At 44.9% G+C, this 144179-nt stretch overlaps 3 protein-coding genes across 10 annotated transcripts in view; all 3 read right to left on the minus strand.

Moving 5' to 3' along the window:
• kaznb (kazrin, periplakin interacting protein b) overlaps window positions 1-50113 on the minus strand; it is a 118785-nt gene extending 68672 nt beyond the window's left edge. For 5 of the 8 annotated variants that reach the window (XM_035520313.1, XM_035520312.1, XM_035520311.1 and 2 more), the window contains exons 1-2: window positions 49822-50113; window positions 22723-22880 (exon numbers count right to left, since the gene is read on the minus strand). In XM_035520313.1, the coding sequence (XP_035376206.1) occupies window positions 22723-22880; window positions 49822-49897 (234 nt within the window). In that variant the 5' untranslated portion in view covers window positions 49898-50113. The other 3 variants (XM_035520316.1, XM_035520314.1, XM_035520317.1) reach the window with 3 other exon arrangements.
• A 9593-nt stretch (window positions 50114-59706) lies between these two features.
• On the minus strand, window positions 59707-69615 carry prdm2b (PR domain containing 2, with ZNF domain b). Its single transcript, XM_027003123.2, has 7 exons — window positions 69501-69615; window positions 68848-68951; window positions 68378-68530; window positions 67825-67951; window positions 65774-65887; window positions 61048-65618; window positions 59707-60938 (listed from the first exon to the last, which is right to left on the minus strand). The coding sequence occupies exons 1-6, from the start codon at window positions 69613-69615 to the stop codon at window positions 61051-61053; spliced, it is 5181 nt and encodes a 1726-aa protein (XP_026858924.2). The 3' UTR covers window positions 59707-60938; window positions 61048-61050.
• Window positions 69616-78489: 8874 nt separating this feature from the next.
• Window positions 78490-121177, minus strand: foxj3 (forkhead box J3). The gene is made up of 11 exons (XM_035520299.1): window positions 120857-121177; window positions 99564-99638; window positions 94878-94961; window positions 92577-92678; window positions 88820-88951; window positions 86766-86940; window positions 84917-85345; window positions 84442-84543; window positions 83358-83549; window positions 82962-83063; window positions 78490-82841 (listed from the first exon to the last, which is right to left on the minus strand). The coding sequence occupies exons 1-11, from the start codon at window positions 121175-121177 to the stop codon at window positions 82729-82731; spliced, it is 1827 nt and encodes a 608-aa protein (XP_035376192.1). The 3' UTR covers window positions 78490-82728.
• Between the last annotated feature and the right edge of the window lie 23002 nt (window positions 121178-144179).

Consider the following 144179-nt stretch of genomic DNA (forward strand, 5'->3'; position numbering starts at 1 on the left):
CTGCTTCTGGAGGGGACCCAGTGCACCGAGAGATGACACGCTCGCTTTTAAACGGAACATACCATGTGCTCCAGAACTCGGGGGGAGGAGGGGGGGATGAAGGAGGAGGGAAGGGGAGGGAGTTAAAGTGCAGTGCTCCTGCAAACTCCTCGAACTACAGCCTCTGCCTTCCAGATCCCAGAGTCCTGCTGCAGTTTGTTGGGACTGAGTAACATGCTTGTCTGCGCTGCTGGGAGAGAATGAGGCAGGCGCTCCTATTATAGCCACTCCTGTTCTGATCCAGGAGCTTATCCGAGCTAAACTGCAGTCAAGCCTGCTACAACTGATCTCTTTCTTCTTTCTCATGTTCTCACACACACGCACACACACACACACACACACACACACACACACACACACACACACACACACACCCTTCTCTCCCTCCGCTTTCCCTCATTCTTCATTACATATTCATTCTTTTGTCTCTGACAAATTCTCCCCCACTCTGGAGGACTAGGGATGGGGGTGGGTCAGAGAGAAACAGCACAGGGGGGTGGAGTGAGGAATGGAGAGAGAGAGAGAGAGAGAGAGAGAGAGGGAGAGAGGGAGGGAGGAAGCACGCTACTTCTGCAGTGGACACAGCAGCTGCCCGTTCGCACCGCCCTCTACAGACAGGAAGTTCAGACAGTTCCGCCGCAGCACACTCTCCGTCTGCGGAGAGGCTGCCGTTTCCAGCTTCCATCACATATCCGCCGGCGTCCGAGAGCGAGCCTGTCTGCGTTAGCGGCAGAGAGAAAGGGCTGTGCTCCGGCTAGGCTGTTTGGTGAAGCAACGCTCTGTTGCTTTTCAAACCATGAGGTCATCCAGAAAATTCCCCCACACACGCAGTCGCACGGCTACGGTCGCCGTGGGCCGGCGCGAGCGCTTATAAACACTCTACAAGTCTGGAAAAGGCAGCAGAGGGGCTGTGTGTCCCTCACGAACGGAGGAAGGTGGACAAATTACTAGCGCCGTCACTCTAAAGGAGAGGGAAGCAGACCGGCATTCCCCTGCTGTTTCCTGATCGGTATTCCCTGGTGGGAGCGTCGGGCCCAGGCGAGCCACGGCGGAACACGGAGGACACAGAGCCGCCGCCCACGCCCCATCGCTCTTAACACGGACGTCACAACGGATCCCGTGTCAAGTGTTTCTTCACATTCCACGCTAACTGAATTATGGAAAAATGTGTGTGTGTGTGTGTATTACCACAACATTTCTGTGATGAACTGCAATTTAGCACATATTTCATCATGGTTAAATCCCAAACCAAAATCTGTTCAGTGTTACTGGAAAACAATCACCAAAAATAAACAATAATCTCTTTCACTGACTTAAAATGAAGGTCCCCTGTCTCCCATCCTGCTACCAGCCCTGGAATTATGCCCTGGAATTATGCCTTGGAATTATGCCCTGTAGAAGCCAATGGGAGGTAATTTTAGGCCTTGTGTGTAACTTTAAAACCAAGCATTTGATCAAATAGCACAAAAAAACCTAAAACATTTTAAATGACTCTCAGTGCTCAATAAAATATGTTTTTAAGGTTTAACACTAACTAGAACAATATGGAGAAACAAAGCCATAGTGTTTCCATTCAACACCAATTATGCTGTTTATCATTTAACAGCCAAATATACCAGTGGCAGAAGCCCTCACCAGTCCATGGAGCTGGCATTACAGCATCACTGTAACGGCTGTAACCGCTGACTGACATTAGCCCGCTCAACACGGGCAAGTTGGGCTCTCAAGCGACACGTCACCGACGCGGTACGACGGCGGCACAGAACAACGATTTTGTCCTCTCGGCTGACTGGCACAGTTTGAAACCCAGCGCAAGCGGTGTAAGGACGCCCTCTCTTCTCCGGGGTTTATCAGAGCACGACGTGAGCTTCACACGAGGGTGGAGCAGAGGTATTCTCCAACGGGCGCTGCAAATTCCTCCAACACGGAGGGAAAGGAAGGAAAGAAGTAAACGATGTCTTTGTTTACTGTAGCAGTGCGCATAAAAAAAAAAACCCATCTTACTCCATCTTCCAGGAAGACACCGGGTTTCCCTGTTACGGCTGCTTGGTACAAAGCGCTTGGCATTCTGTCCTGTAGGAAGGAGACGGATGTCACTGCCGCCATCAGCGAGACAGCACCGCACAGGCGGTGGGGTTGAGCTCAAAGACAAGGAAAGGACAGGAGGAGACGACAAAGGAGTGCTACGGGCAGGCGGAGAGATGGAGGGAGAGATGGAGGGAGAGCATGTTTGGGCCCGTGACCTGTATTCTGCGCGTGATCGACTGCAGTGGCTCGGCCGTGGCACGCAGACTCCCGACTTACACAGCATCAGAGAGGCTCCATCCGCAGGCAGGAGATGCGTGAAACTGTCCTGACTGGATCCGGCGTGCCTGAACGGGCTCGTCCGGGACCAGAAGCTCCTGTCTGACCCGTCACTGCACTCATCGGGACCTCTTTCCAGCATCCACGATAAAACCACTGCGAATCAGACTCACTGCACTAGGTCCAGGCATGAAACTGTACTGAGTCCAGATGCCGTTGATGAATTCGGGAAATCCGGAATCAGGGATAGTGTCTCGATGTTTTGCTGATTTCCTTATGACAACTTAGTAAAGGAGCATCTTTGAGGATCTGAGCAGAGCAGTAACATTCATTCAAAATAACAAATATACTTTGCTTCCGATTACAAAACTAAAAAGGCAATTTATCACCAGATGAGAAAACGTCCTGGGTGCCTTCCTGTAGTGTTGTGTGGAAAAGCTTTCCCAATTACGGTTGTTTGTTTGTTCTAGCTCACAGTACAAGGAGACTGTAATTAAGAGGGTTCCAAATGCGCACTTAAAAACGCTGTATTGATAAACAGTCACTATGACCGGCCGAATGGGGTAATTGAATATCGACTCATCCACGGTGAACTGGAATCTGTACTGCGTTTCACCGTCGAACCCCTGGGTGAAGCAGGAACAACGGACTATTTATAAGAGTTTTATCTGTGAACTGTGAGAAAACTCTCCGGCGGCCAACTTGGCTTCTTCGCAGGTCAGACGCAGCGCGTATCTGTGGTGTGCGTGTTTGTGTATGAGAGGGGGAGAGAGAGCGAGAGAGAGGGAGAGAGAGAGAGAGAGAGGGAGAGGGAGAGAGAGAGAGAGAGAAAGAGAGAGAGAGGGAGGGAGAGAGAGAGAGAGAGAGAGAGAGAGAGAGGTCATGGGCCTGTGCAGGGGTCAAGGACTGTTTTCCAGCCTTTCCTACAACACTCCACTCCCTGCAGCGGCCAGACGGACCGGAAGAGCAGCGTCAGTTCCTCTGTTTGATTGCGTGATGAAGAACAGTCCTGGGCAATTTGCCACTTTGCTCTCTTTTAAAAAAGACAGACACTCGAACCAAAAACAAGCACCAAAACTCAGGAGCTGGGCTGGCGTTGCAGTGGGAGTACTGGGAGCTCTCAATCCTCAGTCGTTTTACGGAACATTCGATCAGCTGTTTTGTCAACATTTTTCTAGGACCAAGACAGACAGTATTCTGCATATATGTGAATGATGTTTCACACAATGGCTGAATTTAGACTGATCAGAGATTTAGGCAACACTGTTCTGGAGTCTGAGACCGAGAGTCATAAAACGTGACGTGTGATAAATGCATAGATACTCCAGAAAATCTCTGAGGACAGCACGAGCTAAGATCACAACTTGTTTTTTTTTGTTGCTGTTTGTTTGGTTACTTTGATTCCTAGCAAATGTTGTCTTGGAAGGATGAAGATTTCCAATGCTACAACTCCCTGGAAAAGCCTTTTTCACCCTCAAACTCAGGCCTAGTCTGAGCAGAAATGTGCCCCAGAATTCATCATATAAAATACAACTGCAAGCCACACACTCTGCAGATTGCCTGCGTGTATAATGTGTTGCCATGTAACCACGGGGGCATGTAACATCACGACAGAAATGAGTGTGTGTGTGTTTGACTCTTGTAACTACTGTGAGCCTGTGATGACACTGACCCCTGGCAGTGCACGACTGTTACAGCGTCCCGTGTCACAGTGTTGTAGTGTTACTGGGTTACTGTGCTGTTGCACTGCTGTGTTACAGTGTTGCAGTGATATCCTGTTGTGCTGTTACAATGTTAGTTTTGCTGCATTTCTGTATTGCGGTGATGCTGTGTTATTGTTGCTGTGTTACAGTGGTGCTGTGATATAGTGTTGCAGTGTTACAGAGTTAATGCTGATGCATTGCTGTGTTACAGTGTTGCAGTGATGCCATGTTACAGTGTTGTTGCGATGCCATGTGGCGGTGATGCAGTGTTACAGTGTTGCTGCGATGCTGTGTTATAGTGTTGCGGTGATGCCATGTTACGTTGTTGCCATGATGCTGTGTTACGGTGTTGCGGTGATGCCATGCTACAGTGTTGCAGTGATGCTGTGTTACACTGCTGAAGTGATGCTGTGTTACGGTGTTGTGGTGATGCCATGTTACAGCGTTACGGTGATGGCGTGTTACAGTATTTCAGCAATGCCGTGTTACACTGTTGAAGTAATGCTGTGTTACGGTGTGGCGGTGATGGCGTGTTGCGGTGATGCCATGTTACAGTGTTGCGGTGATGTCGTGTCACAGTGTTGCAGCGTAGTTTTATTACTATGCTGCAACTCTGTAACACAGCAATGCATCAGCATTAACTCTGTAACACTACAACACTATATCACAGCACCACTGTAACACAGCAACAATAACACCACAACACTCTTATTACAAGAGTGACGGAGATGCCGTGTTGCTTTATTAGAGTGGAACTGGCCCCTCATTTTTCATTTCTCACTTGGCTGAATAAACTCAATGGCTCCTAAAGTCAAAAAACAGGAAAAGAGAAGAAGCTCCGCCCTATCCCTCCCTCCCGCACTTCTACCAGACAGGTATGGTGGTGTGCATGAGGCACTGCAACGCAGAGCTGGGGACTGTGAGTCCTGACTGTGGCGGAGAGGAGACCAGCAGCCCTGCGGCCTGACAGAGTGAAAGCCCGCGTGATCTTGGAGAAAGTGAAAACCGCACTGCTCTCTCCTCATCCTCACTGCCACTACTCCACATCACCATGGCGATATGTGGAGTGATCGCCCGAGCGATGAAGAGAGCAAACACACCTACTCGTGAGGCCAATGAGAGACTCGCAGGAAGAAACGCTTCAGACGCATGCTCTGAAACTCTTCTTGGCGTGTTCTGAGAGCTAATGAGAAGCGCTAGAACAAACAGGTTAAACGATGTTCCCCTGCAGGTCTGGGTATGCGCTGCACGCACTGCAGACCTGTAAACGGCGAGCACATGTCATTTCACTCATGGCTTGTTACGGATCACGCAGTGCTTTTCAGCAAAGCCACTCATTCTTATACCAAGCAAACAACATCGCTCAGGTTTCGGTGCTGACTGCATGCAGCCCTGCTGGCTTGGCCAGGAAGCTGGAACACAACAACAGATAAGGCCAACATGAAGGAGGCAATCTTATGCACAGAGAGAGAGAGAGAGAGAGAGAGAGAGAGAGAGAGAGAGAGAGAGAGAGAGATAGATATTTCTTCCCACTAGAGGAGCCTCCTCTCCCCGTTCCTCCCTGTTACTCTCTCCAGCGATGGCTTGCGCAGTTTAAATGATCTAAGATCCCCCATGTACTTACACAGGCCTGACTGATAACACGCTCGCACATGCACTATTGCAGGCCGTGACGCCATGGGATTCGACGAGGACTGAGATAATGCAGTGCACGAAGCCCACACCCCCCCCCCCCCCAACTCCCACCCCAAAATGCGTGGCCACTTTGAAGCATCACGCCACGGCACTGGCAGAATACTAACTGGATCAAATCCGATGAAGTATTTATATTCCGACTGCATATCTACAGGCGGCAACCGCCCGCCTTCACACTCGCGCTCGGCTATTTTGTTCATGAGCGCCGGGCAGTCCATGTCAGGTGAAACGCTTCACCAGCAACGTGCCAGTTAACAAACGACTCGAACACGGGAGCACCATTCTGCAAGACCCTTTGCTCCGCACGTCCGTCCAAAGCCGGACGCTCAGTCAGGTGTCACGCCACATAAATAATCCTGAGTCATTTGGTAAGAGCAAGGCGGCAGCAGGCAGCTGGTGTGAGGCAGAATGCAGATGACAGGTATGGCATGACGGGCTGGGAGCTGGTTAGGGGGAGCTGAAGTGGACAGATGCTCCGTTCTTATCTTCCGCCAGGTCCACCCAGGAACAGAGGGCCATTACTGCCAGTGACGGAAGTAATTGGCCTCTTCTGACACCGAGGGTGAACAAGGCACTCCGCTCTTCCAGATTGGGTTTGTCCAGAGCTGAATGAGTTTGGCCAGAAGGAGCCAATAGATGGAGAGCTGGAGTGAGGCGACACAGGTCTTGATGAAACCCAATCTGAGCTCATCTTCTTAATGATTCAAAATGGGTTTGACCTGAGACCTGATCACCAAGCCTGCATGGGCTGTGGAGTGTTATCATGCTTTGGGCCCCACAGATCTGTAGACCAGACAGAGGGTCTAATGTCCTGATTATTATCTAATGACGAGCACGTCTGATGCTTTTCCGATTGGCCCTTGAGGATAAATAGCTCCATTACTCTCTCCCTTGTCTAATAGTAAACTGTGTGTCGGGGGGGGGAAATCAATGTGCTAAACAGGACTGAGAGTGTGTGAGCATGACCTGATGGGTGATGGGGTGACTAGAGTCTGTGAACATGACCTGATGGGTGACTAGAGTGTGTGAATTTGACCTGATGGGTGACGGGGTGACTAGAGTGTGTGAATTTGACCTGATGGGTGACTAGAGTGTGTGAACTTGACCTGATGGGTGACTAGAGTGTGTGAATTTGACCTGATGGGTGACTAGAGTCTGTGAACATGACCTGATGGGTGATGGGGTGACTAGAGTGTGTGAACTTGACCTGATGGGTGACTAGAGTGTGTGAATTTGACCTGATGGGTGACAGGGTGACTAGAGTGTGTGAACATGACCTGATGGGTGACGGGGTGACTAGAGTGTGTGAACATGACCTGATGGGTGACGGGGTGACTACATTATGTGTGCATGACCTGATGGGTGACGGGTTGACTAAAGTGTGTGAACATGATCTGATGGGTGACAGGGTGACTAGATTGTGTGTGCATGACCTGATGGGTAACAGGGTGACTAGATTGTGTGTGCATGACCTGATGGGGTGACAGGGTGACTAGATTGTGTGTGCATGACATGATGGGGTGACAAGAGTGTATGAACATGACCAGCATGTATATGCATACACACATAAGGACCAGTGCAAACAATATAAATGCTAGCCAAAAATGATTAATTCATATTAATTATGTTTTTAGAATAAATCTAATCTGAGTCCTACCTTCTATACATACAGATGACTTCTTTATCATTCTTTACTCTTTATTCCCTCACATTTGGCACATTTGGTCAAACTGTCAAATCTACTTGCTACCAAGAAAACTGAACTGAGGCTTTAGGAATCCAGGAGTCATATGTTTTTATGTTTAATTTATATAGTGAATACATTTCTCAAAATATATTCTCTTCAATATCATAAGTGCGACAAGATGTCCACTGAATTCAACTGAATCTGCAAAAGAGCAGTCCTCTGAAATACCTACTGCATGTACATAAGCTAACACTAACTGTTCTATGTCTACCTACAAGGTGTCAGGGAACTGTTGGTTATTCAAAGTTCAGATTTTGCTTGGTGATGGTGTTTGTGATGGTGATGGTGTTTGTTATGGTGATGTTGCTGATAGTGTTGGTGCTGGTGTTAGGGTCGGTGATGGTACTGGTGATTGTGTTGGTGTTGGTGATGGTGTTTGTGATGGTGTTGCTGATGCTGTTAGTGATGGTGTTTCTGAGAGTGTTGGTGATTGCGTTGGTGTTGGTGATAGTAATGGTGTGCTGGTGTTGCTGATAGTGTTGGTGATGGTGTTGGTGATAATGTTGGTGTTGGTGATAGTGTTGCTGATAGTGTTGGTGATTGTGTCAGTGTTGCTGATAGTGTTGGTGATTGTGTCAATGTTGGTGTCGGTGATGGTGATGACCGAGAACCTTGGACAGGTGGAGCTCATGAATGTTGAACTCTACAAACATGAACTCTAACAGTCTGAGGCCTGCTGCGCTACAACGTGGACATAAAGCATGAGGGTTCAGAGTGGAAGGGATGGTCAGACATCAGACATGAAGCACGCTTAACAGATCTGGGAGAGGTTTAAATCAGCACTCTGATAGTCCAGAAGATTAACAGCCTTCAGCAGAACCAGACTGATCAAACCTTCCCACTTGTGTGTGTATTTCTAACACAAATCAGATCCTCCTCAAACTACACAACATTCTGTTCCACACTGTAGTTTCACATTTACCCTTCAGTCTAGCACCTTTGACTATAATGAACTAAAGAGTCTCCACTTGCTAAATGTGATGATAGTGATGGTAATAGTGGTCTTAACACCCCATAATACTTTAGGGAAGTATTAATAAAATAGATGGAGTGTCTCAACCCGCATCCATCCATGAACTGCAGGTGCCCAAGAACTCACTACACATAATACTCTCGTCTGAGGGCGCAGATGTGCTGCCAGTTTCAGTAAAGAATCGAAGTTCGTCAACACCAAGTTGATGTAAGCAGTTTTCCAGAAGCTCCACGGTAAACTTGGATACAGATATTACAAAACGTTCCAGCATGTGCTGGAGACAGAGAAGACGTCCTGTGGGTTGGATATTTTCAGTACTTCAGCCCTTTTATGTTCCAATAGATAATACGTTCTATTAGGTTAAATCTTGCTCAAAGCTTCAACGAAAGAAGAACGTTTATCATCATGGACAAACTGATGTGGTGATAACAGGTGCGAGTCTCACAGAGCACGGCTCCGCTCTGGGTGGCTCAGGTTGCCTGGTCAACACTGGAAATGAAAGCAGGAGCGAAGTACTCCAGGAACGCGATTCCGAAGGAGACGGCCAACACCACGTTTAAACTTTACAGACACGGAGGTGAGTGTTCCTCGTTAAGGAGGCCATGCCTCCGTCGCAATTAAATTCACCTAGACAGAAACAGATCAAACAGGAATCAAAGAAGCAGAAGTGAAGCAGGATTCAGCTGAGAGGAATGAATGAGACGGTAGCGCTAACCGGAGAGAGAGCAAATCGTAGAGAGAAAGACTGCCGGTGGAACTAAAACGAACTCTAGTGACAGCTCTTTAACCACAAAAATATGAAAGTTTATTCAGTGGAACAGAGCTTTGTCTGGTATGTTTAAGAGAGCCTTCTAAAGACAGAAAACATGTACTATATTTTGCTGAAAACAGACCAAGCTTTGTGTGTGAGGTGAGCTTAATAATAATAACTGTACGTATAGATTGTGAATAACTTTAAACGTCAACAAGGAAATGATGATATATGATATATAAATGATACATGATCATATAATGAAATAAAAATCTGTGATTTAGAGAGGGTGAAGACAGTGACATTATGGGATAGAGCAAAGTTAAGGCAGGTAACATATATGTTTAATGAACAAGTGGCTGACTTCAAAATCTCACAATTTATAGACAGAAACTCGGGCCCATTAATAATTAAATAACACAGATGAAAATGCAGCTCTGCTTGTCTGAGGTGTAGAGGTACTTCTTACTACGCATATTACTTACTGGTTTGGCTGGTAAAAACCAGTTCAGCCATTTTTGCCTGTAGAGGTGACCTTTTCAGAGTGGCCCCTTCAGGGTGGGGGCGTTGGAGTCATTTTTGTGTGGATGGGCGGCTAGGCGGTGCAGCTGGCTGCAGGCCTACAGCTGCACCGCTGCACATTGCCTGTTCTTCAGTCACGCCTCCTCTCTCTCGCTACTGCCTCCCACTGGCCGCTCAGCGTAACTGCCAAGTCCAATCGTAGCTCACAGTGTCAGGCAGTAGTGTCCGCCTACAGCCATGTTTAAGGCGCCTTGTGCCGCTGGTAAGGATCCCTGTGCAGAGTTCCTGTTGATTGGCGACCCCGTGTCGTGGACGGTACGTGCGGTACGAGGATGTTGACGCGCCGTGTTCGCTCGGTCTCCCACTCAGTTCAGCCTGTGATGTTTAATTGATTTCCTCACGGTTCTCTTTGTTTGGCCTCCTTTGAACGGTAGCACTTATGAAAGAGACACTGCAGTAGTGTTGTAACACCCTGCTGGCGAGACATGATTAGATTGAAAAGAGTGCCAGTGTAAGCAATTAACATCCAGTGCACAGGTACATGCCGGGCTGGGGTCGGGAGTGCTCAGAAAACACATGCCACGTGTAGTTGGCTTGCTTTGGCTACAAGGTGTCTACGGCACAGCCAGAGCACTAAAGCTATCTGGAAAGCCCCGCCCACAGCCCCGGCCAGTTACCTGTTGAGAGTGTGAGAGTGGCAGGGGTGATGAGCCACTTACTGACGTCCTTTCCTCTCAGTGTCCATGTTCAGTGTAGCTCGGAATACTGATCAGATCCAGAGGACACCGGAGTGATGTGCGTGCTCGTGCACGCACGCATGTATGCGCACACACACACACACACACACACACACACACACACACACACACACACATACACACACACATCCCTTCCTGATAAAGCAGCACCACACTTAGGTGGGTTTTCTACATAAGCAATTAAAGATTAAAGTTTTCAACATACACACAAACTCAAACGTGTTTTTCCCAAATATTTAAAATCATATACTACACAAAAGAATTCGCAATAGATTTAGTGCTGAGAAACTTACCACTAGAATAATGCATTACAGTTACACTTCTTTTAATCACATCTAACTTAATTAGCATGCCATTAGTTGCTTTACTGATATGTTTGAATTGGGCATGTGACCAGTGCATGAGAGTGTGAGAAATGTGTATGCGAGGAGTGAAGCATGAGCTGAATACAGGCACTGAAAACACTTTCCACTGTTGTAAACTCAGTCAGCAATCTGTCAGAACATCTAATCAGATGGTTTACGGTATTTACGGTGAGTCTTAGAACGGCCCAGAGAGAACTACTTACGGTATTTACGGTGAGTGGCTGCTTCTTCCTTAGAACGGCCCACAGAGAACTACTTAACCAAATTAACAGTAAACTAATTAATGAGTGATTACATTTTCCAGAATGTTATGAGCAAAGTCATTACTATTGTGTAATGGACTATGTTCTGTGAGGAGCTCTCCTGATGTGTGATATGTTCGTCTGCAGACGTACGACCAAAGAAGAATCTCACGGTCTGGCTCTGCAGTCTTTGCTGACTCTACCCTGCACACACGACCGAGCCAACAAACCCGTGGCAGTGCAAAGTGGCGCATTGACGGCAGGTGTCGCGCATTACAGATCTGGAGGACTGAGGTCTTCCACACGCCGAAAAATCCTAAGTTGCCAAGCAGATTCTGAGTGATGTGTTTAGCAGCGGCCTGGTACTGAATGACAGCTTTTTTTTTTGCTTTTGGCACATGGAAAGGTACGGAGTGAAAAGCGAAACTAATTACAGATTGGCACAAAAACGGAGGCCTGTGCTCTCACAGAGGAGGCCCATGTGTCCAGCTGTTGCCTCGAACAGTCACTCGCCGTAACGGCTCAGAACGACGGCCCCCTCGTTTCCCTTTGCCCTCCTGTTCGTCTGAGGCCGCCTGTATGTGATGTTTAGAAGCCGAGATCACCGAATACACCTGCCAGAGCTCAGAGGGGATGATGAATGCCAATTATTTAGCACTGGATCTGGCAGGATATTAGCCATAATCCCCCTTCTTTTCCCTTAATGGGAAGCGACTGGCGCGGCGCTGCATCCGCGTTCTCCAGAAGCGATCCATCTAAAGGCCGTCGCCAGGACACCTGCTTACTTGATTTATAACAATCCATTGCTTATTTATCAGATAAGCAAGTGTGTCTCAAAGCAGCTTGTGTGGAAAGAAGTTGGTAAATAAAAACAGACTGATGACATGCACGACCATCAAACAGATCCCATCACATTTCTCAAGATGACCTAACATCCGATCATCTACAGTGAAATTAAGAAAAAAGGTGACCAGGAAATGTAACGATGTCATGGTCTCTGCAGAGCTCTGAATAAAGGCTCACAGGTGCTCACAACACTACTCAAGTTGAGAAGTAAATGTAAATATCAGAATAGCACAATAAATCCATGGCATTTTCAAGCCAGTTTTGACGGGGACATGTGTGCAGTCCTTGGTGCCATCTGCAGAAGTAGAAACGCATCCTCAGTGCTTCAGAACATCCCACCAAGCATGACAGCTGACAGCGTAATCTGGAAAACGGTGCACGGATGGGTGTGAACAGAGAGGGAGATGTGGAGGATGGGTGTGAACAGAGAGAGAGTAGATGTGAATGTCTAGGATGAGTGTGAACAGAGAGTAGATGTGAATGTGGAGGATGAGTGTGAACAGAGAGTATATGTGAATGTGGAGGATGAGTGTGAACAGAGAGTATATGTGAATGTGGAGGATGAGTGTGAACAGAGAGTAGATGTGAATGTGGAGGATGAGTGTGAACAGAGAGTAGATGTGAATGTGTAGGATGAGTGTGAACAGAGAGTAGATGTGAATGTGGAGGATGAGTGTGAACAGAGTATATGTGAATGTGGAGGATGAGTGTGAACAGAGAGTAGATGTGAATGTGTAGGATGAGTGTGAACAGAGAGTAGATGTGAATGTGTAGGATGAGTGTGAACAGAGAGTAGATGTGAATGTGTAGGATGAGTGTGAACAGAGAGTATATGTGAATGTGGAGGATGAGTGTGAACAGAGAGTAGATGTGAATGTGGAGGATGAGTGTGAACAGAGAGTAGATGTGAATGTGTAGGATGAGTGTGAACAGAGAGTAGATGTGAATGTCTAGGATGAGTGTGAACAGAGTATATGTGAATGTGGAGGATGAGTGTGAACAGAGTAGATGTGAATGTGGAGGATGAGTGTGAACAGAGAGTAGATGTGAATGTGGATGATGAGTGTGAACAGAGAGTAGATGTGAATGTGGAGGATGAGTGTCTCGGGGGTCATCTTCCCACAGTGATGATTCCTTCCCTTGCACTAGAGGTGGGATTTCAAATACTAATTGAGCCACAGTGAAGGAACCTGACCAGACTTCTCACACATCTACGCAGCTGCTTGCATTAACCACTCCGCTGTGACACCTGCTGTGTGTTCCGTCTGTGCCCGTGTTTTAGTTGGAATTTAGGAGTCTGCTTTATCTCAAGCCAGTCTTAAGGTAAGCATCTGTCTGATTTCATTTTCTCAGAGACATTAGTCTCTGCAGGACAGAAGGTCAAGTGCAATGAGATTGCGTAAACCCAGTCAGAAAATCAATAATTTCCAAAACAGTCAAGATTCATTAATTTAAAATAATAACACATTTGTGTTATTGGTGGTCTTGGGAGCGCGGGTCCTTGTACCCAGGATCCCGTGTCCTTGGACTTACGGAGGGTAATTGGATTACTGCATATGCGGTTTTCATTATATATTCATTTAATGAGAGGGGCGTGAGGAGTCTAGACAGGTTCTCTGTGCCATAAAAGGAATCTCACTGTGCATCCACAGGGGAGCGCTGTGGAGCACAAGTTAACAATTGATTCGGTTTATAGGGTCCATATCTACAAGAACTGGGGGGGGGGGGGGCTCGGTTTATTTGACCAACGGCAACACACCAGCCACAATGCCAGTGGGGGTTTCACTCCGTTAGAGAGCGAATGTGAATGTTACAGTGAAGAAAACACCACTTCTAAAGGAAAGAAATACTTTTAAAGAAAATGAGAATGGCCACATGCTTGTCTGTCAGCACTGACGCTACACTGGCTTACTGGTTTCCTGCAGGAATGTTACACATTTGTGTTACATATTTGTGTTAGACATCTGCGCTCTCCGTGTGTTTCTGGGTTCCGGTCTCTGACAGGACTTTGGGGTGATGCCATCCTTAAACTCTGGCATATTTGCACTAGCAAACGGATTAGCTGTCCAAGGACACAACAGGGCACTCCTCTAATTCGTTGTGGGTAAGAGTCTCTGCCAACCGCTGTGAATATAAATATAAATGCCTGGGAGCGGGTGTCCCACAAAGATAAGCGCATGTGCACGGCTTCAGAACCCTGAGCAGGGATGGCGAAGGTGAGCAGCACGACTCTGCAGGCGCCCCTGACCATATCCGGTCTTGGGAAAGTACCCTAATCAAAACTCGGAGCACAGAGTAGAGGCAAGCCCGAAGTTCTGCGTCACCGCGAGACCAACGAATGATCCATGCATGAGAAAGGAGTCGAAAGATCGGTTGGATTTGCGGAGAGCCTTGTTTAGGGATGGCGCATATGGAATACTGCACATTTCCAAACACTGGAAGGGCATCGCAACAGCGAAGCAGGACAAGAGGAATGTAACAGCGTGGCCTTGCTTTACTGCCTGGGGCTGTGCCAACGGATTCCGACGTGTATGAAGAAACTGTATGGCGGACTGGTAGGATGCCTGTCTACATCCTGATATATACCCGCAGGGAACCCGTGCAGCCAAATCCTGAGATCTAACGCATATTCTGGATAACCTGCTCCCACATGAGCAGAGAAAGGGAAGGCAGACTCACCCAACAGCCTCAGCCCTGGATACCAGCTCTTCTCAGACCACAGCACGGCTGATCGCGGGAACATCGATCCCCTCGCTGGCCCTGGAAAACGTCCGCAAGTCTGACTTTTTAGCAGGGCAGTTTTTTAAAATGACATTCCTCATCCTTGCCCAAGCGTCTGAAATGACCAAACACATCAGCCATATCCCACTCATCGTCTCAGCTCCGACGCGCAGCAGAGAGAAGACGAAAGAGAGCAGCGTGAGCAGAGCCCGGAGGGGCGACTACCTGCTGCTGGTGCCCATTACACTTAACACAGCTCTGCTCTGTGCCTCCCCGCGGCCCACAGTCGTCCACAATGGGAGCCTACGAGGAGCCATAGGCCGAGGGTGATGGACGTTATTAGTGCATTTCTCAAACGGAGTTTGTCAGTGGTTTATCGGTCGCTTTGGGCCAAAGCGGTTCGCCATAACCCAGCGGAAAAGCGTCACCGCGGGTCAGGTGCTCTGCAGTAGGGCACCGAGTCATAGTCACAGTCGGGTTCAATCACTGCTGACGTACCGTCACCTGAAGCAATGGGGGAAAAGCCGCAGGCCCGCGTTGGTGGGTGCGCTATGGCCAGCCTCCGCGCTACAAAACAGATGAAAGAATGAAAAGATAGACCAAAACAGAGCGCCTGATGAATATGAAATGGAAAAATGGAAGCCTGAACTTACAAATCAGTCTATACGACCGCGGCAATCTGGAATGTTTAATGGGTTCGTAGTGCAGTGTCACAGCTCAGCCATTACACCGCCCAAGAAGTTACAACTGGTTGGCTAAACCAGGGAAGGGGGGAAAACGTCCAGGTGACGAATCCCTAAATCTCTCCGTGCCAGAGTCGATACCCGCTGTAGTGTGTGAGGATGAGTTTAACGATGTCCACCTCACGGGTGACTCTCCCAGCGGACAGGGGAATTCTGAGTGCTCTAATGCAGCAGGAAGCCTATTAGCATGATCTAGTTATCTAACACCTCTCCGCATCGTGTGGCTTCAAAGCTCAGGACCTGCATATCATTAATTAGCCATGCAAATCCCATGCAGTTCAAAGTCTCCTTGCATTCAATTTAGTGTTAAAAGTTTCATACATTCTCTCCTGTCCCCAGTTTTCGGTGAAAAAGCAGAGCGTCGGATCATAACCGCTGCCAATCCTCTAGCCATCCTCCGCGCGTAGCTTCCAGGCCAGGTGAGAGGCGCCGCCCGCATGGGTCCTCGGAACAGATTGCATCTGGCGGGAATCAGATGGCGGGGAATATGGCCCCGCAACCCCCCCACCCCCACCCCGCGCGCTCCTGGAGAAAAAATGGACAGCGCGCAACGCCTGGATTTTACTACGGGGGTCACGAGAGCGGCACGGCCTGGTGCTGATTAAACATGTGTTTCGCTTTTGGAAAGAGATGGCAGGAACCCACGGTCTCCCGCGGTTTCCCGCTCGGACTGACGCAGAGGCAGCTGGAAAAAGACGTGGAGGAAGGGAAGGACAACAGATCCAGTTAAAGAGGAAAGATTTCACTGCAATGAGCATTTCTGAGTGAGACATGTTAGAAAGGCCGAAGGAGATAGTCTTCGTTAACGATTAACATCAGATTCCTGTGGAGTGAACAATACAGCGAACCAAGATGTTTGCAAATAAATGCAAAGCGTTTCATTCAGTTAAAAAGTGCTGAAGATGAAGTCTGTTATCTGAAGCCCAACAAAAGCAATTATCACTAAACAGGGCAGTGGACACAGTTGGTCCAGAGCTTCACTTTTTTGGGGGGGGGGGGGTTGTAAACAATCTGTTACAAACCATTTAAGCTTCAACCTTGGGTTACTGCACAGCGGTTCAGACAGACGAGTGGGGAGATATATGCCTTTAAGTATCCGCGAACTCTGTAAAATTGAGGTGAACAGCACAGCAAAAGTGTGCACGTATGAAAAATCCACCAGTGCCTTGGCTCTTGGTCTTCCCTGACACTAGTGTAATTACCGGTGCCGTTCCAAGGTAGACGCTCGAATACGAGGCCCTGCCTTTATCTGTAATCTTGAATAGTTTCACTGTTTGAAACCAGGACACTCGACAACACTCCTGCTAATGTGTGCCATTACTTGAATGTTATGCAAACCTTACAAGATAAAGGCAATGTTTCTTTAGTTCTGCGTGATAACATGAGATTGTTATAATGATATGAACTATGTCTGCACCTTTAAAGTGCATCTCGTGTGGTTGCAATAAGAATGCAGAAACCATAATCTGAAACTACACTCACTGGCCATTCTAGTGTATGTTGGAGGCCCCAGGCAAAAGCTCACAGCGGCCCCTCCAACCAGTGCTCCTCACCATCACGTTATAAACAATGTCACTATTAAACAATCCTGCACACTACTTGCACTGGGAGTGAGTGGAGTCAGACGAAGCTCCCTTGGGGAATTCAGGTTTCACACTGTCATTGCAAACTGCACATTGCCACTGCCCTCGGGGGCCCCCCACTGCCCTCGGGGGCCCCAGACTGTCCTGGGGCCCCCAAGCAGTTGCCTGCCTTGCCTGGAGGCTTCCTCTCTGCCATGATTATCTGCACCTTCTTAAAATGTTAATTACTGTATCGTTACTCCCTCAGTGTGATTAGATAAACGATGAACAATCTATATTGTCTGGCACATTTCTAATCTCCACAGAAGAACTGATTTGAGTTGTTTCAGAAGTCTCGAGACTTGCTGGATTTTCCAGTCTCTGCCAAACAATTTTTAAGTGCCAAGCTCTTACCCACAGCTGCATGTCAGTGTGAACTGGACACACCTGCTGGTGTTTATACATGAGAAAATGCTCTGTGCGTCTGATGGAAACGCCATGTAACACGACCTGGTCTGAAATGACACCTCAGTAAGAATAACACCACTACAACAAAACTTGAAAGGGATTATGCTCTGTCTGATAAGAACTAAGGACTCAGATTACAAATTAAATTAAGATGAAATCCAACTGCTGTGCAACAAAGGTCCATTTAGGCAAGACCCCGCCCAACTTCAAGCAGGTGTAGCCTCGTACGTGCTTCACACTGTGTGGGCTCACTCAGGAAAAAGGCACCTCCTGGCCAGGATACGCCACATACAACCTACATACAGTCCAGATGAAATTCAAGCCCCACTGAATCAATAGTCCAACCTTACAGTCCATTTAATCACAGGCGCTTGGCTTACCCGCGCCCCATTCAATCCTGATTGGTCAATAATTAATTAACGAAGCAATTCTGCCAAAACTCCATAATATAATGGAATAAATTAGCATGACTCGGACTCTATGAAACTATATTTCCTAGCACACAAAATATAATCGACTTCAGTAGACCAATAATACCTCATCCTCACTCAAAAAATACATAAAAATTGGGGTTCAGTGTTTCCTCGTGTCATGTGTTTGCTCTTCCATGCCCCCTGCTGGTCAGTGAGGGTCCTGTGCACTGGGGTTCCCCTCCTCTGTGACTTCTGTGTCCTTACTGAAGCACTGTGAGCTGTGACACCAGCAACACACACACACACACACACACACACACACACACACACACACACACACACACACACACACACACATATATATATATATATAAAGGTAGTCAAAGTACAGACAAAGTTTCAGACAGAGGTCCTTCATCAGCTGTGCAAGCAAAGTGCTTCTGAATTAGTAGTAGGAGGCAGATTATATATGAAAAAGTAGATGATTAAATCAGAATATATATATAAAAACTTCTACTACAGTATTTGCATGACACCTGAGGGCTGAGAGCATCTATCCTGTGAGACTAAAGCATTTCCCAGCATTAAAAAAAACGTCCGTTTCTTTCTTAAATAATTTGTTCCCGCTGGGCAATATTTGATCATCAAGGACTTAAGCTCTGAATTCTCACCATTCATTGTCTCTAAAGTATCGTCTCAAAGTCTTTGAAGGTCTACTACTGAGGGCGCAGGGCTGCTTCTCCTCTATGTACCAGGAGCTTGTGGCCTATGGTGGTAGTGGAGTGATGCTTGAGGAACCCACAGATGGAAGCAAAGTGGGTCAGGAGCCAAATTCTCCAGCACCTACCGAGTGTTCTGCTTTGTAGCTAGTGAGGTGAGTCCAGTGTTTGGATTAATTTAAGGACATCTTAATAAGTGCTAGTTCGTCCAATTATCATGTAAAACTGGAATAAAAACACAGCAGACTTAGTTGTTAAGAATTTACTTTAAAAGACTGCACAGAGTTATGCTATGCTTTTAAGCAAGGGTAATGTAGCCTTTTTTTTTTTTTTACTGTGTGATGACTAAGGGCATGTTTAATAAAAGATCAAAGTGCTTATGTAAATGAAGGGTGGGGCCAGACTGGCCTGTCACAGCCAATAAGCAGAGCTGTACCATACTGGTCACATTACGCTATGAGGGCTCCCAGCTTCATAAGCACAGAAGAGCCCTTAGATACAATAGAGACACACGCTCACACACACACACGCTCACACACACACACACACACACACAGTGTGCACACACAGACACATACATACACACACAGACATACATTCACACATACACACACTCACACACACAGACACACACACACAGACAGACACATATACACAAACAAACACACACACACACAAAAACACATATACACACACATATACATAGTATGCACACACACACACACATATACAAATACGCACACTCACACACACACACGAGTGCGCATACAGATATGCACACACAGATGCAGAGACTCTCAAACGCACTCACAATCACACTAATACAGATACGCGTGTGCGCACACACACACACACACACACACACACACACAGATATGGAGGAATACATATATACACCCTTCTTCACATAAACACATTTGATTTATCCCGTCTCCTAGAAAGAAATACATACATAATTCATCTGTAAATGACAAATCAATCAATTTTTGGCTCTCGCTCAAAGAAAAGCATGGAAAGATCGATCCCAATTAATTTTCAAGATTTCCAGTCTCTGGCTGGAAAAATCGGCATGTCAAAAGCTTCCTGATTCTTTTTCGCAATGTTGAGAAATGGTTTCTAAATATTAGAGAAGGTTTTCGAAACATGTTGCTGTGTGATGTTGATAATAGTTTGCACATAACAAAGACCATATTAAAAATGGAGAAGAAATGTGCAACGATGGAAAAAAACAGGCACATTAGTACCTTTATTTTATGTCTGTTACATATGAGAAGTTTTCATGTTTGATTTGTTGGATGGTCAAATATTCTAGAAGATCTTTTTTTTAAAGAAATCTGGAGAAAGATGAGTTTTTTATTCATTCACTGTCGTAAAGTCGTTTACAGGGAATGTTACATGAAACTTCACATTTTGAACTCTCCTGTGACACACGTCTATATACTGTGACACGGAAAATGGGCAATTTTATAGGCTGTAAATTCCCACATTTGCAGGAGTAAAAGCGGGCGCGCACACACGCCTGCATTTCGTTATGTACGTGCAGGTTTGCGTGTAATACCACGCCTGCCAGGATTTCTGTGCATTGGTAAGGAACTCCGTTGGCTCCTGTTCTAAAAGGCTGTCGATGGTGTCAGGAAGTGCAATTAAGGAACAAAAGCAGAAGACACAGGGGCACTTTGCCTCCACATTTGCTCCCTAATTGACTGAAAAATTCAAAATGGCTTAGCAGAAAAATTACTTAATGGCAGAATGACTTAGAGGCGGAAAATCAGATTTGGCACCAAAAAGAACAACGCGTCACACGGGTCTCTGAACATGCAACACTGTGCACAGATTTAAAGGCAAGAACATTCATATTTCTGAAGGTTGGGAAAATAGGTTCTGCTTTCCAACATACTGCTATGACAAGGCACAATAAGGCCCACAGGAGAGAGTCAAGGGGCACGCAGGTCAAGCCTGAGGAAGGGGGACGTTCTGAGACTAGCCTGTAGAGGAGTGTAATGGTGATAGGGTGACGTTCTTTGTGACCACAGCGCGCCTGTCTGTGTGCGTGTGTATGTGTGTGCGTGTATGTGCGTGTGTGTGAATGTATGTGTATGTGTGCCTGTGTGTGTGTGTGTGTGGGGGGGGGGGGGGCTGTGTATGTGTGTGTTTACACCTCTAGCCAATCACCCAGCCCCCCCCAGGTCTCCAAGTGTTGGGGTCTCCTGTGTGCATGTGTGTATGCGCGTGTGTGTTGCTGGTAGTGATGGTGTGGGGGACTCAGGTCCAAGCCCAGATGGACATTACGTCCTCATCGTCCAAAGTAAAGACAGAAGAGAACATCACCGCAGCTGCTGCCACAAGGATGGACTCTGAATTGTCCATTTTTCTCGTAATAACTCTATATGAATTGGACAAAAAAAATGACCCCGTTTTTCTTTTGTTAAAACACAAGTGTTACTGGATTTCTTTCCTTTATCAGACCCTGGAACATATGAGAACTATACGCAGAATGAGTTCAAACTTTTTTTTCTAAGCCTTTTTAGCCATAGAGTAAAAATAGCCATTTCAGCCATATAACTCAACATCTGTAATACAATATGGCATGCAGTGGTCATTAATAAAAGAAGCAAAAAACATGAACTCAATAGCTTTCTTGTCCCCCATGGCCAGGATATTCATCAGGAGTCTTGGCATATCCAGCAGGAGTCAATGACACAGACTTGGTCAACGAAGCGCATTTTTATTACGGATGTTTTCCACGCTCATCTCAGGAGTTTGGCACATTCCGCACATCTGATCTCCCGTGCTTATTCCTAAATTTCCCCCCTCGTCCGGACGTCATCCGGACGTGCACTTTCGGAGAAGGGAGAGTGACTGCAGGCTAATGACCCGGCCGCGTGGCGGGCGCGCAGCTGGCTGTGGCTTCGTAGCAGGGAGGTGGCAGCCTTTCTCTCAATTACTCTGCCTTTAATCAATGACAGTGCGAGTCAGGAAAAGAGCTCCTGGAAAAACAGAGACAAAGGCATCGGCGATCAATCACGGGAAGTCCGTGATGTGTCTAATTGATTAGGCCGATACATCACTGTGCTCCGTGGCCGAACAAAAAACAACCCCCCCCCCCCCCCCAAAAAAAAACCACAATAGGAAGATGGGTGTTCATGAAAGAAAGACCCCAGCAATGTGACCTGAGGGAGCTCTGGCGCCCCCTCCTGGCTGAGCACTGCTCTGCGCTGCAGTGGCCTGGTCCTTCTGCACATAAACAGCCCATTTAGATGGCAGGGAGCCTGACATAGCCAGGAAAGGGCCGGCGGCTGCTATTGTACGGCCGACAAATGTTTTCCGTTCGCTCGCATCCTGGGGTAGGGGATGATTCAGCCAATCAGCACGAAGCAACACAGCGACTCCGCCCCTACGCCGGCAGTGGGCCGTTTCCTGTGGAATGTCCTGCAGTAGTGCGCTCGCTGCTTTGTTCAGCTACAGAACTTGGATGGCTGGACCCAAGGCCATACCCCTCCCAAACAGCAATGCAGCGTATCCGACGGCTTTATTAACAGCTCAGTCAAATCATTCATACGTCTCTTTTGAAGGACGTGACATTCAATTATTCAAATCACAACGCGTAAAGACACTCGCGTACCCGTTGACCTCTGACCTCCAAGCCCCGTGGGAGCCGAAAGATTATAATTCTGACTCCTAACATCTGGGCCCTTGGGCCATCCAAGGAGCTTCTCACAATGGCAGTGGAACCCCGAGCGGCGTGATTAAGGGATGAGATGGGGGGGGGGGGTGGACCTGCACGGCCTGAGGTCTTGTGAGGGTCCTGCCCACAGCAAATCATTAGGAATGAGTCATCATATTCTGATCTGCTCATCAGCCCGTGTGAATGAATGACAATGAGGTGTGTGCTACTGCAGAATGCAGAACGGCCTGTGTAGCTCGCGAGCGCGCACACACACACACACACACACACACACACACACACACACACACACACACACACCTTCAAAATGAGAATCTGACAGCACCCTATTAAAATGTTCTGCTCCTGCTGTGCAACTGTGAAATGATTCCAAAAGTGACCGAAAACCTTTAACCCTCCAAAATGTGTTCAGGTTTGTGTAACATGAACATACAGCATGGCTGAAGTGCGCGGGTTGTGCCTGTACCTGGGCATCCAGGAGCAGGTGTCTCATCAGGGCCATGGACTGGCTCAGGGTGTCCCTCTCGCTGGGCAAAAAGGCGTTCTCTTCGCGGCTCAGTGTCTTGGGCCCGGTCACCATGAAGTGGGCGATCTGGTCGTTCAGACTGTTCAGAGACTGCACCGCTGCAAGGCCAGGACAAAACGGGAAAGAACGGGACAAAACAGTGCAGTGTTAAACACCAAATGGCTCATTTTATTTAACTAGCATGACAGATGCTGAGGGTGCAGTATAAAGGCTTTCTCGCTTTCTCTCTTATCCCCCTTTCTCGCAATCTCTCTCTCTCTCTCTCTCTCTCTCTCTCTCTCTCTCTCTGACTTTGCCAATTCAATTCAATCATTACTGGTATGAGAAATAATGTTGCATTTGTATCGCCAAAGTTTGGTTTACAGAGTATGAATGTATCAAAGAACAACAATACAATAATAATACAATAATAATGCAATGATAATAATACAGTAAAAAAAAAAATAGATTAAACGTTATAGTTTGTGAAAAGAAAATTAGGATTAAACTCTCTCTGACTGTCTCTCTCTCTCTCTCTCTCTCTCTCTCTCTCTCTCTCTTTCTCTGTCTCTCTGTCTCTCACTGAATCTCCCCCTAATTAAAATGTGCATGTGAGAGGCTGTGCAGGCGGACATGTTTTCGCTTGGGTTTAGTCTGCCTGTTCACTGATACAACTGCCGCCATGCTGTAAATGCCACGATGCCAATTATCCACAGGAAGTGTTGTTAAGATGAGATATGACTGGTTCAAATTCAAACTGACATCGTTCAACCACAAAAAAGTACGACCTAAGATGAATCTCTGATTGACAGGTCTCTGTGTAGCTTGCAGTCGACAGGATACGGTTTGGCATAGCAAATGGCACGGTTTATTACCCAGACTTAACACGTCTACTTTAAGATTTTCGGCTTTCTAATGTTTGTTAATAACCAGCCATATAGAGGCACTGGACCAGCGATAATGATGCGGTAATGTCTCCCATCTATAAAGGATGAACTTGGGCATTGCGCGTTAGGAAAGCTATCCCACGCTATCATTCTGGGCAAAAACGAGGCGTAGCTGTAGAAATGGCCCAGAGTAACTAAAGCCCAGTGCTGGCAGTTCATCACAGGCCGTTTAAGCACAACCGCCGGGCCGGTGACGGGAACACAAAGACGACTGTTGCTGTTACTTTTTACGCGGTCATAATTCTTCTGTCTGAAAGCAGCCGGTGGTCTCTCTGCCGCGTCTCCACCAAGTTGGTCAAGTGTGTGTGCAGGCTGATGTGTGTGACAGCGTGTATGTCTAGCAGTGTGTGTGGTCAGGGTGTGTGTGTAGTGGCGTGTGTGTGTGTAGCAGGGTGTGTAGGGGTGTATGTAGGCAGGGCGTGTGTGTGTGTGTGTGTGTGTGGGTGGGTGTGTGTATGTAGCATTGTGTGCAGTCAGGGAGTATGTGTAGTGACGTGTGTTTGTAGTGGTGCGCGTGTGTAGCGACGTGTTCATTCAGGGCCTGTGTGTGTAGCAGTGTGTGTGTGTGTGTGTGTGGCAGAGTGTAATTGTAGCAGCATGTGTGATCAGGGCATGTGTGTAGCAGTGTGTGCGGTCAGGGCGTGTGTGTGCAGCGGTATGTGCAATCAGGGTGTGTGTAGTGTTGTGTGCGGTAAGGGTGCGTGTGCAGCGGTGTGAGCGGTCTGGGTGTGTATGTGTGTGAGGTGAAGGCGTGTATGCATATTGATGTGTGCGGTCAGGGTGTGTGTGTAACAGTGTATGCAGACAGGGTGTGTGTGTGTGTGTGTGTGTGTATGTAGCGCTGTGCATGGTCAGGGCGTGTGTGTGCAGCGGTGTGTTAGGTGAAGGCATGTGTGTGTGTGTGTGTAGCGGTGTGTGCGGTCAGGGTGTGTGCAGTCAGGGTGTGTGTGTGTGCGTAGCGGCGCGTGCGGTCAGGACGTGTGTGCAGTCAGAGCGTGTGCGGTCAGGGCATGTGTGTGTGTAGCGGCGTGTGCGGTCAGGGCGTGTGTGGTCAGGGAGTGTGCGGTCAGGGCGTGTGTGTGCAGAGCGTATGTGGTCAGGGCGTGTGCAGTCAGGGAGTGTGCGGTCAGGGCGTGTATGTATCGGCGTGTGCGGTCAGGGTGTGTGCGGTCAGGGCGTGTGTGGTCAGAGTGTGTGTGTGCGGTCAGTGTGTGCGTGTGTGGTCAGGGAGTGTGCAGTCAGGGCATGTGCGGTCAGGGCGTGGGTGTGTGTAGCGGCGTGTGTGGTCAGGGCGTGTGTGGTCAGCCTTGCACTGTGCCGCTGTCCCTTCCCTCCAGACGATTGGGCCCGGCTCTGATCCGGCTCCCGCGGGCTCCGAGCTGCTCCCTCCACTAGCCCCCATTTATCATTAATCCTCCTCACTTAGCCGAGGCTGCTGGAATTAGCGTGAGAGCGCTGCCACGGTAGAAATCTCGCATTCATCCCGATTTGAATGCATTTATTCATAAGTCACAGCAATCAGGGCTGAGCCTTGTTTGCCTCTATCAATCAGTGCATCAGCGGGTCCAGGGCACCAAAAGACGAGGAACCCTCCGCCCCGCCCCTTTCCCGGGCCCCGCCCCCTCCCCCGGGGCCCACCCCCCGCTCCTCCGCATCAACACTCAGCTCCTTCAGCCGAGAGCAGTCGAGAGGAAAACTAATGCTGAAATACACGTTCGATAATTACAGTTTTTTGCTTCGCTCGGCAGGCCACGAGCAGGCCGGCTGTGCTGCGTGGCGGTGGGAAAGGGTGAGTGGAGGGGGGGATACGACGGAAGGAGATGGAGGGAGAGAGAGAAACAGGGAATGACAGAAAGCTAAGAAAACGAGGCAGAAAGAACGAGACTGGGAGGAAGGGGCTATAGGGGAGAAGAGTGTGCCTCTCTCTGCGGTTGTACAGGTTCGGTCTATCAGGTCCGGTAACCAGTCCACTTAACGAGCCGCCACGTGCCCGCAGCTGCCGCTCACAGAGGTGGCAGGGGTCCATGAGGGAGTGCTCTCTAGGTGCCATCCACCCTTCTGCATTGCAGATATCTGGGATTAGAGTCAGCTCGGTGTGCTTCAGACCGGCCTGACGCGCAGCGGTATTCAAGAGAACGGTATTTTGAGGGATGATGTGACAGCCATGTTTCACATAACACTGTTTTAACGAAACGTTCGTTAACTCTGCAAGCTCCCAAACAGGAAGACAACAGCACCAAGGCGTTCAGAAGCCTTCCCGTTCTCCACCCACACTTAGACACGGCGCAAAGATCTGTGGCAGTCGGTTACACTATTGCAGGGGTCATTTATGATTCCGAGATGTGTCCATAAATAAAGGCAGTAAAGTTAAGTAAAAACAAGGCATGCTCTAATAAGCAAGGCTGTTTCTTTTGAGGGTTTTTTTCCTTTAAATTTTCCAAGGAGAAACAGGGGTTTTTTTCGCCAGTCATATGAGAGGAGATACTGGAATATCACTTTACAGGAAATAGCAGAATCTGGAGGCCGGTGCTGACAGAAGCATAAAACAATTCTGGAACGGAATCACTTCCTTATTATCCTCCGACCTCGGAGTGCTTGCTCTGGGAATCCTGTTTCTGTCCATAAAATACCGATGTGGGTGTGAAGTTTGTCTCACCATCACGAGGTAAGTTGAGGTCGTGGTGTTACAAAAATTCACCCAGAAGTGAAGGTTAAAACGTGGCTTTATCTGTGAAAAATACAGCACATGCTCGGTATGATATCACATAGCAGGGAAGAGCGCAGAAGGCCCTTGTGCCGGTCTGCCCATCTCCACACAGTCAAAGTTTAGTTGCTGTAACACTACAAACGGTAAATGTGACCCACACATGCCAACATTACCGGAGGCCCCAGATTCACGGTGGCCCGAGGGGCAGACAGCAGCTCCGTTACAGACCCATGGAGAGCGCATCGGGACAAAGGTCGTACCCCAAGTGGTGTCCTCTGCTGAGAACACCAAGGTCACTCTCAGGGAAACCGCTGTGCTTCTTTACGAGCGAAGACATTTCTACGTGTGTGAGATTTACAACAGCGCCGTCCCCGGAGACGCTGCACCGCATCTTGCGATGAAATCTGTCGCCAAATAAAACGTTTACGACGGCGCTTTGACAAACGGTTTCTAATTTCACAGTCGGCATTTATGAGCTATCGCCCCGAAGAGGACACCAGGGGACACGGCGCAGAGGACAACAGAGCGGCTGCGCTGAAAGGGACCCGGCTGTCATGCACGGGGCTAGACACGCCAGCGCGCGCCATCGCCATATGGAGCACCAAATATGACAAAAGCTGTGGGATGAAAATGCGCGTGAGAGTGAATGTGCAGAGGAGCGAGTAATCAGAAACATACCCTTACAATCACGTGGTCACAAAAACCACACTTGTAGCTCTGGCGTTACCAGCACAAACAGCAAAATGAACCCCAAAGCAAAGAATGTAAGCAGATTAGTACTATAAATTCCCAGTCCATGTTCAATGTAAATGTCAACACATTTCCCCCATATTTCAGACAGACATGTTTATGGCATTTTTTTCATTTGTTATTTTATTTATATTATTATTATTATTTACATTATTGTTTATTTACATTATTATTTGTTATTAGTTTTGTACATAGATTCTTTGCTGTATTATTGTTTTATACTGTTAAACAATAAATCTATGAATGTCTACTCACATGATTTGTAACATTACCCATACTGGGAATGAGTAAATGTAAACGTGGTAAAAGTTAGCTGTTATTCTGGTGGTTGGCAACTACATACCAGAATATGAAGTAACAATTTGACAATGTATGTTGACTAGTGTTGATCTATTGACCCAAATTATGCACAAATAACTCTAGCACAGTTGTGTAAGGTTAAACGGGACCTATTATACCCCCTTCAGACAAGTTAACACAGTTCCCTGGGTCATTAATGAAATGCCTTTGGAATACGTTCGTCAGAATACCTCAAGGATCAAGTACCCAGCTTTCCGATTAGCCACTTTGAGTGCCTGCTCCTTTAAATGATAATGATCGCTCCTAACCCCACCCCCTTCTTCCGCAAGGCGCACTGACATGAGTTCTGCTCCGAGCTCCCATGGCAACTGTTGATTATCAGCCCTGGGAGAAATATGAGCGCTGCAAACAAACATAGCTGTGCAACCATATATGTTTGAACAATGTCAGGTCCTGTGGTCAGCTCTCTGCTCACTGTAGCTGTTACATATATATATATATATATATATATATATATATATATATATATATATATATATATATATATATATATATATATATATAGATAGATATCTACACACTACAAAGCAATTACAGGTGGACATAAGGCACATTTACCCCAAACACAACGCAGTAATGTCGCTAAACTCACACTGTAACTCTGACTGTAACTTTTACTTTCACGTTATTCATGTGTTGATAAGATGAAGTTCACCTTACAGACATTAGTTAACAAACTAATAGTGTTAATGCAGCATGAAATACCAATGACCTTTTAGAAAAATTACATCTATTACCTCAGCTGTTACAGTATGCTGATGCTAAACGGCCAAATAAAAACATGCTAATTTAGTATAATAGATTTTTTAAATATTTTTTTAAAAATTCTTAAATTTCCCTCGAAAATTGAGCCATCTTTTAGTAAGTAAATTTTACTAAGTTTCATTTGATTGCCAAATCTCAGATGGATGTAAAGCATATTTTCCGCTAGCAAAAAATGCTAATGTCGGTAACCCCTGTTCATGTGAGCGGAACACAACATTAACTTTTAAAATTTCAGACTTAAATAACGATGTCACGATTGGCCACGATTGTTTCCGTGGTTTCCCTGTCGTGTCGTTTTCCTCTGCTTCCTGGTTGTTCCGTTCCTTGGTTTGGTTTTCTCCGCCCCCTCGTCTGTTTTTCCACGCCTGTTATTCCTTTCAGCTGTGTCTGGTTTTGTGTTAATTAGTTCAGACATTTAAACCCTGTCTGGTGCCCTGTGTCTTGGCCGTTCGTTGAACGTATCTCCGACTCCCTGTAAACCTGTATCTGCATGTATGTATGTATGTGTGTATGTGTGTATGTGTGTATGTGTGTATGTGTGTATGTGTGTATGTATGTATGTGTGTATGTGTGTATGTGTGTATGTATGTGTGTGTGTGTGTATGTATGTATGTATGTATGTATGTATGTATGTATGTATGTATGTATGTATGTTTCTCTGAGTTCTTCTTGGTGTCTTTCTTACAGTTTGCTTCCCCTGTTTGCCTTCATGTTGATTTGGTTTGTGTTTCCTAGCCTTCGTTATCCCAGCCCTTGTTTTGTTTATCATGTACCCTCGTGCTCTCTGTGTTGGCTCTATGACCCTGGACTACCCTTAAGACTGCGACTCTGGATTCGCCCTTAATAAATCTCGCTCTTCTCCGCACATGCGTCCGCCTCCTTACCGCTCACCATTACAGAAGTCCAAAACCAAGATTACTTACATATTCAGACACTGAAATGCACATGCTCAGTTATACTTTCACTCACTCGCACGCATTTTCATTTGCTCACACTTCCTCACACAGGTTTTGTCATAGATGACGCTCCTTAGCCATACAAGCGTCTGCGCATGGTCCAATAACAGCCCGGACTCCACGTGCCCATGCAGGGCACTGCTGCTGTGGGGCAATGGCTATGTTAAAAAAACAAACAAACAGCACAGCTCTATTCCACGGTGGTTATTCAGTCAGCCCACAGTCACACACACGTCAAGCGCGACAGGTCTGGTGATGGGTGGTTTAAGTGCCGCGACACAAGGTTTGGTAAATGAGCCAGTGGGAAACAAATCTGCTCGCATAGCGTGCAGAGGTTTTCGTTGGAAGTAACTGATTTGGGTCTAACACATTTTAGAAAATGTACCGCCAAGCCAATTTTTGCCAATATGTGACAGAGAAATGATACAAAAATAATGTGGATTTGTCAGAGCATATTATGGCTTTGTTACTGTGCATATTTCTTTTCTAGTGAGATCAATGGGGAAGGGGAGTTCATACTGTTTATTCAGAGAGGGCCATAATTGCATCATACTGTAGTCTCCCCTCAAACAGCTTGATCTGTCTGCACATTCCATCAAAGAGAAGGTGAGAGAGAGAGAGAGCGAGAGACAGACAGACTGAGTGAGAGAGAGAGAGAGGGTGAAATGGTGGGAACAAAGCTTGAGAGAATGAGAGATTGAGAGAATGAGAAAACAGTAGTGATAGAAGCAATGCCATCTCTCTAATTTGACTCTCAGGTGACGCCTGATGCGTCTCTCTCTCTGTCTATCGTTGTCTGTCTGATGCGTCTCTCTCTCTCTCTCTCTCTCTGTCTATCGCTGTCTGTCTGAGGCGTCTCTCCCTGTCTCTAACTGTCTGTCTGATGCGACTCTCCATTTGTCTATTGCTGTCTGTCTCATGCGTCTCTCCGTCTGTCTGTCTGATGCGTCTCTCCCCCGTCTATCGCTCTGTCTGATGCATCTCTCCCTCTGTCTATCGCTGTCTGATGCGTCTCTCGCTCTGTCTCTAACTATCTGTCTGATGCGTCTCTCCCTCTGTCTATCGCTGTCTGATGCATCTCTTGCTCTGTCTCTAACTGTCTGTCTGATGTCTCTCCCTCTGTCTATCGCTGTCTGATGCGTCTCTCGCTCTGTCTCTAACTGTCTGTCTGATGTGTCTCTCCCACTGTCTATCGCTGTCTGATGCGTCTCTCGCTCTGTCTCTAACTGTCTGTCTGATGCGTCTCTCCCCCATCTATCGCTGTCTGTCTGATGCATCTCTCCCTCTGTCTATCGCTGCCTGATGCGTCTCTTGCTCTGTCTCTAACTGTCTGTCTGATGCATCTCTCCCTCTGTCTATCGCTGTCTGATGCGTCTCTCGCTCTGTCTCTAACTGTCTGTCTGATGTGTCTCTCCCTCTGTCTATCGCTGTCTGATGCGTCTCTCGCTCTGTCTCTCCCTGTCTATCGCTGTCTGATGTGTCTCTCGCTCTGTCTCTAACTGTCTGTCTGATGCATCTCTCCCCGTCTATCGCTGTCTGTCTGATGCATCTCTCCCTCTGTCTATCGCTGCCTGATGCGTTTCTTGCTCTGTCTCTAACTGTCTGTCTGATGCGTCTCTCCCCCGTCTATCGCTGTCTGTCTGATGCATCTCTCCCTCTGTCTATCGCTGCCTGATGCGTCTCTTGCTCTGTCTCTAACTGTCTGTCTGATGCGTCTCTCCCCCATCTATCGCTGTCTGTCTGATGCATCTCTCCCTCTGTCTATCGCTGTCTGATGCATCTCTCGCTCTGTCTCTAACTGTCTGTCTGATGTCTCTCCCTCTGTCTATCGCTGTCTGATGCGTCTCTCGCTCTGTCTCTAACTGTCTGTCTGATGTGTCTCTCCCACTGTCTATCGCTGTCTGATGCGTCTCTCGCTCTGTCTCTAACTGTCTGTCTGATGCGTCTCTCCCCCATCTATCGCTGTCTGTCTGATGCATCTCTCCCTCTGTCTATCGCTGCCTGATGCGTCTCTTGCTCTGTCTCTAACTGTCTGTCTGATGCATCTCTCCCTCTGTCTATCGCTGTCTGATGCGTCTCTCGCTCTGTCTCTAACTGTCTGTCTGATGTGTCTCTCCCTCTGTCTATCGCTGTCTGATGCGTCTCTCGCTCTGTCTCTCCCTGTCTATCGCTGTCTGATGTGTCTCTCGCTCTGTCTCTAACTGTCTGTCTGATGCATCTCTCCCCGTCTATCGCTGTCTGTCTGATGCATCTCTCCCTCTGTCTATCGCTGCCTGATGCGTTTCTTGCTGTCTCTAACTGTCTGTCTGATGCGTCTCTCCCCCGTCTATCGCTGTCTGTCTGATGCATCTCTCCCTCTGTCTATCGCTGCCTGATGCGTCTCTTGCTCTGTCTCTAACTGTCTGTCTGATGCGTCTCTCGCTCTGTCTCTAACTGTCTGTCTGATGCGTCTCTCCCCCGTCTATCGCTGTCTGTCTGATGCATCTCTCCCTCTGTCTATCGCTGCCTGATGCGTCTCTTGCTCTGTGTCTAACTGTCTGTCTGATGTGTCTCTCCCTCTGTCTATCGCTGTCTGATGTGTCTCTCCCTCTGTCTATCGCTGTCTGTCTGATGAGAGGAAGAGGATGCTGAAGGAAGGACCGCCCACGTGTCCCCTGTTCCTGACAAGGCTCCTGGAACACATTACCATGCAAATGACTACACAGCCTCCCCTCTTTCACACACAGCCAAGCCCTGGATGAAACACTCCTATGTAAGAGGAAATGCAAAAAAGTTTTGGAAGCCTTCGTGAGTGACAAGCAGCTGAAAGACTTTGAAGCTCAGATGAAAAGGACGACACAGTAAAGTTCTGATCAGGCATAGTTCTGATCAGAGTTTTGACCTGTTTCAGATTTCACAAGTTTGGCGCTTGTAAACATTTCCATAGTGCCTTTCTCAGTAAGAAGTTCACTTTAAGTGATCCAGATGAAAAAAATGATATTTCTGTGGTCGTTTTTTTCAGTTTAGTATAAGAAGAACCAAATAACACAACACAACATCCTTAAAACTACTGAACAATACAGAAAACATTTAAATTCCTGAAACTACTTAATAGGAAATGAAATGCCATTTGATTAAATATGTTTATTTAATTAATTAAAAGTGCAATTCTAGCTTATTCTGCATTTTATAGACTTGCGCTGCTGAGTAGCGTAATAACAGTACACCAGACAAAAGAAAGAAACCATAAAGTATAATGACTGTAGACATTTTAGGGCCATTTGCAAAAAGTGCGTTTTGACAGTTATCCCAAACAGGCCAAATTCATTCTAATTCTTAAAATCCACTAGTATTCATTAGTTCCTAAGACTAATTTTATGCAGCGTCGTAGTCAAACGTAATTTTAATTACTTGCAAATTCAAGTCCATGTCTGAAATGATTTTGCCAGCTTATCTGAGCCCCTTCTCTGGGTGTCAGGCTGTTACATGAGCGGGGCGGATCTGACAAACACTTCGACTCCAGTGGAGCTGCTGGGTGAGCGAAAGGTGTGACTGAGGCCCTCACACTTCAAGCCCATTCAGGGAGGATGAACGCCGCTGTGCTCCTTGGGGTGTGAGGAAGCTTTCAGCTTCACCCCATTACGGCGACCACGGATGTAACCAAATCGCGGTGGAAACACAGAAAGGCTGCCTGGAACCCCTTCAAGGGTGCAACCTGATCTTTTCTCTTTCAGCCGTGAAACGACGTAGCTTTCACAAACAAACTTGCTGACCTGAGAGGAACAGTAAAGATAATCACGTTGTTTTCTTTATTCTATTTTCTTCTTAATATATATATATAAAACAAAAATAAAATTCCACTCTGTTCTTTCATTGTGAAGCCTGCAATTTTGTTGTTTATATTACAATAATATAAGGCTATCTGCCACAGTGCCCGATTCATTCCTTGAGAGTGTTGGTGATTGCATGCACTCTTGGAAGGCGGGTTGTCTTGATGAGACCCCGGGACAGAGAAATGTGCTCCTTTCCCTGGGACTGTTGACGCATGCGTCACGCTTTCACGTCGCAAACAATTGCAAGGCTCAGTTCTAATATCCAAAACGTGTTTGGGAGGTGTAATGTAAAGGTGATGAATCCCTTTGTCCAGAAGGCATTTGCCTGTTCTTTAAAGTTTACGCGGGATCACTGTAACTAGAAACCTGTCCATCGCATTACGAACATTTGGTTTTTTGTCAACAGTTTTACGAGTGTGAACCTTTGGTCACTAGCCAAGTGGCCTTGATGGAGGCTAGTCAAACAAGGGCCGAGTGAGGTCAGACTAAACCAGAATGCAAAATACGAACCCATGGACCTACAGTAAGTCTAATCTGATCATATGGTTCTGAATCCTTAGAAATGATGTAAGAGGAAGGCAGATGCCAATCCATAACTTGAAGTGTCTCCAGGCCGGACATAATGGCACTGCTGGACTGGAGGGTGAGACAAACTGGAGGGTGAGACAGGTGAGACTCGGCTCAAGTCTGCAGACGTGGACTGACTGACTCAAACATAGGTTTCAGTGTTTTGCATGATGTGGTATGAACAGGAAAGCCAAGCTCAGCAAAACGGTGCAGTAAGAACTCAAAACCCATCAGTGTCAAGATCCAAAATTCACTTGACACCAATTCCAACAGATGAGTGATCCAGTGACACGCGAAGACAAATCCAAAACTTCAACAGAGCAAATGTTTAAAAAAAATGCCACAGAGCATAAATTCTGACCTTATCCTGGAGCTTTTGAATTGTGTCCTGAAGATGTACACCAATAACTTAAAAATGAGTTTGCCTTGTTTTTATAATCACCACCAGATACATCGATCAGGTGGTGTCACCCGTCCGTTAACTCAGTGCTATTAAAAGCACTACCTCGGTCATCCATAGACTGCCAGTCCTGTCTCACTGACCACATCCTAATTCTGTATTTACATAAGCTCATTAAATGATTTCTGCCTAAGCTTGGGTGCCTCCTTTGAAACAGAATTTGCTCTTTCCAGAAAGTAAAAACAGATAAGCTTCTCCTTTCACTCATACCGACCACTGATTTGCTCAGCATCCAAACACAGATGGAACACAACTGTGGGGAATATGTTTGTTAGTCCTATCAACGTTATATGGCTTTATTATATTATTAAATTATACGGATTTCTACATCAATGACTGCTAAAGTGTGTAGGTTTTTTCCCAGAACAAATTTGTTGCCATTTGTCCAAAAACCACATGGCACATTTAAAATGTGTTTTTGCTGAAAAAGCCTGTCTTTATTTATTATGACTTAAACAAAGAGCTGATCACATTTTTAATCTATTCATGCATAATAGTTCTAATTAGTTTACTCTTCTGTAAAATAGAGTGTTATTGTATACTGTGTTACATCATGGTATAAGTGTTTTTCAGAGAAGTTAAGAAGAAAAATGTTTAGACAAGTAAAAGTCAGATCCATCACATATTATGTAGTGAATACAGAGTTCTGCCTTCAGATAGATAGTACTAAATAGATTTAAGAACTCTTTTATACCTCAATTAATTATTTTACTTAATAAAAGTAGGACTTTAGACAGTAGGCAGTAATATTTCTAATATGAAACACTGGAAGAAATGCAATTTTATGAATTTTGGGGTAGAAAGATCATATAAGTGTGGGTAAAGGAGTTCTGGGAGTGTGTACGTGTGATGTAATTATGTTTAAAGGTGTTCCAGGAGTGTGTATGTGTGATGTAATTATGTGTAAAGGTGTTCTAGGAGTGTGTACGTGTGATGTAATTATGTGTAAAGGTGTTCCAGGAGTGTGTATGTGTGATGTAATTATGTGTAAAGGTGTTCTAGGAGTGTGTACGTGTGATGTAATTATGTGTAAAAGTGTTCTAGGAGTGTGTACGTGTGATGTATTTATGTGTAAAGGTGTTATAGGTGTGTGTACGTGTGATGCATTTATATGTAAAGGTGTTATAGGAGTGTGTATGTGTGATGTAATTATGTGTAAAGGTGTTATAGGAGTGTGTACGTGTGCTGTTGTGTTTATGTGTAACAGTGCTCTGTGGAGTAGAGTGGTTGTGTAAGTGATCTTTTAATTATGTGTAACAGTGTTTTGTGGAGTGTGTAAATTAATATAAGAAGCTGTTGTAGGACACAAGAGAAATTTCAAAGGAACCTGACAATAAAGGTCGCACCTTATAATATCATATCATATCGTATCGCATCATATCATCTCATAATTCCAAAGGGTTCATCAACCTTTTTACACAACTGCATTTTATTTTGGATCTGTCTTTAAATTAGGCCATAATTAACTGCCACAAAAGCCACTGTGATTGAAAAAAACCCTGGTACGAACACGCTACAAGCCCAAGCTAGCGATGTCACACAGCACTGCTTTTTTAGATTTCGGCAAGGCCCTGCTGTGGTAAGTGTCTGGGCTTTACAGTTCCATCTCTACTCAGAATGCCTCTCCACCCTCCCTCGTGGCTGCTCGTAATTGCATTGATAATTATTCAGTTATAACAACATCCATTTTTGATAAGGCTTCTGAGGACCTGGCCGCCCCCCCCTGCTATCAACAATGAAAGAGAGATATGGAGGCAAGTTCGTTTCGTCTCCCCTGCAGAATTCAAAGTATTTCGACAGGCTTAATCAAAATTCAAATGAGGGGAGAAGGGGGGAAAGTCCCTACATCAAGAAATGAAAAGTTTTTACCCAAGAACAGCTCGGAGCCAGTTTCCATGGCAATGAACGAGGGCTCCTTTGCTCCGTGATCTGGGATTGTGTCAGAGAAGGCTTTCTTCTTATTACTACAAGAGTTTTTCCTACTGTACAGCCGGCAGCTGTAAACAGTGATGAAATGCTTTAACGTTTCTGCCTTGTTATATCTCACCCAGGTGGAGTAATTGGGGCAGGTGGCTGTTAAAAGCATCGACCAGAGACCAAAGCATCCGTGGCCCCAAACATTTCTAACATCGTACACAACGACAGGTGAAACAGGGGATCTCAGGTAACCAGGCTTACACTTCCAACAAGGTTCCTGTGTAACACTACGAACACATTCTGACCACCATCAAATATTCAAATTGGTCTCGTCTACACATTAATAATGTTTTTAATGTGGTGGAAAAAATGACATTATATGGTAGGGAAAATGAGGAGGAAGAGGTGCGCTAATGAGGTATGAGTCAGACAGAGTTGCACTAATGAAGTAACATTTAGCAAATGTCAGCCATTCACCTCAGCAGACCTGGAATTCAAGCAGGTCAAGTCGTCGTGAAACAGGAGAATCAGGACCGCAAAAAATAACATCTAACATGTCAAATCCAGTCTTAAGGTTTGGACGAGTATATAGCAAATTTTGCTAGAAGTTTGTTTGTTTTTTTTTCATTGACCTGCTCTTTAAAGTAGATTAACCCCACTGAACAATCTGAATTAGTCTTTTCTGAGTTTACTCTTACATGTAATACAAGGCGTTGGGCTCAGATTGGCTCGACTGTTCAGGGGAAATTTGACGTGCAATATTTATCCTGAAAGGGATATCATCTAATATGTAACTGAGCCCAAACAACGGACGTGCAGGAATGAGCGAAGAGTCTTTCAGTTAGTTGGTTTTGGCAGGACACGATGATAGTCGCCTTCTGCTGGAGACTTTGAGACTGGTTAGTAACAGTATCCTGGAGAATGTTCTGGATCACCTCTCCGCACCTCGTGTGCGAACTTCAAAGAAAGAATGAGAGGAATGGGAGGAACCCTGCACTGAGGAAACAGTGCCTTTTGTACAGCACTGCTCAGAGTTGCAGATCTGCACGGCATACGCACACATAGCCCAAGACACAGTGCTCAGTTTAAACACATAATCCCCAATAAAAACGGTTTTGGACTTCTTGTCTCCTGGCTTTACACCCTAATCAATATTTTTCCTTCAAGCTCAGATAGTTCCCCCCGTTTCATCACTTCCACTCCACACTCATCAGAGGAGATGAGTGCTAATAGCATTAACACGACCAACTGAGCAAACCATGGCAGGGGAGAGAACACGGCAGATAAATTCTCTGTAAAAACTGCATGATTTTTCCAGGTTTTTTTTTTTTTTTTTTTTGCCCCTGCACTTTCCCATATTAAGCACTCGAGTATTCAACATGAATAATACTAACAGAGCCAAAAGCATGTGGTTAAAAGGCGCAGAATTACTGTGCAAGAATTCGGCCAGGCTTTTCCAAAGAACCAACACTGCCCCCTGCTGCTTCTGCAGCACACAAACGTTTCAGAATCAGAATCCGAATCCGTTTTACTGGCTGCCTATGTAAATACACACAAGGCATTTGTCTGTGGCTCTCGGTGGCTCCGTTCCTGCAGCTTATTGCATAGTATTGCACATGAGTGAGTGAAGTTGTGTTAATCCACAGTTAGAATATTGAAAATTTGACCTTAGCAAACTGCATGCTGTAATAATATGCAAGAAGCCACTCACTTGCATGAGCACTTGACAAGTAAAACAAGCACAAGTTCCAATATGGAACACAGACATATTGTACGTATATACATACTGATTATGCACACATCTTTAAGTTGACCCACAGACAACAACTTGGTCAGTTCATGCTGTATTACACCGTACAGATTTCATTTAGCGTCGTGTACTTGGCGCGATCTGGTTCTTGCTGGTTCTTTAGCACACGGAGACAGAGTTAAGAACCGGCGCGCTGTGGAGACCGCGGGCGTTTCAAAACAGCTCCCTCTACAGGTAAGCTCACCGATCGCTCTGCCACTGAGTGAGACGTCACGCCCTGCAACTCCCAGCGCCCTCATACTCTTTTTTTTTTTTTTGTGGCGGGGGGGGGGAGAACAGATTTCAAGTCGAACGTCTCTTCAGATTCGGGGGTACGCCGCCCCGGGCATTGCAGCAGATTGCCTGAAAGGCTTTGAACTGTGTCGTTCGCAGACCCGCCCCTCGCAGGCACCAGCAGTCGGGGGCCTCGGGAGTGTCTAGATAATTGACATTAAACAGTGTGCAGTGGAGGGGATCGGTGCGGCGTGCGCCGTGAGGCATGTAATGAGGACGCGGGCAGGCATCTTGTACAGGCGGCGGGCGTAATGATCCACGCTGCTCGCGGACGCCTGACACCTGCGGGCCGAGCCTTTCCCAAGCACGTGCGGCCGCCCCCACAGCTAAACGCCGAGCGGTTGGCGTCTGAAGTGGCCGCGGTTCCGTGAGCCGCTGTTTCGGACCGCCCGGAGACGTATGCTGTTCCGAAGGAGACTCGCCGCCGCACGGATCAGTGGTTTACCAGCTCTAACGCCCGTTGCAGCTCACCGACTCGTCACTGTGCACCACCAGCAAAGCTTGACCGACGTGGAAAAAGTAGACTAGACAGAGGAGCACGCAGCTAGTGTCTGGCTGGTGTCTGATCGTTTTACAGTGTTCACGGCTTCATCTTAATGGAGTATAACTCCCCGACCCAGTGCACGTGATTAATGACTTCATTATGCAGACTAAAGCTTCTTTATGTCAGCACAACCTAACGATCCTTGCAAACTCACTCATTTAATGTGCGCTTCTCCATTGTTCAACAACTGAGAATATTTCACAGAATATTCTGTTATTTTTAATATTGCGCTGGGGAAGGCAAGCCTTCTCGCCGAGTGTAACGGCGATCTTGATTATGAAGCCCCAAGGTTCGGTTCCCCCAGTCCAAGATTTTGGAGTGACCCACGCTTTGCGACAATGCACCCTCATTTTACGAAGGCGTGGGCTTCGCCTGTGTTCGGAAAGCCGCACATCCACCAGAGGCCGTCTGCCTGACGAGAGACAGCCAGGACAGGAGAGGTCTTTTTCCACGCAGGGGCCGAGCGTACGCACGGCTCGTTAGAGACGTCCCGGGGGCTCTTCGCGACTGACACAGCGTGCGCTGGTTTTTAATGCTTCGATGATGTGCCTTTGGAGAAGCCGCACAACAGGGAGAACCTTGACGAGGTTTGAGGCAATTAGAGTTGTTTGTGTGCAGACAGCAGTGCCTGTCACATTCAGCGGACGAAAGTGGGTCAGCGATTCTAACGCCTCCATAAAGAGAAGACGGCTTCCCGACTTTGTGCCGCTGACAAATGAGAGCGAGGGGAGGATGGAACCGGTGTTCACTTTGGGGCTGAAATCGAACTCCTAATTGGCGGTTCAGGCTGCACGTTGTTATGCTAAAAAGCATTTTGCGGCAAAACGGACCTGTCAAAACAAATGATGTCATTCCACGAAGGACTGTTCACACCTCGAAACAGTTCACACCTGGAAAATTCAAATGTTACCAAAAACAAACACCAAAAGATGGAGCAAGAAAATAAAACCCTAACACCAGTAAAGATAAGGTAGCAAGTACAGGGTCCATGTGATTTAGCATGAGTGAATGTGAGGAGTCTAACCTCCGTATAATGTGACGTAACGATATTGTCCTACTCGGGGGAATTTTTCTATGACTTAAGATGCAGAATATACTCAATCGAAAATTAATTTACATACTTCCCATATACAGTAAAGTGTCATCATTTACTTAAAAATGGCATCGTTTAGTTAAAAACAACAATGTTCCACAGCCTACCAGTGTACAAAAAGAGTCATCTCCACATTTATAACACCCTCATAATTACTGCACAGTCCAACAACTACTGCACATTTGCATAATATCTATCATCCAACTTATTGCACAGATCTATTATTTTTGCACAGTCCTGTAATTACTAAAGCAATTCCTTCAAAGTCCCGCAATTACTGCAATTATCGCACAGTTCTGTAACCGTTACAGTCCCGCAACGTCAAAACCGCATAACTGTTGCGCAGTCCCGCACGATGGGCGCAGTCTCGTAACCAGCCTGGGGGTGCCGCCCGTTCTCTGGCGTCCTCATCGTTGTTTTGAAACAGAGAGCGAGAGACTGGGAATAAGAATGGAGCGATATGTTGATACGCTTGTGTCAAAGTTTCCTCTGTGTGCCAGCAGAATCAGTACTGTCATGTGCGCCAGACCTTCAGACGCCCGCCACCGCAGCAGTGCTGAGGGACTGCCTCTCCGCCGCGCGATGCATCACTCATCAGCACACACAGAGCCAGCGCAGACATCATTCATCTCTTCACCTCTCGCTCATTCTCTCTACATCATCCTGCGCTCAGCGTGACTCTTCGTCTGTCTCTCAGGGTGATGAAGGGGATGGTGTGGCGGACAGCGAAGCTATAACTCAAGGGCAGTTAACTCAATATCAGACTCGTCAAACAAAGCCGGAGACGGTCATGGATTAACTTGAATCAGTTCGTTTGTAATCTTCTCTGCTATATAGGACTCACCTGGCCAATTGTTATGCATTCTGCGTCAGTGCTATTAATAATAAAAATTGAAAATTGTTTCATTACTTTGTCTTTGATGACACAGTGGTATCAGTGTTGTTGAGTCACTACATCACAACATTTTAAGTGATAATTGAATTTAAAAAGTGGCCCCAAGCATCTGCTAGGTCGTGTCATCAGTTAAGCGTAGTAATCGTCGACACACACCGACACTGCGGGGAAAGTGTTGTTTTCCTCCAGTACCCTTGTAACGTAAACAATGCTGTGACAAGCTATGAAACGACAGTGGAGTCATACTGCATTTGCCCTCAACCATGTCGTGACGTGATTAATTAAAAACACGGTGACAAACTCGCTGACAGTTTGATTGCCTCTCATCTACTGACATGGCCATCTCTTCTCCAGGGGCGCCGTGGCATTAACTACAGTCAGTAAAGGACGGAGGAATACCAGAGACTCCTTCACGGCCTGTGAGGAGCGCACTGCGCTTTAACGTGGGAAAACCCGTGCCGTAAGTGCGTGGTAAAGACTCGCAGCGGCGCGAGACTGCTGCGTGTAATCCTCTGCTCTCCGAGCTACCTGCCTTGGCAGCAAAACCCCCTTCAAATCGGCGGGAAAAGTTGGCTCGGGCCTTGCCTTCCGTTTCCAAGCGCAGCGCCGCCTGGAAGCGCTCCAAAGTGTGACTGATCACTAATCAGCTTTGCTCTGCGCCGTGCCACCAAGTCTCTCCATCAAGCTATGCCCGATAAGTGTCCGCCTGACATCACGCATCTGCGCTCACGCCTAGCGGTGTCCTCGTTCTGCTTAATCTTACCTAAAATAAACTTGTCTTTTGTCACCGCAGCCAATCCCGCAACAGCCGTGCCAGAACTGTTTGCTGATCTCTGCCATTGCGCTGGCAGAAGACAAAGTCTCCACCTAAAGCAGAGGACGGAGGCTAGGGGAGACGGGGAGGTTATATAACGTTTGTGCTTTCTTTTAAAACGTATGAGGAGCGAGCAGCAGTCTGGCATCTGTTTTTCCAGAAGTCTCGGAATTCACATATTTGTCAGGCTATTTGGAAAAGAGCCGTTCTAATACCAATTCCTAAACATTCCTGCTGCAGAAAAAAACAGCACTAACACACGGACTGCTTTGACTCCAGAGAAAACAGCACGAGCACACTGACTGCTTTGACTCCAAGGAAAACGGCACTAACACACTGACTGTTTTGACTCCAGATAAAAGGGCACTAACGCACTGACTGCATTGACTCCAGAGAAAACAGCACTAACACACTGACTGCTTTGACTCCAGATAAAAAAGCACTAACACATGACTGCTTTGACCCCGGAGAAAACAGCACTAACACACTGACTGCATTAAATCCAGAAAAAACAGCACTAATACGCCGAATGTTTTGAATCCATTGAAAACAGCACTAACCCAATGACTGCTTTGACTCCAGAGAAAATAGCACTAATACACTGACTGCTCTGACTCCATTTGTGATCAAATGTCTTAGGAGGACCAGGTACATATCAGACCCTATCAGATCCTGTAAGATCCTGTCAGATCCTGTTCAGTGTGCATATGCAGGTTCAAATGAGGCACAAACGATGCCATTCCTGGTCCTGGTGCGTCTTAAACATCTGGAGGATTCTGAGTCATATGCACATATTCAACAGCTTCCAACACATAACAGCCTCATCCGTAGAGTATGAGGTTAACTGAAATGAACGCAAGTCTTTTATTAAGTGGTGCTATTCCTTCCTAACGAACCACACACAACGCATGCAAACAACAGCTCCATACACAGAGGTATCCAAAATTAGGAGTATTATATTCACATTCCTGTGATTAATCCCTGATCATTACAGCCTTAGATTTTCTCATGGCACTGTGGTTATAAGCCCACTTCTTAGGACTAGAAAATCATCACTAATTACTGAGAACTAGAGCTGTTTGTGGAATGGACAGAATCCATCTTCTTATGAATTTGGCAAAGAATGAGATGATTTTTAATCCCAGTACGATTAGTGATCGAAGGCCTGTGGTAATTTTAATAAATCCATAACTTCCTATAAGTACCTTGGAGCTTAGACTGACAAAACACTCACTTGAAACATTAATGAACTACTTCATTCCAGAGTTTATTAGTTGGAAGCACAAGCCAATGTCCCCACCGGGGACAAAAAAAAGTTATCTTAACTTAACCTCACGTCCCCAATTCACCCGGGTTCTTCCAGGGTATGTGAGCTGTTTGTGCTGAACACAAAGGCGCCTCTGACTCTAGACGGCGGCTGGCAACATGCCATTACGGCTCTACAAACGTGCAGCGTTTTTAATATTCATGCCACAGACACAGAGCCCAGATGGGATTGCAATGCACGACTCACAATGACGGATTCTGATGGTTGTCTCAATCGAGAATTGTCTTTGCGTGGAAACAGAAGAATTTAGAAACAATGGTAACGCATGTTTATTTAGCTGAGGCGTATGGTTCTCTTAACCAACAAACAGCCCAAGCCACGGCAGAAAGAGTCAGCTAGCGCGCCGTTTTAGAAGGTTAACTCCAAATATAGCATAACTATAGAGTTGCTGTGGTGTTACAGTTTTATGATGCAAGCCTGAGGTAGGCCCATATATAATTCAACATGGAAAGTCGTTAAATACAGATTTCCCATCCACTGCATCAGCAGTGCTTTATCCACATCCCATATACAGACGGAGCACATATATTATTGAGCATATTAAGTAGGCCTATATATAGCATTGATTATATCAGGTACATAACACTGACTGTATGATGAAGATGATGGCAGATGTATCTTGACGGGTGAGTTCTAAAGGTGCAGAGCCTAGAAGTGTACTGAGTAAAAAAGTGTAAAAATACTCTGTACGGGGAGAGATCAGCGCAGGCACCCAGATCAGATGTTACGGAGGCTTGCTCGGGAGCCAAAGCATGAGCGAAACCTAATCTGGAAACGCACAGGCTGTCTGACTGCAAGCTCTCCATAATAACAATACACTGCGAGATGTTTTGTAGTAAGAAGAGTAACAAATTGCAATCACATTCATTTGCAGAAATTCAGAGGGGTGTGAAATTGGTGCTGTTGTAACAAGTTTTAAGAGAGATTTAGAGTGTGTGTGTGTGTGTGTGTGTGTGTGTGTGTGTGTATGTGCAAAAAGAAGAGCTTTGATAAATAAAGTGCAAATTTGCTTCACTGATTGTGAATCTCTCACTTTCAGGGATCCAACCACAGTGGCGTTCTGATCCAGTGCTATTTCAGTCTGGGTTGTTTTAGGAAGTAAATTCTTACGCCAGGACTACATGGCGGCGATCAAAGGCCCATCGTGTGTGTTATGGTGCACTTTGCAACAAGAACATTACACTGTGGTAACAGAAATGAACTCTCTCTTCCTCTGAAGTGCCGGGATAACAAGTTTGACCGTGCACCAAGGCCATGCAACAGACCTCCAAAGCTAATTCTGGATTAGCCTTAATTAAATATTAATAAGCCTTGGAATTTAAAAATATCTATAGATATTTTTATATCTAAGCAACATTCCAAAGAGTGATCCAATGTAATTATTTCAAAGGTAGTGAAGGTGAAGACGAAGTTTGCAAAAACGCAGGTTTGTCTGGGTTTTTTTGGTTGGTTGTTTTTGATGCCAACAAACTTGCAGGAAGGAAGCCCTCGTCCGTGCCCCGCCACAATGCTGCCAGCTGTCGCACGTGTCAGCATTAGGAAGGAAGAGTGCGCGCGCAACACGGGTACGTGAGCGCAGATATCCAAAACTAATTTCCAACTTAATAAAGTAACTGTCTACCTCGACATAAGCAATGTAGGGAGTTTCACTCCGCTCTTATCAGAAACATGGGCAGTTCTGCTCAGGGTAAACATCATTTGGCAAATACTCTCAGGGTAGCGTATTTTACAGAGGGGATGAACTGCAAATCCTGCTTGAATAAAATCCCCAGTGTGGCTCTGCAGTGGGGAGTGGTGTGTGTGTGTGTGTGTGCTGTCCCTGGTTCATGAAGAGGACCTTACATCATCTACTCCATCATGCATTACCAACAGAGCACTTCGGGTCTGACACGTACTCCAATGCAAAACAGAAATTTAAACGCAATCCTCCACAACCCCTTAAAATTCATTGAAATTGTCCAATCCAGATATTCTGCCCTTAAGCCAGAGTATGTCAGCATATACGACTGCTTAGCCACTGAAGTGGAGTTTCTACCGATTAGGATTAGACGTCTTTAATTCTTTTCGGCACGGAACACTAGCGACAGTAGTGGCACTAATATCAGACATCTACGGTCAGTCAGTCCTCAGTGGACAGATCGACTGCTTTCCAACATGCTGTAAATAACAACCGAAGCCCTGGGCTCTAAGAATGAAGTGACAGAGAAAACAGGCTTAATAATCTCTGTTAGAAAACAAAGCCGACGATCTGATGGTGATGAAATCCAACAGCGGGTGCTGCAGCACAGCAAAGCTGTAACATCGGTCTCCCACTCATCCCGATAGCGTGATCAGAGGTCCCATAGAGGGAAACTCAGCAAATACACTCAATAAGGATCTGAAAGCAAACTGACAAGCACTTGTGTAAACCTATGTTAGATACAGCCAGTTCTGGCTGAGGGAGCCAGAAGTAGACTGCTTGGTTTATACTGAGCTTTTTTTGAAAACCAATAACAATAATTCTCGGTATACAGAAAATGTACTGACTTCTCCAGTCGTTCAAAGTTGCTATAACCCGCCATGATTGACCTGACTGGGTTTTATCTTATTAATTGCTTGTTAGTCGCAGCTATTTAGCTTGTTTTGTCTTGACTGTCGCGGTAGCAATAATTCCAGCTATATTTAAGTCTGTAATGTTCGTGCAGCATTTGTATGTGGAGTCAGTAGCACAGGCTGCTAGTTTATCCACCTTTTGTGGTTGTTAGAAGGGATTTGGGAACTCGCCATGTTGAAGTGAGGGATGCAGTAAACCATGCCCGCACATTGGAAATTTGGCCAGTCTAGAATCTTTAGCATATTGGAGAAATTCCCTTTGGTTTTATTTTATATATATATATATATATATATATATATATATATATATATATATTATAGAGAGAGAGAGAGAGAGAGTCAGTACACAAATGGTATGCCACTTCGAATACAGCCCATTCCCCAGAGCAGCAGGGTATGTACAGAAACTCTGCTGACATCCGATTAATATGGCCAGCCAGCTAACCGGCATCTTTTGGATCATGGAAAGTGAGGACCTCTTGACTTATATGTGGAAAGGAAGTAGAGAGCGAAGTGATGTTTCATGTCAGCAGTTTTCTAATCAGAACAGCTAACGAATGCAATGGAAATGGTCGCTCAGAAATTGACTATTACCAGCTTGGAAACTGGGCAGCGTCTATCAGTCAGAGTTATTAGCGAACCTGTTGCCTCAATATAATCCCATTTGCATATTCAGTTTTTATGGAAATGTAAAATTGCATGCTGCTTGATTTTCTGTATCCTATCTTTGTCTAGGTCATTTAGGTTGTTAGGTCTAACTAAGATGTGGATGTTTATAAATACTGATGTGAAGAAGAAAATGGTATTGCTAAGGGCACAGCTCAAGATATTCAACCAAACGTGCTCTGACCTTAACACAGCGTACCAGTTATCATCATTCCCCATGTCTTCTAGACGCAGGTCTCCAGTTTTGTCCATTTGTGTTTGTCTGTGTGCCACTGCACTGGCAGTCGAGTTTAGAAACATTCCAGTTTTGGTGTTGGCTGTAGAATATTTGGTGTTGGTGTAGCAGGTTGGTCAGACTCCCGAGGGCTACGGTGCTGACACAGTTCCGACTCCCCGGTATTAATGAGGCAAGGATTGAGAGCTGAGGGAATAATGCAGCATACTTTCAAAGAGGTTCTGTGACCAAATGCTCTACCTGCCTCTACAGCTTAAATTAGAAACACTCAATCACGTTGCAGAACAGCTAAGAAGGACACATGTAGGCCTGTGATCATTAACAGAAGCCTTCTGACCTTCTTGACGACGACCTAAGGCATTTTACCCATACACTACCACCCAAGATGCTTCAGGCTTCTAAAATTCCTTAAATGCATGTTACCATCAGGTCGTTTGTGGCAGAGACTACCATCACTAAAAGAAATCACTCAGGGAGCAAAACTACACAGTTTACAGAGATCCCCCAACCTTACCAGAAGCCATTCAAAAATATTTAAGTTAGAATAGGTCACTGGTATCTGTAAGAAGGGTTAGACAAATTAGGAAGATACACTCTAATCCTCGAAAAGTGTTTGTGGTTTAATTTGCAAGCTCTCTTAGGAAGAGATGTGCATGGAGGTGGAGTGTTGGGGATGATGTGGTACACACTGAGTGGCAATGTTGGGAAAACAAATATATCCTAACACTCATCTCATTTTTTCAGTAATACTAGTTGAAGTTGTTAAATGAAAAAAGGCCAAGGTGCTAGCATCAGCGTGATACAATTTTGGTTTGTTGAATGGGAGTGTTAATATTTGACATGCATATGCAGATGTAAGTGTGCCTGTGTGCCTGCAGAAGTTCCCAAACTTATTTCCAGAGAGCCCCTTATTTTCACAGTTCTGCTCAGTCAGGCAACTTGGCTCACGCAGTGAGCAAAAGAGGGCATCACAGATGTGGGGCGCACAACGGAGTCAGAACCCGCGGGCCCCAATCAGAACCGACAGTGCAGACAGTGTCCTGTGTTATCAGCGACATCTGTAGCTGCATGCACAAACACACACACGCACACACGCACATTGATAAGCACCACAAACAAACATAAACAGTGAGAGTACGCCAGTTGCAGAAATGCGGCCCTATGGATCTAATCCACTCTCATGCATATAAGCACAAGATCGAGAGACATAAAAGCATCACCTCCGAAACACACTAATATCTCTCTGTGGCCGTCTGTTTATTTGTTTATCGGTTTACTTGATGGTTCTGGAGCATGATTTTTTGAAACATTTTTAAAGGCTCGCTGGCAGCCCTTGCTGGAAGCTTTGATTAGTATTGAACATGAAAATCAAGGACGGCAAAAATTTACAGGTTAAACAGTAAACCACTGGACGTCTTGCATACACATTAGAGAAGAGAAGAGCTCTTATTTTAGGACAGAAATGTAGAAAATCAGTAAACAAATGCATAAATGAAAAATGGGGAGGGTGGCTAGATGACTTGTGTCTTTGTAACAGTAGAACAGTACGTTTCAGGGTTAAAAAATGTCAGTGTTCGGAGTGAATGACAGATCAAAACGTTTCCATAATATAACATCATTACGGATGATTCATAATGGCTGTGCATGGCAGGAAGTCGTGGCAGTGTGGCTCTTCTCCCGCTAATGCATATTTCAGCACAGCCGAGACAGAGAAGTACGCGGGCTCTGCCGCTGCGGAGACGTCGCGTCTCCTTCACTTCAAAACACACTTGCTTTTAGTAAAGAGGCTTTCGGCACTCCAAAGCCACGTGCCGAATATTAAGCACAACGCACACACGCTAAAACATTCCTGCATTCCGAGCAGTGGGGCTAAGATAATGAGTTCAGAGATATGGGCAAAGCACAGGGAGTCATTTATAAAAGCCCCCGCTGCCCCTGCCAGTGGAGGCAGAGGGCAGAGCCGTTTTCATCGATCCCAGACCCGGCCTCTCCAGAAATGCATCTCTGCACTTGGATACAGGAGTTCCTTTGGCAGAAGTCAAATACTGAGATACAGAAGAGAAAAACTTGAACGTCCAAGATGCTCTAATAAACACCGCCGGCTGGTTTTGCTGACAAAACAAGCCAAATGCCGCAGTCAGGACTATGGGGGACAGTGTGTGTGAGACGAGTGTGTGTGAGAAGAGTGTGTGTGAGTCGAGAGCTGGTGTGCCGTGTAGTAAATGGGACTCTCTTTGTACAGATAAGCTCTTTAGCGTGCTGCTTGATTTCAGAGGAGTTGCACTCTGGTGGTGTTTAGATTTAAAAGAGAATAGGCTGGAATCTCCCAGACCCGGCCCGCCCCAGAACCGCACCAAAGCCTCCCTCACGACCCATCCACGTTCAGCAGTTGCTGGTTATTTCTGGAGTGGCTTTACTTCTACCTCAGCTATACGTCTTCAAGCAGGTGACTGCAGCTGAAAATGGTGGATGTGAGAGAGACTCATTCCAGTAGATAACTGGGAAAAAATCTTGGCATTTTCTGTTATGATAATGAATTACTGTAATAAATAAAAATGAATGGAGAGGCCATCAGATTAGTTCCTGCTCCATTAGCAAACTATCCCGACTAGAATTCATCGCTAAAGTAGCAAATTAAAATACTGATGGGGTGTTTGTGCTTTATGGGAGACATAATCCCGCTCATTGTTTGTGCACTGCGTCATTTCAGATCAAGTTGTGGTCATGCTGATATAAGCTCTAATTGCTCCGCGTGGAGGTGTTCGGGTTTGCCTCGGCCGGGACTCCGGCTTAGGAGAGCAAAACTGCAGGACTATTTCAGATCGTTTTCAAGAACGGCTCCCCTGTGCATAGCATGTACGACAGACAGCACAAGCGAAAACGCCATCTGCCAGATGAAGTTGGGGGTGATTTGCTAATACATCTCGCTGGACTACAATAGACCATCTCTGTCTAATGTATGTATAATCAGACAGTGCTTAAGAGGTCAGTAGGGCCTTGTTAATCTCGTAGGGAATCTTTGAAACTTTAATTAAACGCAAGCAGTGAGGTGCTTGTTTGCGTCTGTAGATTCATGCCCTTGCCCCGCTGGCTGGGGTGTGAGAGAGGCGGTTATAGTGTTTGCAAGGCAACTGCCCCAGTCATCTCCCAGTTACAGTCTTCAGTCATGCAACGGCGTACCCACGAGGGCTAGCTCTCGCCTGCATGGGGAACGAGGGAGACCCATCAGCCCGCCTGAGCATGTGAGGAGCGGCAGTTCTGCCAGGCTGCGTTGAGGTCAGCGTTCACACTAGACCGGAGGCTCATCAGCATACCTCTCGCCAGAACACAGTTTTGAGGCACAGATTCAGATTGAGCTATCGATGTAAATGGAAATGCATTGATCTCCCACAGCCAAGAGGACAAGGCTCTGACAACCTGCTTAATCAACCTCGCAAATGCTGCCAGGACTCACCGGGTAGCGTTGATAAGAGGAAATGTCAAATGAGCGCAGCCAGATTACCCAGCAACTTACAGCAGTGTGTGGCGTTATGTCTGCGGGTGTCAGCGCCGTGGGTCGGAGGTACTCACTGGCTTGCATCAGCTGTCCCTGGCGGCCGAACACCTGCGAGAAGGTGGCGGGGCTGCAGGTGAGTGTGTCTTCCATGGCAGGGCTGTCCCACAGGGAGAGAGCGAGCAGCTGCCGGAGCTCAGCCTGGTGGGGGGTGGACGGAGAGGGGCGCTGCCCTTAAACCTCCGCTGAGCTGAGAACACGAGGTGCAGCGGATGAAGGAGGCGGGTCCTCTGACAGCCTGATAGCTGCCCACCACGGGGACGTTACAGCTGCTGCGTCCACCTCTGCAGCTGTCGAGGAAGAGCCACCCAGCGTCTGCTGATCAGAACATGAGGACACACACACACACACACACACAGAGGCATGCATGCACAACATAGTGAGGGTGTGTGTGTGTGTGTGTGTGTGTGTGTGTGTGTGTGTGTGCCATAACAGATGTGAGAATATGTGTGTGTTTGTTTGGGAGAGAGAGCAAGAGAAATGGAGGGAGCGAGTGCACACGCCTTGCCTGTTAAATCCGCTGCTCTTCAGATGCTCATCTCTATCCAGCGCTCTGTCTCACCGCCGGCTCGTCTCTTTGCAGTCTCACCCAGGCTCCCAGAAGTGGGCGCGAGGTTGCAGGAGCTCCACGCAGGTGTCAGTGTGGAGTGTGCTGTCCTGCCACTGAGAGAGAGCCAGCTCCAGTCCCACAGGCTCAGGCTGCTGTGCTCATACACTGCTGCACCGTTTGTTATGCTCTGATCTGGTAAGAGTGCTCTCCTCTCTCCTCCCTCTGCTCTGCCTCACCCCTCCCTCCCTCCCTCTCTCTCTCTCTCTCTCTCTCTCTCTCTCTCAGCAACTCCATGATCCATCTCAAAGGAGAGATCGCTGCAGGGAAACATTTTTTGCAACTCTAGCTCTTCTGCCATTTCTCCCCTGCAGAGGCTGAGGTGGGGGAAAAAATAAATGCCAGTTCTAAAACTCACCCAAAGGCTCTAACCAGAACAGGCTCAAAAAGGGTGCACATTTGAAATGCAATATACTTTAAACTCATTTTCAATTCTATACTTAATAATGAAGAAACACTCCATGCCTAATCCAGAACTAATCACAGAGCAACTTCTAGTTGTTAATTTAGAGAATAATGCACTCAGGGTGTTTTCACCTACATGTTGACATGCTTAAGACAAGGTAGACCGTATGGGTGAAGAGCCTACATGTGGTTACACTTTGTGAAGGTAAGTTAAAGGGTGTTTGGTAAATTAAGGGGTGCTTGGTAAATTAAGAGGTGCTTGGTAAATTAAAGAAAGTTTGGTAAATTAAAGGGTGTTTGTTAAATTAAGAGGTGTCTGGTAAATTAAAGGGTGTTTGGAAAATTAAGGGGTGTTTGTTATATTAAGAGGTGCTTGGTAAATTAAAGGGTGTTTGGTAAATTAAGGGGTGTCTGATAAATTAAAGGGTGCTTGGTAAATTAAGAGGTGCTTTGTAAATTAAAGGGTGTTAGGTAAATTAAGGGGTGTTTAGTAAATTAAGAGGTGCTTGGTAAATTAAAGAAAGTTTGGTAAATTAAGGGGTGTTTGTTAAATTAAGAGGTGTCTGGTAAATTAAAGGGTGTTTGGAAAATTAAGGGGTGTTTGTTATATTAAGAGGTGCTTGGTAAATTAAAGGGTGTTTGGTAAATTAAGGGGTGTCTGATAAATTAAAGGGTGCTTGGTAAATTAAGAGGTGCTTTGTAAATTAAAGGGTGTTAGGTAAATTAAGGGGTGTTTAGTAAATTAAGAGGTGCTTGGTAAATTAAGGGGTGTTTGGTAAATTAAGAGGTGCTTGGTAAATTAAAGGGTGTTTGGTAAATTAAGGGGTGTTTGGTAAATTAAGAGGTGTTTAGTAAATTAAGGGGTGTTTGGTAAATTAAGAGGTGCTTGGTAAATTAAAGGGTGTTTGGTAAATTAAGAGGGGTTTGGTAAATTAAGGGGTACTTGCTAAATGAAGGGTTGTTTGGTAAATTAAAGGGTGCTTGGTAAATTAAAAGGTGCTTGGAAAATTAAGGGGTGTTCAGTAAATTAAGGGGTGTTTGGTACATTAAGAGGTGTCTGGTAAATTAAAGGGTGTTTGGTAAATTGAGGTGCTTGGTAAATTAAGGGGTGCTTGGAAAATTGAGGGGTGTTTGGTAAATTAAAGGGTGCTTGGTAAATTAAGGGGTGTTTGGTAAATTAAGAGGTGCTTGGTAAATTAAAGGGTGTTTGGTAAATTAAGAGGGGTTTGGTAAATTAAGGGGTGCTTGCTAAATGAAGGGTTGTTTGGTAAATTAAAGGGTGCTTGGTAAATTAAAAGGTGCTTGGAAAATTAAGGGGTGTTCAGTAAATTAAGGGGTGTTTGTTAAATTAAGGGGTGCTTGGTAAATTAAGAGGTGTCTGGTAAATTAAAGGGTGTTTGGAAAATTAAGGGGTGTTTGGTAAATTGAGGTGCTTGATAAATTAAGGGGTGTTTGGTAAATTAAGAGGGGTTTGGTAAATTAAGGGGTGCTTGGAAAATTGAGGGGTGTTTGGTAAATTAAAGGGTGCTTGGTAAATTTAGAGGTGCTTTGTAAATTAAGGGGTGTTTAGTAAATTAAGGGGTGTTTGGTAAATTAAGAGGTGCTTGGTAAATTAAGGGGTGTTTACTAAATTAAGGGGTGTTTAGTAAATAAAGAGGTGCTTGGTAAATTAAGGGGTATTTAGTAAATTAAGGGGTATTTGGTAAATTAAGAGGTGCTTGGTAAATTAAGGGGTGTTTGGTAAATTAAGAGGTGCTTGGTAAATTAAAGGGTGTTTGGTAAATTAAGAGGGGTTTGGTAAATTAAGGGGTACTTGCTAAATGAAGGGTTGTTTGGTAAATTAAAGGGTGCTTGGTAAATTAAGAGGTGCTTGGAAAATTAAGGGGTGTTTAGTAAATCAATGGGTGTTTGTTAAATTAAGTAAATTAAGAGGCGTTTAGTAAATTAATGGGTGTTTGTTAAATTAAGTAAATTAAGAGGTGTTTAGTAAATTAATGGGTGTTTGTTAAATTAAGTAAATTAAGAGGTGTTTGTTGTTTTCCTGAGCAGGCTTTACTGCATTCCTCCCATGACCCTGGATGGGATATAAATCCAGTTACCAATCAACCTCCGCATCATCAGAACTTTCCAACGGATGCACTTTCTCAGCTCTGCACCAATCTTCTGACCTCTCCAGTGTGACTGCTAGACTACGGAGGCCCTGAATGTCCACACCACATCCTCCTGTCTGGAAGAACACAAGACTTGATGCTCAAAACTGCAGTATATGTCAAGCTCTCTCGCTGACTTCACCTGGAGTTTTGAAGCAGGCAGTAAGCGGCTTTGGTTCACCTCAGGACAGCCATCTATCATCACTCAAAGGTTACAGAAGTGGTTCAACTTTATTTTTTCCTGTTTCACCCTCTGTATCAGCAAAAGTCTCTTGACAAGTCAGGAGTGGTGACATGAAGCACAGCGAGTTTAGCAGCTTTTCAACTGACAGGCGAAAACGAGCGTCAGACACCTGGAGCCCACAGGAATTAATTCCCCTCTCTGTAGCTGAGAGTTCACGCGAACCAAATTCTCTTTGAACATGAAGCAGGGAGACGTGAAGAGAGCAGGCTGTCATCTGTTCAGGCGAGAGCCACTCCTCCCATTCAGCGAGGAACCTTCTCTATTCAGATGAAGAGAGATTCTTGTGTTGCCGTCCTCATGGTTTTTTCTTCTCCTTTTCTCTTTTTCCCCCCACGGAGAAGCTGAGGGCTGCTGTATAACGAGCATCTCAACAGCAACATTTCCGTGACCCCTAAAGTTATTCATAGCAGAAGCAAGAAACATTTCTGGAGACATACGATCCATTGTACAGTGACATGCTGACGGATACATATGACTGGTGTATCAGCACGGGACACTATGGCTGGGGCATCACATTGTATCAAAACAGAAACACACTACAGGTAAAGCCACAACTTCTAGTAGCACTTGACTGCGTAATCAACACAGATATGAGATGGAAGATTATCAAAAACTGTGGCACTAGATTACATGTACGTGCTGTGCATATGTCAGCAAAATTCTGGTCGTGCTTCTGCGTGCTTCAAGCTAATTTATTGCTGAGCTGAGGGCCATGGGATTGTATTCTTATTAATAGGAACGGGGCACCTTGCACGACAGTCGGGATTAAATGTGGTAATATTTCACACTGACAGGCAGGGCCTGGCATCGCACACCTCCTGCTCATACACACAGCCCAGAGGAACCATAAAGACCGCCACTGACCCACCCAGGCTTCATAAACAACAGGACCATGGCACGGGGGAGGAATAAACACGGCGCACAACACCCTCTGCATAAAGACCAGTCTGCTGCAACAAACACCCCCCCCCCCCCCACACACACACACACTCACTCACATACCTCCCTTATCCCAACGGCCCCCAATGTCAATATTCTATTCTTTATTTGAATGTTGTCAGGACAGTCCAAATCACTGCAGTGCTTACATACTGTCTCCAGATACAGCAGGCAGAGGTTTGAGAGCTGCAGTATTCATTCATTCATATTGAGGGAATTTTGCTGGATGTCTATATGAGAGATTGTGACAGGCTCTGTAAAACACTGGTCTGCCGAGAGAGAGAGAGAGAGAGAGAGAGAGAGCATACCAGGGTTTTTCATACCTTGGTCACACAAACTCCAGCTCTGCCAGACGGCCACAGCCATCAGACTGCAGGTCTACAATACAGCTGGCAGAAACTCACTTTGTATGCTTCCTTCTGAGAGGAGGTGAAGGAGCTCCATGTCGGGTTCTGTGATGGCTCCTCAGGACAGACTAGGAGGCACCAGTCTACTGGGACCTGCAGCCGCACAGCCACTGAACTCAGCCGGGTCACGGGGTTTTGAGAAAGTGCAAAGTTTATGACACATGTAGGGAATCAGCAGTAGTCACACTTGAAATAACACTTAATAAAACAATAACACCTGAGGTGATCAATATGCCGTTCTAAAATCAATATGCCAGATGTCAATTATCTATCTATCTATCTATCTATCTATCTATCTATCTATCTATCTATCTATCTATCTATCTATCTATCTATCTATCTATCTATCTATCTATCTATCTATCTATCTATCTATCTATCCTTTTATGTATACAGTTTGTTTTTCACACATCATTTGTTTCACTGCCTATGACATTGATAATACTGATCACAGGAATCACAAAATCTAGTTAGTCTACTTTAGGATGGCCACCTGGGAAAAGGTTTTGAGTTTACTGAGGTAGAAATGTGACAGCAAGACAGCAAATACAGTACGCTACCTGAGGAAGACGACGCTTTAAATGATGATTTTGTACCTGGGTTTTGGGGCATAACAGAGAGAGAGAGAGGGAGAGAGTGAAAGAAATCTCCATTGGCTAGCCTCGCACAAAGGCTGCTCTACTCTGATGGAGGTCTCAGTGGGTCCACAACTTCTTTCATTATTTCTTTGATGACAGACGTTAACAATAATGGCTCGAGGATACTATAACAACAAAAAATGCAATCAGGAATTTAATCAATTTCAAACAAAATAATAGTCCATAAAGCTGATACTCAAGTTAAATGATACTAACTGCCACAGAAGCCCACTCAGAATACCCAGGGTGTTTGATTTCTCATCTTCTCTTACACGAGCTTCAGCTTCATCTGAGGAGTGGGATTTCAGGGTCCCAGCTGAACGGGAGAAGGCTGAACACGATGGCATCTTGTGTCTCAGATTAATAACCATAACTGCGTACAGTGCTATCCATCTGCAGGCAATGGCCTTTCAGATCAGCGGCTGCATGCTTTATGAAGCACGCTGGCCTAGTTTGCACACAGTTCACATCCACAGTATTATCATTATACTGTATGATATCATAAAAAACAAACACACTTTAGTCAATTTGCCAATTTCATGCTTTTTTTCTTCCATTTTTTCACTCAGCTCGAATTGCTGAGTGAAATATCACTCAGTGGTTCCAGCAGTACCACGCAGCCTAAATGTAACTTTAAATCTTCTTATAAGAGCAGCACACCATTTCTTACTAAAGCACTCTCTGGCATAAACAATATAAAGTGTTTATACCTGATTTGGGGTCACATTGAAAAGGCAATTAACACTGAATGCAATCCAAACATGAGTAAGCCCCTAATAAATCACAAAGCTGATCTAATCCCTCTCACAAGTCGTGAAACCATAACATTAATGGCAAACAAATCAGGTCCACAGGCAGAGTGTTTTTCTAGCAGCTACAGACAGAGACTCTTATCGATGAGGCAGGGGGGGCATGTAATGAGCTTTTGCTTTATTCCTCTTGATGTCAGAAACATCCCTATGGCGCAAGACAGAAGCGAAGTAGGTTAAGGCACACACACACACACACAGTGCTGCGTGGTTTGCGGAGGCAGGCCTGAGTGCGTCTGAGTTACTGTAGGGGCTTATTTGCTGATCATTCTCCAGGGTGCTTGTGAAGTGTTTACAGCAAGCCTGTCGTGCTCTAGGGGTGCAGCGGCAGAGCACTGGACACTTTCCCATGTTTCAGGACACTCGATCAAGCCATTGGAGGATTATCACGCCCTCTGTGAGCAAAACCGGCTGGGCCAAAGGAGGGAAACTTGCTCCAAGTGGTGGGACGTCAATACTGCAGGCTGACGCTTCTTGTGCACCGTACCGGTAATCAGAAATGAACATGACTTAAAATCACCCCCCTCACACCCAAATCCACCATCATTAACAACAGGTTGTAAACATAAATGACAGTCTGTGAAGACAGAGAAAATAGAGCATGTGTATGTAAGAGCTACCGGGAGGTGCTCTGGGAACAAACCCTTTCTAATCATCACAGCGATCCACTACGCAACTGCAAAACATGGAAAGAGAGAAAAAGGACAAGTTCCAGCTCTGATCCGCCTGCCTGCACCACGATCTCGGTCAGTATCACACGAAGGCGCCCAGTCTTATTCCATGCGTACCCACTAGGCCTAGGAACATGCCCAACAGGATCACGCAAGAATCAAACTGACTGGCCATGTTTGTGTACACTAGTGCAATTATACTGTGCTCACTGAGGTGTCCGATCATCAAGCCTGTTTCTCGTAGAGAAACATAGATGTGCAAGGTATCAGTACATTCAACACCTTAGGAAAGAGCCTCTCAACGACTGAAACAAATGCTAATATCCTAAATCACCTCAAGGTCTTCGGTTTTAGGGATTAATAGTGTTCAGCATTGTTTGAGGCATTGTGAAAGACCGCTACTGTAAACCAACACCAGTTGTAAACACAAGTATCACCTTTCTTTTTTCCTTTCCTTTAACAAACAAGCCTATTCAAGTATGCTCTGTCTTTGATCGCATCTTGGTCAGAGGTCCTCTTTGGAGTGTACTTCTATAAATAGCACTGGCAGCCTCTTCAACCAAACTGGGTGGCGGTTGTGTGGTTCCAGGGAGGGGGGGAGGGGGGGGGGGGTTACACTTACATTTTTTTATGTGAGAAAAGAAAAGAAATTCTACATTATGAGCATGTCTACACTGGCAAGTGACAACTGAATCAAAGAAATACTTGCTTAAGCCTTATGCACTGGCAACCAGTACACTGTGGTCAGTGGGTTTACTCTGTATGTTTTAATCTAGAGTAAGTATAAATTTTCATTATGCTTGGAATTCACTTTTTGACTGGATTCCCACCTAATACCCGAATATTCTGAATTATTCTAATAATGCTGAATTTTGATAGCTGAAAGTTTAAGATCGCCAGCCTAAGACACAGCTAGCTAATTTCGCTAATGCTCGTTAGCATACTAGATAAAACGCCCTTGGTCGTTAGTTACCTAGCTAACTAGTTACCACATTATTTGCCCAGAGACGTGGTATAGGCTTATAATTAGCTAAGCACATATGGTCAAGCATTAGCTAGGGTAGTTAAAATGTTAATTAGTTCACGCAAAATCTATAGCTATAATTTAAATACATAACGTAACCTTCCTACCTAGCCAATTAGCTAGCTAGCGTTATCTTGTGGACGACGGATGAGCTTCGTGTTAACTCGGGGTACATTTCAAGGTAAATTTCAGTTAGTCATTCATTTCAGTTAGTCTTACATTTCAGTTAGTGCTTAATTTTAGTTAGTCAACTGAAATGTTGATTCTGAATCAGATTTTGAATTTTTTTGCCGGTTACTGTATGCCAACAGGCTTACATGCGTCTAGCTAAGTTATCCAAACTCAGTCGTGGAGTCAGACGGTATTCTAATTTAATGTATCACTCGTTAAATGTAACTGATTTCATATTTAACGTGTCTCACCAAATTTATTTTTATTTAAAGTAACAACCCAGCTGTCAGTCAGCTTCGTATGTCCTACCAAAGTCGTGAGGCAGTGCTGTCGGCAAGACCGTCAGGATTGCGATAGTTGCAGGAATATCGAAAATATCTTCGTATCGAAAAGCGATGAGTGTGCAAATAGACAGTCTGGGTCAGTGTCGGACACAGCCTGCCAAGTGTGGAGTGGGATTTTTAATCCAAATGCTGGAGAACCACTGAGCTCTAATAAAGGTTAACGGAGGTCAGATTAAATATTTGCTGGACACAGATCTAAACAGGTTAGATGTTCTCCATGCAAACGAAAACACTGGACATTTCGCCCTTGACTTTTCTCGCCTGGTAGATACAATAACAAGTCATGTATGTGTGATCTTCCACGGAAATACAGAATTTCCTTCAAACGTGATTATATTTTTCCCCTTCATTAACTTGAAACTGAGAAACATGGACACATTTTATAAGTACAATAACAAATCTAGCTCTCTGTGCAACACTTATGGTTACATTTTTGGATGTCAAAACAGAAAGCACTACTCCTTTACTAGAGATATCTAAAACCATATCCTTGTTGCTCTCATTAACTTCAGGGGGGAGCAGTAACAGTGTAATTACTCCAGTACTGAAGTACCATTTCTGAGTATTTGTACTTCACTGCTATAGAGAATTTGAACCTTGACTCCACTACAATTAAATGGGCTGGAACGTACCAATGATTCAAATGACACTTTTCATAAGAAAGTATAATGCAGTTGTTTTAGAAAAATCCATCCCCCGGATTACACTATGACATGGAAATTCACCCACCAAGAAAAACTTTAACTACATCAAGTGCATTTTTCAAATTTTGAACAATGTTTTATCCAAGTAACATTAAATCATTTTTACTTAAACGAAACCTAAATTAATTTTAGTTGCCTAGTACACTGAGAGCAATGCTGTATTTTATGTATTTGAAACTACTTTAAACCTGAAGCTGTACACTAGTTATATATAATCCATCTTGAAACCAAAGGGTAGTGTAAATTTTGCTTTGGTGCAAAGTCAACAGCTATTGAACAGCATATAAAAACTTCCACACAACAAATATATATACACCTAAAAACCACCTGTGCATGGGGGATGCAATCTCTTGTACTGCTTTTGCAATTTGAATAGCCTACACACATTTCTTTATTAAAGTAGTAGTGTTCAAGTATCAGAAAAGCACTTATAAAGAACCAAATGAGAAAATCCACTCCACTTTATGGCCTTCAGCAAGTAGCATTGCAGCCATAACTCTGAACAATGCACAATCAATGAGCAACCTCTGCCTTATCTGTCTCACACACACAGTACATCTTAATACTCATTTGTTACTTTTAACCATTTTATTTGGTGACAAATTTACATATGTACATATAAAATATGTACAAAAGCCATGTTGATACATGACTTATTTAATACCCATGAGCAGATAAAGAACTAAATACCAAGGTCAGTTTGAATATTTGGAAAACCATGCCACTTCCCATTGTAGGCCAGGCATATGTAAATATGAATAAATGAACATACATACCCAGAAATGTGTAAATATAGACACCACCCCCCTCATGTTCAGTGGAATTTGTCTTCACATCTCAGAAACAAACAAAGTATCCACACTGGTCTTATGCATCACTATAGCAATTGATCTACCCTTAATATAAAAAAAGCAAAAAACCCCACTGTGGCTGCGCAACTATAAATGATAAAAGGTAGAAGGGAAAAACAAACAAACAAACAAAAAACATTTACAAAAGCTGTCAAAACAGAACAGAAACCATTTTTGCAACCAAAACTACTCATGGATTTGTTAAATGCAAAATTAGCTAAACCGAGATTTTCAGATGTGGGGAAATGGTCAGAATGAGTCAAGCAGACAATTACATAACTTGAGTTTAATCATGGCACTGCTTATCCTCACATATGAAGGGTATCAGAAGACTTATTCCCAGCGCAGTGTTTTCACTCATTCATATTTAGTGTTTTAATGGTCAGCATTCCTGCTGTAAATGCTATGGATTATAAAAAGTACTGAGAAAACCACAAATGGCTTAATGGATGGCTGGGTCAGGCAGGGATAGATCACATTCACACAGAACACTGTTACTGCCCACTCATGACTGTATCAAACAGCTCGTTTCATTACTGTGCTCAAAAGAAAAGTAAAAAAACAACACAAACCTCTGAATGCAAGAGCTTCATTTGAACAAATATCGCATTCCGTATGGAGCATCACATTAAATATCCATACACCCCCCCGCCTCCATTTACATGAAGAAGAGGGGAAAGACAGCAAGAGGACTGACACAAAAGGGTCAGTCTTGCCATACCGTATTCATAGCACATGCAGGAAGAGACTTGAATTCTAAAGATTTCACAGAACGCAAAGGCAAGAAAAAAAGAAAAAAAAAAAGTTGCGATAACAACTGATAAATGATTGCCTTTTTGCAATACGATCGGCCATCATTCTTAACGGAACTGCAGGGCCATTATTGATAAATCAAGTAATATTAGTTTTAATATACATTTACAGGCATCAATCTACATTTCTTTTTTTTCCCCCTTTTCTTTTTTCATTTGGGAGGGTCGCACATCCAACTAAGGCTCATTTCTGAAAGTGCATTAAGAACATGCTTCTGTCAGCCAAACTGAAGCACACATGGAGAAGTAAAGCTCCTGATATCTTATTACATGTATCTAATTAGTCCAATAAATCCACCAAGTTCACCAGGTCTCCGGCTTGGAGTTTTCTACTTCCGGTGAGCTTCAACAGGGATTCCTGGAAGGAAAAAAAAAAAAAAGACAGACAAAGTGCACACAAAAGGTTAAACCACATGCATTAAAAAGGGATTGGCATTGTCCAACTCCTATTGGGTAAGATGTCCTACCGTTTACTCCCCAGGTCCAGGAACACCGTTTGCAGGGTCGTCAGTCCCACCAGGACCCATGGAACTGGCCATTTGTAGGCTACGCGTTACTGGCCCGCCCACCCTCTCCCGCACCCTCACAGAAAAGCGTTCCTCCTTCTTGGACTGCACCTGTGGTTTCATCTCCACCTCCTTCTTTGGAGCTGCATCTTTCCCGGCACGTGGGGGTTTCTGAGCAGGCTTTGCTGCCGGCTCCTCCGCGAGTACCGGTGCCAAAGGCACCGGAGATTGCCTGCTGCTCTTTCTGCCTTTCTTGCTTTTGTGGACTGGGCTGTCCACGCTGGAAGCAGGTCTCTTGGCGCGCACCTGAGAAGCCCCCACTTTACCCCGGCTTGCCGAGACATCACTTTCTAGCGGCTCCGAGCTACGGGCCCTAGTTTTCCCCAGTGGCCTCGTTGGCTGGCCTGTTCCAGGCTCCTGTTTGATTTCAGAGTCTGTGGCTCGACTACGGAGTTTCATGTTTTTGTCTTGAGGCGAAAGCACTCCTTTCTTTTTCTTAGCAACAGGTTTCTGAGGACAACTGCATGCGATGTGCTTTGTGAGGCTGGCCGGGTACGTAAATTCTCGACTACAGTAGGGACAGACGTGGACATCCGGCACCTCGTCTTTCACCTGGGCGGGGGTTTTCCTTACCGAAGCAGCAATGGCCTTGTTCTTCTGGGATATTGCCTTCTGCACAAGTTGGTTCTTCTTCTTGTTCAGGGCAGTCATTTTCATCTTGGATGGCATCTCCTGGATGAAGTTGAGCCTCTTGGGTTGACCCATCCTACGGAAGGTGTTCTGTCCTACGCCAGCAGCCGATACTGCTGCATGCCGCATGGCGCCATTCAAAGGCGGTTTAACTATCTGCCTGAGAGGAATGGGGTTCTTCTTGGGAGTGTACCGCCTCTTATCACTTGCGTTGGCACAGGCCAGAATGTGTTTGTGGAGCTCAGGCATGTTGTCGAAGCTGTTGCCACACTTGGTGCACCTGATTGCTGTGCTGAACGTCTGAGGGATGTTGTGGGTGGTGAAGTTAGTTGCAGAGACTATCTCTCCAGCAGGCGTTCGGTTATGGTAAGGGAAGGGGGGAGGCTTGAAGCTGGGGTAGTGCTGATTGATGCCAAGGCGGACGTCCGGCCCTTTGGGTTTTCCAGCCTCAGAGGCCATAATCTTTATTGTAGTGTACAGCTCTTCCGTGGGGTCCTCTTGCCCAGTGACATCATCACCGGCTTCCTTTTTAACTTCGATGCCATCGCATACTCCAGAATAATCCAGAGAGGCATGGTCGGCAGTCATGTCAGGAGCTGAAAGCGTGGAACTCTTCTCCACCTCCGCCTGAGCTGGATCCGTGTAATTCTGAGGCCGGAGTTTGCCATTTTCAACTGAAGTGTGATCGCAGCTCTGGCCGGGGTGCAGGTCGCTCTGGTGTTGCTGGAGGTTGCAGAGGAAAGCAAACTCTTTGGAACAGACAGAGCAAACATAGATCCTCCCCACACCATGGAGAGAGGAACGGTGCTCCAACAGGGCTGCTGCGTTTCCAAATAACTGCACGCAGAACTCGCACTTGAAAGGTCGTTCGGTTGCATGATCTATAATATGGCTGCTAAGTTCCTTAATGGAGTTAAAAGGCTCCTCGCAGACGTTACACACAAAGCTCTTGACAAAGGTGTCCTGCTCCAAAGTGTCTGCCACATCAGGAGTCTTTGCTGGAGATCTGGCCAAGGCTGCTGCTGATGATATGCCATTGGCGCTAGGCAGAATTTCAACCGTCTTTTTAACTGTTACAGGTTCATCAACACCTGTGCCCTTCCCAGCTAACGGCCCTATATAAGAAGTTTGACAATCTGTCACTAAATTGTGAGAAGAGGGAGAGAGTGTTTTTGCATTAGGACACAAATGTACCGGAGAGCGAGAGGACTGTGGGTTTTGTCCCACCTCAGCTTTAATATTGAGGTCTTGAGGCAAAGTTACATCAAACTGGCTGGTGTTGGAGTCAATTCTCCTTTCATAGGAAGAAACCACATTGTTTGCATTTTTTAGTATATTAAGCTTAGAATCAGAGGTGGAGCCCTTAAGTAGTGTTTCAGTTTCGGTGTCTGAAATGGAATCTGCTTTACAACGTATTTTTACATCCTGAGGACTCGAAGGCAGTGCATCGGTTGTAGGGTTTAACTGTTCAGCAGTTTGGTCCAAGTCATCATCATTCAAAGATAAAGAATCACTGCATGTTTCTGTTACAATAGGGGGCCCTGGTGTTTCCTCCATCACATGGTCGACAGGTTTGGGAGACAATTTAGGAAAAGAACAGTCTGAAGATGGAGCAAGAGGCGGAGGTGAAGGGACAGAGGGCAGAACAGGGGGTGGGGGTGTGGAAGAGGCCTGGCTGGAGATGGACGGGGAGGAAGGATTCATGATCACAGGGGTCAGGGAAGGTGGGGAGGCAGATTCACAGGGAGGCGGCTCTGAATTAGAACACGGACTGGATGGGGAGACACTCGCAGCGCTGGCCGGAGACAAGGAGGCGTCTGGGCTTCCGAGGCTAGGACAGCCCTCCTCTGCAGAGGCACTCAATCCAGTGTATTCGTTCATTAAGACTTTCTCCAGCATGCTGGTATTGGGTTTCTTTCTCTTGACATGCGCCTGTACCAATATGCTCGCTTTCGTCTCATGGTCAGCTGCACCTTTACGATGCACGCTCAAATCCAGCACCGACTCTCCAGGCCCTTTGCTTACGTCGCTGTCTTTTTTAGCAACAGCGCTGGAAAGGTCAAGGGGCTGCTGATTGCAAGAATTGCCTCCACTTATCGAAGCTGACCAGTCCTTTCCAGGGGGACTCATGGAGTCTCTCTGATCTTTGCTGGATATGCTCCAGGACTGGATCACACTATGGCTTTCAACCTTCGGCACCTTGAGAAGTAGCGAATCTCCAGTTTCAGAGTTGGAGCTCTCGGAGGGGCTGCTTTGCACGGGTGTGAGAGGAGAGCCAGTCCTTCTTTTAAATCTCCCTTGAGCAGCAGGCAAAGAGGTTATGGAAAGTGGGGTAGTCAATCTACGGCTATCTGCTATTAGGGCCAGTGAAGACTTTTGACTGTCCTGGGCCTGCAGAAGCTGTTTCAATTTAGGAGAAAGATAAATGGCTTTCTCTTTCTGAAAGGCCAACGTCTCTGTGGATTGGGGGAAGACGCTGCTACCCAATAAAGGTGAAGGGGAAGAGGAGGTAGCAGCAGTAGATGATACAGTTTCAGATTCCATTTTCACTGCAGGAAGAAGTGGTGGGGTAGAAGTTCTCCTTTTGGAAGTTGACTGAGTGGGCAGTGAAAGCTCTTTCACGGGGCTAGGCCGTGTTTCAACTTTAAGGACCTGATTTATTTGGTTAGGATTCAAGATGACTGCATCGAGTCCGAAAAGTGCGGCAGCGTTCGAGTCGACCTCTATCACTTCACAGCCGCTGTCTGAGCTCGTGGACAGGATCTTCCCATCAATGTAAAGGCTGAGGTTCTCCGAGATGTTCCTGGAGATGTCGACCATGCCTTCCTCTCGTTCGCCCTCATCCTCCGTGTCCACGCTGGGCACGTAGGTGGGTGGTGGGCTGGAGGTCGGAGATGTAGTCCCAAGTGCTCCAGCACGGCCCTGCTCCAGCTGCTGGGCCGATCCGTCCTGCAGGAGAATGCCTTTCCTCCGAACACCTTTTGGCATGAGATGGCGCTCGTGAATTCTGCGCTGGTGCCGGCGCATGTTGGTATGTGTGCCGAAGGCCTTGTTGCAGTATTTGCAAGGGTGCACTTCTTTCGACTCCTCAATCTCGTCTAAAACAAAAGGTGGGTCAGACTCCGCCCCCATATCTTTAGTCGACGCGCCAGAGCCTGGCTGAGGGGGACCGTTGCGTGAACTCATAATGGTGGGACACGGAGAGGTCACAACATCAGAGGTAGGAGAGTTGCTGAACCCAGAGGGACTGAGGAGAAGCACCGTTCCTGACAGCGCCCCCAGCCTTTTCAGGCCTTTGCTCCCACTCTCGTGACGTCTTTCGTGCCTTCGCCTGCCTACCTGAGAGCCAAAGGGCTTGGAGCAGTACCTGCATTTGAAGGTGTTGGTCTGGTGGTTTGCCATGGTGTGAATGTGAGTGTGGCGCTCCAAGCCTTGTTTGGTGGAGAAATGGCGTTCACAGTGCTGACAAGGGTGGGTTTCACCCTGGGCATCGTCATCAAGATCGGGGTCGCCTTCAGCATCTAACTCACGAAACACTAGCGAGGACTCGCGTTCGCAAAAAATACTCTCCGAGCTTTCCTTGACGGGGCTGTTGGGAGCCAACTGTGGGTGAGGCTGTTCACTGCTGTTCTCAAGCTCCGCCTCATCAGGGCGTACTGGGCTGTCATGTGGGCAGAGCAGCTGTAGTTCACCTTGATCTGCCTCCTCTGCACCCTTCTGCTCCTTCACTGCTGTCGGCACCGGAGAGGAGTCCTTGGTCTCTTTGGAGGTTGAGTAGGAAGCACACTTCTCCTGGGCCGGCTGTGTGGATGCAGAGGGTCTCTCTTCCTCTATGCTCGCGCCTTATAGAATGAAAGAGAAAAAAAAAGTTTTACTTTTACTCTGTAATGACAAAGGGCATGTGCCTGAAATCACCAGTTTTAATATGCATTTGTTTGCTAAATGAAGGTCCAGAAAGAATAAAACATCTTCAGAAATTGACTGCAAATTAACCAACCTTCCTTTATGTCACTCATCTCAGTGACTGTAGGTTTAGCTGCACTCGATGGCTTATGCCCAGATAATCTTCCCAAACCAGCCCGTCGAGCTTTTTCCAACAGCTTCTTTCTTGCTGTACAGGAAACACTTAGAATCACTTTCAATAAAGAACAACTATTTCTTTTCACTATGCACTGTGAGGCCAAGCAAACCTCCAACTCTGCGTCTGAACCAATAAACACAGGCGGTAAAACAAAGCAGGCTCCTGCCCGAATACTGATGCACGTTACTGGCATTGTGACACCTGCAAGACTTCAGACAAAAGAATTTCAACCTGTTTTTTTTTTTTGTTTTTTTTTTTTTTTAAAGCTGTTGCTTTTTTAAATCCTCAAGGCAACAAAACCCGCCTGACTGCTGTGACAGTAGTGTGAAATGAACATCTGATCTTTGCTTCCTATAGAGTTGTTTTGTTTTGTTTGTAGTAGAGTTAGCCATTCAAAATTTAACTTGTTTAACTATAAGGATCCATTTGTAAAAATAATCTAGCTCAAGGACATTTTAATATAGGCATAAGCCTCAAGGTTTTCACTCATAAAATGTGTCAAGAAAACAGAGCCTGCTGCTATCAGCTGGTGCCACTATGACAAGGTCATTTGTCAGCATCCTATACAAAGCCTGATTAATAAAAGAGAAGCAAGCTCCCACCTCAGTCTGACTACAGTTGTGAAATATCCACTGTGCTGTCTATATCTTCAAGTAAGAAGATCATGAGCCTCTCTTTAGGCCATACTTTTTTGTAGCCACTTGAAGAAAAAATTCACCCAGTTAGATACAACATGCATTTGGTGCAGGCTTGCAGCTCTCAGCTCCTCTTAATTCACTTATACTAATGAAGGGTTACATTATATGATTAACAAGAAATCTTTCATATTTAAAAACACTCCAATATCATACTAACCTTCAACCTGGGTTGAAGCAAAGGCATTCAAAGCCAATAGTGAATAGCTCCCAAATCTCTCATTCCTGACGCAATCCGCATAGTCACACGTGGATGTAGGATATTCCTGTCTTGTTCTGTATAAGGCACGTGAACGACCACCTTTACAGCCCGGGCGGCCCTGGGACCACCGCGCGCGACTTACGCTGCAAATGTGAGCCGTTTCAGTGACTTTTAGCGCACAGCCGCTTAGCAAGGACGACGCAACTGGTGGCGGCTGGCCTACAAATGCCCTCCTTTTTGAGAACCAGCCAACCTAGCTCACCGAATGGCATTACCACAACCAATGCTCAACTGTGCATGGCCAGGAATAAAAAGTAAACCGGGTGTCCTTTTCCTGGCATGTTGACGGTTAGCCATCGCCGTTTTGACACACGTATCCAACTTTGTAAACTTGACCAAAGCCGACTTTGGTCGTCCAGATGGGCCTCATGACTAGACCAGGGTTTGTGTGGCGTTTGTCAGAGTACCTCAACCAGGGGCTTATTCTCGGCGTATTTATTTAATCAGCTGTGGATTTCAAGCCCCCCGAAGTAAATTTGAGCCGAACGATCACATCAACGGACAGACGGCGGAGAAAAGTACAGCCACACCTGCCTTTTCATATTTAACAGAGCGAAATGAAGGACGAGAGGGAGAGAGACTGTCGCACATCGTAACTCATTTCTCTAGCTGGCTACTGGGATCATTTGTTTATGATTTATTTTCTCATCCGGACTGCCGAAGAAAGGTCACTGTTCTGACAGGATCTCAGCTAAGCTAAACTAAGATAAGCTAACCGTGTAGGGACTAGCCTGTCGGCACGAAACTGTTTTACAGAAAAATCTGTGAATTTGTGTTTTCATAAGAAAATACAAGTTAATTTCGCTCCAGGAGCCTCGTCGGACGCGTCCAGCTCCTCGTCCAGCTCGCCAGGTTAGCTCAAGGCTAGCAAGGCTAGCCAGGCTATTGACGCTAGCGCCTTCTCAGCTGCGAAGGGAGCACAAGTGCACAGATCCGTGTCCGTTTCGGCGTGTTGTTGGCGCTGTGGCGCGCAGAAAGGCTCATTTCGTCGGCGGTAAACCAGAGCTTACCTCGCTTCGCTCTCGGTGGATGTTTCTTGTTCAGGTTACTGGTCCTTTCTTCCTCCAAGGCAGCTGCTATCTCGGGGCTGTCTTCCCCATTGTACCACACCAGCAATTCATCGTCGGGCCTGATTGGCTGAGGGGAGCGACGTTTGCGAGAAGGACCAATCGCAGGTCAGCTCATTGGTCAGTGAAGGGAAATACTATATAGGCCTTGACGCACTGACATGCATTTACTATTCAAGGCTTGTGTTAGCCGCCTCGCGCGCACACACACACACACACACACTACTGACTTTTTACATTATGAGACGTCTGAACATTTTAAACAATCATCTTCAGTTGCAGTGACTAAATTAGATTTAAAAGTAAAATACATGTTGGAGATTATAATAAACCAACTTCAGGCAACGAGTATAAACTTAATGAATATCTGCAGTTTTACTGAGCACGCCCTCATTAGTTCTTAAACTTCCTAAAATGCAGTCTATATTACATTATGTGTCATTAAATAAAATGCAGAGTATTAGTAAATATATAAAGGTAGTCTAAGGGATCCTACCCTCAACACTTTGTAGTAAATAGCTCTGTTGATTTCCAAGGGAAACAGGTTCTGCTCTTGGGAAGATCGTGCCCAGTTCACATAACGTAACCAGTTTCCCTTCATGGGGTCTGTGGCATCCACACACATCCATCCTCTGGTTGGGAAATATACCTTAAAGGTAATCACATTTTTTGAACAGTTACAAGGCAGTGGGCTTTGCAGCTGGAATATGTACACACTGGTGCAGATTACTAAATAAAGGAAACACCAACAAGAAATGTATTAAATGGTTGGTAGGCAAAAACTACAAGAACAGATTATTATTATTATTGCCATGAAATAGATATTGCATATCTCTAGAACACTAGTTGGATGTTGTATCCTTTGGTGGTGATGGTTGATAAGGGGAGAGTCTTCTTTTATATGTTTTATTATCCCAGGCCACAGGTAAAGTCTTAACATCACTGCTTTGCAATCTTTAAGCTTACCTCCCACATGTAAACATTGCTGGTCACTTGAGACCTCTTCTTCCTCTCTCCTACAAATGGTCCAAACCTCTTGCCTTTAGGAATTAGTCTAGATGCCCAGACACCTGAAGAGTGCAGCACATCAAGAAAAAAGATTCATGTTTTAATTCTTCAGGGACCCCCCAGGCCATATACCTTGTTGTCATATGGTAGCCTGTCCAAGACCGGGTTTATATTAATACTCCTAGCTGTCAGGCTAACTGAAAAGATATGCATTATTATATAGATCCATTTTTATATAGATCCATTTTAAGAGAGGTTATATCAATGAAACATTTAGTGTACTATAGTCATCTTTCTCTGAAGATCAATATCTGAAAAATGTTTAAAAAAACAAAACAAAAACAGACTGCCAGCAATGGCTGGCAAAAATTCAAAGAAAGGTAATCCTACATCCCTGAGGTCAGATTCATTCCCGCTTCCTCCTTCAGCTCTAAACACAAGGGGGATAAATCAGGAACTAGCAGAGAGCAGAAACACTTCTACTGTCCATAGTTTCATTAGTTTTATTTTGTGTTTGTTTTAGCAGAGGAACATGCTGGTGCCAATGAAGGAACCAAAAAAAAAATCACTGCGCTCGTTCTCTCATGCAGACATTTCCAAACCTGACCCACCTATACGGTTTGGGCAGACAGCCGAGGAGCCCAGCCTCATGCTGTCTGGAAGCCCTCTCCACACGTGGGCCGGAATGTCATCCAAGGTTTCATATGGCCCCCCAGATACAGCCATTACCATCTCGAGGGGGGAAAAAAACCAACATGTTGCATCATCTGCACATATAATACTAGAACAATACACGCACATGCTGGGAATGGAGAGTAGCCCAGGATACGCTACATTTTATTCATTTGAACAGTGTGCCATACCTGCAAATATCACTTCAGTTGAGCTCAGCAAGTTGCATTTATCACATAAGCTCTACAAGCGTGAAGCAGCTATAGTTAAGGATAGTCAGCCACAGCACACCAGGTAAGAGAAGTCCTCTGTTTCCCCTCATTCGCTGCGGGACCAGACAGACATGTTTTACAGACAGATCAACAGATAATGCAGTGAATTCAATACACATGTTATTTTTTCTTTGTGGCTGCACATAAAAGTACATTACCTAAAATCACTAGCAGATGTTTCAAACATGATTGTAAGAAGCTGTATTGTTTTGAGGTTTGTTTTTTTTTTTTGTATTAAGGAAGCATGAACACAAGCACAGTTTGTCCATCCTTCATTTCACAAAGTGTCTCTCAATTAACCTGGAGGCTTGGGGAAGACACACCCGCAGAGAAAGACAAGGGTGCCATTTTCTATTGGACAGCATTGACAGTTGGTGCAAAGTAACCAAGAGATCTCTCTTCATGAACCTCTGAGCAGACTGGGCTGTCTGTTGCACAGGAGCAGATGCCTGCGCAGACAGACAGGTGGACGGAAGGCAGATGCTGTTGATTACTACAGAGACTGTCCAGGTCACAGCAGTCATTACATGCCTTCCGTGATCATTCCTGCATCAGACCAAATCCTAACAAAGCCACCTGCCCACCTGAACGGCAAACCTGTACCATGTTCCAATCAGCTCCTACAGAGACACATACTATATCTCATTTCATTACCGCCAATAGTCCAAAATTCCATTTCACGCTGCACAACAAATGGAGCAGCAATGTTTTCACCTTTGGGTAAAAATTAACTCGATTATATGGATCTTTTAAACTTCTTCATAGCTGAGGCTAACAATGGTCAATTCTATTGTTGCAAAAGCTTGTGATTAATCTTACCCAAACCAATTTGGCTTATATTGTAGTTACTGTATCGTGGTGCACCAGCCTCTGACCCGTAGAGACACACCTGCCATACATCGTTAATCGTCATGGGCGTGTAAGATATGGAAGACCCACACCATCACCTTTTTGGCTATTGTAGAGAGACACGTTCACATATTAGTGTGTCAACTAACTGCCAGCAGGACCACACAAATGTTAAGGAGAGTGGGGGAAAATCGCGTAGACACCTTGCTGTTTTACTGTTAACGTCTGGACCTCAGAGATGGATCCTTGCTTCACACCCATACACAGACTCTCACACCACTGAGACCAAGAAATCAACTCAAAGCCATTATAACACCATTTACTATGCTGCATTTCTGCAAATTACTAAATAAATGTTACTTACAATATAACCACGTGAGCTTCAGCAGAGAAATTACAAACAGACGTGGTTACTAGTTTGCTAGATCAACGAAGTGATGAGAACAGACTAAGAGCGTAACTAATACCTACAAGTGAAAGGCCTTAAATTAGGAACTCTTCATTCTTCCCCTTAAACTGATTGACTGATTACATTTCTTTTTGCACCATGTGTGTATATTTAAGAAGCCTTGAACCAAGTCTGATCTTCACGTTAGTGCAAGCACCAGGTCTTCTCTGAGGTTACCTTGTCAGGTTCTCCCTCAACAACCAGAGCATCGTAAGTTCACCTTCATTACAGACACAGGACGAATCGTGAACGGTCGCTATCACGCGAGGATCCCGGACCTCGTTACGAACATCAGTCATTTAATTCATGAAGGATCGATAACTCTGCATTTCATACCGCGAGTGATTTATTTGGATGCATCTAAGAATCGAAATGAAAACGTATCGTGATGGTTAAGACCGGGCCACGGCAAGCGTTACGGAATTAAAGGAAGCCGTTTCATTGCGGTCAGATCTTTGTTAACACCGGTGGCCGTGTCACAAAGGAAGCAGCAGTCTCCTCGCCCAAACCTCCAAACGGAGCTAGACTAGAGCTTACAAACGATTCAAGACGTGTCGAGATCATCCGGCATGACATGATTTAGGAATTGAGAGGGGGAAAAAATATGCGCTCAACATTACTGTGATTAACCTCCAAAATGATTCAAGGCAAATTATCTTAGCTCTCCAAATCTAGACGCGGTGCGAGTTCAAAAGCATGAGTGTGTTCTCCAAATGTTCTGCTTCACACCAGACTTTGGTGGATGTTCATGAATATACTCGTTCTGTGATCATTCGTGAACATGCATCAGTTAGCGGGTCAAGGTTGTGGTTGTGCGTCCCGACTTTTTAAAAAACAAAACACACGCTGATTTCGCAGAAAATGCTCCTCCAACCCTCACACCTCCAACCTGCGGCACACCGTACAAAGGAAAGTTTTTGCGGTGGTTTCACAGGGTCGCAGATGGCTCTGAACGCCGGCGGGACGCGCATGTTTTATTGTTACCCTCATCTCGCCCGGTCCGGAGTGCACAAACCGACGCAACTCCAACCCGAGCAAGGTGTTTGCAAAGCCACGCAGAGGAGCGCTGTGCTGGCAGGAATAATAACGCGTACACACACACTTACCTGTAGTTCCGACCACCGCTGGGTAGTTTTTTGGCTTTACCTGCTCTCAATCTGCTGAAAATGGCGGCTGGAGACGGGAGCTTTGCGCTTCCCCGGCGTGAGTCCTCGGCCGGGCGGCAGGACCGAGGGGCAAGCAGTCCGCACAACCACCAGGCTGGGGCATAGGGGCAAGTGAGCGGGCAGCGTAGCCTCCGTATTCAGTGTGGTTAAAGGAGCCCCAAAAGACGGGTGTAGTTTGTATAGCAACTTTAGTGGTTTGTTTTAGTGTGCACAGCGACCCTTCTTGCACGCCGCTGTTTTTGAAGACTTGATGAGCTATAGAAACGGTTATAAATCCGTTTATTCAACGTCCACGCCGGCCCATCTTCATACTGAATGCTGCCAAATTCGCCCCCCTTTGGCCTTTCATTTACCACGTGTAATGTGGGTTTGCTGAGCGTTTCATATACTGGATTATACCAAACACAGGCATTAGAGTTAACCGCAAATGAATTTTCAAACGACACTATCAGAGTTGCAAGAAAGTGCGGGTGATTTGTTTGTTTGTTTTTCATCATTTATAAGAAATTTGATAACCTTTTAACACCTGCGTTCATCTGATAGTGGACTGCAGAAGCCCGACAGTGCTTTGTACTTAAAGGAGTAGAAAGAGAAAAGAGGGTCTGTTTAAGATTCCCTTAAGTCGAATGTCTTTGTTAACAAGAACTTTGCGAAAAAATAAATAAAACATTTAATCGCAGACTACTGAAGTTTTTCATGGTAATTATTTTATTAAAATACATTAGCCTCTCAGATTTTTAAAATATACACTTGTTTATGCTGTCTTTTTTTTTTGGTGGTGGTGTTTGTCTTTTTGATTTATTTTTTCCTATCACCGTTCTGTTTCACTTGTTAAGTGTGATTACTTATATTGGCCACTGGAGGGCAATATTGCTTGAAGTCCTGAGTGTTTCTTTTATGTAAGTCATGATAATTTTACTTCAAACGCAACAGTTAAGACAGAATTAGACGTGCCAGCTGCAAGATGTATGTATAATTTAGACATTTCAACAAACATTTGATGATGATAATAATATGTTTAAGGTCATGGTATTCATATATTTTTCCAATCAAGGGTATTTGACAGAAATTAGGAAATGTGCAATGTTTAAAGTTGTTTGGTACCAAATCTACCCAACTGTTTCCTGTGCAAAGTTGTCTGGATATTAGAATGTGCAATTAATCCTATTAGATGTTTGTGATTGACCAATCATATAATCCAGATGACAGGAGAAACCAATAACATGATCCAGAGATTTTTAAACATGGAAACCTCATTCTTGGTTACATACTAACCATGCAAACGCCACACACATCCTTGTCTGTCCTCAGAAGACTGTACCTGTAGTCTCCAGTGATTGAATTAGCCTACACCATGTTGCAAGAGAGAGAGAGAGAGAGAGAGAGAGAGAGAGAGAGAGAGAGAGAGAAAATTATCAAACAAGCAAAAAACTGTTTTTAAAAAGCAAAAATTAATTAGGAAATTAAAAATCAATCAATTATCTCTACAATCTACTACCTTTTCACCTTCTCTTTTTGGACCAATGATATGAATGAATGATTCTCTGATTTCATTCATCTTCTCCTATTTCATCCGTTTCGGTGTCTTTCACCTGATTCATGTTCAGTCTAAACACACTTAACAGGTCTTAAAACAGAAAGATTACAGATTCAGACTATAGAGAGCCTGAAGGTGGTAACTGGTGCAATTACATAAGAATACGAATAAAACTGAGTTACTGTTATAGGATGACTGAGCCTTGACATTAATGAATCTAGTGGGGACTGAATAGAAAATGAGGGTAAAAGCAAGTGAAGGAACGCAAACCATCTTCATCGGAACTGTAGTGCTGTCCTCGACCCAGATCCCGACCCAGTGAGAGAGACAAGTGAGGAAAATAAGATGTGCCAGAGTTGGGTCCTCAGCAGATACTCAGGACCAGTTTCTTGGATAACAAGATCAGCTTCCACTGGAAAAAGCTCCCTCTTCAGTAGTTTCATCAAGGACATTTTCTTCCTCAGTCTCAAACAGAACAGTAAGGACAGAGTGGTCTCAGCCATCTTCCTCAGGGGGCAACTTCCATAGACTCAGCCTCCACTAGTACAGTAAGGACTGGTTTTTACCAGGGCAGCTGCAGAGAAAGCTTGGATCCGAGTGCTGCATGAGCAGCCTCAACGCAAAAGCAGTAAGAAACATCTCCTCTGGGTCAGGACACATCTCCTCTGGGTTAGGAGACACCTCAGGGTCAGGAGACAGCTCCTCTGTGTCAGTTTCTCCAGTGGATGGTACCTTTGCAACAGGGTCTAAACAGGGTTTAAACCTAAAGATGGATTAAAGTTACAATGGGTTTAAAACTAAAGAGGTATTTAAGTTAAGATGGGTTTAAGCTTCACTGGGTGATGACACAGCTACACCGTTAGTCTCACTGAAATTTGGTCCATGTAGATTGCCCAAAAGGTCAGCAGGGCTGAAGGGCTGTGTAATTCTGCTGATTGTGACGGGAGACATGCATACTTATTGCAAACTTGCAGAGTCTCCACTTGGGATGCAGGATCCAGCAGCCTTTGCACGGATGTGACAACATAAATTAAAATTTGATAACATGTTTAAGATTTGATCTTTGTTAACAGTTGACTGGCTATGACATTGTAACTTATTCGGTAATAAAATACACACCTCTAACCAGACCTGGAGGGGAGGAGCCTGATCCGGTAACGAACCCTCTGCCTCACGGTGCCAGCAGTGCTTATCGAGTGCCCAATAACGTAAATAAGAACAACAGTGTTAGCTGTGTTCATCTTGCGTCCAGTGTCCTAGATCGGTATTGATGTTGCCCAGGGAGGCGAGCCGAGTTGTAGTCTCGCGTCCCTGCGGCCTCACAGCTGCTATGAGACGATGTTGGCCACGTCAGTAAACGCCGCAGAAGGAAAGTCCAAAAACCGTGAGACTGGAGATTTAGATTCTGCATGTTGTGCTGTCCTTGTTGTACTCGTCACTCTCGGTCACAGGACATGTACAACTTTTTACGCCCTGCCAGGAAAAGGCCTCAACTATAGGAGACGAGGGAAACGTGATATTACTGACACACAGAGGAGCTGAAGAAACGTCGTTTATCCACACAGGTGAACGGTGAGGAACAGAACGCAGGAATTTTCTAATGACTTTTATGATGGAGGATGTCGGAGTGTGTTGTAACGTTTGTCAGCACTCGGTAGATTAGAAGACAGGTGCTGTCGTTTTGACTTGAAGCACAAAAACAGGACAAACGGTTTCTGTAAACCACACGGTAAACACACTTCGCCCCTGTAGTCGCAGTGGTGTGTCAATGGTTAAAGTACGCGACTAGTAATCAGAAGGTTGCCCGTTCAAGTCCCACCGTCGCCACTGTCGGTCCCTGAGCAAGACCCTTAACCCTCGATTGCTCAAATTGTGTTCAGTCATAATAGTAAGTTGCTTTGGATAAACGTGTCAGATAAATGCCATAAAGGTAAATCTTCACTGGCTGATATAACTACTGAATTCTTTTTAAATGTGTCACCAACATATTTTAAACTATGATTAAGAAATCAACAAATGTCAGTCAATAATGTCAATTTCTTGAAGATGGTGGTGCCTCCTGAGTTAATAATCTAACAAGTAACTTTATCCTAAAATCACTATGAATTTGAACGAGCTTTATAAAGCATAATTTATCTCTCCCAAAACATGCTATTTATTTAGCCGGCTAACTTCAGCTAACCCTCACTTCTCACTTGTAAGTATGCATCGCAGTTTATCCCGCTATGTTGCCATAGTAACTGTACCAGGCTTAAACTGTTGTGGTGTGGTGATGTTCAGCATTAGCGTTATCAGCCTTTGGACCATTCAGCTTTCACAATACACTGTGGAATAATCGCTGTTTGTAAGAAGAGCATATGGATAAGTCCAGTGACTTCAGACACCACAACCCCCCCTGGGCTTCCCCTGTCATTTCCTATACACAGAGGGAATATCGTACATTTTCAAGCTTCTAGATCATTCTGAAAACACTGACAACTGATACCTTTACCTTTATTTAATTTTTTTCAAGAGTTTGGTTTTTTTTTTATTCTACACATTAGCATATTATTTTTTCTTCTAGGAAAAGAGTCGCTAAGCTAAGGCTTCTGTCCGTGTTTCAAGTGCAAGGCTGTTGCCGCAAACATCATGCTTTATACACACACACACACACACAGAGATTAATCTTTGTGTCAGGATCTAAATATGGTTTTGAAGACAACAAACACAACCACACTGCACTTAAGTTTTTATTCTAAAACTTTGTCAGCAGCCCTGAATCCTGTATATGCTTTGTGACCCAAGCCACAGGATTTCCTAGTTATCTGGATACCTGAAGCCTACATGAGGACTGTCCTAGCTTTCCTAGCTACATGAGATTTCCCAGATATCTGGATACCTGAATCCTACATGAAGATTGTCCAGTAGAATTGCACTGTACTTCTCAACATATGGGGCAGGCTTAACTTGTGGCTCAAGTTATTTCAATAACTCAAAAAAAATCTTGCTTTGTCTGTTAACTGCTGATATTAGGAACATGATCAAATTTACAAGTTGAGATTTGACAGCGTTACATGCGTGCACTTGTTTGTTTGGTTATTTAATTTGAGTGTGTTTGGCAAAATAAGCTTTTCTCAATCTTTTTCTTGAGATTATCTCCTGCTTCTCCTGGATTTTACCAGGGCTCTTGTTGAGGTAGATATCCCACTGTACAAAGCCCTCAAGCTGGCTGTTTTTTTTTTAAACTGAAATACTGCAGAGAGGCTCCATTCCAGCTCCATCTTACCCCCACTCTGACTACCAGCCATGATGGGTTCCTCAGCGTGTGGAGGACAGCAAGCGTGCAGTCGAGTGAAAGCCCAGCTGTGTTGTTTTAGATGAGACAACAGATGCGCCGGGCTGCTGTGTCCTTGCCATTCTTCTGGAAGCTTTTGGAAAAATCTCTGGCAGTTGATGTTTTCCTTGAGAACATCACCACGGTATTTTGGTCGATTGCATCATGCCTTAATTACAACATCAGTTTTAGTGATGTGGGGGCTTGTCTCAGACTCTGCAAGCTACAGGAACAAAACCTTCAGCACTATTCTTCATGCCCTATTTCTCAACTCCAAGCACATCACCTGCTTGGCACATCTCAGCTCGGTGTTGGAGGCCTTCCCAGACATCTTTGAGGACCTCAGCAGGGTTTGTGGCCTCATGAAAAAAGAGTTCTGCAAGGCACCTCAGCTCCGTTTGGAACTGCTGGCCTACGTGCAAGCATGGGGCTTGTCTCCTGTTGTGTCAGTGTTTTCAATCCTGACCAAACAGAGTTCATGGATTGAGGCTGTCCAGTACACTGCAGGATGTACAGGTGTTTTTACTAGACTTCACACCAACCTCCACACCAGAAGTCTGTTCTGGAACTAAGAGCGCTATCGCAGGTATCGCAAGTATCTCCTTGAGGCCCAGGTCATCTTAATTTTTGAGCATTGTCTGAGGAGAGTATCTATTCTCTTCCAGGAAGTCATGGCCGACTGTTGTCCAAGGCTGCAGGCTGTTATGGAGAGGCACCCCGTCCAGTGCTTTCTCCATCTACAGTGGCTGGTGAAAACCAACTTGGATGAAGAAAAAAAAAAAAAAATTCAGGACCATGTTCAAGTCAAGCCTGCCCTTAGCCAAGTGTCAACTGAAGACTGGAAGCACCGCATTCACATGTAGAAGAGCGAAGCTACAGAGGTTAGGCTGCCTGGCCGGACGGCCCACCCAGCGTAGCTCCACTGGAAGCACTCTAGCTTCCTCTCTCCTCTGTCTTAGTATGTAAAGTGCTTGTAAAGCTTTGATAAGGTAAAACAAAACAGTTATGTATTTTATAAAGGAAATTGCTCATTACTGTTCAGGCTAAAATTAAACTAAATTAAGTAATTTTACAATAAAAAAAATGGTTAAAAATAATTGTTTCAAACAAAAAAATGTAGGGGTTTAGTCTTAATGTACAAAATCTGTCAGCTCTCAGTATGTATTGTGAGCATGGATGTATATATTCACCAGTTCAAGTAAATTTATATAAAATTTATATTTTACTTATTGAAGTAGGCAGTATGTCAGTGTTCATACTAAGAATTTAGAATTGTTAGATTCTTGGTTTAATAATGAGAAATTATTTTCAGACTTAAAAATAATCTCACAAACAACAAATACTTCCACAGTGAAGTTAACATATTTTATTTCTTTAAGTGCCATTCATGCATATGGGGGGAGGGGTACTGACGATCCTAATGACACTTCAGAGATATGTTACAGCACAAAACCGATACAAAGGGGAGCTGTGTCATTTTGTTGGACAGCAAAAGTAATAAACCGTGCAATAAACAAACAAAAACAAGGAAATAAAAGAAACATACGAGAAATGACACGGACAAAGCGAACAGAAAACAAAGATTAAAATATAATATAAACATTAATACACTTAATGTTGAACCATAGTACAGATAAAAGGTAGTGTCACACAAAAAGCCAATGCATTTATCACATATATACAATATAGATATTTACATACTGTATCACCCTTGGATTGGACAATAACAAAATACTCTGTTTCTCCCTCTTCTTTCATGGTCATCCCAAGGCTTTGCCTTACACCGCCCACCCCCACCCAAGGAAAAAAGGACGATTGAAAAGACATTTATTTACAATAAGCACAACACCACACCTACAATGAATAAAACAGGCCTCAAATACCAGAACTTGTTGGCAGTTTTCTCCCTTAAATGTAACAAGGTTTCTCACACAGTCCCCTTACATAGTAATCTCTCTGGCAGGTGCACCTCCACTTGGTTACCTAAAATGGAATTGTCTCTAAACAATCACAACTTTCACACATCACACAGCTGGAGAGAGGAACTTTTTTGAGAGGAACTAATACATAAGCTCCCTCAGCCTGGGTGCACACTTGCTTACTTTTCTCTTCACCTATAAAAAATGCTATTGCCTGCTGCCTTTGGATCTGCAATCCTCTGTCCCAAGTTCAAATTATGTGTGTGTGTGTGTGTGTGTGCACGTGTGTGTGAGTGAGTGAGCGCGAGAGAGAGAGAGAGAGAGAGAGAGAGGTACCTATGGCAAATTTTGCCAGCTTAAACAATCATTTTGTGGGCAGCACATCGAGACAAACATCCCAGTGGAGGGGTTTGGAGGGCAAAGGTCAAGGCCAGGCATATCCTGACACATATGACATGCAGTTGTGCTTTAAAGTTCTGCTTCTTTTCAAATTGCTCAAATGACAAGCAAGCAGTATGCAGAACTTTCCAGAAAAGGTTTTTATGACTACCGGATCAAAGAAGGTTTATAAACACAAACAATATTTAAGAAAGGCAAGATGAGATGAGAAAAGAAAAATGATTATGGATACAGAGATCCACATCAAACGTGAACAATAAGACACTGAAAAAAGGAAAGTCTCTCTGAACTGTCCAACATGGAATACAAAGAAAAGAGTAAACACTTCCTAGAGAATAATCTTAGACTGCTTTGTAGCCTCTAAATTTTATGTGCAGAACCACATGATAATTAAAAAAACAAAACAAAAAATAAACAACTGGACAGAAAAATGAGTTTCACTTTGAAAGCATGGCTTTAGACATTACATTGTTAAAAAAAAAAAAAAAAAAAAAAAAAAAAAAAAAAAGATTAAAAAAGACATATTGGTATACTTTTTCCCAAAACAATCATGTTTAAATAATTGAACTGAGCTAGGCATCAATTAAATAATCAAATTAACGTGGTCAAACATTACAATTTTTTTTTTGACAGCCAGAGGTGTAAGTTTCAGGTTCAAAATGTGCTGCCATAATCCATTTTTTTTTTAAAATGACAAAGCTTATTTCACCAATGATTTCTACCTGCTGGTCTGAGCCAATTAGCATATTTACGCTGGAACAAAACCCCGGTGAGAACTCTCTACTTTCTGAATTTGAACTCCACAGCTCTGGTGATGGCCACGCTCAGCTGAGCAGCGGGGGAGGATCTGCCTATAGCAAGCACAGACCCTGACTGGATACTTCACAGGACACGTGGTCAGATCTGATCAAAAAAGTAGCTCAAACTAGGCAGAGCATCAGCGGGCACTGTGGAAAGGACTCGTTTCTGTTTTTAATCCACGAAAGAGAGTACTGGTGAGGTTGGAGTAGCAGTTCTTTCATGTTGATATATGTACCAGTTAAGGTTATTAATCTATGATGTCGTGGGGTCTTGGATTTATGAACCTATTATACAAGCAGAGCATAAGCAACAATACTCAGTGTGTAGATTCTGTAATACTGAAATACAAAGCATGATTGTCGATAGGCCATAGTCATGATAACTTATCAAAATATTAAATATCAATGTGCAATTACAATTTCAGAAGGTTAATTTATTATAGGACAAACAAGCTGTTACACTATACATGACCAGAACCAGAGAACAGAGGTGTATGGGACTGGGGAAGGAGCTTTAAAAGTTGGTAACACAGAAGCCACTCGAAGCCCTCCAACCTTCCAGCTATGGCTTGAATTTAAGTTTAATATCTCTAAGAAGCTGCTTCTATAAGCCTCTCTATTCGCTGCTGCACCAGTGATCTGCGCAGAGGACTTCAACATTAACCGTCCCCTCAAACCCTCCTAGGCCTCCAAACTACTCTAGGTCTAGCCCCACCTCTCACCCACCAGCTTTGTGCTCATTGGTAGAAATGATTGTGATCATAATCGACAGTTCTAAAAAAAAACCACACAAACAAACAAAACCAACCAACCAACAAAAGAACCCCCAACTAATATTGCACCCATATACTGCAGCTGGTCACTCGTGAATGGCTCAGAATAAAATTAAAGGTGCCTAGGGCTCAGACCCTTGCATGCTTTGACTTTTACTGCGACTACGACCGAGCGAATCTCCAGCTCTGAATCTTAAGTCAATGGTTCTCTCTTTCTATGGCAGTTAATTTGAAATCTTTAGGCAATGCTGTTCTAATGTAAACCTTCAAAGCAAATCATTCCTTCTCTCTCTAGTTATTCCAATTCTCCCAATATTCGCACTAAAAGGGTCCAACAAGGTGCCCCGTGTTCAAGACTGTTGCTGGAACAGACTCTCAGTGAAGAATTTCATGATGGTTGGTGCAAGAGGACTTTTATTGGTGCAGTCCATTTAGTGAAGGTGCGCTGGCACACCGGCGTGAACGCACAGCGCTGGGCAGAAAGCCCAGCTGCCCACGCCGGCCTCTGAAGCCCCGCCTCCTGTCGCCGTGACAACGGGCCATTGTTCCTAAATATGACACGCTAACGCTCAGGCAGCCAGTCTGGCAGAGGAACAGCAGCAAAAGATTGTACATGGAAAAGAAGAAAGGGAAACAGGAATGAACAAGGGATTAATCAAAAGTGAGGTCTGATTTGACTTCCTGTTGCACAGTTTCCTGCCATTTTAAAAAACTATTAGCGCCAAGAGTCTGATACATTGTCACCGGCAAAGATACACAAGTACAAATACTGCAGGTAATGTGGTTAAATTTACAAATGTCTCATGAGCCGCACCGATCGCCTAGAAGACAATGAATAACCATTTTGCTAGTGGAGATCCAATCCGAGTCGGTTGCTTGGCGACGTTTGTACACGCTGCAGAATCAAGGCCCAGCTGGTGTGTCAGAGCACTAAAGTCCATAGAGAGCTTCAGAGCCATAAGTGCCCAGCAGGGACAGGGCAGCTGCGTCACATGACTGTCACATGACCTTTATATATAAAAAAAAAAAAAAAGAAGAAAAAAAAAAAAAAGAAGCTGGCCTGCTGTGCAAAAGGTGGCCTGAGGGGGGCATCATGATGAACGAGAGCAGCGAGGGTGCTGAGGCCGGTGTCACATGACGCCACGCCAGACAGGGAGAGTACGCCAAACAGATCACTCAGAAACCAAACGAAATAAAAACAGAATTATAAAAATCACACAACAGTTAAAAGGCAGGGAAAAGCTCGACCTAGGAGCAGACTTGCAGAAAGGCAGGTGGTCAGGACACAATGGGGGATTGCCACAGGGGAGGGAGGGGTTACATTTAACATGAACATGAGCGCCTCGTCACTCGGACAAGTACAAAGCAATCACTTGCGCATGTCCTAGTAAACGTGATTGTCTTCAAAGTAACTTTTTTTTTGTTTGTTTTTGTTTTTTGTTGGTTTGTTTTCTTTTTGTCTCATTTCTTAAAAACACCACAACAACAGAAGTCTCTTTCAGCTCATAACGGTGGCCCCTGCACTTTTATGAAGCGGCCTGTTCCAAACCGATTCCAGTGGAGGGGCGTGCAGACGTCTGAGGTGTAGTCCTCACTTCTTCCCTCCCGCTCACACACACTCTGCTCTCCTCCCGTGCGACTCGCTTGCCCGCGACTCTCGTCCCGTCTCGCTCGCGCGCGCGTGCGCGGGGCTAGACGATAGAGTCCCAGTCGAAGTCGTCCTGGATGTCATCGGCAGGCATGCGACGCATCTGGAAGCTTGGGTTGGGTATCATGTGCTGCTGGTTCATCTGTGCATGATGGCCTGAGAAATGCACGCGCGCACACACACACACACACACACAGTTACCGTCATCTGAAACACAGGCAGCCACACAGAGGGGGCAGGTCAGACAGAGGGGCAGTAACAGTGAGGGGCAGTAACCTGTCATGGTGTTGCTTGCGCTGCTCATCGGGGGCATGTGGGGATATCCGGGAGGACCCATCATGGAGGACATGCTCTGTCTTGTGTCCATGTACATGTTTCCTGGAGAGAAAAACAAACAAACAAACATTTTTTAAAAAGGTAACAAAAATGTCACAGTCATTACCCTCAAAAGAAGTCATACATGTTCTACAAACAGCTATATTTTCTAATCTTAAAGTTTAGTGGGCAAGATTCATCTTAGTCCTGGTCAGGGATGGTTCGCCAGTGACAGACACTGTTCAGGGTAGGACTAGACTAGGAATAGGGAGAGAATGGTCAGAAACTCTATCAGAGCTGCAGTGAGTGCTGAGTGAGAGTGTACCTGTGCAGAGAACCTGTACCAAGCGAGCGTACCTGTATTGATGTGCTGGCTAGGCTTACTGGGATGCATGGAGCCGTGACACACGGGTGTCTGCACTGCCCCCTGTGGTTGTATGACTCCGGTGCGGGCAAAAAACTGGTTGATGGAGGAGCACAGGTCTGCGATCTGGGTCGGCTCCAGGGACCAGTTATTCAGCTCGGCCTGCCTCATACTCTCCCTAAGTCCTAGACAGGCAAGACCACAGTGAACCGTCACAAGGCAGCGCAGCTACTGGCGGAGGACATTTTGCCATTTCCATTTTCACTATACACGCCACGTAAACAACTCTCAGGACTGAGGCACATTTGTGTAGAGCAAACATTAAATGCCATGAGGCGGTCAAACATGTTTTTTTATTCTTGTTAAAATTATTTAATTTTGCAAGTAACCTTTCCTTGTGATATCTAATTAAACTCTACTTTGTAATTTTTTAACATAATTGGATAAAGCCATTGACCTACAGAGCACAACAGTGTGAAGTAATTAAACTTTCACAAAGGCAATGCTTTGTTTTCAAAGAGCTAATTCAAACCTACTGTTGGCATTGGTTTATATAGGATAATTTCTAAGCAAAAAAAAAAAAAAAAGTAAAAAATGATTGAAATACCATTCACTGCAGATCTTTAAAATGTAAAATGTATTAATTTCCCTTCATTATCATGTTGGTCTGACAGCAATCATGTTCTGAGCCAAACCCGAGAGGTATGACAATCCAGCCACACACATCCAGCCTGGCTACACATCTTACACTGTTTCAGTTTAGGTCAGCGTTATTTGAACAGCCCCCTTTTTTACAAGAGACATCACAAAGCAGCTCCACTTTCTGAAAATCTGATTTGTTTTTACTCCAGACAGAACTGTGGGGGTTTTCTTCTAAAAGAACACTTAAAAAAAAAAACAAAAAAAAACAAAAAAAAAACATACAAGAGCTTGGAGAGAGCAGTTGCAGGTTGAAAGCACAGCAAAGAGCCAGGGCAAGATGCAACACTGGCTGCCCTTTAAAACAACAACAACAACAACAACAAAGAAACAAAGTGTGAAAAGCAAGGGGTACAGGGGGTTGCCCAATAACAGCACCTTGAAAGGGAGAGAGGTCCACATCAGCCCAGTTGTAGCTGCTGGCGATACGACAGCTTTCTTTCAGTGCATCCAGGTTGGGGTACCAGTCGCTAGGCAGACCTGCAGAGGAAGGCAGACAGGGCTGAGCTGAGGCCATTACATACACAGCTGGCCCACCGAACAACGGCGCTGGCTCAGGCGGCGCTTCAGTGTTCTCCAGTCTGACCAGCAGGGGGAACCAGAGGCCTCTGCTACAGGGCTGTGAATTGTGGTGTCGTTGCTTTGTTCTCATTAAAGTAAAGAACATAAATCAGATCGGGATTTACTATCCAGTGCCCCAGAGCTGCAATACAGTTTTTAATCTAAATCAAACGACTATCAGACCAAGCCTGAATAAATCAGAGTGTCGGGGAGACACGCGTGTGGAGTAAAGTCCACTGCTGGGGGACTAATAGGAGAAAGAGGGCAGACAAAGTGGAGTTTTAACTCTTACCGGTGCTGCAGGGCATCTGTTGCTGGCCTGGATGGGGCTGGTGAGGAAGGCTCTGGTGTTGGGCTTGGCTAGAGTGCTGTGTGTGCTGGCTGTGTTGGGCGTGCTGGCTGTGTTGGGCGTGCTGGCTGTGCTGGGTGTGCTGGGTGTGCTGGGTGTGCTGGCTGTGCTGGGCGTGGGCCTGGTGTTGGGCGTGTGTTGCATGCGGGTGCTGGGCGTGGGCGTGCGGGCCGTGCTGGGGCAGGTGCTGGCCGTGAGAGGAGTGGGACAGGGGCACCTGGCTGCCATTGTTGGGGATGTTGTTGGGGTGTGAGGGGGTGAGGCTGCTCTGGTTGGTGTGGGGGTGGGCGATGGTGGTGCTGCTTGGGGAGTGCTGGTAGGAACAGGACGTGTGGCTCTGCTGGGACGACTCAGACGGCATGCCCATCAGACCTGCAGCATGGCCCCCCCCCACACGCGCGCGCACACACACACACACACACACACACACACACACACACACACACACACACACACACACAGTTAGCACTTAGCATAATTCACCAAAGCCCTACACTTTCCAAATTGCTCCTATACAATGAAAATGCTGCTTCTGTCTGTAAAGAGCCATAAACAGTTTGTTCCTAGCCTCCTGTAAGCAGCATAAATAACTATGCCTCTGTGTGTGTGTAAGGCAGTGGAGGAGTGCGCACACCCAGGCTGGCTGGCGGGTGGGCAGTGACTCAGCTTCCTTGCCCCTCCGTTCTACTTCTCTCCAGGCGTGTCTGACACTGCAGCTGTAGTCGCCTGCTTCAGGGGCATCACAGGCAACGCTCGCGCCAGTGCCCACGTCCAGCCGTGTGTGTGTGTGTGTGTGCGTGCGTGTGTGTGTGCGTGCGTGTGTGTGTGTGTGTGTGTGTGTATATATGTGCATGTACTTCTAGATTCCACTCCTAGGAAACCCCAGTGCTGGCACACTACAGCTATTCCAGTGGAGTGCTTTTAGAGCTGTCTCCAGGGCCAGCAACACTGCAATCGCCAGAGAACACTCATTGGAGGGGTGACAGGGGGGCATCTCTTATCAGCAGAGACAACCCATTGTCCAAGCGCATAGAGTACAGAAAGCAATTAGCTGGCAGGCCCCCAGAATAATAATGTGAGCTCATTACCTATTATCAAAGCCAGTGAATTAGCTCAGTGTCTCCAGTGCAGGGGTGTGAAATCCTCTCTCCAGCTTACTGGTGTGCTTTAATTGCCTGAGCTTGCCTGACTAAGAGATTTCAATTTTTTATGCATGTAAAAAGGTAACAGCTTTCAACTAATGAAACATAGATGACAGATTAAAGGAAGGGACCACTCTAAAAAGACGTCGGCATGGAGAGACGGCGGGCAGTGCGCTCACTGGGGGGGTGGGTGGGGGTTGTGTGGGAGGGGCAGGCCAACTCTGCACCGCGGGGGGCAGCTCAAGGACTCGAAGGGCTTTCTGAACATCGCTCAATCGCAGCACAAGTGAAAAGGGTTTTAAAACTGCTCAAAAGCTTTTGTGCTTGCACACTGAAGCTGGAACTGTATTTTCGCCATCTGAGGGCAAAAATTCCTTTCTGTCAAGCAGACGGCGGAATCCATTTTCATTACACAGTACCCTCCCCACCCCGCCACCGGAAAAGGACTCTCTGGAGGATGATAAAACCAGGAGATAACAAGCATTTACATCCCACCACCTCCTCGTAGAAGCATGGGTAGTCACAGCGGGTCATGGCTGCTTTTGGGTCACACTCTGGGAGGTCGTAAGGTTGGCTCCTATCTGTTTCAGATCCTAGCCATTGTTCGTTGTTTTTTTTGCAGAGAGAGAACACAGAGGCGGCCCGCTCACCCTGCTGGCTGAAGGACTGCTCAAACACAGACTTGTAGAGGCTGCGGAATGAGGCACTGAGATCTTCGAAGTCGGAGAAGAGGAGCTGCTTGTCCCGGTCGGGGATGCTGTACTGAGCCTGCTGCGGCTGCTGCAGAGACAGGGACTGGGACACCGGCTCCGGGTGATTCGTCACCTGAAGGACAGACAGGCAGGAGAGGAGGGATGGCAGAAGGGATGAGGGAGAGAGAGAGAGAGAGAGAGAGAGAGAGAGAGAGAGAGAGAGAGATTAGCAGCGTGAAATGAAACTAGGCGGCGGCACTTGTGCCTGGACCGTCCGCAGGTCTGACAGGATCGATCACAGCGCTCAGAAAGGACATCAGGAGCTGCGCGCTGTCGCCGTGGACAACCAGACGGCATCAGGAAGGCTCACGGGCCGTGTGCGTTCCTCCACTCTCCTACCAGCCTCCGTCAGCAGCGCTCACCAACTCCTCCAGACGGTAAAACTGAAGCAGAACTCGTACTGCAACAGCCAGACTGGGACTAATTACAACAGACTGGACCACTTCCAGGGCAAAATCTGGCTTACTAGTCTTTGTTTACTATTCAAGAGCTTGAGCACTTATTTCTCAGGACCATCAAATGACCCAATACGTAAGCAAGATGGAACTTAAGACCAAAATCAATAACCGATCTTACAACAGTCATCCTAAAACTAAAACTTCACAGGGTTAAACACCACCACCACAACAGTGCCGCTCAACTGATGTATTTTGCGAAAGACTGGTAACTAAGGAATAATGGTATAACGGAGATATACTAATATACTTGCTATATGAAGACACCACAGTAATGAAAACCACTCTCTCTTAATCTTTCATTTCACACATTACATTGTGTAGTGAGCACAGTTAGGCACTTATGCCGGCCTGTAACTGCTCGCGTGTGAGAGTGTAATCTCTCCCTGTGGCTACGTCTTCTCAGGTCTATTAAGACACTTATGGGCGACACTAAAGAGGAGCTCTTCACTGGTTGATGGCCGAGATGCCCTGCCCATCTAGATGGGGTGATTCACTACAGCAGCTCCCAGAGCAGTTACAGCGTCCGCAACCACGCAACTACCAGAGAGGCAAGAATGTGTAAGCGGCAGACAAAGTGGCCCCATTACCAGCCTGTCCGCAGGCGGAGCCCAGAGAGGGCAAACGGATGGGGCACATTTACATGTCTGACCATGAATCACTGCCCAATGGGATACATGCAAATAAAAACAACAGAAGAGAGTCAGTCGACTGGAACCGTGGCAAAGCCAGCGATGTTAACATGCGAGGGGAGTCAGCTGGGGCTCTGCTGGCATGCTGTGTGAGTCCACCCAAACCCACCTGCAGTGCAGAGACACAAGTGGCCAGATTCAGGACGGAGAACGGGAGTGAGTGAAGTAAGCGTGAAAGAGAGTGTGAGAGAGAGAGAGAGAGAAAGAAAGAACGAGCATGATCATGAGACACACAGAGTACGGGAGAGAGAGAGAGAGAGAGAGAGAGAGAGAGAGAGAACACGAGAACGAGAGTAAGAAAGAAAGGAGAAGAGAGGGAGAGCAAGCATCGTCTGGCCTGCTGTGGTGAATTCATCTGCGTCTGTGCTGGATCAACGCTGAGAGCCTGGAGGGTGCGCAGGGCTTTGGGGAGACCACAACAAAGGCGGGGGCGTCTCCGGTGGGAGGCCTTCAGAGATGGCCGCTCGCTTTAGCGTGGCCCCGGCAGTGTGCAAGCTGCCTTTCATTCCCTTAATCCCACCGCCAGCCAGACCCATGCACGCGCCTCCGCACCCCACCGTGAATGCATGCGTGCCGGGCGCTGCTGGAAGGGGGAAGGGGGTGGCATGACTCTCCGCAGCTCGGCTACAAAGAGCCTGCAGTCGGCTGTTCTGAAAACCCTCCAACTTCAGCTCGGCGTGAATTTCGGGACACTAATGCTGGAAAAGCGTACCAGTTTTGACTGAGTGAAGATGTGGTCGGGAGTTTGGTAGAGGGAGGGAGAGGGGGAGTGAGTAGCGGTTGAGTGAGTGCGGCTGGGCTGTACCGGCGTGTAGCTGTGCACACTGCTGCCCACGCTGTTCAAATTGACCGAGGCCAGACTCTGGTCAGACAAGCTGTTATTAAGGCTGCTTCTAGGACTGTCACTCCCATCCTGGTCTGGGTTGTACAATGCCACCTGAAAAGACAATGAACATAGAAAAACACATCAAATAATAATAATAATAACAATAACAACAACAACAACAACAACAACAAATCATCATCATCATCAGAGAAGATTCCATGGAGGAATCAACATGTCCTACAAGGGGGGTTAAGAACCACACAAACCAACACAAACTTTCAGTTCCTGAGGTCAACTGTGTGATCAGCTCCACTTGTGCCAACAATCTAAGCTGTTATATCACCTTTGCTGTGTATGAGAGATGGGGGATTTGATCCCGATTGTGTTGGGTGGGTGGGGGTGGGGGGGGGGCGGTCACTTTCCAGCCTGTGTCGGAGATGTCAACCAGGCCGACAACCTGACCTTCTCACTCCAAAGCGCGAATACAGCGCTTGCAGCAAATCTCCCCACTTCACACAGTAATCCCAATTATCATCTGAAAAGCTTTACTGCAAATATGTGCTGCTCAGGAGGGTGGGGGTTCTGGAGAGAAATAAGGCATTTGGAGGGCTGATATGTAAATGAACATAATGAGATCCTGAGAGGATAGGCCCAAACCAAGCTTCCCGTCACAGGAAAGGATGAATGGGACTGGAACAATGCTGGCGGTACAACAATGCACACGCACACGCAAACACGTCCCAGCAGAGAAAGACACAGAAAACGGGGCTACATGAGTGGATAGGTGTGTGTGTGTCTGGGGTGGGTTAGTGTGTCCAAACACCGGAGCAGTGTGTGAGCACAGACGCTCGGCTGACACACGGCTGGTCTCAGTTACGTTACTGTCAGCAACAGGAACGCAGCTGAAGTCGGGCTTTTCGGGTCTGGTTGGTTCAAACAAATGGACAGCAAAAAAAAAGGGGGGGAAAAAATTTAAGAAAGAGGCGGGGGGGAAGAGAGAGAGAGAGAGAGAAAACAAGGAGGGTGGTGAAAAAAAAAATACTAGTCACGTCATAGTCTCTTACAGAGAATTATCATTCAGGCAGAAAGAATACCACCCCAATCCTATTATTCCCCTTCAAAAGCAGCACATAATAGATCCAGGCTGCACGGGATAAAGGGGAGGAGATGATGGCCTGATTTGCATACTACAACCTTTCCCCTCAGCTCTGTGTGGGCCACGTACCAGCGTTCATTAGAGCGGCTAGCCCACGGAGCCTGAGCAGACCAGGGCTCGTCGGAGCGCTCTGCAGTTCAACTGCACAGAAAAACATCCAGTCGCAATCAATTGCGGCACGCCGCACAAGTGCAAGTACTATAAATGTTATGAGTAATTAAGTCATAAAAGGAGCCTTTTGCCTTAAGCTCTAAGCCACCACAGTCTATTTTCCTCATAAAGAGTCCTGGGGGGGGGGGGGGGGGGGGGGGGGGGGGGGAAGGAAAGCAAAACAACAACAACAACAAACAACTTGGGCTCCAGAGAGCTCAAAAGCTCCACCCACACCGGCAGGGCAGGGCATGCCCCGGCCGCAAAAACAGCGCAGGGCGAGGGAGGAAGGGCAAACGAATCCACTCCAAACAGTCCCGAGCCTCCGTAGGTGGAACAGCAGAGGCAGGACTATATTTAGCCCTGAATTACAGTCAAAAGCCAGCGGTGTCTTTTACATAGCAGCATAATCTGCAGCAAGAGACGCGGATTATGAAATCAAAGAGAAATCCACACAGGTGCCTTAGACAATGGTGCGCGCTGGAGAGAAGATTCCCCGTGTCTGGGGTTTTAAAAGACGTCGGGAAACAGAGGGGCGTGTGCCGAGGAAATGGCAAAACAGACGAGACAGCACATTTCTCACAGTTCAAACGGACTGCTTTTCTTCCTCGACTGCTGTCAGAAAATTAATTTGTATCCATCATTGTTTTCCTTGCAGTAACTAGCTAATTAATTTTAAATATTGTGCAGATCTTTATTATACTGAACTATTTTTATACTTAAATTTTACACTAGAAGCTTTAAAAAGCCACCCAAAGTGAGAGATAGACAGCAAAAAAAGCAAAAGAGCGGTGGGCGGGGTGTGCTCAGTCCTGGCCACTGCAATTCGCGCTTCCAGAGACCTGCGATGGCAGGGGGGGAAAGCTGGAGAAAGAGGGAATTCCTGTGGCTTGGCACAGAGCAGGGAGAGGGGCGTGGTCTGCTCCACGTACAGGCCTCTCGGAGGAGAAACGGCCTCTCCGAGGAGCTGCGGCGCTTGGACACTGGCTAATTTCCCACCCTGTCTCTGACTCGTTTGGCTTTCGTGCCGTCATTACAGCAGAAAGGACAGAGAGACCAGCTAGGCAGACACCCAGTTCTCTGCCAGCGGGTCTCAGACCTCCCTGTGCAAGGAGGTCGGATCATGTCACGCGCCACAACTAACAGCTTCAATTAGGCCGTGGGGCTTTTGTGAAATAGCGTGAGAGCAGAAGAAATTCTTTGAAGGGATTGAATAACAGGTTCAGAATTTTAAACGGACAAACTCTAAGAGCTGATGCGCGTTTTAATTTTAGTTTATTTTAATCATATCCATTAGCAAATGCATTAGCTGAGCAAACATTTTGTTGTACAGATTGAAAGTCTGAGATCCACTGTAGACAAACTGATCACTAAAACAGGAACACAAGAGGAAAAGACATGAGAACATGGCTTGTGTTTTTTTTAATGCCCGTCTGTCAAGGAACCATGTTGCTGGAGCTGTGGGAAGGAACAAACATCCAGTATTTGTTCCTGCAGTTCCAGAAACTGAAGTTGTATGAAGCATTGCTCAATGAAGCACTTCCTATTACCCAAACTACCATCCACACTCACTCAACGATTGCACACCCAGCCAAAGCTCCCATCGGTCCTTCCCTAGAACATCGCGGCTAATATGAAATCCTGTCGGTTTATAGGCTGGAGTAGATTAATAGCTGCCCACTGCTGTAAAAACCCTCCAGAGAGTGCAGGGCAGGGCAAGCAACAAGCCAAAGGGCTCAAGGTTAAATGTCAGAGTGCTGCAGTCAGGGTGCCGAGGGCAGGCGGCAGACCAGCGCACCTTCACAGCTCTCTACCTGCAGCTCAGAGCCTTATATAAAACCTGCACCTGCTAGGGCCTGATCACCAACCCCCCCCCCCCCCCCCCCCCCGGCACTGCGCACACTTCATATCCTCCAAAATAAAAGCTCAACGTTCACAAGAACATCAAGCTGTGTGGAGAGAATGGACATAGGGCACCTGGTGTACAGATGGCATTTATTTTTGTGCGGGTGTGGAGACTGTCGGGATTACGACAGGAATGCACAGTGCTTGGAAGTACTGCAGAGTGAAACTAAATTAAATTTCATCCTTTAAATAGGATGGGGGATGGAGTTTGGCTCAGTTAACAGTTGCAAGATTTCTGTGTTTCAACACGTTGACATTTCATTACAATCAGCTCTCTACAAGCAAAATATTAAAAAACAAACAAATATTTTAAAAAAACAAACAAAAAAAAAACCCCATAGAATGTCCAAGCACCCTTGATCCCTTCTTATTACCCCTCTTAGGACGCAAGGGTGAAGCTCACTAGGCTAGATGGCAAGTGGCCCATGCAGCAGATCTTGGTGTTTACAACTAAGAGACAAAATCCCCCCACTAATTGCTCAGGCCTTCTTGGCCTGCAACGAGCTGCAGTAGGCTGATGGCTACCTTGTTAGTCACAGTGTTGATCGCCAGCGTCGGAGAGGCAGTGTCGGAGATGATGCAGTCCATTCCCAGAGACTCTGACTCCAGGCTGTAGGGTGTGGAAGCCTGCAGGGACACCAGAACTTACAGTTAAAATGTAGCAGCAGCAGGAAAGAGCGAGAGAGAGGGGAGAGAGAGGAGAGAAACATGGAAGGCAGAAGGAGACACACAGAGAGAGAGGGAGGGAGTGGGGAAAGGGAGAGAGCAAGACACTGTCGCTTTACCGGCGAGACGAGCCTGAGCTTTTGGTGGAAAACGCACAGGCGCACAGGCCAAGGAGACACACAGCAATCTGCAGTACGTTTGATTACTACATGCTCGAGGGGATTTGACACTACCTTGGTGAATTAAAGTCAAGACAAGTGCGCAGACAGTTAAAAATAAAGAAATAAATAAAAACCAATAAAAGTGTGGTTGGGGGGGCGGGGACAAGTAGTGCATATGAATAACAATAAAAGAGCAACACCTTTATTTAGGTCAAAATTGGAAGCACTGTGTGGAGATGAAGAGAGAGAGAGAGAGAGAGAGAGAGAGAGACTCCCTACACACTCCCCTCTTGCTAAGGGAGATAACTTGAGCATGCCTGTCTCCCAAAACTGCTTATTATAAGAGGATCGCTTGGCAACAATGCGATTTTTAATTCATGATAAACATAAATGAGATTTCACTAAGTCACAATTTTAAATGTCTGAGACTTTCTTAAAAACAGACAGCAAGAAGGAAGAGACATTGTGCGTGTGCACGCGCGTGCGTGTGTGTGTTTAAACACTAATAGAGCATGTATGTTTCGTGCGCAACGCACGCAGGAACGTACACACACACAGAAAGAAACCATTTCCTTAATTTCTTTCCCTGCACTATTCATTGAGAAAGAGAGGGGGTCTAATCAGAGGCTTTTGATTGGAGCGATGGGAGTACTGGAGTGAATGGACATGGATCCTCTCTGGCTGTTTGTGTGTTGCCTGAGGGCAGAGCAGTGTGCGGAGTCACTGATACTCTTACTGAAGCCCACAGTTCTGCATTTTTAACAGCCCCACTGAGGACACCCCTCTCTCTGACCACACACACACATACACACACACACACACCCCCTCGATTGTACGCCACAAGACAGACCTGCGCCCTTACTAAACTATGCGAGGTTTCCTCTCTCTCCCGCACCCTGCTGTCAGTGCTTCAATGCCGTCTCCCCACTGCAGACATAGGACCCCCCCGACATTCCCATCCGCTACACAGAGATGGACAAAATGACGCAAGAAGCCTCTAAAGCAGGTCAGCCCGGAAGCAGCGCTCTGAGGGCGGCCGAATGCCGCGCTCCTGCCTGCCTGCGCTGCTCATAAATAATGGAGGCGAAAGGCTTCAGCTGAAAATAACCCGCGCAGAAACTCGGCATTAATTGATGTTTGCTAAAAACGAGAAAAAGACTGTGCAATGCAGCGTGTGTAGCGGTTGCCTGCGGCACAGTTTATTAATAAGCTAGACCCCCTTCTACGAGATAAGCCAGAACCAGAGAGTGGCAGTTATATAAAAAGCAAGTCTCAAGATTCCAAAATGGCAAACCTGTGTGTGTGTGTGTGTGTGTGTGTGTTTGGCTGTAAAGCAGTCTCAGACAGCGCTCTGACGAGCTGAATGGATACACACCAATTCTCCTCTGACTGATGTGAATAGACTGGAAATTCTCTACACACATTTATGGAGTTTGTGAAAAGGTGAGAAGCAGCCAGGAGTCAGTAAAGTGGAAGCCATCTGGGAACAGGGGCTCTGTACTTTCAAACGTACAGCCCGAGACCATGCTTAGTGATCCTCTGTTAAAACTGCATGGTCACTAATACCACAAACACAGTGAAATAAAACGCAACACAAAATTAAATACAACCTGTACTAACTAATGACCATCCCTTGCTATGTCTTTGGGGCAGTGGTAGGTAGCCCTGTGGTTAAAGTACTTGATAAGTAATCCGAAGGTTGCCAGTTCAAGCCCCACCACTGCCAGGTTGCTAGTGTTGAGCTGCTGAGCAAGACCCTTAACCCTGAATTGCTCAAATTGTATTCACTCGTAAATCTAGTTACTTAAAAAAAAGATGTAAATGTCTCCCATAATGAGGGGGAACAGCACCCTCTGTTCTGTGATCCTGTGATGCATCAGGGATGTTCAGCTGAATGCTGGGAGAGACTGCTCAGGACTTATCACCTCCAGTCCCTGCTTAATGATCTGGGTTTGTCTGTAAACTGACCACCAGGGGGTCCCATACCTCCCTCACTTACCCGCTCTCCAGACCGAGGTCTCTTCTTGGGCCGTGTGGGCAATGTGTCCTCCTTTGGATTTGTGTCGATCGCCCAGTACGAACCCTGTAAACAAGAAAATTTAGCATTAAGCCCAAACCATGTCAAAGTACCGTAACCACAGTGTGAAAACATCTATTCGGGGGGGGGGGGGGGGAGGAAAAAAAAAAAAAAAAAAAAACTCGCTAAGAAACTTTCATAAACAAAAGTTCACAGAGGAAAGTTTTCACTGAGAAAGATGATCCACGGAGAGGTTTAGCAGTATATGCGAGTCACTTACACACACACACACACACACTTCTGCAGTGGAGGAAGAACAGAACTTGAGGAATCAGGCTTTGGGTTGGGTTGTCTTCTCCTCAAGTGCTGTCCATCATGTGGAGCTTTCAGCTCATCAAAGTTTCAGTGAGCTCATTTGTAAGCCCATCATGTCAGGAAGACATTCATGGAGCAGCATGTCTTGCGTGGAGGAGACGCTCCCTCTCCTCCCTCCCACTCCTGCCCTTCCCTCTGAGCCTCGGCAGACTCGGGTAAAACGCCGCGGCCCACCTGAAACCCCTTTGCTTAGCCTGGGCTTTATCGATTGGTCCAGCTCAGGGACGGACAGAGAGGTGTTGGGTTGCTGGTCAGGTCCGTTCTCAGATAATCAGGCAGAGAATAGCACACCTTGGTATGGGTCTGCTGGTACACCCCCACCCGCCGCCCACACACACCTCGACTGAATAATTTATCTTTGCATTCCTCCCATTTAATTTATTTTTCAATAGTCCTGCTCATCCCTGGAGCTAAAGGCAACAACGGCTCAAAAAGCTGGTCAAAAAGAAATCTCTCCGTCATCCCTAGGCCAGGGTTTTGTTTTTAACTATTTCGTATTACATGTGATGAAATCTCAATTGTCATGAGATGTCAAGACCTTTGGAAGTACTTTGTAAACAGGAAGAATTGAGTGCACTGCATTTTCTAGACTGGAGAATTTACATTTAGAAAATTAACAGTGTTCAACAAAATAACACAACCCTACAAACCCAACAGATTTAGGAAGCTCCAATCTGGCAGATTTGAATTCAGTGTCCCAGCTGTCCGTGTTCCCAATGGAAAATGCTCATTATCATCGTTTTAACACTTGATCACTACTGGAGTATGTTAACCAGCTGTGTTGACAGTGTAGAACAAACAAAGGCCCATGGCAGGCCCAAGGAGCCGTACGACACCTCGCCTTAAAAATACCCTCTGCAGACAAAAGAAAAGCGTTAAACATCTCAAGGAAAAGGAGGACCATTATGATCGTCCATCAGCAATGGCCAACCAAGCAATCAGCCATCCGAACGTGAAAACATCCCTGCTCAAATGCTGCTCACTGCAGCGGTCAGCCAATGTCAGAAACAGTAGGGCAAAGGACCACCACTCCCAGTGCACTAATTAAACATTCAGTGAAATCATCACTACTGAGGCGCTCATCACCTAAACACCATTAGACTACTATAACTAATGACTGGAGAAAATGTATCTGGGAACTTGGGTGAGATGCTGAGATGCAAGTTAAAAATAGCATTTAAAAGTACAGTGCAGCACAAACCTATGAAATATTATCCTTAAAAAAAAAAAGGGGGGGGGGGGGGTTAATTTGACAGTGCACGACCGATTTAGTCACCACTGACTAATGCCACAGGAAGGCGATGGAATGCTACTTGCTACTTTACAGTAATCAGATTAGATGAGTACAGGTCCTCAACAAATCATTTAACTGACACTGAGAGATGACCTCATCAGTCACTCCTAATACCTGTTTCAGGATCACCTCTGCAGAAACCCGCTGCAGCTGTCACTCCCAGCGAGACAAATCTCTACCGTATCGTTACGTAGCCCACTGCTACCCGCGTCCTCTTAACAGTGCGGAAGCATAATCACCCCAAGATCTGAAGGACAGCTCAAGGTGAGCGAGAATGATGGCAGCCGCCGCTCGGTTTAAATGAGCTGTGCTCCCTCGCTCTGGTATAGGGGTGCAGGCTAGCTAGCATGTCTGTTCATTAGTTAAAAAATCTTAAAGCAAAAATCCCATGGGATGGGAGTTTCTACCTACTTTAACTCTTAACTCCATCCCTAGGGACAGGGGACAACACACACCCACACACCAAGAAAGAGGACATTGACAACATTCGTGAATATATGGCATTAAAACAACATTGTGTAGGAGTCACAATTAAATTAAGATGTTTATTATATTCTTGTTTGAGACATTGTTTAATATAATTCAACACTAGAGACAAAAAAACCCTCCTCTTTTTAGACTAAGCTTTCCTGTCAATGATCTACATTACTTTAGCCTACAGAGAAATAAAAATGAATAAATGAAGTTATATATTTCTTCATGTTACACAATAACATACCCCTACTAACTAACGATACTAATGTTACACAATAACATACCCCTACTAAGGATACTAATGTTACACAATAACATACCCCTACTAACGATACTAAATGTTACATAAAAATATACCCCTACTAACATGACCTCAAAACCAAAAGGTTCACCAACATGAAATGTCTCGTTTCACTGCTGCCAAAGCTTGGTGCATGCTGGATTCATGTTTCCAAAATAAGGGCCAACTCCAGAGTAAATATGGACGGGATCTGTCCAAATTTGATGTGAAGTAACTGCTACATTAAGAGGGCCTCACTTTCTGGCAGCCTGCTTGAAAACTAAGGTGGTGCGGTTTATCATCACCTCTGCCATCTCTTTGAAAGACATGCTTCTGGTACTCCCTCAACCTGCAGCAGGCTCCATATTCCTACCATATTACAATATTGATGGAGCATATCAAGAGAGCCACGCATGGCTTTGAAGTTTTTCTTGGGGGGCGGGGGCAAATTCCAAATTGAACATTAGGGATGCAAGCTTGTTGGCTGTGCATTCGGCATCGAATCCATACAGCAATAGATTATTTTGTATTTAGTGGAGTAGCTCCCAGGAGTGTCAATATCAGAGGATTACAGCAAAACATGAAATTAGCATTCAGTCCCCATACTCTCATATGTCTCAGTATCACTCTTTATGCCTCACTGTCTGTGTCAGAGAGAGAGGGGGGGAGTGAGTGAGAGTGAGAGAGTGAGAGACTGTGTGCGTGCATTGAGCGCATATGTGCTGTGCGCATTTGTGTTGTGCTGGTAAGAGTCTGGATGAGGATTGGAGAAAGAAAAGAGGCCGAATTTGGTTGAACCAAAATTACACACACTCGCGAAGGTTTACTGAGCACCTGTAAGCAACAGCAGGCATGGGGAACACCGATGTGCTCAAAGCTACATGCACATTTATCATAATGTTGCAAAGATATTTTCTTGGGCTTCACAAGATGCATTAGTCATACATCAGGTCATGTGGCACCTCATGACAGGAAGCCGTGCTTCTCTAAACCCAGGAGGAGAGAGAAAAAAAAAAAGAAAAAAAAAGAAAAAAAGGTATTGTACCACCTCTCACTATCCCCTAACCGTCCACTAAACCCAACACCTACATGTTTATCACTAATATTCACTTACATTCATCTTAAAGCCCTGCTTGAGCTGAAATACCTTGACCTGAGGCATAATATTTAAAGTCAATACCACTGTGATTCATCCAGGATGAATGGACAGTAAATTTTTTATAAGCCTGAAAAGTAATGTGTGATTCTGCTCAAATTAACCTAAGAAGAATGTAATTTAAAAAAAAATGGTAAACAGAAATCACCTTTTAGGATATGAGGATAAGGCCTATATTTTTTACATATACATATATATATACACACACACACACATATACACACACACACATATACACACACACACATATACACACACACACATATACACACACACACACACACACACACACACACACACACACACACACTTATGCTAGCCCGCTCTTTAAACAGTTACACTAGTTGTGTTTCAACCAGTTTAATTTTAATTTTAATCTTAAAATTAAAAAAGTAATTCTGATGGGTGGGCCTGGGTTATGATGTTTTTATTCTGCTATCTGCTGTAATTCAGGGAAATTACACTTATACCATACGCCTGACGGATTAGCTGGTGAAATCCCTTACAAAGTACATTACAGAACCTCGTCTGCCAAAATCTACTCCCACTTGTAGGGAGGGAAGAAGAAGAAGAGAGAGAAAAAAAAAAAACCACACAAAAAAAAACCAAAAAAAAACCCCACACACCTAGTCCTGCTCTTCAAAAGAGAGAGGTTGGATTCTTCTACACAGGGGAGCGCTGGTCTGTGCAAGGGCTCCAGAGGCGTGTTACAGCCTAGACAGGCTGCCGTGCCCTGCGCAGAAGGCTCCGCCACACCCTCACACAGCTCTAGGGAGCACTTTCAGAACATTACTGCAAGCAAGCAACTCTCACTCTCTCCCTGTCTGTGCTCCATCCCCAAAAGAACACAGGCATTTCTTAAACACCTGAATCCGCGGTCTGCACTCACTAGAGAAATGTGCAATGATATGAATGTACTGCATCATTTGGACTTTTTGTAAAACACAGTAAGTTGATATTAAAAATAAAACTGCACTAAAAAGTGCAAGCAGGAGACCATAAAAAGAAAAAGAAAAGATGGACAAAAGAAGGATTTAAAAAAAACAACCCCCCCCCCCCCCCGTTCTAATGAAGTAGAGGACAGCTTACCTTTCCTGGGTCATCTTTGGAGCGAGGCACTTTGAGAAAACACTTGTTCAGTGACAGATTGTGCCGTATTGAGTTCTGTGGGAGGAGAGAGACAGAGAGAGGGATGGAGGAAAAAGTTTAATAGGTTAATGAGAGTCCAGTCTACGAGAGTGATGGTAAGCACAAAACGGCATTCCTTCAGGACTCATCTCCCAGTAGTCTGTCCTTGCCTACCAGACAGCAGTGCAGTCCTGACAGTTCAGATTCACAACAGAACAGAAAAGGAATGAAGCTGAATTATACACTAAGACTGCATCTTTTCACTGGTGCGACATCCACCTCGGGTTCAAAACTATATTAGAGATTTAACTTCATGCCTCCTCAGAAGAAGCCACTAAGAGAGAGACTCAAAAGCAGCAAAATTCTAGAAGACCTGCATGAAGTAAGGAGGGTGAAAAAGTCCTGACCTGTCAACTTTGAGTATCACTGGGGCTAAAAATAAATGCAAAAAAATCTTTGAAATCTCTTATAAACACCAAAATAAAAACACCTCCCCAAAGAAAAACAAACAAAAAGCTCACCGCAGATATAAAGCATCTTTTTTTATGGGAAAACCCTACAGCCCAGTACCACCATCACATGGTACTTAAACAATCATCACCATCATCATAGGTCTACAGAGGACATGATGAATTATGCAAATCAGTCTTTAACTCTTTCTAATGTGATTCCTTAACGACCCACCGGCAGTTCATCACTCTTGTGGCCATGAATCAGCAGGAAAGCGTCTCAAGCAGAGATCAGGCCACACCATTCTGTCTCCCGGAGACCTAGCCTTAGACCAGCCATGAACCCCGGCTCAAGAAACACACAGGCCTGCCCCCAAAACCATACAGACACTTGGGTGCACTAAAATGCTATGGAATCTTCATACTAGAGGAGTAGGGTGGAGCTTATCTACAGAACTGTACAAATGAGCAAACTTTCATTCAACAGGCCTAAAACTAAAGAGAAAACAAATGGCATAAATAAAAAGTAAGTAAGTAAGAGTTACTTATAAAGCACCCTTTAAACAACTTGCATTAAAAAAAAGTGCTGTACATAGACCCACTGTAATAACTACACATGCGAAAACCCCATAAAAACAAGTTAAAATCAAATCTCAAGACACAAGATGATAAAATGAGTAATGAGTAAACACATAATACCACAGTCTCTGACAATTCATATGCAAGTTTGTCTAACAGGTTTTTAGAGCTGATATGAAAACTGAAGGGGCTTGGCAAATACTGGACTGCAGACTGATCCATAGTCTGATTCAATAGACAACATATCAAACTATACATAAACTGATCCAAACCGCAAAAGCACAATCACCTTCAAGTTTCAGATGAGCCCTAGAAACAGCCAGCAAATTCTGCGAGGACCATCTCAGAGATTGCTGAGAGGTCAAGGGTGTGAGCAGATTGACAACATAAGAGGGGGCTAGACCATTCAGTGCTTTAAACACAAATAAATGAACTTTCAAAGTTCAAAATACATCTAGTTCCTGAAACATGCCATATGCAGCAATGCAAGAAAAGGTCAAATCTTTAGGGATGAAATACAGGACTCAACAACTCACACAGATGAGTTCTCCTCAGGAGTTTGATATTTATTATATCAGCACCCAGCTATAGGAAGGAGACTTCCTGCAGTTTTAAGGTAGAGAAGACGCTTGCACTAATGCGCACACAAATTAATAAAAAGAAAATAAATAAAATCACACTACAGAACAGCGCGGCTTTAGCCCAACTCAAACACACAAGGGATGCAGAGAAAGAATTCGTCCAATTCACACAAGGAGGCATGTTAACAAACAATAAAAAAAGAAAATGTAAAGCCAAGTGTGCCATAAATGACACTGTTTGATGCACAGAGTCCGTTAGCTGCACAGAAACGAGCCAGCAGCCTGGGCATGTGACAAGCTAACCGCCTGTCTGAGCAGCATGTGTAACGCTTTAAGTCCTAAATGCGTGCGCGCGCGCACACACACACACACACACACACACACACACACACACACACACACACACACACACACACACACACACACACACACACACACACACACAGAGAGAGAGACGCGCAGACAGACAGACAGCCTGATGCGCATGCAGACAGACACACACACACACACAGACACACATGAACACAACATATTTTTTCATCACCTTGCTCTCTGCCTAAATCATTGATGGGTTCTGACCGCAGTGTGGAGCATCACTTAACTTTATTTTTTAATGAGCTACCAACAGTCTGCATTGCTTGGTGCCTGGTGACGTGTGCACTTGCATACTTCCACCTGTTTGACAGCAGTACCTGAAGGTCACCCATGCGTGAGGGAAAAGCCCCGTCTGCTGTGAGTGTGGTGAAGTATTAACGCCGCTACGGCTGTAGACCCTCTCAGTGACAGCTACTTCACATCGTCTGCAAGGTCAACGAATTGTACAAGTAAAGCTAAAGGCTTAAAAACGAGGGGGGGGGGGGTTGTCTTTGCTGTGTCAAGACTGAATGGAAATATATCTCAGAGCTGTCAAATAAAAACTGCAAGCAGCTCGCCCTGTCGAATACATCATTCTGTACCGTACAGCACACACGCGTGTGACTGATGGAGCTCAAAAGGTGGTGTGGGGGTGCTGGAGCGATGGATGAAAGGAAGGAGGCGGAGCAGGCGAGGGCGCATGAGGTCTGCTGCAGCCCCCGACCACGCGGGACAGGATTAGTAGCAGAGTGCTGTGTGGAGGACCCAGCCCCAGTGCTCTAGGTTGTGATCCACAGCAGTGAGCTGAACTCCTGGGCCGCCTGAGCCCGTGGAAAGAGGGTGTTGATGGCCGCCTTCTCTCCACAGCCCCACTGTGCTCTGCTTAGGGACTCCGGCTCAGGGGCTCCGGCAAACTTCCTCGGGTGTCAGGTGCTTGGTGTGGAGGCGGCACTGCATTCACAATCAGCTCCACACTGTGCCCCCACGCAACCTCCAGATCCAGCCCTGACATCTCCACCACAACACTGGGTCATGAAGAAACTCATCAGCAAGAGATTATGGGGAAGGGCTGCTCAAGGTACACGTGTCCAGGCAAAGGCTCTGAGCATTGGTATTAACAGATCATCGCTTAGAAATTAATTTCAGAAATCGATTATTTTGTAAATGAACCTTATGCCTTATTACAGTGATGGACAGAAACAGACAGTTAAATGGCATTCTTAGCTGAGCTAAAGGCATCAGGTCAGACTACGCAAACAGAAGCAAATATCTTTACAGTGCTGTTAAAAAAGCGGCCAGCCCTGTCCGCATGCCAAACAGAGCCTGCTGCTCGAGTTGGACGGAGCAGAGCTAGAGAAGCATTGTTGGAATAAGGAAGCCATAACTTGCTCACAACAAACGCTTAGCCAGCTAAATAAAATTAAAAACCAGGTCTTCTCAAACGAACACCGAGTCAAGGAAAGAGTAGCGGCAAACTGAACAAGGGCCGAGTACAACAGACATGCATGCTGGCGTGTCTTTGAACACGGGGCAGAACATTAACGAGACGTCTGCTCTTGCGTGAGGGAGGTGTTGTTAAGGCTTGTCTGTGTGCTCAGAAGAGTTCTTTACAGTTCTTTAATAACACGGCATTGATCGTGGAAAGTACTCAATGTCCAAGCATGGACGTCTCTGCTTCCTCCTGTGAATGGGGAAAATGTACATGAGTCGTGCTTTGGACATTTAGTGACTTCATCAGCACAAGCTTCTACACCAGTTACAGTCTAGTAAGGTTTTTGGCCTTTTAAAACGTTGATATGGCTTGGATTAACTGAGACACTGCTGGATGAAGTCCTCTGGGAAAGGACAAGTTCCTGATCAAGGAAGGACCAATTCCTACACTTGTCCCTTCAGAACCCCTATCCACAAAAACATCTAAATGTGGTTATTTTCCAAGTGTGCAAAAACATAAATAATAAATACAGAAAGCAGAGCACAAAGGCTGTAATACACAGAAACCTTTAACAGTGTATTTCATCCAAGAAGGCCATGCCAGGGCATCAAAAAACCCAACAGACACACACGAGAAAAGAGGGGGGGTGTTGATGGGGTGTATTTCTGCCCCGTGTGGGGTCAGGGGTCACCCCAAACACAGGCTGAAACACACTGCATTCCTCTCTGTGCAATTCCTGACCCTTCCACCAATGCCACCTCACACAGAGGAAAACCTTTTTTTTTTTTTCCTGCTCAGGCAAACGAGACAGCGCTTTGTCTTATCCCACACGAAGACAAATGAGCCTTCACATGCTTTTCAATTTTCTGAAACTAGATGGGGTTCTTCCATGCTTGCTGCAAACACGAGACACAAGCTTCTGGGTGCGAGTTAGGGAATTTAGCACGTTGGCAGGGTCTGTTTATAATGGGTGTGGGAAAATGCAGGGCTTGGCATTTTCCTGTCAGTGGCAAAGGGATGTTTTTGGGGAGGGGCAGGGCACTTCTGTTCACCATTAGCGAGAAGAGCTGCGTGCGCCTTGCGGACAGGGGTGGAGAAGCCGACAGCAGTGCCTCCGAAGCCGTGTTTAACAGACACTTCCTGGAAGCGAAGGTGCTGTGCTGGTGACCGGCTGTAGCAGTGGGATAATCCACTTACAGAGCATGGAGAACCCATCACCACTGGCCTCACAGATGAGCAGTCCGTGATTGACTGAGAGAAAGTGGAGATGATAAGGGAGTGTAGCAACCCCCCGTAGACCCAGCAGGAGAGAAGTGCCAATCAGAATGTGCTAGGCTCCGAGAGATTTGACCCCCCACCCTCCCAACGTAACGGCACTGCCCTCTCGCTGGTCTGTGTGTACCGCAAATACAGAGTAAACCCAAAACCTTGCACTCAGTGACTGCACAAGAGCTCAGAGAAACTGCACTACAGCCAACTATGCCTGACAAAAGATCCCACAACTGGAAACCAGAGACAACTACAGCAGTGAGTTTCGTCTTCTTAAGAAAGCTTTACTTCTCTGGGGTTTACACACTCGTAAAGATGTTTCTTTCTGCAACCCGACGCATGCCAGTGTGAAAACTATAAGCGCTGTAAAGTACGCTCACACCCCACAGTGAGATAGAGGATATGTTGAGGGTGGTCAGTTTGGCTATGATGCAACACCACAGTATCACAGGGTTCTAGTTACATTAACTGGAATACTGCAGTAATTAAACAGTCAAGAATGCCCTATAAAATGAGATGACACTTTAGGGAACAGACTAATTTAGTGTTTAAATTAAACCCATTTTTCATGTAACTATGTTCATACATGTTTAATTTAGGCCGCTAATAACGTACAACATAACGGAAGTGAGGCTTAGAAAATTGTGCTGAATACAGAATTAAGAAGGGGATGACATCCATTGTACATAGTAGTAATGTTTATACTTTGCACAGTCCCACCTACACCCCCACCGCCTCTTCCAAAGGCCTGACATAGTAAGCAATGGCTGCATAGGGCTACACCAACCCTAGCCCTGCCTCGTTTTACATACAACGTAACCTTCATTTGGTTTGTCATTTAAGTGATGAAGCAGAGTGAGATTCCTAGTCAACAGTGTCCAGCGCAGCTCCATCACCACTCCCATCCATCTTCCTCCGCATCCCACTTGGTTGAGCGTTTGACTTGATAAAAGCACAGGCTTAAAAAAACAACAAAACACCCGTCCAAACAATACCCCCCCAACATTTTTCATCAAAAAAAAGTACGAGGATATTAAGGACTTTAAAAAGGTGTAAGAGGGAAAGAGAAAGGCAGAGGGAGACAGTGGTATGTAAAAGGGAGGGGCGTTGGGAGGGAGTGTGCATGAGAGCGTTAACACACTTCAATAAAAGTGCAATAGAGAGTAGTTCAACTGCTAACACTTTCAGTGCCTTTAAATCAACTCTGCCCTTGGAGAAACTCGAGTATTTGAGTACAACATTATTTGTCATGTTGTTGAAATTTTCAACAATGCTCCACTGTTTTTACTGTCAAAATACCAAAGACTAAATTTGGAAACCTTTAGTATGGCGCATACGCACACACACACACACACACACACACGCACACGCACACGCACACACACACACACACACACCTTCCATGTCCTTTACTGGCAAAATGCGAAAAGTTCTTAATGGAAACCACTAAAATTCAAATGAGTTACAGGGAGGGAGGGGGGGGGGGGTCTGAGCAATACAAAACAGGTTGGGCAATTCATTCAGTTTCATCTAGAGAACACATTCCACACCAAGGGTGCTTACCGCGCTATGGATAACCTCAGACCTGCGTCGTTTTATACTGCTAACTCACTCTGCAGTTTTCAAAACCTTCTGTATAATTTTCAGGATGCATTCAAGGCTGCGGCATTTAGTCTGGCCCTGCATTTAGAGAGCTCCCTTTCACACGCCACAAGCATTCACCTGAGGGTTTTTAAAGGGCCCAAGGGAAGAAATGTGCTCTGTATAATGGGGAATGACAGGGAACAGGATTATAAAAGATGCAGGACACTAGTTTAAAGCGTTTTTTAATCAAAAACCTCCACTGCACTCCTCTTCCTCATTTGTCCTATAGTGCGAGCTGAAAATGCCCCCCCCGCCAACGAACGCGTGTAGGCCCCAGGGGAGATAAGAGGCTCTGAACAGGCTAGCTCAATATTTTTCACTTAAAAAACACACCTTTATGGTCTGTACAGTCCAGACATGGATTGTTTCAGTTAGATTTTGTCCTCGGCACTCACCTACTAATGACATCTGAGGAGAAAAACAACAAACCAAGAAAAAAAAAACCCATGACAGAAGGGACTCAATGTTGGGTAAAATGGCACAGTAACAGAAGAGAGGTAACCACATAACTGGACTAATCTAGAACCGAAATGAGTGTAGCCTCAGAAAGCGGAAACACCATGATCCTCTTCTATTTGAGTCACACTTGTATTTGACCATCACAGTAAAAGCCAATAAGAAAAAACAAAGTCTAGACAACTTCAAGCTGAACACACTGTATTAAAGTGCTGTGCTATAGCCTAGAGCCCATATCTTTACAGAAAGGCAACGGTGCAGTGGGACGCATCTTCATTAAACGGATTGTGGTTGTAACCAAGGGACGACTCTAAACCAAATCATGCCCATGTAGAACAGCTTTCTGTCCCAAACAGTCTAGCAAGCACAATAATTGCAACATCCAACTTGATTTTTTTTTTTTTTAAAGAAAGAAAAAGAAATGTAAAAAAACCACACACACATGCCTTAAGAACATCACTGGCACCATTGAAGAAAGAAGGGGGGGGGGGGGGGAACAAAAAACCCCTCTTCGTGTACTCCGAACTAGCCACATCAGGTCAGGGATATCAGACAGTGGAACGCCGCGTACAACAGTGCGCCAGGCTGCAAGAGCTGAGTAAGGGCTGGAGGCTAGGCGTCTCTCCCTTGTTCACCCTGCCTAAAAGCCTTCTCGCAGGCCCTCAGCTCCAAATGAGCGATCTGATGAGAGCCATGCATCAGTCCCTCCTCTTAATAATCAGACAGCTCGGAGGAGGAGGAGTCTAAAACAATCACTGACAACAGCTCCGCCGGGCCATCCTCAGCACTGCCTCTGACTGCAGTCTGACAGGAAGGAATCACACACACACACACACCTAGATGCATGCGTGCGTGCGCGCATGCAAACACATACACTGTAGGTGTACAGTTGGAATCTACAGCCCATCTGTTGTCGATTTGCGCTAGCTCCCCTCTGGCCCCTTCTAGGGACCATTGCTGGCTGGATATTTTTGAGTGCCAGACCACCCTCAACCCAGCAATGGCACCGACACATGTAGAAATGCTCAGCAACACTGCTGTGCCTGATAAACTTACACCAGCTCAACACCCACAAGGAGGATGAAGGGAAGGAGGGGGAAAAAAAAACAAAACCAAAACACTGCTCCCTGGGCCTGGATGTTGGCTGGTGGAAAGAAGAAAAACAAGCAAGCAAGCAAGGAAAAAAGGACTGCAAGTTAAAACCGAGAACCTGAATTGCACAATCTTTCAATCCATTACGCAGAAGACAGCATGCACACGTCCCCACCCCCATGTCTCATCAAACACCATCGTTGGAAGGGAAGACCTAGAGATTCACATCCCTCACTCTTAAAAGCTCATCTCTACGTTATAAAAGTTACCAAATTACAGCAGCCGTGCCCAAGACTTCCTTCTTTTGATTTGCACAGTACGAGTGAAAACAGTGAAATTGATCTGTGCGTCAATGCAACGCCAAGACCAAGAACTGAAACATTAGCCCTCAAGCCCGAGGCTTCAAGACCTCAGCCAGCAGAAGGATTTCTCGGCTTAATACCCTCATGCTCATGGGCAACGTTTCAAACCTGAGACCAGCGTTGAAAATGAGCAACACCACACTCACCTGGGTTCAGCAAGCAGCTCATAAATGCAGGAAAGACAATAATATATTGAAAATAGTCACCTTCAATCCAAGTCACCTTCGGTTCTAGCACTGGCATACAATTAACCAACTCACAGTGCTTTGTAGACCTCAATTAAGTCTACATATATGAAATCAAAATGCATTCTACTGACGCTGGTGTAAGACAAATAAGATTTAATAATAAAATGAACTGCTTAAAATGTGACAATTACAGTTGAAATGGCAGTTGGTTACTCCTGATAACATGAAAGCCACATCAAACAAATAAAATGCACAAACAAGGTCTCTGCATTTACCGATTCATGTCATAAATAGGCTAATTATGTGCTAGTGAGCAGCGCAAAGACACAGCAGTGTGCATTTTAATTGGTCGGGCTATACCAAACACACTTGCAACAGGGAGACAGCTCACAGACCCCAGAACAGCGGTCACCAACCCTGCTTCTGAAGTGCTGCTTACCTGCAGATATCAGTTCACAGACCCCAGAACAGCGGTAACCAACCCTGCTTCTGGAGAGCTGCCTTCCTGCAGATATCAGTTCACAGACCCCAGAACAGCGGTAACCAACCCTGCTCCTGGAGAGCTGCCTTCCTGCAGATATCAGTTCACAGACCCCAGAACAGCGGTAACCAACACTGCTCCTGGAGAGCTGCCTTGCTGCAGATATCAGTTCACAGACCGCAGAACAACGGTCACCAACCCTGCTCCTGGAGAGCTGCCTTCCTGCAGAGATCAGCTTAGGCCTATATCCAACACCAATCCAGCCAATCAGGGGTTTGAAAAGGAACTGATTAGTATAATCAGGTGTATTTGATGAGGGTTGGAGCAGAACAGTAGATCTCCAGGGGCAGCAGTTGAAGAGATGCAGCCATGCTGAGCTTCTCTATGCTTGATAAATGGTTATCACATTGATTGTCAGGTTTTTTTTTTTTTTTTGGAGGATTGGGAGATATTTGACAAATATCACTAAGGGAGCTGGTTTAAGGCCAACATCAAGACAAAAGCCATTACAACAGAAGTGCGCGCGCGCACGCACACACACACACACACACACTCCAAAAAAAGACCAGTTACTCTTGAACTGGCACATTTAACAGCTACCAATCAGAGAGAAGACCCAAATTCAGAGGGTCACCAGCACACAGAGTTTGGACCAGCTACTGTGCACGAGTGGCATCTGAAGCACATGGAGAAGAGGCCGCTCAACACGGCTGGCACAGGTGCCCCCGTACCAGCAGCTGTGAGGGCTTCCATTAATCTTACAGGTGCTTAAAATGCCATCCAGTCAATAGCCACTAGTGCAGCCAATGAAGCTAATGATGGGTGCAGAGGTGACAATCCAGCTTCCATGCACGCATTGCAGTCCAATCTCCAGAAAAGTGTACTGCAGTTGCACACTCCAGTCTGTTAGGCCAGCTCTGCAGACAGCACAGCTCAGCACGGTCGGCTTGTAAATACAACAGCGCGCCTGTCTGAAAGTGCTGCGTGCCCACAGCCGCAGTGATCGTGCTTCGAGCGTTTAGCACATGGCTGGCCACCAAGCAATAGGCTGGGCCGCAGACCTCGGAGATGGACGTAGCGGGGGAGCTGGTCGTGACTCGGTAGCATTGCTCACCCGTGTGCCACCACCATTTATGGCACATGGAGGACCGCAGGGGGAGCACTGGGGGAGCCCTGTACAGCACAGACTCCGCCTTAAACGAACACTCTCCACACAAAACTAGAGAAAGGTGAAAAATAAATAAGGGAGGTACTGAAGGAGGTGGGGGACACCGAGCTTAGCAATTTGTATTCGGGTTACTACTGATTTAAAACAGAGTCCAAGCCCCCTCTACAGTCCATTAAGAAAGTTAATGCAGAACTGTCAAGCACAGTGACCCATAAATAATACATTGCAGAGGTGAGGAGAGGCTAGACAACCTTCTGCTCCCCTTCGTCCCTCCAGACAGACACGCCAGCCCTCTACAAGGCCACATTAATTGTCTAATTCAGAGGCAATTAGCCGGTGGTGAAAGGCTGTGGCCCTGGAGCCAGCTGGCCCTGATAAGGGGGAAGGCAGCCGAGGGCCTGGCAGCCAGAGCCGTCCGGCTTCAGCAGAGAGAGCTTGGCTGAGCCGCCCCACGCCATCCTGCATGTTTAAGACAGCCCACTTCACCTTGACAAGGGAAGCATTTCTGCTTATGTAGGCTACTCCTGCATATTATTACCATCCGTTCTCTCCAGTGCTTTATTCAACCCCCCCCTCCTCCTTTTTTTCTTCTTTTTTTAATAGGATGTTTTGTTCGATAAATTAGCAGAAGAAAAACCGACGCTGAGGATGCTGACATTGACAAATGGGCAATCACGAGTGAGGAATTAACGTGTCATATCTGCGGCCGGACGGCGTGGCGATTAGCTGGAGTGATGCTGGAAAGGCCTGTCGATAGGTGCAGGGAGGCAGAGCACCACTGCCAGCCCAGCACATCATCCATCACGGGGCGGCAGTTGGCTACCGGCCCACAGCCTCCGCCCTGTCTGCCCCCCTCCCCCAGAGTCCGCCGACCCCTCTAAGGATACTGGACCTCTGCTCTCCAGTTTCCTTCCTAGAGCACGCCCTCAGACGAATGGGAGACGACCCCAAAAAAACGTGAAGCCCGGTTTCAGCTGAGCAGAGGAAGGAGGAGGGAAGAAAGAAAGAAAAAAAATAAATAAATAAGCGCAGGCTCTCTACATGATCTGTCCATTTTAAAAATCCTTGCAATTTCCCCTTGGTGCCTGTGAGCTACAGGGCATTTCACTCTGCAGACACCTGGCCAAGAAACATAGCGCCAAGTCATTAGGCTTCAAAATCCTTATACCCCCTGCCACCAACGCAGATAGCCTTAGTCACCCAAAAAGCCAGAGAGAAAGCACGTGGTGGAGATCGGTGACATTTCTGGTGTGGGAACTCTGTATGGAATCCCTGGGCAGAATGCCATACCCTCAGTGACACTGCATGCTCGGTGCCACTCTGTCTGCTACGCCTGCCTGCTAAACCCATGTCAGAGGGGCATAAAAACTGATGAAACATTCCAGCTATTAAGCGCGTTCCCATTGCTACCCACTGCGCACTGCGGCTGTTCTGACTTGCTTGGCAAATTTCTCTGGCACAAAAAGAAAACAATCTCACTTCCCAAATATGGAGGGGAGGGGGCGGAACCAGCTACTGAACTGAATGGGCATAAATCTATATATCACAATTTTCCCTTTTGCATATTATGTCAAAACACTAAAGTGAGAAGCGGTCGAAACAATTAAACAAGAGCAGTGAGAGTGTGCCTAAGCTTTCCTGTTCCTTAAGGCTCCGGTGTGGTCAGTCTTAGTCCAACCCAGAATCTCACGGTCCACAGTACTAACACCAACCACCCAACCACATCCACTAATTACCACTGAACCTGTTCTCAGCTTTTTTCTTCTTTTTTTGGGGGGTGTGGGGGGTTGTGTCTTTAGAGAGGGTAGCAGGAGATGGTGGGTGTGACAAATTAAGAGCAGAGCTCTGAAGGAGGAAACCAGAACTAAAAGGTAAGAGGATGACTTTAAGGATTTTTTGTTTTTAAATCTAAAAACACAAATCAAAGTACAACAACAAAAAAAATTAAATAAATGTAATTCATTAAAAAAAGAGGTTTTTAAAAACCGAATATTGATGATTTAGAAAATTATATACATATTATTATTTCTTTTTTTTTTTTTTATCTACCCAATGCCAACTATAACACCCAGTCTAGCCATGCCACATTCACGAGGTCAATTTAGAGTTAGAGTTAAAGGCAGATTCCAAGGACCAGCGCCTATTTATAGCATGCAGATATTCATCATGGCTCAGTGGCGCTCTCTCTGGAGGCTAAAGAACAGCCACACTCAGGCCTCCCCAACCCCAGTTAATGAACAGACAGGCTTGCTGCTCAAATGAGGAGAACTCCTGACATGTTTACTTTAATGCAATTCATCCCCACTGCCCAAGAATTTGAAAATACAACGCAATCTAAAATGTGGTTGGAGGAAAGTGTGGTGAACCAAAAACAAATCTTTTTATTTTTTTTTTTTTTTAAAGAGTGAAAATTACCCGGACCATGTAAATGAAATAGAACACACTTGTAAGTTCAATTCTTAAGACGACTTCACACAGCTCAGTTCTGAAGTCTGTTGGTGGAGTAGTGCCCTTTCTCCGCTTGTCTTCACCCTGTTAATATGAGATAATTCACAATGCAGACGCAGAAGTCCAGAGCAGTCCATATATCCCCAGTTCCTTCTCTGTTATGTTTTCCTCGGTCTGGACTTCAGAAGGTAGAGTCGGCTCAGTTCCGGCCTCCATCCTTAGATCTGTACTGCAGTAGTTAGCATGAGGTTAACCATTTAAGTTTGCCGATCCCACCCACTCTCAAATTAGGCTTTCCATCGATTCCTCCATGTATATATTGGAACAAGATATCGTTCATTCTGGTACATGGTGCAATACCCAACAGTAGTACAGCAGCAGACAGCTTAAAGTGAAGCGCCAGCTGCCACCACTGAGACTGTTCTGCAGCGCGTCCCTGTATCTCATGAATGGCACCATCCCAGCCTGACATCAACCCACCAGGAAGACCTGAGGTATTTATAATATTTATAAAAAATAAAAAGCCCACCACAGCAGAACAGGCCACACCTAGTGTTCAATGCATTCATTAACAGGCAAATACTTGAGATGACCTTCAAATGTCTTCAAGCCTAGCCTTGTCATTTAGAAAGCTTTAGACAGATTTTAAACACACTGATTCTTTTCCAAGTTATTTTATATTTAGTTATACTTGATTTGAATGGTCTTGTTTTCGCACCAAAAGATACTACAGCGATGTAGAATATTTTGGTTAGAATGAACTGGATTCAGAACCTGCATGGACTTGTATCCTTGGACACAGAGGAGGAGGAGGAGGACGAGGACGACGACATGTTGGACCTAGGTCACTCCACAACTTGGAACCTAGTTTTTGCCATAACTGAAGTGTTGCTCTTTTCATGTTTAATAGGACATTATTGTGCTTTTTATTCTGTTTCTGATGCAACAGCTGATTAAAATGCTTTGGCTGCTAGTTTTACCAGTCATGCAGATTTGAACAAAATTAAAGGTGTTTTGTTTTTTTTGCCTGAACCATTTTTAATTGTACTATTAAATATTATTCTTTATTTATAAGACAGGCAACAACAGATTGCTTTATCTTCCAGTTGTTTCCTAATCAACAAGAGAGGTTTTTCTGGAGGACAGGAAAGCTGAAGGAAAACTGGACAAAGGGAGGAGAGATGCTAACAGTATATGAATATCGAGTTTCTGAAAGATAAACGTGTCTGGTTGTCGAAAACCACATGCTGCTCTGTTAGTCTTTATACCCTTCTCCAAGTGTCTGCACACTCACCAGCCTCCCCACCAACCTCAACCCTAATACTAACCCCAAGCCCAACACTAATCCTAACCCTCCAGTGAACAGCAGCAGATCCAAAATCATCATCATCATCATCATCATCATCCACAGTACTGCTTCACATTAAATGTACAAGTAGAATAATATAACTCTAATAAAACCCGATGTGTACTATATTACATGTGCACCACAGTATATCATTTTAAAATCGGGGTATGGATAGAACTGGGACTACAATCCTGGAACACAGCACACAGGCTTCAGGTCTGGAAGCATCTTGGGCCTTTAATTCCATAACTAAGAGGATCACTTTGGAAGACTGATTTCAAGTGTGCAAATCTCTGTCTTCTTTACTCTATTGTTCAAATCTTTAACCAGACCTTTTTGTATTAAATACTCTTATGCACTCTGTGGCTGTTCAACCACAACACATCAATGTACCGTTTCTGTTGTCTATCCTCTAGCTCGGTGTTAGCCAGCCTGTTGCAGATGTCTGCACTGCTGCAGCACTCTGTCCTGCTATGCCTGAAAAACTTGCTGAACAGCTACACCTATGCCATCATGTCAGTGTTAAAAGTGCTACTGTGGTCAGACACAGAATTAAAGCGTGTGTTTTGGGGGTTTTTTTTGGCCGGGGGGGGTTTAAATTTTTTTTTTTTTATTAGTTTTCCATTTCAAAATACTTCCATCTAGAGATAATATAACACCACAAAAAGAAACATTTGTAGTTCCCCTGCTTGTAGGAGCATATAATCCTGCCAGCATTTACCCCTAAACAAAATTTATGAGGGAGGAAAATGTTTTTAATTATCAAACAAACTAATAAACAACAAAAACACAAGCTAAAGCTGCAGCACTAAACACCCCACCGCACCATCGCTGTCGCCGTGGCAACTTTCATTCCCCTCTAATGTATATCCCCAATATAAATAAGAAAGTTATCCCAAGTCTGGTTAAATTTTCTTTGAGAATTGCTCACATTAAATATCTTAATTTCCATTGAGGTCGTTTCTGTCATAAGCCTAATCTCTGGTGTATATGTGCTCTTCCACTTACACAAAATTAGTCTGGTTGCTACTATAAATCCTGTGAGAGCTAGCCCAAACTCTACTTCAGTGATTCCCGATGGTACCAGTGACTCGTCTCCAAGGAGACAGACTTGCGGAGACTCTGGAAGAGACTGTCTGATCTGTTTCTCTATTACTTTTAGAACTATTATTTCTCAAAAAGGTAAGTATAAGTGGACGTTCCCACATAGTACGTACCTATTTCTGTTCAGTTTTTCCAGAATGCATCATTCTGTTAAACCCATTTTAAGTCCAAGAGGTATGCAGTGCAATCCATGAATAAAGGAGGGTTGACAAATTGTGCATGTCAACAGACAGGGTACAGTCTGTACTTGTGTAAAACACGCCCGTAGGACAACTGTGCCTATTGAAGTGGTCAGTGAGAGCAGCTACAAGGCAGCAGTTTCTACTTAAGTGTCTCCTGAGACTATATCAGAAATAAATGACGACAAAATATCTTGAGACTTTGCTGAGTCTGCAGAAGGGATTATCTAGTTCGTTAAGTTTATTGTTAGCTAGAGAACACATAAATTAACTTGAGCTTTGGATAATAATAATGAGGAGAGGGGGAGACAGAAACAACTGCTCTGAAATGAGTTTCAGACCAATGAAAACATAATGGAGGACTGGGATCCAGCCTGACTACCTCTGGAGTTTAGGTTCTGCAATTGGGGGGGTGGGGTGGGGTGGTGCTTGCTCAATTTATGACTAAACCAATAGTATTTCTGGTTTTATGAGATGTTTTTGAAGTTCCTTAGATTACTACCAGTTCATAATATTAAATATGCAAAAAGGGTGACCTCCCCTAGCTATCTGTATTAACAGCACCTCCAACCTGACAGATGGAAGACAAACGCAAGGTCAGGGCATACTGCACTTCATGGTCTCCGGCTCCGTACATGTCGATACCACTGGAAAAATCGTACACATTTTCAGTACCTTCCTCCTTTTCCAGAGCCATCAACGCACACGCATATAAAACTTGAAAAGCAAATGCTCTCCCGCACCCAACACGAACCCTCAAATACTTAGCACTTCAAAAACAATCCCTCTAGTACAGAGACCTACAAGACCTCATCTGGTACTACCTAACTGAGAATACTATAAAAGTTAATGCCAATGTTTTAGCATTCCATGAAATACAAAAGAATAGGGGTTTTACCACCTTGTGTGAAGCACTGACTACACAACAGGCCTGACACCGAGGCTGGATCAATCAATGAAAGACAAATGATTGATGCTCCCCACCTGTGTATAAAATACATCTCTAGGAAGTAGTTTAAGAAGGTAGCAGGGAGGCTCTATGTAATGCTTTAGCAAGTTTGACGAGTAGAGAGGGAAGAAAGGAGATACAGAGAAAGACAGACAGAGAAGAAAGGTCATAAGCAATGACAGTTACATAGCCAGTCAAATGCAACAGTGGAGCAATGCACACGGTGCGGATACGCACCCGTCAGCCTGGTTAAATTCTCCTCGCCCGTGTCAACGCCTTGCTCGGCGGACCGCAGAGAGCCGGCGTGGCTGCCAGGCCTACCTGCGCTCGCCGCCCACCTGCTCCGAGTGCGAGATGGGCCATGAGTGGGCTGGGGGAAAGGTGAGGCTGGTGGGTGGAGAGCCCAGGCAGGAGCTTCCTGACACTGGAGCCCGTCTCGCTGCAGGAGACCGACTGGCTGCAGGATGAATCACCACCACTCCCACCACCGACACAGCCACTTCTGCTGCCACAATTAAAAGCAATCTGGAAGGGAGGCAGGGAGAAGCTGCAGAGCTAAAAATACGGCAACAAACCACAGCGCCTAATAAATGCACAGTGAGATTTTCAGGTTCTCATGTTCTGCTTGGGGACTGTATTTTAAGAAGCTAAACAGGGGGAGGAACAAAAAATTAAAATTAAATAAATAAATAAATAGACAGAAGCAGGTAGATTTTTCTCTGAACATTTACTGTACCTCACCTCCTACATTATTCAACATCAGCAGAGCGTTTAAAATTTAAATGCTTGCTTAACGGCGTAATGATGATCCAGGCTGCAGGAGCAGATGGAGAAATCGGGGAGACGAGGACTGAAGCAATTTTACATCTCCAGACTCTGAGCACGGCGACTCAAGCTTGGATGGGGAGATATGGAACCGCGGAGAGCACACCTGAACCGCCGCCACATTTGAATAACGGCTACGGGAGGCAGACGTGCCGGTTGCTCTGCTCCCGCGTGTGCAGGAACACTATCTCCAAAGTAAATAACACCCCGAGGAGAGGGAGAAGCGGCTCACCAAAATCACTTAATCAAAAAAATAGCAAGGGGGCCCCGGGCAGCCGTTCCTGCGCTGGCTATCCAACGGTGGAGGCCACCTTTGATCTGTTTAGGTTGCTGGCCATTTGCATTTCATAATGAGATCAAAACGCTGGGTTTGCTCTGCAGGAGCGGAGCGGTGCGCTGCACTTCTAAACCACTGCAGATTTGGGCTCGGTCAGCATAACCGTGCATCTGTAGTGACCTAAAAGTTCACCGACTGCTGCTGTGGTGATGACGGTGCACGTTCACAGTGAATGGCTCTCTTTGTTTTGCCTATTTGCTGCATACAGGTGCAGATACATGGCAGGGGGGATTGGGGGTGTGGCAACAATCATCTAGAGTGAAGAAGCCCCCAGAACAAATCTCTCAAGCATTTGTTAACCTGTCGAGAAACGCTCAAGATTGACTGCAGCATTCCCGCGCTCACAGGAGAAGGCGATGGGAAGTCCGGCGGCACTGCTGCCACTAGTTCGGATTTGCTATCTGTGTTGGAAAAACCCGCCGGACCAAGATTGGGTCTGGCACATGGGTGGAGGGGCCATAACCCAAAATCTGGCCAGCGATTACTGCAAAGCATCGTTGGTATTTGTTGTAGGAGGGGCTTAAAGTGCAGAGCGCCTGGCGACAGCTGTTTGAGGGCCTTACTGTGCAGCTCCCATATCGGTGACCTCATCGGCAACACACACACACACACCCACCCACACACACCCCTTCAACGTTTCCATTGCAACCTGATCAGATTTTTGTCTGCAGTAGCATTATGAATGTGTTTAGTAAGCACAGAGCTCAACCCTCAAAAGGATAACAAGAGCTTTTACATGGAGGGTCCCTGATAATCAACCCTCCCAATTGACATCCACACACTTAATGCCTCTAACACCTAATGCCTCCTGTGATTGTGAGAACAGCCACACACACACACACACACACACACACACACACACACACACACACACACACGCCCATGAAAACGCTCTGGGTCAGGTGGGCTTTGACGACTTAAAACTCATCAGAAGCACTTAAAGCCGGGCCTAGCTGGTGTCACACTTGCAAGCTCAGACGATATTGCATCTCCGGAGCATTAAGCATCGATGTGATGTGTAGCTGACAGGTAACCGCGAGCTGCTCAACCTGAGAGAGGCCAAATTAATCTCATTTGCAGCCTTGTTCGGGAAGACACCAGTACAAGGTCTGGCACACAAGCATGCTGGGACCATCAGGACATGACCAAGGTCTCCAAAACAAGAGGTCTATTTTAGAGACATATACAGTGGAGAGTAAAAAATCCCCATAAAAAGTATGGCACTGTGATATGATATTGAACTGAATAACATACAAAGAATTGAGATACCTTTTTTCATATAGATTTTAGAACAAAACAATGGAAAAAAATGCTCTGTGCATGTGATGTTCTAGCTTCTTGAACACACACACAAACAAATGCACACACATACAAACAAAAAGAAAGAGCCCTGCATGGTCCATATCCCTGTGAAACACGGTGGGTTCTAAAATTCATCAAACTGCTCTGGAAGGAGCTAATTGCAATGCTCCCGGACATTGCTTCTGCATATCCCCACTCCCCTAATACTGCATGAATACATTTTGACCTTGATGAATTATCTTCTCTTATTGACAGCACGTATTGATATTTCTTAAAAGCGTTGGCTAATGGAGTTCTATTGAGATGATTAAATGAGTGAGCTGCCGTCCGGATTAGCCCGGTCTCATCTCTCCAGTGCAGCTTGCATTATCATAGAGAACAGACATGTGCGTGCGCTGGGTCGTAAATTCCTGCTGCTGACATCTCCAGGGGAACAGCGGAGCGGTGACTGCATCTCGACCTACATTCACCCCGACTGCATGCACCAACGTATGTGCCAATGCACCAATACTGTACTGCCAGTAGCCGACAGACACAAACACAAACTATAGGACAGAACAGATTTAGGTTTCACAGGTGACATTCAGGCCCTCCATATTACAAAAAAAACCACAAAAAAACCCTCTCTGCTTATATCACTTTAATACACACCAGTATATTATTTATTAAGTATAATAATTATAATGCAATAACGCACGCACACAAAAGCCACAGGCAGAGTGTGTTGTGAATGTGCCCTAACCAGTTGAGCACTGTTATCTCTCTCTGTCTGAGCCACGCTCTCCTCCTTCACATTATACAGGCAGACACCATAGCTGGTCTGTCTGCCTCACCATATGCATCTACAAGTGCGCACCTTCAGACAGAGTTAATCAGTATGGTTTTGCCTTTGATTTCAACCACCTTTTGGGTAAACAGCACAGCTGCTTCTACACGCAGAACCACGCACACACACACAAAAACCCAAAAACAAACCAACACCCTCCCAGTTGACATTTGTGGTTCCCTCTGTACACAATACAGAAAGGTTTGTATCACAAGTGGAACTGACATGTCCCCACAGAATGAGATTGACAAGCTGATGCAATATTAATTGACTTCTATAGATTTCTCCCTGTAAGTACTTGGTTGATCAAATGTTATGGTAACAGACAAAAATGTATTTGCACTTTCCTTCCATAACATGACTGCTATTCACATGTCTCAGGTACACTTTGCGATTTTTTTTTTTTTTGGGGGGGGGGGGGGGGGGGGGGGGGTTATTGCGTCCACCAAATGAGAGTCATGTATACAAGTAGCATTTCATAGAAATGGCACTTAGAAGCACTAGGTCACATCTGACGCCAGTGAAACAGGCTTGCGTGAGTCAGGGCTAAAGCCTTGCAGATACTGTGCTTTCAGCGAACGAGAAACGCCAAAATCCATTCGTTGTGTCAGTTCACAATACAGGCCAGGGGCAAGAGGACAGACGTCTGTCACAACAGGCACTAAGGCACGAGGGAAGATTTAACTTCTGCATTTTCTAGGGACTAGCAAGTGAGAGCGCACAAACACGCACTCACAGCAAGAGGGTGAGCGAGGAGAAACCAAACAAGCCAGAGTTACAAATTCACTGCACGAATCGCAGAGTGTTAATACCTCCATGACCTCAAAATCACCTGTCTGGATTCATGAGCTTTTACAATACGGCAGCATTTCCAAAAAACACAGCTTCAAAAGCCTTAGCAATTTTGAGTAAAGGTACATGAGAATCTTTTCAAATAATTGGAAAAGACAAGGGGGCACTGTGAGAAGCATTTAATTTCAGGTTTTGATTCGGTGTTTATCAAATGGGGGAGGAATTAAAAATAAACCGTCAAATAAATAAAAAATTATGGCAACAGTGTCTTGGTGATCTCTGAACTTCTATAAGCTTGTGCAGCCTTGTATAGACTAATGTAAACATCTGCTTCACAGGAAAAAGAAGAAGAAAAGGGGAGTGGGTTGAAACCCGCTCCCACACATTGCATGTGTCTCGCGGATATGAACGCATACGTCTTGTCTCGACTGCAATAAAGCCGCGGTGCCAATTCTATTGGCAATAAATGTCAACTGATTGGAAAGCTCATTCTAATATCAATTTCCATCTCCGCTCTTTAAAAGGCAATCAGCATGGCTTCATCTCTGTATATCATACGCTCCTTCAGATGATGACATGGCAATGGCTCTCTCACATAATGGACTTGTATCAAGGCATCTGGCATGAATAATACAATCCGTGAATGGGAGATTTTTGTCTACGGCTCGTTCGGATAGGTCTGCCTCTCTGAATATCAACACTTTCCACGCTCACATTTCTGTCTGCAAAACAGCCTCTATTTTCTCCTTTTTTTTGAAAGACACAAGAGACTGTGTCAAATATTAATGCTTATAACCAGATCAGAACACGTTTTCTTCACAAAATGAAAGTGATGCTTGTGAATCATTCTCTACCTTTATATTTGCAAAATAATCCACAGCAAAACAACTTGACAGCATAAGAAATTAGAATAATTTCACACGTTAACCTTGGCTGTCTCCTCCTGCTTGAATTCAGGGCTGATTTGGTACACTGATTGCATTTAAGTGGAGGGGATGTCACTAGCACGCATGCAAATGTGTCTGACGGGCAGAAAGCAAATAATGACAAATAATTTAGTCGGAGCCGTTTGCACGCGTTCCCCCTTACCTTCCAGCCACTGCCTGCCTCCCGGTAGTAGGGGAAATTGTCACAGATCCACTGATAGATCTCGCTCAGGGTCATTTTCTTCTTTGGCGAGCTGTTGATGGCGAAGGTGATGAGGCTGGCGTAGCTGTAGGGCGGCTTCCCGTCCTTGTGCTGCTGCACCTCCTCCTGATCCAGTGTGGTGTTGGGGTCCAGCAGAGCGCTCTTCTTGGCCATGCCTGGCCCGTGGGCGTTCTGGGCGTCTGCCTTCTGGATGGCAGCCCGCATGGTCAGCTGTGGCAGCCAGTCCATGGACGTCAGGCTACTCTCCAGCTCCGAGGTCATGGTGGCAAGGGGAGGGGGGGAGGGAGGGAGGGAGGGAAGGAAAGAAGGGATGGGGGAGGGCTCGGGCGGTGTCGGCGGACGGAGATCGGCCGAGGTTGGCGCCGTGAGCGGGGGGTCTCCCTCGGGTCACAGTCAAATGTAGCCTAGCAGCTCCAAATCAAACCTGCAGAGGAAAGAAAGAAAAAAAAAAAAAAAAAAAAAAAACCCAGAACAGGGGAGTCAGTTTACTGCACAGCAGTGAAACGCAGAGTGGGCCGTCTCCTCCCAGCACACGGAGCCCTGGTAGGCAAAGCCAGTCTGGCTGCTGTCACACAGCCCTTTTAATTAGCGCGCAGTAACGAGTAGCGCTGTGTGTGTGGAGTGGCACTGTGGCGCGGGCGCCGAGCCGGAAGACGGCGCCAGGCCCTACGCAGCGCGGGCCAGGGATGTCTCCGTCCCGCGCGCTCTGGCACTCTGACTCACTCTGCAGCAATCTGACCCCGCAAACTCAGTAAATGCTGGGGAATTGTTGTCACAACTGCCAGCCAAATGGAGGACTGGCGCACCAGGAATTCCGATTCTGCTGCGGGTAGTAACCCTCTCTGCTCCAATCCTTAGCTTCCCCCCCCCCCCTCTGGCCAGCCACGACTGGCTTGTAAACAAGGCCAGGAATTGTCAACATGCCAAGAGCTGGGTCCATAGGCACTTGTTCCAACCTATGACTGCACTCCCTGCCCACAAACAACCTTGTGTTTTGGCCACTATGCCCTCCTCTGCTCCTAGAATAGCAGTGAGGACAGGGGTCCCAGCACAGGCACACATGTGCAATCAGTTGGCGTCATCAAACCCCACTCACTGGAAACCCGCGATGCACAGACCACTCCGCAGTTGAAGAGAAAGCAGAGAGGTGAGTATTCCATGTAATTCTCTGACAATCCGAGCATTAAAATACCTCCAGGTCCTCAGGGGACCAGAGAGAGACACTTTTATTGAAATTCCACAATGGAGAAAAGTGAATGTGAGATTGAGGTAAACCACTGAAACTTGATAAAAGAGATTGCTATGACAGACTCTTACTTTCCACCATCACACTGTCATTTTCACAAAAGGTGAGTCATGACCCTCTAATTTTGAAAGGTTTTATGGAAAAGATGAGGGTCGGAGGCGACCTAAACCCTTTCCACAAAGGACAAAACCTACCATTCTAATTTATGACCTCTACACTGGTGAAAAAGGATGTCTGAGAACGTTTTGTAATTAAATCAAAGTCCTGTGGAGTGCATCTCTCTACAGAGAGAAACCAATCATATCATGCAGAAAGAAAAGCCAATCAGATCACGCACAGCCCAATATCATAGCAGTATAAGGACAGAGGCCTGAACATTTATGGCATTTAGCTCACGCTTTAATCCAAAGTGATTTACAATTATGACTGAGTACAACTTGAGCAATTGAGGGTTAAGGGTCTTGCTCAGGGGTCCAACACTGGCAACTTGGCAGTGGTGGGGCTTCAACCAGCAACCTTCTGACTACAAGTTAAGTACCTTAACGACTGAGCTACCACTGCCAAAATGGCAAGTTCAAATTCGCAGATTCTTCCCGTCCAAGACGGCTTTTAGGATTATTTGCTCATTGGCTTCGTCCTCCAACATGACCCCAGCATTTAAACATTGTTACAACACCTGTGAAATAATTACATCCTTAAGAAATCACAAATGGCACAGTCGCAGGAAGTTTCTAGCTTGGAACGCTCCCAACAGCAGTGGCCATTCTGACCTAGGAGCTCGGGGGGTGTCTGCAAAGCACTGGGGTCTTCATTAGCACACCGAAGGCAGGCATGAAAGTACTGCAAGCATCTTCCGTTATTAGTGCTGGTGGCTGGGTTCATGTCCTGCAACAGGGCCCCAGCCTGTCGCTGTGCAAGGGAGTGGAGATGGAGCAAATTGTGGGGGCAGGGCAAAGGGTGCAGTCAGAGCAAAGGGGGTGGGCGGTGCTGAGCAGCAGACGGTGAGCATGAGATGGAGAGTGCAGCCCGCTGGTCAGCCAGCCAGGCGCTGGGGTTAACCGGGTCAGCCTGCCAGAGCTAACCCTCGGGAGCGGAGCACGGCAAACACGGAGCGCTGTGGCTTTGATGCGACAGTCACTGCCTGTGCCGGAAGAGAACAACGGTGCTTTTGAAAACATTGGGGGGGGGGGGGGGGGGTTCGCCCCTTCCCCTTCACTTCTTCCAAGCCAAGATGCAGGCAATGGTTTAAGTTCTGCAATTACACATCAAGTTGCGCTTTGCGATTATTGCTGATGTATTACATCACCTACAAGTTACTAAGTGTGTTGCAGTAAGACTCTGAAAGCAAAGCATTGATTCCTATCATGAAAAACTTTCATGTCACTGAGACACAGCTATGATGTCTCACCTATGATGTAGTGAGACTGCCAAACCATGTTAATCATTACAGGCAGACCAGAACAAACCCTGAAGGGAGATTCTATCAGCTATATGTTTGCAGGTATGTAGTCTGCTGCTACAACCCAGGCGGATCCCACATAACATAGTAAATGTATTCAACAATTTTCTAACCCCACCCTGTTGATATGTTGCTTAATTCATGCACCAGCGAGCACGTACTGACAACTCAGGCCTTGTAGCAGGTGTCATACCCCACTGCTTCAGTGTCTATAATCACATGATTAATTTTACTTGACCTTACTTGGGTTTAAACATCTGAAAGTAAATGAACAATAAGCGTAAAACTGGCTTGTTTTAGAACAGCAAAATATAGAAGGCTAGCATGTTTTCAGAAGACATTTTTAAGCAGTAGTTACTAGTTAGTAGTATACGCAAAAAAAATAAAAAAAAAAATAAAAAATGCAATGTCAATCAGGATATTAATCTGCAATTACAACAGTGTTTTTGCCCCATCACCAAGCCCTTCTTGTATAAGTAAAACAATGAAAAATATTTACATTACTGGTGAATGTGTGTGTAGAAAGAGGAAGGCTCAGTATGTGTGTATGTAGAATGTTTGAAAGCATGGGTGCAGGCAGAGAGGGAGAGAGAGAGAGGGAGAGAGAGAGAGAGAGAGAGAGAGAAAACGCACATGCATTAGTAAGTGTGTGTGTCTACGGAGGAGGGGTCCTGTACTGTCCTGGGCAGAGGGGAGCCACGCTTTGAGAATCCTTCACACAGCCTGAAGATCTGGCACACTGCCTCAACAACAACAACAGTGCTGTAACCTGGTAACAAGCCCTTGGCATCTCCACTTGTAACCGAAACCCAGGCCATACCTTCCATATCAACAGCGTTATTACAGTGTGTAGAGCGGCACCGCCGTTGTCTTCACAAGAGCAGGAACAACAGGGAGAGGTGGGAAAGGCACTCACCTGCCCTCCAGTCAAAGGGAGATTCCTCACTTTTTCCAGCCCCGAGGCGGACGGCTTACAGTTATTTTAAAAAGCGACAAATACAAAAATAGCAACGGGCCGGCTTTGTGTTCTGGAGTTCCAGAGCGGCGTGATTGTGCACGGCGGCTACGCTGGCACTAGTCTCTAGCAGCAGGCTAACAGCAGCGGCTTTTACTGTCAGTCTTCCCTCTCCATTAAGGGCTTAATGGTTCCGCTGAAACTAACCCCAGGATGGGAACATTAATAATCCAGTCGTTACCTGTCGTTTTTTTTTAAGGATGTGTCAATTGCTGCGCCGCTCCCCTCAATGCTGAGTATGCCTTGCTGTTCCTTACAGGGTCCCAGCACGGTTCAGAGCACACGTGCGCACACACAATAAAAAAATGGGCGAGCACACGTGTGATAGGGTGTGTCTGTGAATGGACATATATGTACGTGTGATGCATGTGTATATGTATGCACATCTGTGTGTGTGTGTCTCTCACTGGGCTTCTTTAGAGCAGCACACGCACACAGGCAGATCTGATATGTTGGGGATTTCTTGTCAACTGTTGGCAGAGCCGTGTTGCAGTAATAGGGCCTGGCAGTTGTGGTGTTGTGTCCTCAGAGCACCACACACACACACACACACACACACACACACACACACACACACACACACTGCCTTCCGTGAGGACCGATTCCCACCCTGGCTGTCTGCAGGGACTGCATGTGTGTGTGCTCCATAATTAATCTGCCAGTCACAGCACAGTGCCACAGGGCTGCAGGCAGATGGAGAGCTACACACATCCAGGCAGCTGATAATCAGAAACGTGGTGCTGCGCTAATGGCAGGTTCATGTGAAAGCCACAGCATCCTGAAAAGACACTCGGGCCAAAAAACAGAAAATAACTTTAAATAAATGATTAATTTCAAAAAAAAGAAAAAAAGGGGCACCAAATTATTGTTAATAAATTTGCTTGGGCACATGAATGTACACAGTACCAAAAAAACAAACAAACAAAAAAAAACAACCACAACAAAAACGCAAGACAAAAAACCGTTAAAAACAAAAAAACAAAAAAACAATGTATGTACCAATGTACCATTGATTTTGAACAGAACAGCATGTTCTATTTGGAATGCAAATGGTGACGAGACTACAGCGGATGATTTGATCCCTTACGAGTGAGGTGCACTGCAGCCTGGAGGTACAGCTGCAAATACAGCAGGGATGCCCACTGAGAGAGCAGGGAGGGGAGGAAAAAACAAAACAAAACACCACAACCACTCCTTACAGGCTAATCAACTGCAGGATGACACATGGGGTTAAAAGCAGAGACAACAGGCTTTGTAACCTCCATTGCACATACACTCAAATAATTACTGAAAAGGGAGGAAGGCATTTGAATTTATGCAAGAGTAATTATGCCATTTGGGGATATTAGAGAGATTTTCTCAGCAGTCTGCCGCCACTCGCGGAGCCTTTCAGAGCCATGGCGGCTGAACGCAGAGCAAGCTGACAAACGCGAGACCCTGAGCTCATTGTACAGTCTGAAGTCTCTTAACAATGGTGCTCGGCATTCTACTAATTCAATAAGGCCTTCCAGTGAATTAGCACACTGATCAGGAGGGGGACTGTCTCCGTGTACCCCAGCAGCTTGGCAGGGAGGTGTCCTTTGTGTATGCAGGAGCAGTGCAGCCCCGACACCAACCATGCGAACCCAATCACACCGCTCGGCTGGCCCGAGGCAGCCACATTAACACGTATCCCCCCTGAGATGGGCAGAACGATGCCAGTCTGGCAAGCACTTGCCACCAGCCTGCTGCTCAATCACAAATAAACCACTTAAAGCTCCGGCAAAAAGCTTCGTTTGTCCCGGCAAAACCTTGAAAGCCTCTTTTCTCGTCAGAATTCCCCACCGGGACAACAACCGAAGGCTTTGCTCCTCTCTGACCCTCATGTCTGCTCTGCATGGTGAGGCCTCTGGCCTGCATCCAATCAGACCCCAGCACTGCTGTTGCTGCGCACGCACGCACGCACGCACGCACACACACATACACACACACACATACACACACACACATACACACACACACATACACACACACCATACACACACACACATACACACACACACATACACACACACACATATATATATATATATATATATATACCACACACACATGCACTTCAAATTGAAATCACATTTTGAACCAATGCGATTAGCAAATCGCCAAGGTTGTGATTTAGGTTATACGGCATGCAGTACAACTGAAAAGCAGCACTGATGGAAGGTGAGCATTTTGGGTTTGAGACGACAGGTGTGCAACAAAAGAACATATTGCGCAAGGCCTGTTGGGGATCATTCGCATCATAAGGCAACACCACAAACCTAAAAAACACAAGACAAGCATCAAGACTTCATCCTGGCACCCAGTTGGTGGAATGACGTTCCACTGGCTGTATGAACAGCCATGAAAACTCAATTTTCAAACACAGACCGAAGAGTCATCTATTTGGAAAGCACTAGCTTAATTAATTAAACCAAAATCAGGTACGTGTAAGATGATTTTATATTTGCACTGGACCAGACTTTAGTAATTGCTCTTGAAATGTGTTGTATTCTAGAGCACTGTAGCCATCATTCAAGGTTTAGCACTGAAACTTGGGTTTTGGCAGAGTCTCTGTTATTTTTGGACTCTTACCTATTTGTCCTAGCCAAGGATGCTTGAAGTAGACAACTGAAGCGCTTTTGTAAGTCATTCTGGATAAGAGTGTCGGCTAAATGCCACAAATTTAAATGTAAATAAATCAGCACTTGAAAAAGCAACACGATGAGTGTATGGCCAAAAAGTCATGTGAAAAGTAGTGATGCTCCATCACAGTCTATAAACAAATGTATGATTTCAGAGTCCTTTATGACTGTTACCCTGTTAAGAAGGGTTTCAAAACCTCCTCTGAACGCTAGATAACGATATCCAATTCCCTCCCGCACATACTTCAGTCAAGTTACGCTCCCAGAACTGTGCGTGGAATGTACGTAAAAAGCTGAGAGGGAGCCGAAAAACGTGGAGTATCTCGCCATAACAAGCGGTCAAGCAGGAGGTCGGTGCCGGACCCGGGTGTCATCATACATCGTTCATCGTACACTTCATGAATGAAGACTAGTTAAGGAGCTGCAATCTGCAAAAAGCACAAGGGAGAGAATACTGCCCATGGAATACTGCCAATCTCATAATGTTTGCCTGTCTTCAGTGTTTTTCCCCCTTTTGTCTTTTACATATTAAATGTTTGAAAGCACTTTGAGATGCATTGATCAATTTTATACAATTAAGAAGAAGTTTACATATATTAATAATAACCTGCTTTATGGTTTGTTTTACTTATTGCTGTTTGTATTACTTTTCTGTCAAGCACTTTGTGCTCTTACTAGAAAAGTACTATACCAGTAAAGTTCATTATTATTATTATTATTATTGTTATTATTATTATTATTATTATTAAATTAATATTTTGGTCCATGATTTTTTTCCTTTTTACAGGAAAATGCACAGATAGATGACGAGAGTAAATCTTGCAACAGGACTTTGTAAACAGTTAGTTGGCCATGTGTCACAGTTAACAAAGTTCACACAGTTGACTGAAAAAGTGTGTGGCACAGTAGGAGTTAAATGCAGCAGAATACTAGATTACAGTCTCCAAGAGTGGAGGCTCAAGGTAGATGATGATTGGGAGGGTGTTGGAGCAGAGCAAGGCCTTGGCCCAGGTTCTGCCTGAAGACAAGATGATGCGTCACCTGGTCCCCACTTGCAGGACACAAATCAGTCAACAACGCCCTGCGTCCTCTCCAGGAGTTTACAGATGTCCTCTTTAATGAGGGGAATGTAAACATGTCATATTTGAAGCTAGTCCTGCATCTCCTGAGATCGACAACTCTGGCTGAAAACGACAAGGATGCAGATGTTACTAAGGCAACAGAGTCATGAGACCAGTTATATGGAGGATAAATACAGAGACCCAGCCACACAGGAGCTTCTGGACATCACTTTGGTCCTTGATCCAAGATTAACTACATAAGCGAAGAGAATGTCCAAGACATGAATCCCAAAATGGAATAGGAGGAATGAAAAGTGACTTCTCTTGTTATTATATGTAGTTTAGAGAAGACAAGATGCCACACCCAATTTAAGTTATTGTATTTTGATTACCATGATTTAAAAAAAAATTGGTGAGTGTTCACAAAATAAATCCCAATTGCTCAAAATTAAAATCGGACTGCAAAACAGCTCTCATCTCTGTGTTCTGTAGATGCGGGCTCCGGTCAGCACTACAAATACCATGTACCTGCTGTAAAGGAGTGAACACAGTCAGTCATCGGGTAGTGGCTTTAAGAGCAGTGATGTGCCACAGAACCTGGCCTGCACAACAACCTGGCAACTCTTACCAGCGAGGGAGAGGAGTACTAAAGGCCACAATGAATGTCTTTCACTTGTCTATTTTGATGATAAAGTTCTTTTTAAATGTCTGAGATTGTTTGTAGAACAGTCCTATTATTCGCTTATTAGAATGGTTTAATTTGTATTATTATTTAACACAGTCAGCTTTTGTGATAACCGTGCTATGCCAATTTTTTAAAAATGTAATCAATACACTTTGGAAGGAATTCCTCCATTTACATTTTAATACAAAGCTGTTAATATTTTGATGGTATCTTGTGCCAATGTTCCATCAAGTTTTAAATCTATTATACAGTGAATATTAAACTGGACCTTGACTTTTAAAAAAAATACACGGCAAATCTAATCACAATTGTAATATCTGTCAGAAAAACATGCAATTAGATATTTTGCACAAATTGTTCAGCCCAAAACACACACACACAGAGTTAGGGAACATTTCCAGAGCTGATCAAATCCATTATGAAATGTCTGAACATTAAATACAACAATAAAATGACCTCCAACTATTCAGAGGAAGAAAAAAAACAAAAAAACAAACAAGCAACGGAGCATATAGTGACTTCATTCCAGGTTCTTCTCACGTAGACCCAAAATTGGTCTACACTTGGACTGGCATTAACACTTGGGTTATAATTAAAACCGTTTTGCTTTTTAATCAATATCCAATCTCTCAGATATAATTAACACCATATTAAAATGTTTATTGCCTGGTAAAGCTAGATACTACTACATCATTAAACTCTTAAAATTCTTCTCTTTGACAGCTATAGTCGGTTTTGAGCTTTTTAATGCTTTTGCTCCATGCACTCTGCTGCGATTTTCCTTTCATAAGGCAATATATTATCTTCAGCCAAGTACAGACTCAGAGGCCTTTAAGATATGGCTCTCCTTTGCGCAGGCACCCGCATGCACACGCACACACAGACAGAGAGAAGAAAGCATCATTGTGGAGCTCCAGCACATGCTCCTCGTTAGCGTACGGCAGCCTCGCTGTCACAGGGCTTTTCTGCTGCCTTATTAATAAAAAAACCCCACAAAAAACCCCGCCCCAAACTGTGGGCCATTCTTAGCCAACCAGCTAGGCAAGATGTAAAGCAGATGTTAGCGTATTGGCGGAGGGAGGTGCCAGTCACATTCAAGCATTTGAAGTTATTGTGCAGTTTGTAATGCGTCACAGCGGGCCGATCCCTGAGAAAATGAAGAACCGAAATGTGATGACTCAGAAGGGGAACACCAGCCATCCCTGATGAATAAATAATATTAAGATGGGTGATACAAAACCCCTAAACTGCAGAACTGCAGGCTGCTACGTTCTTTGTGCAACAAGCCCTGACTCATTCCCTCAGATAGAAAAGCTAAAGCCAAAAAGAGGAAAGGACTCGAGTCAAATAACTAACAAACCATTCCATAGACACCGAGATTTCACAGGCAGGCACAAGGAGTCCGTGTTATACCTTAGACCATTCCAGCTCAACAGCAGGACATTAAAGAATTGAGTAACCACTGGCTACATATGAACATATGCGAGAGGTAAACCCTGTAGCCAATTCAACTCAAAGCACACAATTCACATAAGGGGGGGGGGGGGGGGGGGTGAACCACACATCATAAACCCATGGGCTCCTCCCAGACTGATAATGCATGAGAATCTAGGGTTGCACAACATCGCAGTACACTGGAGATTAGAGGATTAAATGACGGGTCAATAGTTTCATGTTTTGTTGATGTTCCAGCTTATAGCCACTGTTCTTACAAATAAACACCCGATGCAATAGGTGAGCAACGATTCTCAATGGGATGAGAGTGAAACTGTAATCGCACTTCTGAACCTCGAAGACTTTTGTGTGAACTGAGCGGAGTATAACTGTCAGCAGCACTCAGCAAACAACATTAAACGAAGCAGGAAACACCTACTGAGCCATCTACTGAGGAATTTGACCAGGCTTTCCAAGTGGTGCAACCTGGTCACACCTGGTCATAAATTTCTCCAACATTCTTCAAGACTGTTCTCTATAAAGAGCTATTGGGACATGCTAACCATATTAATAATAATAATAATAATAATAATAATAACAATAATAAACAACAATAATAATAACAAATTATTATTATTTCAAGCTGAAGTTCAAATTAAAAGCAGACAATGACAGCTTCTGTTTGGCTAAAATCAAATTATACAAGGGGTGAAAATAATCGCTCTGTGTACTTTTCAAGATAATCTACTCATCATATATTTACATGCTGCCCCAGGAATCTGCCAGAGCTACATATCCTCAGGGCCTGATCCTATGGAGGTCTCATCACTCATCACCAGGATAAAGTGTTTGCCCAGCTCACAAAAAGTCTAACTTGGTGCACTGGAGTCAGGTCTTTGTCTCCCCTCTTTTGAAGGAAGAGCTAGAGGCCACTTTGTTACAGTCGTGAATGAGAGCAAGCTTAACGGAAGTGAAGATTTAAATAACCTCCATCCATCTGGTCTATCATTCCACTCGTGTAGTAACAAACACTGTTGGTTGTTGTAGTTACAAAGAAGACACTCATCAAGTTCAGGCATGCAAGTCGGAAAACCTCTAACCAGTTTTCTGCTGGACAAAAATATAACAACTGACCTAGAGGGAGCAAATTTACACAGGTTTGCTTTCCACTGACATAAAATGCAAAAAAAAGAAAAAAGGACAAATCCTTATGATGCACCAAATTCCTCAATGAAGTGCACAATATTTACATGTAGTAGACAATGTGCTGAATTTTATCAACAAAGGTTCATTGCTTTTGTCTGGGTAAATGCCTTAGCAAGCTCTGCTTTGTAAAAGTGACCAAAAAACAAAGAATGACTTCTAATGGCTATGGCAGTCTCCAAAAACACATTTATAATGGAAACTCAAAAACCTATCCATACAAACACTAAAATCACAGACACAAACAGGTTAGAGGTGGGAACCACAGAGCATCAAATTTACCTCAGGTGAATGCCCATATGGTCATGTGACAGGACTTTTGCTCATTAGGATTGTGATGAGGCCTCCAAGAGCGCTGAAGAGGAATGAGTGCAAGCCCTGTGGCCCCGCCCTGGTACACTGCTCTAGTACAGCTCTAGACTCTCCGTGCAGCATGGACAAAGAGCCCAGAGACTGAAAGAGGAACTCTGGGGTGACCACACAGCCACACAGAAATGCTGTCCACGGTTTAGAGACAGAGACCCTAGAAAGTGAAGGTTGGTTCCGGGATGGATATTCTCGGTAAGGGCTGTGGGTGTGGCAGACAGACCTCTGATGTGGGGTGTGTTGTTTATTTAAAAATAAGCATAATGGCCATTACTCACTTTTTATGAATTATGACTGTAGATAGGAGAGAAAAAACAGGAAAACCTGGCCGAACTGGAATATAAAGGTGATTAACCTTCTTGGTGGATAATCGAGTTTCTGAAGTGTAGCACATATGGTCTGGCAGCCAAACCTATGATTGCCACATCCCTCCCTCATGTCACCTTATATCAACAGGATATTGTAGAGGCAGGATGCAGTAGCATTGACTCATTTCCTCTCATTACTTCAGATGACCTCAATGTCGAATCTACTAACGTTTTCACAGCTTAAAATGAAGCAGTAGGGGTGGTGGTGGGTGTGGGGGGGAGGGCACCCCCGTCAAAGCCACTTAATGTGGTGATTTACAGTGAATCGATAAAAGCAGCTCATCAAATGGCGTCTTAAATCCTTGGAGTGTTATAGACTGTGAATACAGTCTGATGCATCTTTCACTGATCTGGAACACCATTTAGTCAGCACATAAGAACTTCAAGTTCACAAGTCCTTTGAGCTGACAGAGACATGACATGTCAGAGTAATTAAAGTCATAGATAACTTGTCCAAAAAGGCTGCTCTTCTCAAAAGGTAGGAAATTACCCCCAGTTATGATAAAAAAAATTGCATTAATCTCAAAATGTGTGGCATAATTGCTTACTAAATGACATGAAAGGCAGTAGCGTACACTACAACACAACACAAAGTCATCGTTTACTTTCTAAACCAACCAAACCAAAACTTCAAAACAGCAAGCTTGAAAATCTCCATGCTTCCATTCATTTAACATACGTAATTACCCCAACCACTAACAGCTTTCCTCTTTTAACACAAAGCACTAAATAGAAGCACAGAGCAGATAGATTGAGATATTATATATTTTTATATTATATATATATATATATATATATATATATATATATATATATATATATATTTATATATATATATTTATATATATATATATTTATATATATATATATATATATATATATATATATATATATATATATTATATATATATATATATATATATTTATATATATATATATATATATATATATATATATATATATAAAAAAATTCACACACACACACAAAAAAAAAAAAGATTATGGGTGTGTATGGATTCCCTCACTTAAAAATCCTGAACACAGTCTCGTCTCCCTCACAAAATCGACTGCCCATTACCTTTCCACATGTGCTACATAATGGAGAGGAAACTAAACTGCTGATGGCAGTCTCCATCAGCTTTCACGCACTTGGTCAGGAGTTCTGATGCTGGGTTCTTAAAATCCCGAAGTATTGGCATCACCAGTAGCAAATAAATAAATAAACCAACCAACCAACCAACCTTTAGATAACACCTGTGTTCATGGGTAGGAGGTTTGGGGAAAACGTGCAGTACATAAGTAGTGACAGCTTGTTCATTACTTTATACTGCACTTTTTACCTCAGTACATTGGTATCCAGCCCTCTGCAGCCACACTGTGACATGAAGATGTTTGATAGAGTCTGAAAAACTCCCACAAAATTTGAGCCACCAAGTCTGATTTAGGCTTTACAAGGTGACTTACAGCAGTGCATTAACACCATATTTAAGAATATTTTTCCTCTACTGACTCAGTAATGCTAATTTTTCTTTTATTTTTAACAAACAGAAATGTACATAAATTCAGCTCCATGGACAGTTACAATCACAATCGCAAATTCAACATGCCGCATGCAATTCACGGTCAAAGCAGGCATAGTCTTGCGTTCTGAAGCTTGAAAGCCTATAACAGAATGGGACTGTTTTGCCCCCATTGGAAAGTTACACATATTTTAAACATTTCAGGTTGTAACATTATATGAGCCTTGAAGCAACCATGCCACTGAAATGAAAAACAAACAAATGAATTTTTTTATTTCCACAAAATGAAAACCCTTAAGTCAAGAAAAATGTCATTAGAAATTGTAAGAAGCTTATCATTGGGATGAAAATGATTGCTGGGTTCTCTTAATGAGTAAATCCGAGAAGCACGTTCACCATATGATTGTTTGTTTAAAATATTTGAGTGATTCAAGAAATGATCAGCTGGATATGAAATACATGTTTTAGTTTCAGTGACTGCTTTCTAATTGGTATGTTGTTCTCAACTGCAAAGTGTAACAAAACACTGTGTATTTTAAAACAGGATGTTACTTTTGAATTGCCATTTTTCATTTTCTATAAACTCTTGTATTCGGACTGAAAAATAATCAACATAATTAGCAGGCTAGTCCAACAGAGATTTGTGCAGTGTGTACAGTGTGGTGTTTTAGGGTGATAGTCTTTCAACATCCAATGCATGCGTGCACGTGTGTGTGTGTGTGTGTGTGTGTGTGTGTGTGTGTGTGTGTGTGTGTGTGTGTGTGTGTGTGTGTGAGAGAGAGAGCGCATGAAAGAACATGGATCAACTCAATGACAAGTCTCACAATCCTGATACGTCTTCGTTGTTCTAGCCAACTGGCCATTCATATTTGCATTATTTTGTTTACCGAATAAGCAAATTGCTCCATACAGCCTTTAACCTCTCTGTGCAGAAATAGGTTTTCTGCTGTCATGTGGCATCACCAAAAAAAAAGGAAGATGAAGTAAGATGCATCATATACCTTCCACGGCCAGAAGACACATATCCCATGAAGTGTGTTAAGAGCTCGGGATGTCTCCAGACTGCTATAAATCTCCATTGCCTCCTAAAGACCCAGCACTCAGGATCATCACCATTTGTCTTGTGTGTTTCTAGGCTGGTGTCAGCCCCTCTCATCACTGATGTTATTACAAAATAACCAAGAGAAAGGATGACGCGCACAAGGGCAAACAAACCAGCAGAAGGTGCATCAACTTTTTCTCATGCGGATCACTGGCTCAGAGGCATAGGTGCTCTTTATTCCAGTTGTAAGGTTGTTGTGAAGAGGTCTGAAGTGCTTCCAGCAAAGGGTTCCTTTCAACACACACCTGCTTCTATAACACACTGGCGGACTTCAGCTCAGTTAGCCTGAATGGTGACTAACAATAGGCACTTTTGACCTTGATTTGGGTTTCAGTTAACATCCTATATCAAGGTCACATGTTAAAAGCATGACTGAAGGATAAAAATCTTTGAGACCTCTAACCTCAATTACCTCAGAGGATACAACAGGATAGCAACAAATAAAAAGAAACCACCACACTATCAGAGGAGGTTAAGGAAGAAAAATCAATACGCATAAACCACAAAGCTTTACAGATGAAATTCTGATTAGCATGGAACCTCATGGCTGGGATACATTTTCAAAATAAACTGCGTTAGTAGTCAATGAAGGGACAGCCAACAAGGCTATTATTCAAATGAAGGTATTTAGTCCCTGTCAAACTACAGTGTTCACTATTGGAAAACATTCAAGCACAAATGCGGAAAGGAACTTGAATACCATATTTCTACTAATGCAACAGCTGATGTCCCTGATTAGTTCATATTGAACACACCGCATGCAAGAAAAAACGACAACAGCAAAAAGAGATTAATTTAGCGGCAAAGTTGCAGCAAGATCAACAACTTTAATCATAAATCCTGTAGATCTCTTGCCTATAACATTTGGATCCTTATGAGCCTTTCTGAACTGCACTCGTTTCAGATGACTCACTTGGCAGAAGTCACAGGTCATGTGGCAGGCTGCATGACTCATTCAGAACAGAGGATCACTGGTGCAAAACGCTGACCCGCCATTATCGTCTACCGGGAGTCTTATATTAGTACTGTTGGATTTCCAAGCCTGCCGCACTTAAATTTGCAAGCAATTCTCCCACTTCAAAAGCAGAAGAGCTCCATGACAGTGTTTGCTTTATTAATAATGCCTACAAAAGAATGTATTTTTTTTAAAGGCTGAAATGTTACATGTCATGTCAAATGCTGTGCACAAAATGTTATGCAATTAAATTTTCTGGTGTGGATGTAATGGAAAGTGATTAAGGTGTAGAATGACATCACTGACTTTCACCAGCTCACAACATGACAATAGTTGCTAACAACATCATATTGTTAACTAGTTAGCATACATACCAACTTCAATGATAGTAATGTATTCCGCATGAATTGTTTCACAATGATCACTACAATAATTTTAAAAGGCAGATTTAAAGCATATAATAGTTATTATATTAGCCAAAAGGCATGATACACACCAGCAAGGGTAGTTATATTAAAGGATATTCTAATGAAACAAATGGGGGTGACAGAGGAACTTTTACTAATGGAAGAAAACTGGATCTTTTACTGTACACTATAACAATAAAACCAGAGTTTACTGGAACGGCAGACTAGAAACTAAATTATCCAGTTAGTCTAATGCTACCCTACCACAAAGGCAATGACTGGAAACAATGTAAATAAAACTATTGTACAAAGAGATTTAGAGTATAACCAAGTGTGTCTTGATTAGTGTATTACAGGCCACTTCAATCATACACTCCAACATTCCACTGTTTGTGGGTTGGATGTAGAAGGATGTGTTTCAGATCATCCCTCCAGGATAAAATGGCCATCATGAGTTGTTAATGGTAAACTACAATAAACCAAGTTCAAATCAAACAATGTTATACTCCCACTTGAAGTTGGCACAAAGCACACTGGCCTGAAGCTGTGTGTAAACTGCTTTGTTAGATGAACAGACACAAAGCTCTGCATTGGGCATGCAGACAGAACACTGATATTCAGGGAGCAAAGAAAAAAGGGAAAGAGGAGGGAAATATAAGCCTGTCATCTAAAATTGGAGACGTGCATAAAGCAAAAGACGGCAGAAGATTAAAGATACTGGTCAAAAAATAGCTTGTAATTTGCTCATCACCAGTGCAACTTACAAGGATTTCCTTTTCAACTGTTCATAAATGAACTTCCGGGACATGGGGGTGGGCGTGGGGGCAGCATGAAAATACAGATCAGGCAGGGTTACGTGTGGTCATCATTTTGCCCATTAAACTCCCCATGAAAACAGTCCGCTACCCCCTACTGAACGTTGGCTTTTATGAGCAGACTTCTCTTTTGCATGTTAATGGGAAAGTGAATCAAGGCAGGCAAGTGGAGGCCTTATTTTAGAGGCCACAGACTAAACGGCTGAACACGCACACATGCACATGCACCCTGGAGCTGGCATAGCAGGGGGTTTCTGGGGGGGTTTGGACTTTTCACGACCGCTCATGTCAGATGAAACTGCGGGAATCACAGAAAACTGACATATCAAAGCCACAAAGCCTTGTAAAGGGAGGGGGAAGCAGTCAAGAAGCCACATTTAGCTTTAATTTGTCTCCATTTTGGATGCAAGACAACAAATGGCAACAAACCATTAGTGTTCTAGTTTTCAATGCTGTCTGCACTTGGAAAAGGGGTAGCTGGCCACATGTTAGATGCTGTGATTTCATCTGGGATACACCATAGGAAGCATCAGAGTTAACCACAATGATGTGACTGCTTCTGCCCGATACCCCTACATAGTATTTTTCACATAAATAGGAAAAGTACTAGGCATACTAGGAAATCCCCCTCACACGTACTCACTTCAAAGTTATTTGAACAAACACATCTTAACTTTTTCTTGACATGACACTGGAAATAATCATCTAAAGCATTGGGGCCTTGCAGTGCATGAAGCTTCTGTCTCCAACCTTCAATATCAAATTTTGTTAGTATGGTAGCCTACAATTTTGCATTCTTCTTTAAATATACAGGTACACAATTCCAAGAAAATTTGACAGCAAAGATGTTTTCATTCTGAATGATAATTCACAATAAGGTTCTATGAAAAACAGAAAAGCAGGCTAGCTGCTTACATTCTTGATAATAGAACTCCTAAACCTAGCTGGCAGGAAAAAAAAAAACAAAAAAAAAACATTTTTCAGGCCTTACTTATTTGGGTGCAAACTGTCAAGATGTGCCCTTAGGTTACTAGTGCTTGAATGGTTGGCTAACTGTAGTTTACATAGCTTGGATAAAACTTCATGCCATCTACTGACCAAAATTGCATGCAGTGCATATCACTCTCTCTGCGGCAGAGTTGGGAGCTCTCTATTGTTTTTACTATACAGCTGTTACTGAAATTTAAATTCTCACATCTTGACCTACATTTTATTTTCAATCAATGAAAGTGACATTGTATGACTCCTGCCCATCATACGGTGTAACGGCCAAGGCTCATGCTAGAAGTTGCAAGGCAGACAGCCAAGGTAGTGTTGCTTTTCTTCCTAAAAATGAATACTCATTTTTCACATGAATACAAATATTCATATTTCAAATGTCTGTTTTTTTTAATAACTGGATTATATAATCTGATTTAGAATATTGGTGGGCAGCAGTAGTAGCCAATAGGAGACCCAAACGTGGTCTAGGACCACTTTTTATTCACTGCATCATTTAGGAAATGGGACTCTGACACTCCTACGAGACTTAAAGTAGGTCATTCAGTCTCTTGTGACTCACAAATGCTGGCAAGAAACCAAATAGCACAGGTAAGGCAAAGGCAAGGAGTTTACTGACTGAAGTTTGCTGGCAAAGAGGTCATGTTTTAACCATTTCAATCAAAGTCCTTACTATTTTCAAACCTGCATCCACCTCCCGCAAAGGACCGAAAAAGGTTTCCTTATAGTGCATGGTGCAAATAAAACTAGGTCTTCAGCATTTACTCAGAAGAATTTAGGCTGGAGGCACAGTGTGTTCTCTGAGAGCAAAGTGTGAAGAGTTGAAGCTTTTTCAGTACTGGAGAAGGACTCCAGATTATAAGGCCACGTTATTATTTCTACAACAGAGTCTGAATGCCTGCAGACACCAGGTGCAGCCTCCTACGAAAGACTGGCCTCGGGGTCCAAAGGCAGCCACTGGCAGGGTCACCGCAAGGGCTGGGATTCCAGCTGCTCTATTTACGAGGGGATGACTCAGCGGGTCAGCCACACAAGGGACCTGCTATTCTAAAGCTCCATTGATCAAATAGCTCCCGCATATCCCATCACCAATGTAGAAACTCTCTTAATACTATTACGGACCAGTGGAACTGACCAACTCCCCGCAGAAGTAGAGTGGGGGATGAGTCAGCCCCCCCCCCCCCCTTCAGCATGCAGGGAGCAGTACTCAGTGCTCAGTCCAAAGGAAATATGAGTCATTGGAGTAACATGAGGCATTCTTCAGAAATCTCCACAGAGCTCTTGTTTGTTAAGTGAAGAGCAGGCCGTGAATGCAGCACTGTACGACTGCAAAAGTGAGAGCTAGTGAAAAAGAGAAAGAGAGACAGAAAAGACAGAGAGAGATAGAGAGGAGTTGGGGAGAGGGTCACCACTCACAGTGTCGGTTATGTCTTTTTAAAAGCTCTTCTCCTCCAGTTCCAAAGAGCATTTCGTTGGCTGCATTCGGGGGTTTTCTGAATCATACTCAGAGTCATACCCCTCGAGAAAGACGTTTAGAACAATTTACTGAATTAAAAAAAAAAAAAAGAAAAGAAAGAAAGCAGAGTTCTTCAGGCTTGTTGGGAAATGCAGGCTCGCAACCCTACAGGAAACAGTGGTTACATGGTCCAGCTAAGCATGCAATGCCTTACTCCGCTTTACCACCATGCCAGCTGAACAGCAACATGCAAGTAAGAGAAACAAGATAAGACAATGAAAAATAATAACTCAAATCTCTGAGCCCATTTAACGCTCATGTCAGCATGCATTTTGGTGACTGGATCACATTTGGATTTCAGTTGACACTGTAAGCCAGTTGTAAAACACCCAAGACGTACCCAGGTCGTCAGAGAGAGATCTTGACTGTATTTAATACAAATGTATATGGAATGCATCTACATATAATTACACAAGTGGACATGCGTCTGCTGTCTGCCTTCAGAACTTACAGCTGCCACACAAAGCCCTCTCCTGCACAGAGGCAGACTGGGCAAACAAGGAATTTTAACTGAATTTTAAGCTTTTTTCTTTGCCCCCGGAATACCAGAGTTTTAACTAACAATGAATTTTAACTGTAGCAAGTTAGTCTAGCTAATGCTAAACAATAACTGCATCATCATGATACCCTTAACGATAATCTTGTCAACAAATTACCTAACTAGCTGCTATCACATTTAAAGTAGTTAGCATTACAAAATAAGCATTAGCAAAAAATGGACTGACCATCTAATATATATATATATATATATATATATATATATATATATATATATATATATTGCATTTCTTTCTAGCCATGTCCTTACTTTCATCAACTTTTCTCACTTGACAACTTCCACCCAGCACAGGGCTGAATGCCCCGTTGCCTGTTGTAGGCAGTTTCTGCTCATGTTTGACAGCGCATAATACACTTGTAACAGCCTGTGAGGAACAACATTTACAATAGGTTTCAGGAAGTAAAACGGAAACGACATGTGGGTCCGTGTGCTTTTTACCTGGGAATTTAAGATCGGGTCTCGTGTGGTCATACTGGGGACACATTTTAGTGCAAAACAGAATTCAGCCAAAGTAAACCCAGATACAATGCGGATATAAAACATGCTAAGGCAAGGACTAAACAGACAAATTCTGTGGCATGCATCTGTTTGCATGGTCACACAAGCCCACTGGGCCAAGAGTCAGAATAGCCTGTTTCACAAGGTGCTACAATTAGATTCAATAATATGAAGGATTAATAAGAATGAGTCACTAGGTTAGGCACATTTAGCAGTTTGCAAAACAAAGTGACATTTTTTTTTTTTAATAAGGGGGCTTTTTTGTAAAATTTACTGGATTCAACATTAATAAACTTTATTTTTTAAAAATAGATATACAAATTGTTTCATTTTCACAATGGTAACATTCTTATGTCTGTTCCCCCCAGCACCAAATATGTTTGTTAACCATGGGGTTCTTGCTAAACTTCCTCTGCACCGATTTTCATAAACCATAAATTAAAGCAAGAAGCACTGGGGCACTCACCACCCTCCAAGGGCAGAGAGGCACCGGTCAGATACTGCTCTGCACAGCGTATACAGAACTGAGCATCTTTCCCAGGTTATTAAGGCTGCATCTCTTTTAGAGTAGAGGTACTCCCACTTGTGCACACTCCACTCCGTGTGAATGTGCAGTAAGCGGGAGTAATTCAAATTGATATGAAATGATATTAAGAGAGCTTGATTATCATTACTTAAGCTGTGTAAGCTTAGCAAAACCCTTGTGAGGCATTTAGTCAGGCAGTCTCTATTGAATGGGAGAGGCCATGTACTGCCCTGAGAAAACACTGCTCTGTGGAAACACTGACAAAACTGATCATATAACCATCATGAGACAGGAAAAGCAACTGTTCGGAACTCAATCAATTTAAACTTGCAATTTTGATAAAAATATTAAATCTGTCAATCACCACCCCTGACCTCAAGCATTCTGACTCTCATAAGGTTACTACTTATAATTGCTGACAAGCTTCATTTAAGCTGATTGAAAATGAAAGGCCCTGTAGTCAAAAAAAAATTTTTTTTCCAGCAGTCATACTGAGAGCAATGACAGTACAATACGGTGTATCCCCAACAGCATTCTGGGAATGTCTGCTGTAAAACATGTCATGCACACTAAAACTGGCAACATGGTCCGGGTAATGAAAGTAAGACACCATGCATGCAACACACTCTAACCACATGCAGGGCTGCTTCGGCTCATCAAGGCAGTATTACGCTTTGAGGCAAGTCTAACAAATACAACCTGTCCTGCTTGGACTGAACAAACCTTACACCTTCTGTTCAAACTCCCTCTAGACAGTAAAATTGCCTTGGGCCATGGTTAATTGAATATTTTATTATTCAACCTGATCTAGGCACTCAGATGTAGGGTGTGTCAATGGTTATTTGAGGAAAAGAACGAGAACACACACACACACACACACACACACACAATCACAAATCTGACAAATAATGGTCAGAAGTAGCAAATTATATTAAACTAGCATGCAAAGCTTGGAAAGGACATTGCAGGCAAGACTGAGCTGTGATGTATGCAAACTGATAAGCTGTTGTTTCCGCCCCTGAATACTTCGTAGGTGACTTTTACATTTTCTTCAGTAATAAATCCCTAGATTTCAGTTAGAACATTATAGACACATACATTTCCCAGCCAAGGCGGTATAATGTATAATGGAAAATGCCCTCCAGTTTAATTCAGCATTAAAGCTGACATGCCATCACCAACCATGCCAAGTACTGGCACAACCTAAATACCCCAACCTGGCACCGACTACAAATGCATTTTCTTTATGACTTTGCTGCGCTTGTAATTACATGATATGGAATAATAACATATTTAATTACATAGCCGTAGAGGCACACTGCTCTCATCTTGAAATATGAAGCTATTTTTAGAATCTGCTGCTGGCCAAAGACTTCCTCTTTCATTTCACTCCATAGATCACTGGCTTTTTATAAAATACACCTTTCAGTGTTTATTTGCCCAAGACCCAATTCTGTGCCCTCCAAGATAAGCCTTCTCTCCCTCATTTTGACATACTACTGCTTCTGTGATATTCTGAGACAATTATCTTAAGACAAAATAGGTAGTTAAATAGCTAAATCTGCAGCTGCAGAACTCAGGTGCCTGCAAGGTATAGGCAGAGTTTAGGCTTTATAGTTTGTGATTCATCTTCAGAACTTCAGCTGCTAATACAAAATAAAGGAAGCATAGCTGAAAAAGTATCAGATCAAGAAGTTAAAGTGCAAATTCTATGATTTTCTCTCAATTAAAATCACATAACCTTATACATTCACACACTTTGATTTCATATTGAATCCAAGGGTCTTGTATATAGATCTAGTCCAGAAGTTGATATCAAAAATGGGGTCATGCGTATGTGTATCCATGCATCATAGACACTACAATTAAGATGAGCGATCTAATAGCATTTTTACACTTGTCCCAAATATTCAAGGCCCCACCCAGGACCGATTCTTGGCTCTTTTGGGGGCGGGGCTCCTTATTGCTGGATTGCTTTCACAAAGAAGAAATCCATCCGAACTGTGGACTGATTGTGCAATTCCATGTGTTACTTTTCTGGCACAGGTTTGCAAAATGTTAGCCATTAGGTTCCTCTGCTTACTGCTTTTAATTATTTTTTGGATAAACACACTCAAGTAGTGAAAACCACTCCTTTCACAGTGCAAGAGCATATGAAATGGCATGTAAACACGGACAAAGTTTTTAGCCATGCAGGTCAGCAGAGTTATGCATTTGCTGCGATGCTCTCAGTACACAGTAGCCTTGCACCAGTCCTAAGGAAGTGTGGTTTCATTAGATATATACTGAGGCATAATGGTGACAACATTGGCCTACTGTACGGCTAGCCTATAGGAAATACACTGCAGTCCTTACTCTGCCATCGCAAAACTTGATAAGCTAAGTGACCTGATTGGTTAATTTTGTAATGTGAATGCTTTGACTAAGCACGAAACCCCACAAGAGGCACGGGAGCAGGCAGCTTCCGCATTTACAGCGGACCACACCAGAGTTTGCTTGAAGCGAACTACAGATCATCGATTTCAGAAGGACCAGAGATCAGTGCACTGGACCACTCCCGGGCTCAAAAACAGGTTTGACACTTGACCAAATGTACCGATCTCATAGTGCAAGCAGTCCTAGTTCCGGAAGAAACCTCTAATGTGAAAATGCCCTTAGATTACTGCAGGTTTACGGCATTATCCGAATAGTGGCAATAATGTATAAGGTATAAATGTTAAAAATTAATTAAATAAATAATAATAATTAAAAAAACACTAAATAAATAAAAATTTTTAAAAATATGTATCTACAAGTGATAATTTGATAGATGAAATTGTACAAAAGTCCCAGTATTATTCTGTTAGGACTAGCAGAGTTAACAATT

Source organism: Electrophorus electricus, chromosome 20, assembly GCF_013358815.1.
Source record: "Electrophorus electricus isolate fEleEle1 chromosome 20, fEleEle1.pri, whole genome shotgun sequence".
Classification (NCBI taxonomy): Eukaryota; Metazoa; Chordata; class Actinopteri; order Gymnotiformes; family Gymnotidae; genus Electrophorus; species Electrophorus electricus.

Excerpts from the sequence above, each read along its gene's own strand:
- foxj3 (XM_035520299.1), bottom strand. The coding sequence starts at position 121,177 with ATGACCTCGGAGCTGGAGAGTAGCCTGACGTCCATGGACTGGCTGCCA. Across the intron at positions 92,679-94,877 it reads GACCTCGGTCTGGAGAGCGG|GCTTCCACACCCTACAGCCT; the intron begins GTAAGTGAGGGA and ends GTGTCCCTGCAG. Across the intron at positions 88,952-92,576 it reads TCAACACTGTGACTAACAAG|GTGGCATTGTACAACCCAGA; the intron begins GTAGCCATCAGC and ends TTGTCTTTTCAG.
- prdm2b (XM_027003123.2), bottom strand. The coding sequence starts at position 69,615 with ATGGCTGTATCTGGGGGGCCATATGAAACCTTGGATGACATTCCGGCC. Across the intron at positions 67,952-68,377 it reads TTTACTACAAAGTGTTGAGG|CCAATCAGGCCCGACGATGA; the intron begins GTAGGATCCCTT and ends CGCTCCCCTCAG. Across the intron at positions 65,619-65,773 it reads GATGAGTGACATAAAGGAAG|GCGCGAGCATAGAGGAAGAG; the intron begins GTTGGTTAATTT and ends TCATTCTATAAG.